We start from the raw sequence: 116582 nt of genomic DNA, 5'->3' as shown, positions 1-116582 counted from the left end.
GGTGGCCACGTTTTCAAGCAATTATCCTCCAGGAGCTGGAGGTTTGGGTGGGGAACAGCAGCAAAAGACAGCATTTGAGGCTGCTTGGAAAGCAGCTTCAGTTCATACCAATTCCTTGACGTGGTCCTTCCTTTCCCAAAAATAAACAGGAACTGTCTGGAAAGCCCTTGCGCGGGGGTAACAGAATTGTGTTGCTGTGCCCAGAATAAATAAATATGCAGAGGGCACCCGTGCCGAGCTCACCCAGCCCGATCTCCCCCTCCGAAGGTGGCAAGGGGTGAGGATGGAGCTCAGAAAGCCTCACGGGGAGGCTCCCACCAGGAGGTGAGAGGGCATAGGATTGTTTCTCCAATTAGCACAGTTCTGGGGGAAAGCACAGAAATGGCCTCCACAAGTCAGGGCCACCTCGTGCCTCCTGTGCGCAGCTTTCTGGTCCCCCCCAAAATACCCCCACAGGATGAGCCTTTCAACCAATTTTAGTTAAACTGGATGATTGAGGCGGGGTGGAAAGCAAGTATCTTGCATTTATTTACGCCAAAACTCTAGGAAGCTTCACGCTTCTACTTTTTGGTTTTTTTTTTTAGAGCTCCAGCTGCTTTTGCCACAGCTTTCCCCTTTGTCGGACTCGAAGCCTGGCAAGCACAGTTTGCCCCAGCGCTTTGCCAATCAGCCCCCTGCTCTCAGACAAGCGTGGGGAATAAAGGCACAGCAGGCAGGGAGCTGAGGCGAGCTGTGAGGCTAACTTCATGTTCACAAATGTTATTAAGATGATGAATTAAATATGAATTTTGTTTCAGGTGTAACTTCAAACTCTCCAAGAGACTTGATGTGCTTGTGTTGCATAACTGCTTGGCGTGTTCCTTAACATGATAGCTTGAATACTTTCGACATCATCCTCAGTATAAAAAGGGATCAAGCATTTACAAAACTCAAAAAGTCAAAGCGTAGAGCCCCCTCTCTCCTTTCTTGGGTGTAGCGGCACTTTCTGCAGGTGCAGTGTTGTCCCTGAGCTTGTTAGCCTCAGCTAATTAATCTTTCATGTCCATGTAGCACTTTTTGACAGCAGGCAGGAGACGGCTGCAATGCGGTCAGTTCTTTTATTGTTGTTGACCACCTTGAGTTCAAAACATAAAAAGGCAAAAAAAAATCAAAATGGAAAAAAAAAAAAAAAACCCACAAATGGATAGGGAGCTACGTGTTTCTCACCTTCTGCCCATGTCAGCCCCGAACATAGCATGGGGCTGTGTTTTGTGGCTTCAGCCCTGGGCTGGGAAACGGGAGCACTGAAGGCTCCTCGGCACTGCTGCTGGACACAAAAAGTGGTTCCCTCCCTCCCGTCAGCTACCAGCTTCAGCTGCAAAACATGAGTGGGGTTTTTATGTTGCGGGATAGCAGAAGCTGGGAGCCTCCGGTTCCCAACGCAGGATGACAGCCAGGGCCTGGCAAAGATGCTATTATCAGCACGGGCCCCAAAAAACAACAGGGGTTCTGGTGGACTGTCAGGATTGCTGAGCATGGGCAGGCGAGACCTGGCTTTCCTCTGCATCCTTGTGCAATTTCAATTTGCCCCATTTGGCATTATTTTGCAGGTTGTTCCCGCCCTGTTCCAAAGCCTCGGGTTTTTGGTCAACCAGCAAAACCTTAGCTTGAATTTCACTCGACAGCTGTCATCCCCTTGCACCTGCCATTTCAGAGAGCAGGGATTACTCCCCTGTTTCAACTCCCTGGCCAAATGAAGCCAGATCGTTTGGCTCCTTCCTCGGGAAGCTGGAATGACGCAGGAATGGTGCCGACTGCAGGGACAGCAGAGGAGTACCCAGCCAAAGGGACCATCCCGAAAGATCCACAACCACACACGGACAAGCTAAGCTTCCCCAAAACCTCGGGAAAGGGCACTCGTTGGAGACACTGACACCAAAAGGCTGTGAAACATGACATTCCTGTGAAATAAATAAAAACTGAGCCAGGGGTTCTTCAGAAAGTTTTATTAGTCTTAACATTAAAAAAGAACAGTAACAAAACAACTTGGGATATTGACTCACTAACTCCCCACCAGTCTCCTATTTTATTGCCATGAAAATTGGATTTCCTCTTCCATGCTACCAAAATAAAACAAAGCAAAGAACCCCAAATCCTAAGTTCTCTTGAAAAGTATTGAAAAGCCAACAAGGAGTTAAAAAATATTGACCGAAACCACCCCAGGCCTCACAAATCCATTGTTCAGGCAGAAACTGGCTGGATCTGAGTTCAGTTCTCTTTACCTTCCGCGTTTCCCGGTTTAGGCTGAAAGCAGAGGGAAATTGAGAAGACCGCTCAGTGCTGCGTCCCGCAGCTGGCTGCCACCCGGACCTGCTGCTGTCCTACCCTGAAAAGGTTTCTCACACCATTTCTGCTCTCCAGTGCCGGGGCTTATCTGCCACCACCTGACGCGGCATCTGCGCTGGTGGCCTCACCTCCAGCTGCTGCGCAGCGGCTTGGCGTACACCGGCTCTGCGAGGTGGTGAAGCAGCAGAAAGAACAGGCACCCGAGGAAGACCAGGGCCATCACAGCCAGGAGGATGAGGCGGCCGATGAAGAAGGTGTCCACGATCTGCGGGGAGCGGAAAAGCCACACGTTATGGTCCCGGTCCACCCGTGGGCCTGTGCAGTGGCCTGGGAAAAGAGGTTTGCAGCAGAAGGCTGGCAACCCAGCCCCACACGGAGCTCTCCTTCTGAAAACGGGGAGGAAAAAAAGAGGTTAAGAAAGGAAGGTGCGAGGCAGGGTGAGACGTAAGGAGAAGGCTGGTCACGACATCGGCAAACCAGCTCCTCAGGGTGCCCCCGTGCTTTGCGTCGCCCCCACGGCCCCGTTTTACACGGCCTGGCCTGGAGCTGCTGCGGGAAGCCTCCTGCAGCCGACACAGTGTTTTCCTGCAGCACGTTTCACTCTTTAATTAGCCAACTAGCAGGGTTTCAGTGCAGAGAGCCCAGCTGGTGTATTATCGGTGGTCAGGACGCATCCCGAAGACCCCAAAAACGCCTTTCCATCCTCGCCAGCCAGGCGGGCGGGCACGGCCGCGCCTTCCCTGTCGCAGCCCGTCCGCGCGCTGGTCCTGCGCGCGGCAGAGGGAAAACCACGAGGATTCGTGGCACGGATTGACAGATCGCTGCCTAAGCAGTAATTAATCCGCATTAATAACGGCACAGAGGAAATTCTGCCGAAACTGTCACGGAACCGCGCGCGGCCCAGGCCCTCGGTCAGCAGGGCCGGAGCCTCGCAGGGGGCCGCGTGTCGGGCGAGGCATTAGGTTGGATGTCAGGAAGTACTTCTTTACCGAAAGGGTTATTAGGCATTGGAAGGGGCTGCCCAGGGAGGTGGTGGAGTCACCATCCCTGGAGGTCTTTAAAAGACGTTTAGATGTAGAGCTTAGCGATATGGTTTAGTGGAGTACTTAGTGTTAGGTCGGAGGTTGGACTCGATGATCTTGAGGTCTCTTCCAACCTAGAAATCTGTGATACTGTTATACTGTTATAACCGTGAAACTCGCCCTTTTTGCCCCAAACCAGCCTCCGCACGGGCTCTGGGCGCCTCCCACGAGAACCGGCAGCGCCCGCAGGCCCGGCGGGGACGGCTCTCCGGGGCCGCTGCTGCCGGAAACCGGCAAAAAGGGGGAAAGGGGCGAAAAGGGAGGGGGGAAGACAGGGGAAAGGGGGAAAAAGAGGGGGGAAGGGGGGCGAGGAGCGGCCGCCGCTCTCCGGGGCAGCGCTGGGGCGGGTCCCGCGGCCCGACTCCGCCTCACCTCGGTGCCGGGGGGCGGCCCCGCGCCTTCCTCCTCCTCCTCCTCCTCCCGCGGGTACAGCAGCAGCGCGGCGCTGAGCAGCGCGGCGACCACCGGCACCGGCAGCGCGGCCAGCCTGCGGGGAGAGACGGCGACGGGCCTCAGCGGGGGCTCCGCTGCGGGCCTCCTCGCCCACCCCGGCTCCCCCGGCTCCCCCCTCCTCCGCCCCTCCTCACCTGGCGGCACCGGGCGCGCGGGCGAGCGCCAAGCAGAGCAGCAGCGCCAGCGCCCAGAGCGCCGCCAGCAGCAGCGCGCCGGGCCCCGCGCCCAGCACCGGCCCCGCCATGCTGCCCCGCCGCCACTTCTGCCTAGCAACCGCCCGCCGCTCGGCCAATCGGCACCGCCCGCCGCTCTGCCGACGCTTGCCATTGGCTGCGCGGCGGGGCGCGGCCGGGGTTTTCCCGCGCGGCCGGGGCCGGGCTGCAGCCGGGTGCCGGTGGCCGAGCCCCGGCGGCCGCCGGGGGGCTCCGGGCCCAGCCGGCCTCGCTCGGGGGGCCGCTCGCTGGGCTGAGCGCAGGGCTCGGGTTTACAGCCCCAGGAGGACTCGCTGCTGCCCTGCAATGAGATTTTTTTTCCCCGGGTTTTACCCGCCGGGGCTTAGCCTCGCTGCCTGCTCGCGTCAGGGTCGGGCTGCCCTGAAAAACTGAACAGGGAAAGGGGGAAAAGCGGTGCTGAGTGTGAATCTGGGTTAAAAAAGACGCAGAAGTAGCAGAAATCGAGGAGTTCCCTGGGTGACACGTGATACGTGTGGCTGTTTTTGCGTGGGGACGGGTTTTGGCTTTGCATCCAAACCCTTGCACCAGGCAGGACACGCCAACCCGGGGAAATCCTGGCACGCCAGGCACTGCTGACGTACAGGACTGATGGATTCCTGGCCCAGCGTATTTCTTACCAGTAATCAAAGTAACACGAAGCATTTACTCATTAGGCTCTCCAGCGATGCAGCACTTGATGCAGTAAATAAAGAAGGTCTGCTGGAGTCCGACGCAGGATGCTTACAGTCCAGCAAAGCCTGGTGGCGAGGGGAACAAAATAATTCTCCATTACGGTTGCTATTGTGTAAATAGTATATTATTGAATAATTATATAAATATAATTATTATGAATTTGGAAACAGGCAATAGTTCATTCACAGACTGGGGAAGGCGGTTTCATCGCCACAGGTGGATTTTCTTGAAGGAAATGTGGGGTCGTGGCGCTTCAGCAAAGGCATGAAGCGGTCCTGTGAGCAGCTGCTTGGTTGGGTCAAATGGAGCTTTGCAGAGAAATGCAATTTTCCAGCACTCAGGCTAATTAAACACCAGTCCGGGAGGGTGCAGAGGTCACCTTCCTTCAGAGACTACAAGGCAGGATCAGCTGGATCAAAGCTCATTTGGAAAACACACAAAAATTATTTGCTGGGATATAGGGCAGGTTTGAATCAAGTGGGTCTCTTTTGGGGGTGATAACTGCAAATCCGTGATACTGATCGGCTGCAGAGTGAGCAGCATCCTGCTGCATCCTACATAGCACTCGGGGATGCCTGCCAAAGGTTTTTCACCCCCAAAACTTCGTCCAAGTGAGTGTGAAATACGAAATACATGAAAACCTCTTCCCATGTGGGCCAGCGTGGTTCTACACTGCTTTTTGCCCCAGAACATGAATTTTTTGGTGGGAATATCCCACCCCACTTCATCCCTGGCATGACGGGGCCTCCATCTCCAGAGGAGCAAAATGCCGTCATCCAACCCAAATTACCTGTACCTGGGTGAGACTTAACAGCCTGTGAAATACAAGAGGTCGGACAAGGCGATTGAATGGTTTCCTCTAGCCTCAATGCCGTGGAGCGAGCAGAGCTGAAGGAATTGATTTAAAACTCCTTGCACTGTCATAAAACTTGCAGTTTTACAGCTCCAGCCCCACAATTTGGGCTGGGTTATCAAATATTAGAGTTGTGAGAAACAAGCATTGATGCAAGTAAGAAAATATCCTGCTCCTGATTTAAAGACTGGTGAATTGCTAAATATTTTTATTAGCAGCAAATTTGCGGCTTGCTGGAACTAATTTCACGCCCGGTAGATATGGAGCTTAAGCTGGGGATGGCGTTAAATTACTCTCTGGTGAAGGCGTTTAAGCCCTTGGATGGGGATGCTGCTGGATGGGAGTGGGTGCCAGCGCCCCTTTGGGTGGCTCCGCCGGGGCTGGGGGTGGTGGCCGGGGATCACCGGCGTGATGGGAAGCACGTCAGTGCCGTGAAATGCAAAACCCCATTTGCATGAACCTGGTGGAGGCTGCCCCAAGCCAGGCGTGCCGCAGAGGGAGCGGGGACTGATGCTTCAGGCCGGGACGGTGCTTTATGTATTTTAGGGGTGAGCTTGGCGTATTTAGGAGCTGATGTGTGATGCTGCAAGTGATGGCAGCCTCTGGTTCTGCAACGCCTCTGGAGGCAGAGAGGTCTCTGGTGGTGGAAGGACTGATGGCGAGGATGCTCACCCGTAGGCCAGCTTATCGCAGTGTGAACGGGGAGTCAGACCGGTTTAGGAGATGGACAAAGGGTGTGCTGGAGGGTGTTGGTTGCAGCAGGTGCTGAGCACAATGTGGGACAGGTGCTGGGGAGGTGGGGAGGATGCGGCGGGTGGCCCCGGGGAGCCGGGAGCACCGCGGAGGCGGTGGGGATCTGGTTACGTCTATAAATACCCCGGGGCGGTGAACAAGAGCTATTTAAATCCCTGCCCCATGCTCCCCTCGCGTTTCTCCGACTTTGTGGACAACACGTCTCAACCGAGGGATGAGCTGCCCTTTTCCAAAGAGAATCACTAATGAAAGAAAGTTAAAATAATATAGGAGAGTTCATAATGGCTCCGGTGGGGATACAGCTCTCTCTCGCAGGAACCCGTTTCGTATTATCTTTCTCCTGCTCATGGCGGAAATCAATTTTAATAGCAGTGACAGGAAATGAGGATGTAAGACTTCAAATAGAACAAATCCTGCAATGCTCAGAAATAATAAAATGGGATATGAAGTCACTTTTTAAATAAAAATCTGATCCCATCTAGAGAAAATGTGTCTAAAAGCCCCAAAATGTCCTGGTTTATGGGACAGAAAGTGGTTCCTGCGGTTGGGTTGCATGCGTGCCCAACCTGAACCCAGAAGGTGGATGGAGGAGGACGGGGTGTCCTGTCATCTCTCACGATGGCCTGAAAAGTCCCAGGAGGGAGGAATTTGGCCACCTTGTGCCTTTGTTGACTATTTATACTTGATTCAAACTGAACTCCGTGCAGTCAGTTGCTTTTCAAGCACACATCCATACACAAAAGAGCTTCCTGATACTTTGTGCACTGAAGTTAAAGCAGCTGAAGGATCATTTCCCTAAAAAGCCCTGAGCAAGAAAGTCTCTGGGCACGCTTAGATGTCGTCTCTCCCACCCTGGGTGATAATTTCCCCTGAAATTAACCAAAATCTGAGCTTGGACCCAAACCTCTTTCTGGCGTCCCTTTTTTTCCAGCTAAACCTCAGCCAGGGCACTGTCCAAGGATGAAGGGGGGAGAAGAGAAAGCCTCAGTCAGTCAGCATTCAGACATCAGCATGGGATGAGCTGCCTCGGCAGTGGCCCTGCAAACCTGGGGCTCTTCTCTGGATGCAGAAGCAGGTGTTTTGGGGCTCTACAGTTGCCACTGATTTGTTTATTAATTGTTACTGATTTTTGTTAATTATTGTTGATTTGATAATCAATCTCTGGTATTCTCTTTCTGTAGTACCCCAGTGGTATTCTTTTAATCCAGGGCTATTTTGTTTTTGGAGGTTTTCCTCCACAAGAAAAGAAGAGCTAAAATTCTAGGGAGCCTTACAAACCAGAATGAGCTTCCTCAGACGTGGCATTCCCCACAGCACTGAAGCACATCACCAGATGTTTGCGTTGCTGATTCCCGCCAAGCAGAGAGCAGAAATGTGGTCCCTCCTTCCGTCCTTGCTCCCAGACCCCCTTGCCTTAGCCGGGCTGTTCCCGCAAGCACGAGACGGTGGAACCATCAACACCTGAAACTCCCCACATTTAACTTGAAGTGGCTCATCATCATTAGTTCTTTTAGTATTCCTCATAACAGCATTAATCATGGGCCACTCATTAGACTTTAATGCACCTGTAATATGTTAATCCATAGTAATTCAATCGCAGTTTGGCATTAGGTGACGTCTGCTTGTTGGGGTCCATTTGCAACACCGTGCTTTCCACCTGGTTTGTCAGCCAGCGACCAGGCACTTTGGCTGTACCTTCTATCTCCCAAAATTAAATCCTGGCTTTTCACAACCCTCGGGTTCAAAGCAGTGACACGGTGCTTGGCCAGCTCATAGCCGTGTCCCACCACGCATGGGCTACCCAAGGATGGAGGTCACCCACTTCTTGGGGACAGCAGGCATTTCTCCTCCCCTCCTACCTGCGATTGTATTGCTGATGGATGGCAAAACAACCATCAAGAAAAAGTAAATAAATCGTTTTTGCCACACTGTGACTCCTTCCAAAAACACACACTGGCTTCCCCATGTTCTCCAAGCACATCATTTTGTTTCAGCCCGGGGGTTTCGCACTTGGACCCAGAGGAAACACGTGGTGCTTTGGTTTTCTCAGATCCATCTGTGAGTCTCTGGGATAACTCCAGCAGCCAAGGTATGCAGCATTTAGGTGGTATTTAGCATACTTTTGCGTAACCTGTGCAAAAAATTAGAAGGTGGCTCATCAAGTGGCCACTCATTATTCCGGTGCGAAGGTGCATGGTCACAGGGGGCTGGGGGGGGCTGTAAAAAAGCAGATTCCAATCCCTGCAAACTTTTGTGGATATAATTTCAGGAGAGATCAAAAATGATACTAACCTAAGGATGTAAAGCTACTCAAAATTCAAAGTTTATAGTCCATCTGTCTCTTTGCTTCAGGGAGCCTGTATTAAATTTATTGCTAAATAAAACAAATAAGCCTAGCAAAAGTCAGCACTGAAATCTGCATACTCAGTTGAGAATTAACAGAAGTCTCTTGCTATGATGGCTGCTTCTCAATTTGCATCTTTAAGGAGTTGTGACCAGTGCATCTCTCGCGCCGCACCGCATCGCTGCCCCGGTGCAGAGGGACGCGGGTGGCGGTGAGCTCCCGCCACGGGCCAAACCCAGCCGAGGCGGGGAGGGACCCTGAAACACAGCCAAAAAAACCCTCAGGCTGAGCTAAAATCTGCCAGGCTGCGGCAATGCAAAGCTGGCTGTGGCGTTGCGTGGAGGGGAACCGCGGCCAGGCAGCCAGGAGACCCCGAAGGAGCAGCGAGACTTTATTACGGCTTGAAATTAAACATTAAAAAGGAGCAAGTTGGCAGTGGGGATTTTCTAATAAAAATGATCTCGCCTGCCATTTATCCAGCACTTTCATCCGGAAGGACCCCAAAGTGCTTTCCCAGCTTGACGAGACATCATTAACCCCCGGCCGGCTGGTGCAGGAGCAGGCACGGCGGCCGTTTGAAGCCATTCCTCTTCCTTGTGCCTAGGGGTTATTGATAAAGCTCTTCCTTCTATCCCCCGTGCACTTATCTATTAGTAGCTGTCAGGTTGGAGCAGCCGTATGTTCCGTTAGGAGGCTATTTAAAATGCACCGCGGCTTCTCGTGGTTTGTTTTTCTGCAGCAAACAATGCTGCTGCGTTGGTGCTGTAAATCTTTTTGGTTTACTCTCCCCATATTCCCAGGAAAATCATGAACGGAGATAAAGATAACGTAGTTAAGATGAGTGCTTATTCAGCGGGGAGCTTAAGTATCGCAAACGGAGGGAGATCAGTCTTAACAAAAATCCTCCATGAGCTGAGGTCTGAAAACAGGTGAAAGTTGGGGAATCCCTTCATTTCAACTTGGATAGCGCTGTACAAGAATCGGTTCTGTCCGTGTTCCTGGCAGCACGTTGGTTTTAAGGCTGCACCAGACAGCGATGATTTTTTTCCCCCTTTTCGTGAAACACATAACTGGAGAGAGTTTGGAGAGATGTGGGAAAGTGTGTGTGTCCTGAACGCCTGCATCTCAGAAACCCAGCACAAACCCGGGGAGCTGGGAGGCGGGCAGCACACGGGCAGGGAGCTGGGAGCAGCACCTGCTGTGCAGTGGGGGCTGCGCTCTCCGTCGGGCTCCCTTCAGAGCATCCTTTTACTTATGAATGGGTTTTTGAGCATCCTTTATCTCGCAAGCAGCTTGGCTTGCCCCTGTGCTCAGGAAGCAAGCTTGCAATTTGGGGATGCTCTCGTGTCTCCTTACCCCCCTGCCACACATTACCGGGCTCATCATCAAAACTCGTGTTGTTTTTAACATCTATTGTTTAATAATTTACCCTGCTTTTCTCTTATATATATTTCAGAAGGTTTCAGCAGAGAGCCGTACGCATTCATTTCCCATAGCATCCTGTCACAGTTTTCTTTGAGAAATTCAACACCAGCCCTAATGTAATCTTGGAGAGAGAATTGAATTATTTATGGCGGAGTAGTCAAATGACTGAGAGTAAAATGCTATACTTGGTGTAATTTGTTTTCTCCTGAAGCCAGTTATGTAAAAATGTAAATATTACAAGTTATCTATGTCACTGCTCTTGCCAAATGTTTAATATTTTAGTAAACTTGCTCCAAGTACTCTTGCCACTTTGCAGAAGGAACTTGGTGTGCTCGAATAAGTGCTGATTAGTTTGCTCTAATTGCATATTTACAGCTTCAAGTGCACAAAACACAGCCTCAGTGCGGGTACATGGCACAACCTCCCCACTTAGGGTGTCAAAAGAGGGTTTAATTTCAGGGAGGTTTCCACCCCCTGGTGTGGGATGGGGATGGGGAATAAGGCATTTGATCAAGGGTTTTGTGTTTCAGGGGGTTTGGGCTCCTTTTCCAGTAGCAGCAGCATCAGCCTGTGGCGGGGAAGGTGCCTCTGGGTGTATTTGATAAAAAGCTGATGGAAATTTGGGTGGAGGAGAAAAGATCTGGGCTGAGAGCTGGAGAGATGCTGGAGCAGCAGGGAGAAGCGGGGTGCTACCCAGCTTGACATCCCGGCAGGGATGCTGCTGCATATCCCTGTTCTCACCAGGCAAATCTGTGGGTCCCACTGACAACAAGATCAGGGGTGACCTGGTACAGCAGAGAGGCGCTTTCTTAGGGAAAAAAATTAAAAGTTTGAGCACAGGCGCCATTTGATTTACGGGCAAAAAACACGGCAAGACCCAGTGGCTGGAGGTTGAAGCTAAGCCAATTCAAATGGGAAATCAGGCGGGGTTTTTAGCAGGGATGATAATTAACCTCCGGCAAAACTCTCCGGGGAAGATGTGGCTTTTGCATTTGCAGAGGAGAAATCTAGGCCTGGCCACGTTCCTGGAGGTTGCTGTAGCTCAGCAAAATAAAACCAAACCCTCTGCACCCCCGTGGGATGCTCGTGGTGAGTTGCTGATGGCATCAGAAGAAACGTGTCAGGAGCAGCAAATAACCCTGAAATATTGGGCAGTCGGTGAAGGGGCTTAAGAGATGCACAGAGGGGAGCTGCTGGGGAGGAGGGGGGGTCTGGAGGACCACAGGGGTGGGAGGACAGGCATGATGCCGAAAATGCGGGATGGCTTTAATTGCCTTTGCTACGCATCCATTTTGTGCCTGCTTTTCATCTCTGTCTGGCAAAATAAGACACGAGCGTGGTGATCCTGCAGCCCTCTGATACCTAACGAGTGCTTTATGTCCTCCCCTGCGCATCTATCCCGCTCAAATCAGGGTCTCCAAAGACCGAAATATTTTTCGCCTGGCCCTGAATCTGGCTGAAACAAGGGAGGACTGAAGACAGCTTTATGGCTCCTCGTCGTGGATGGCTCTCGCGGAATAGCAATGAGGGCGGGAAGAGCATCCAGCTCTGATTTACGCAGCGCGCGGAGGTCTCCGTTGTATTCCGGGCCCAGAACAGCACGAACTGGTTATAAATCACGGCCCCAGCGCCCGCACGGCCGTACCCACGGTGAGCGGGGCGAGGGGGATGCGCGCTGGGGTGGCAGCCGTCGCAGCGGCACGCGGCGCTTCGGGAAGAGCTCGTGACGGCTGATGTCCCGTGGGTGTCGCGCGGGGCGCAGGGTGCGCAGCCGGCCCCTCGCTGACCCCTGCGCTCCGCTAGCTTTGGGTTCCCCGCAGCTGGCCCCACAGCTGGCGCCCCCAGACTGTGCCGGGCGCTCCCCGGGGAGGCTGCGGCCGGCGGGGCCTGGCTCCTGCCTCCTGCGGGCCTTCGGGGCCCCGCGGCGCCCCGGTGCCGTCTTCGGGGTAATGTGGGGCCGTGCCGGGCCGTTGCGACGAGCCTAGAGCCAAATAGCCAGGCTATTGCTTGCTTTGGGGCAAAACCCACCGGTTTTGGTTCAGGGCTGGGCGCGGGGGCTGCGGGGCCTCGCGTGAGGAACCCGGGGCCAACGCACGGGCAGGGACGGGAACTCCCGTGAGGGGGGACCGCGGGGGGGGGGGCGGGGCTGCGGGGGGGGGGGGGGGGGGGCGCGTGGCGAGGAGAGGGGGCGTGGCTTCGGGGGGCGTGGCCTAGCGAGGGGCGTGGCCTAGCGAGAGGGGCGTGGCCTGCCGGGGGCGGGGCGGGGGCGGGGCTCGGCGCGGCGGGGGGCGGGGCGCGGCGGGGCGGGGCGGCGGGGCGGGGGCGGCGCGGCGCGGCGGCGGGGCCGGGCCGGCGGCGAGCGGCGGCCGCGCTGTCAGGCCGGTGTCAGTGTGATGAAGATTGGCGGGCAGGTAGGCTGTCATTCACCGGCGGGCCGCCGCGCGGGGGCGGGCGGAGCCGAGCCGAGCGGCGCGGACAAAGCGGCCCCGGGCGCCGGGGCACGTGCGGCGGCGGCGGGCATCTCCTCCGCTCCCCCCCCCCCCCCACCTCCCTCCGGTGCGGGAAGTAACTTGCCGTTCCGCAGCGGTGCCTCGCGCCGCCCCCCCCGCCCCTAGCCCCCCCCCCCGCCCCCGTTCCCCTCCTCCCCTCCCGGTGCACGGCTCGCAGCGGCGGTGCGTGGCCGCCGTGCAACGCCGCGGAGCGCCGCGGGGGCCGCGAGCAGCGGGGGCACCGGCACGCCTCGCACCCGGTCGCCGTCACCCCCCCGTGCTCTCCCCCCCCGCCCCCCCATCCCCGGTCGGCCGCCGCCGTGCCTCCGGGAGGCTGCGCTTCGCCCCGGCCCTTGCGATGCTCTGCAGCCCTCCGGCCGGCCGCGGTGCTCCCGGTTCCCCCGGGGGGTTGCGGTGTCCTTGGGCGGGGGGGGGGGGTCCGGTGTCCTCCCCCCCCGCACTCCGGCGGCTGCGCTTCCCCCGGCCGGTTGCGGTGCCCGGGGGGGTCGCGGTGCCCCCCCGGCCCGTGGCAGTTCCTGCCGGGGGTTGCGATCCGCCCCCCGTCGCGGCCCCCCCGCCCCCGCGGTCCGGTTGCGGTGTGAAGCTGCCCCCGCAGGCAGGGCACCCCGGCGGCCGGAGCCCCCTCGCCCGGAGGCGCCCCCTCACCTCGGGGAGCCCCCGCGGAGCCCCCGGGGCCGGGGGGGGCCGTGCCACCCTGCGGGGCCGAGCCCCCGCAGCATCGCGCCGCCGGCGTCAAACCCGCCTGGCGCGAGCGGACCCCACGAGCCCGCAGGCCCTGGGTCGAAGGGCAAAAGCGGCGTTTTTGCAGCTTTTTGCCTTTTTTTTTTTATTATTATTTTTTACCCCCCCCGCCCCCACCCCCCGCGCACGCACGCTCGCGTCCCCAGGGGGCCCCAGAAGTTTGGGGCACCCCCGCCAGCTCCGCTCTTTGTTCGGGCTCCGGCCGCGGCCCTCCGGCCTCCCTCCGCACCTCGCCGCCGGCCTCGCGGCAAACGCCTCCCTCCCGCGGGGAGCCCTCGGCCCGGCGGGGTGTTTGCGAGCCCAAGGTGGGGAGGTGAGGTTAGGGCCCTCGCCACCGGCGGTTGTTTTTGGCCGGGGTGCGGGGGCAGCTGGCTGGGAACGGCTCCTCTCCGGCTTTTTAATGGGTTTCCCTCCCCGGGGAAAGCTCTCGCACGACCCGACGCCAGCTTCGGCGAAACTTTCCCTGCTCCGTGCTCCTAAGCGTGCCTTCACACGTCTCGGGTCTCGTTTCTCGTCCCTTTCAAACCAAACAGAAAAAAGCCCTGCCCGGGACCCCCCGGCCGCTCCGGGGCTGTTTGCGGCTCCCGGGCTCAGCCGCGGTGGTTTGGGCAAGGAGCGAAACAGCGCCCGGGGCAGGGGCGCGTGGCAGCCCTGCGGAGCAGATGGGCGAGAACGTCGGCATTCCCCCTTATTTTCCTCCCCCCCCCTCCCCCCCCATTTGTTTAAGTCCTCCTGCTGAGATTCCTTTATTATTTAGGGGCAAAAGTTAATTGATCAAACCTAATTACGGGTGAGATTAATCCGGGAGCTGGTGCCCACAAGCATCAGCATCGGTTGCGGAAGGAGCCACCGTCGACTAGCCAGATTCTGTCCAATTTTGCACCTGAAACAGCCTTCCTCCAGCTTTGCCGTCCCCTGGAGCCCCCACTCCCTTTACCATCAGCCCCCACCAGCACACAGTGTCTTTTGGCCGGGAGTGGGTGGGAATGCCCCAAACACTCAGGAAAATTAGGAGGAAGCTGGGAACCGCGTGCCCGAAGCCGCTCGCGTGTTTCCTTTGAGCTCCCTCCTTCCCTGCGCGTTTGGGGGAGCAGCACCATGGGCACGCGTCCCCTGCGTTTATGGTCACAGCAATGCTGGGGACCGATGGCGAGTGTGGCCAGGTTGCAACTGGGAGGATGCTCGACATCCCCACTGGGCTTGCAATAAACTTTTTAGCTGCTTAAATGCAGCTCCCTACTTCATTTTTATTTTTTTTATTTTTTTTATTTTTCCCCCAGGAAGGGAGATAAAGGAAAATCCCCACTTTTTTTTAAGGAAATGCAGAAAAGTCGACGCGGGTAGGACCTGCATTCTGGGTGATGCCCATCGATGCCCACTGCTCCGCTTCACCTCAGGAAAATGCATCTATTTTAACATTACCAAGTTTGGAACCGCTAACGCTAACAGGACCTCCTGGTGTAGCTTTTCTTTTTTTTTTTTTTTGCCTTTCCAGGGAACTTTCTAATGGCTAAATGGTTTCTTCGGGTTGATCGACCACCAGAAAGCTGCTGCTTGCCTTCACCTCCCATTCCTGCTCCGGGAAGCCTCCAGGACGGGTCCGTAAGTCCCCGAGCGATGGCTGATACTCCAGCGTAGGTGAGCAGCGGCGCGGTAGGCTGCACGTGGGGACGTATCGCAGTGTGCTGGGCTGTGCTCCCCAGCTATTCTCCTCCCTGCCCTACAACACCCTGGTGGCTGCACTGGCTAAAAATAGTTTTTAAAAGACAGGATCGTACATCTGGGTGCTGGCGGGCAGGTTGGAAGAGTTGCACAACGGCAGGCAGAGAGCCTGGGGTAAAAATAGGAGGAGCTCAAACTTGTGCTGGAAGGGGAGACACTCATTTAAAATATCAAATTTGAGTTTCTTGAGGCTGAGCATTCTTTCCCCTTTCTCCTGGCTCTGGATGAGACGCATCTTCCACGAGGTCTTTCTTTTTTTTCCCCTTGCAGAAATACCAAACATGAACAACGAAATGCATTTTCCTAAAGTTTCCCGAAGTCTGGCATGGCAAAAAGCAAAATATTGTTGGGTTTTGGGGGGAGAACCAGCTTGGCATCACAGGCGTTGTCTGAATGGTGGCTGGGGACCACGCGGAGGTGAAGGCACCGCTCCCTGCCATCCACTCGCCCTCTCTCGGTCTAATTCCTGCTCTTTCGGTGGTGATGGGATAAGGCGCTGGATCCAGGCGTGCTGCCTGCAGAGCTGAGCGCTGGCGTGGTGTGGTATTAATGATATCTCAGCTGCGAGGGGCTTCTTCCAGACAGCCACTGCTAACTCCTGGCAGCTTAACCCAAGCAGAAACCGTGTGTGTTTTTAATGGTTTGGGGTTAAACTCTCGGGGTTGGAGTTAATTTCATGCGTGCTGTTGAGTGACTCCATTCCGGAGCAGTTTTGCAAACAGCCTTCACCGAGCTGCTGGTCGTAACGATCGCTAGGCTGACCGCGGGAAGCTTTTACGGAGAGGACTAAATACGGAGCAGCTTTACCCCTAATGAGAATTGGAATTGGAATCCTGTTAGGAACAAATGCCCGTTAATTAGAAAAAAAAAAAATTAACGGCGTCATCAGACCAGCCAGTGAAAGATTCCTCCTCAAAATAAGAGCACGGAGGGAAATGATTCTGGTCCTCGCGAGTGACTGGAGCAGGGATGCAGCGCTGGCCGTGGAGGTGATGCTCCAGGTGATGCACGGCACAAAACCCCTCGGGAGAGGCAGGCGGCAGGGACCTGGGGTCGCCTCCGCGCAGCTGGAAACCTGGCGCGAGCTCGGCCAAGCAGGGATTTGCAGCTGTGTCAATAAGATGAGAATTTGGCCTTGGCTCTGCTGGGCTGATCGCGTCTTTTTTTGTGTTCCCTCTTCACCGCCTCTGCCAAGAGCGCGGCGGTGGCGGGTGAAAATAACCTCTTGTTAGTCTCGAACGTTTGCTGATAAACTTAAATTAGCATTTGTTAAATATTTGCAAGCGTAGCGAGATGGAGAGCTGTGTCTGGCATATTAGAGTGATTTTTTTTTTTTTTTAAAGCCAAATAGTGCCTTTTTGGTCAGCATTGCTGGAGCGTGATGCTCTTTGCAGCTAACGAGATGCAGATGCTTGCATCCAGCTCCAAGGGGCCAATGCCTGCGACCCTTCCTCGACTGTGCCTTGAGCAGAGGAGCAAAACCAGGAGCAAAAGTAGGCTGAACGGACTCAAATGTTCGCCTTGAACTGGAAATGCTTTCTGTGCCCAGCTGGAGTGTTTTTCCCCTGGTGCTTCCATGCCTTTTAGCATCTCGCAGTGCAGATAGGCGGCACATAAAATCAGAGCGCAAGGGGGTGGAAATGCAGGGGAAGGGGTGCTTTGCAGGGACACACGGCTCCCTGAAAGACAAAGCGCTGCGTCCTGCCAGCACACTGCAAGCCCAATCCCACCGAGCCCCCAAAAACGGGGGAGCAGCGAGGAAATGCCCGGCCGCCCCGTCAGTTGCAATGAAATACGACTTCAGCGCATTAGGAAAGTGCCACCAGTCATGTTATATGTGTAGCTTTCAACTTTAATAAGGTGTTGCAAAAACTATGAAAATAGTTATAACCAAAACCACATTTTTCGGCGAGCACCAGCTCTGTTCTCCCATTCCCCGGTCACAATGTCTGGCTTTGTACCCTCAATAAAGCTGTTAAAGCCAATTGAAAAATGGCAGCAGGGCAAGCGACGGATTTGGGGTTAATCTACACGATGTGGATATCCGAAAATCGCAGCCTTATTTTGAACCATTTTAGACGACTCATATTTTATTTTGTGTCCCTGCTACGCGTTTAAAGAATGCACATCAGAAACAGGATTCGGAGCATTAAAATCGCATCGCCCCGTGTTGGGAAGCTGACCTGTAATTCCAGAAAAATAGAATGTTTCGGTGTCTGCAGGAAGCTTGTGCCGTGCGATCAGCTCTGTGTTATTCCTCATTTTTTTGGGAGGCAGGACCGGTCTTTTTAGATGCATCACTTCTAGGTTTGTTGGAAGGCGCTTTATAGCTTTATAAAGCCCTTAAAATGTTTTTTAAACACTGCTTCCAGCTTATAAGGCTAGTTTTAGAATAGCAATTACAAGCTCCCTTATCCCCAAGCAAATTCCCACTGTGATGGTGTATGTAAACCGGTTTAGACATTTTTAATGCTCGTGAGCAATAAATTTGAACGAGGAAGCAAGCACCTCAGCCCGCGCAGCTGAAAGACGTGCTGTCCTAATTTATGTGTCATATAAAACTCCGCCAAGTTGCCGAGCGGTGGGGGGAGTTCATATTTTTACAGTTTTAAGCTCTTAATTTTTCCGTGCCTGTCCCACAGCGAGACTTGTTGGTGTGCTTTGTGCTTTTCTTTTTCACTCCCCCCCCCCCAGCATCTTCTTGCTGCCTCTTAGTGGCGGTGAGCGAGGCTGTAGCACCCTGATCAGCCCCGGGTCGCTCCCAATGAACTGTCCGCCCTCGTCTTCCTCAGTGGAGCAGCCCCTGGCCTCCTCCTCCTCAGTCACCCATTTCACACCCCCACCCCCCCAAAAAAACCAAACAAACAAACCAGAAACTGGATCCCGAGTGCATTAATAAAACAACAGAAAATATATCTCAATCCCAAGGAGATCACGTTTGCACAAAGTGTCCGGAACAGCCTTTAATGCATTTGTGCAGAAATTGCTTTCCTTATATCCTAGTGACAGAGCCGATGTATCTAACTATGGCAATTAATTCGGCGGCATAAAAACCAAAGTGGGGCGTTCTGTCCACCGAATGTGTCCGTGCCCATGCCAAGGCCCTCCCTTTGCTTCGGAGGGCATTTGCGCCTTTAAAAATAGCATTTAAAATGCATTTTGAAGTTGTCCGTTAGATGGAAATGGCACTTTTGGCAAATATTTAGCAGAGCATGTGAATGCAGAAGCTGTTTGGCTCTAAGCAAACGCTCTATAAATTGGAGCACTTTGTCAGCCTGACAGCAAAGAACAAACTTAATAAACGGGATCGGAGGGTTGTTTTCCTGCACGGATCCGAGCTGTCAGCGCGTAATGGGATGGGTAACACAACTGGGATCAGGAGGCAGATTTCCGTGTGTGGCCTTGATTGAATTAATCTGGTGCAAATTTACCCTGTGAGCCTTGCCTGTGTTTCCCTCGGAGCTGGACACAAATGGTGCGGGTGGCTCTCAGCGCCCCGACGTCGGCAGAGCAAGGTGAATCTGATAACTGCGATTCTCCTAATGAGCCAATAATTAAAACTCCTATCAGCACTGCAAGCTTGCCCCACTGTGTCTCCACCTCACTCCAGGGATGCCGGAGTGATTTTAGTGATGCTGCTCCAGGGATGCTGGCATGATTTTAGCGATGCTCCTCTGGCTTTCGGGGGTGACTCTGGCCAAAACTGGTCCCCGTCACAGGCGCGTTCCCCGTTCCCCATTTTTCCTTGGTGCAGACGTCAGCACCCAAATCCCACCGGAGGGGCTGTCGCTTTGTACTGCCCGTGTTGGCTTTTTGAGTATTGCAGCCTCATCCACGCATCCCGGCGTTGGGCAACCTTCCCTGACATCTGACCTTACCTTTTCCATTTGTATGGGCTTCTTCCCTCCTCACCCTGCTGGTCTCCCTAGGCAGGATGCCTTCAAGGCATGAGGTCTGTTTTTTTTTTTTTTTTTTCCTCCTTATTCCTCCACTTTTAAACATCCCAAACTGTTTGGCTGGAGGGTACATGTGCTGAAAGCAGCAAATCCTGCTGTTTCTCCGAGGGGGAGCAAAGTGAGCGGGCTGCTTCAGTGGCACGGCTGGCAGAGCACCTGGGAAGTGGCCAAGGTTATCTGAAGGTGGGCATCGCCTTGCTCCCCGGCAGCCTTCACGGTGGGATTTCCTTCGGAGGGGATAGAAATGTTCCTGGGGAGAAGGGCTGTTATCGCCACGTGAATCGGAGCAGCGTTTTCGCTCTGTATTCGTTGTACCCTCGGAGGGCCCCGGGGCATCGTTCTGGTCCTGCTGTCTCGCAGGGCACATGTGTGATGAGCTGGGGAGGGCTCAGCATGCCCGGGCGAGAGCAGTGCAAGAGGGCACGCAGGGTGGGGATGCACCGAGGGGCTCCGTGACTGGAGGGGGAGAAAGCTCGTTTTGGGCAGCAATGGGCAAATTGTGTTAGCGCTTTCTGTCCCCAGGTCACACGTTGAATTTTACTGCAAAAAGGGAGCATTTGCAAAAGAAAGTGGTGGTGCCTCAACACTGCACCAAAGCTCTCCTGCAACTTTTTAACCAGCAATGCACCAAACTGTTCCTTCAATAAAAATTGCAAGCATCTTTTTTTTTTGTTTGTTTTCCTTTTTTTCTTCTTTAACTGCTAGTCTTTTTTTCAAAGGAGGCTGCTCCCATTGGAGCCAAATTTAAGACCCAGTCTTCATCCTTCTCGCGGGAAACTTGCACAAATGCTGCGCTCCTGGCCAGAAGAAGAGAGATTTTCAGAAGCAAGAAAGGGATTTGGGAGGAGATTTGGTATCTCCCTGTGGGACGCGTGGGAGAAACTGGTCCTCTAAGGAGCTGTGAAACCTGCGGCCGGTCCAGCTGTTTGGCCATGCAGCGATGGAGGCCTGCACCAAAAGCAGCTGAAATGCACCCAAATTGGCACCTTGGCCTTTCCTTCATGACCACTGAGCAGGGAGCAGCGGGGGTGGGAAAGCTGCCAGGTGAGGTTTGCAAAGCCCTCTTTGCATAGCCCCCCCTGCGACGCACCCTTTTCAGAGCCCACCCTTTTGCAATGCCCCTTTTGCAAACTCCTTTCACAACACCACCTTTGCAAAGCTCCCGTTGCAAAGCCCCCAGTGCAAACACCCCCTTTGCAAAGCCCAGCGTTTTACCCTAGGGGATTTTACCACCACCCCCAGGCTGGTGCAAGCCGGGGGCGGGGGGCAGCTTTGGCCCCACTCCAGCGCCCAGCCAGGACACACAGCACCCTTCATGAAACCAGACAGAATTAAACCCTTTGTTTCCTGTTTGCCGGCCGCTTTAGCCGAGGCCAGGAGCGCTCAACAAACCCGCCTTTGTGCTAATTTAATTAATCGGGGCGGCGAGGATGAGAGCGCAGGCTATAAATACCTGCTTCTTCCCGGGGGCGAGGGGACCAGTGGCCCCACAGCCAGCCCCCGCCGCGACGTTTCGCGTGGCGGGGCTGCATGGTGGTGGCACTTGGCACTTTGCTGATGCCACCGCTGGCTTGTGAAACCTTGGTTTGGTGGGAAAAGCATGTTTTTTGGGAAAAGTGCCAATGTGCCGCTATGAAGCTGTACATGCTCCGGGGATGCTGGCGGCTGTCACAACCCCACTCCCTCCCTTTCTCTTCCCCTCTCTTACCAATGCAACCCCCCGAAGGGAGGAAAATCAGAGGAATGCAGCAGCACAGCAGCTTTTCTGCTTCCCCCTGTTCCCAGTGCTGGCTCGAGCCTTCCAGCAACGTCCTGTTTTGTGCTGGAAAAAAACACCACCACGATGCATGGGTGCATGCTTCTGCCCTGCTTTTGCAGCGTTGCTGGTGCATGTGCTCTCAAAAAGCGAATGTTTAGCCTGAGTATTCAAATATTTGCAGACAGCAAATTTGGAATTGTGCACAACTGAGCAAGGCACGCTGTGTGCGGGGCCGCTGCTTCTGTTCAGGGGCTTGGGGAGTGCTGGACCCAGCAGCCTGCGGCTGCTCTCAGCGTTTTCCCGATGAGATGTTTGCCTTGCGCTGCTGGTCTTTACTTGCAATATGAGTTTCAGACTGCCCAGGCCCTTTGCAAATGAGGAAACTAAATCATGCAAAATGGGACGAGTTCCCCAAGCTGCAGAAATAAAGGACAAAATAGCTTCAAGACTTGTTGCTGAGCAAGTTTTGGCTGCACAGGGTGACCTGAGTCTGCTACAAATGGTTTCTTAAGATTATGAAGAACAGTTTTAAATCAAGAAATCCAAATGGGGCTGTTTTAGCGCGACACTTTTGATGCATAGTAACCTAATAAGCATTGATACAGCTTTTGGAGTGCCGGGGTAAGTCCCAAGCTAAAGAGTTTGGGCTCCAAACAGCAAAATTCCCCACTGGATTGCAGCAGATGGCAAATAACAGCAAATCAGAGAACAGATAAAACTATTCCCAACAACTTTGCAATAGCAAAGAGCCATGCGGCAGCTGGACATCACATCCTCACTGTTTTGGGTAGGAAAACCCCAAGCGTACATGGTGAGGGACTAATCCTGCCTGAAAAGCAGCGCAGGAGGGAAGGAGAAGGCACCTTGGGGCTGAGATCACAGCGAGGGATGCTCCTGAGGTGTCCAGAGTCAGTGTGTGATTAGACAGATACCTGTTCAAATGTTTCTTTTTCAGTTTTTTAAAGATAAAAGGGGCCTTCCGCAGCATGCAGGCTGAAAAATTTATGAGCGTTTCATGGCTTGAATAATTCCACCTGTGGGATCCCTTCTGCAATGCTGCCTTTTCATCTTGCAGAGGGCATTGGAAGCCTGTGAGGGCTGTCGAGAGAAGAGCCCCAAGTGATGCTCCAAGCCCCGTGGGGACCAAGCTGCTGCACGATGGGTTGGGAAATCCGCCTCCAAGCCTCTTTTCTAGACTCTTATTTTTGGGCACCTTCTCAGCTTCTGTTAGTTATGCTCCAACCCCCAGCTGGCTCCCATGGCACCAAAGAACGCCACCAAATGCCCCTAAAAAAACAAAAAACAAAAAAACAACAAACAACATGAAGCTAATTCAGGTGCTGGAGCAAAGTCATCTTTTGGGGGCTAAGGGGTTAAATCGCACAGTTTGGGGAGGAATCAGATGTCCTCCCAAGCTGAGATTCACCACTCCCAGCTTCACAGTTCCAGGGAACAACCTGCCCCTGCCCCATCCCCCTCAGCCTTTTAATTAGCTGAATTTCAGCGTTTGACCAAACCTAAAGCACTGCACAAGTTTGGAGCTCTTTTATCATTGCTCCGATGAATAAGACGCAGTAAGAAAAATTGGTCATAGAAACTCTTCGGGCATCTGGGTTGTTATATTTAACGCTCGTGCTATTTCTACAGTGTTTAAAACGGGAGAGAGTTTGCCCATTTATTTTAGGGTTGCATTCAACTGCTGGGTGATGTCACATGAAACCCACAGAAATTGTCGGTGAAACAATATCTCGGTTGAGCCTCGACGGCTGGCTTAAAATAGCCGCTTCATGGCATGGCTGCGCAAGGGTGAGCAGAGTGGTGGTGGCGGCAGCGTGGCTGCTTCCTCCTTTGGGCATCGCCTCCGTTTGTTGCCTGGGATGAGTTGCCCAGCTTGGGCCCCGACCCGAATTTAAGGGAGATGACAATAATTCGGTCCTCAAAAGGTGAAATGTAAGAGGAAGGTGGTTTTCCAACCCGGAGCCTTTACTCCTGGCTTGATTTGGGGGAAATCACAGCAGCAGGGTGCTCGGACCGATGCAGTGGGAATAAGTTGGTGGTGCAGGGGGGGGTGCTGCACCCATTTCCATTTGGAGAGCCCAAATCTGGCAGGCTTTCCTTGCAGGAAAACTCTGCATCTCCCAGCTCGGCGCCTTCTCCCCACTGTGCACAGGGAGCTGGAGCATCCCCGGTCAGCCCCATGCCCCGCTGGCTCCTCGACCACAGAAGGCTGCAATTTGAGCAACCTTCCGTTGCTCCCTTGGCATTTTGGGGGAAGAAACGGCATTTTTCCCACAGGAAAAAGTAGCATTGGGCTTGTGAGTTGCTAACGTAGGGAGATACTCCTGCTTCTGCTGTCTTGGAAAAGAGTTTTTTTTAAACCCGTAGCAGAAGGAGTTAGGGATTGCAGCCTGGCTTGGTTGCTGTCAGAGGGGAGACCCTTGCAAAAGCCACGGTATTGCCAGCATGCTTTGGGTTATTAATAAAAGTTCTGTTTTTCCCAGTGTTTTGGCTTTGGGGTAGTGAAAAACACTAATTTTTCACATCACATCTCATACTTGAGATGTTTAAAAGCACTCGTGACGTCCCCGGCCTTGTCGCGTCTCTATTTACACAACCTCGTATAAATATTCCACATCCGCTTTTAATCCTGGTTTTCCTGGAATTTAAGGGCTTTGGTCACGCTGAAAGTTTCTGTGCAAAACTTCTTTGTGCCAGGCTTTTTCTCCACAAGGAAAGCAGTCTGTCGAGATGTGCATCTTCCCCATCCCTTCCCACAGGGAATATTCACACACTCATATTTTGTTCCAGAATGAGCCAAAGCCCACCAAAATGATTAAACCTTTACTGGGATGAAGCAGACCAGGACTCTCAGCCTGAAAAAAGGGTTGAACAGGAGCATGCTATAAAACTACAAATAGCCTAGAGAAATATCCAGGGGATTTGTATGCACCTTCTTAGGGAGAAAAAGAGCTAAGGGATCCTGATGAAAATTATGGGCTGACATGCTTAAAAAGAACAAAAAGAGGTATTTTTTCAGTTGTTTTGGGATCTCATTGAGCAAAAGGTTGGCTGGGTTAAAAACAACAATAAAAAGGGATTGGACGAAGAAATGCCAGGGAGTTGTTAACTGCTGGGGTATCACATTTGATATCAGACATCCTTCCAGGTAACATTTTCCTGCAACAAAATAGCATTTTCCTGGATTTTCTGGTGGCTGCAGTGTCTGTCCAATTTATTATTGTATTTAGGGTAGCATAAGAGGAGATTTTTTTTTTTGTTCTTATCAATATGCTGGGGGAATCTTTCAGTTTTTCTGGTTTGGCATGATAATCTTGCAAAGCCTCACATTTCCTCCTGGCATCCAGAGTGGCTGCAGCATCCTTGGGGGGAAAAAACAAAAGAAAACAAAGCGCAGCCTTGGGTACAGCCTCAGCAAGGCGTTTTGCTGTGACACCAGGCACCTTGAAGCTGCAATTGTAGCAGAAAGGCCCCTAAAAAAAAGACCAAACAAGCCCACCCACTCGTAGTTGTTTCTCCTAAAGGGCGAAGGATGCTCTTGTGATCTCCTCCCAAAATAATCATGGCTGGGTGAGCTCGGGCAGAGCGTGGCTGGGTTTGCACATGATTAACAGCAGCGTAAGCAATCTGCATACATAGCGAAGCCCCGTTGGTATTACATTATTCTATTAGAGTTTCAAAGCTGGTCTTAAGTGGACATGATTTCTTCCCATGGACCATTAATTTTGTTTTATTGCTGGTCTGATGGCCATTACCCTTTTTTGCCGGTGCATTCCCCCATTAGGTTTGTACAATTAGCAAAACACGCCAGGAAGGGTGTTGCACCACGCTCAGCATTGCAGCATGCTCCTTGCACCCTCCGGGCTGCAAAGCTGCTCTGAACCTTAAAATGCACATGGGAGAGGAGTGGATGCGGCCACTGTGCATCTGCTCGTGTCCCGCAGCCCAGATACCTAAATTAGCAGAGACCCTAATGTGGCACTTTAATTATCAAAGCAATAGGATGGTAACCAAATCAGGAACGACCAATACCAGCTGCTCAAATCAGCAAAGAATCTTGAAGTTTAACCAAATTAGCAAAAATTCTTTCCAGGCACCAAATTAGCAAAGCCCCTAGCATGGCACCTGAATGAGCGACGATGCTGGAGTGGTGCCCAGATCAGCGAAGATCCTTGCAGGACACCTGAATCAATAAGCATCCTGTCTGGGTACCCCAGTCAGCAAAGATCATCGCCAGGCACCCAAACTGGAGATTCCAGCAGGACACCCAAATTAGCTCAGGTCCTCTCAGGGCGCCCGGGTACATCTGGGAAGCCACAGAAGAGAGGTGCTTGCTATCCTCCCTGACGGGGCCATCTCCCACTTTGGCTGCTTTATTATTTTGCAGTTTTTTCTCCCTTAGTGCGGCCGGTGCCCATGCTCTCCTCTCCCTCTGGCTTTGGCTTTTTCTGATCCATCAGCATCAGGGTTTTTGCTCATGAAATACTTCCTGGCAGAAACCCAGCGGCGGGATGCTGAGGTCCTGGGACCCTTCTCCAAACTTGGGCTTTTTCTGCACCTGCTTTTATGTATGGCTACAAGTGTAACCTCATTTCTACAGTTAAAAATCAGTAAAAACTAGCAGAAAGACTTCTCTCTGCCAAGCTGGTTGCTCCTGCCTCGTTAGAATAAAAACTAATTTCTCAGCATCTTTGGTGTCTGAGGCTCATAAGTGCTGTCTGTGTCTGGTGCCCATTGGTGGTTGTCCTTGCAAACAGAGTGCATGTACGAAATCTGATTTTCTTACAAAACCAAGTTTCAAAGGAAAAACTAGGAAAACTTCATACGGTTCCTGGTTTCAAAGTGCAATACCGCCCTTTAGGCAGCACTGAAAAAAACCCTTTTGCATGCAAGGAGAGTGCAAAATAGTTAAGTGGGTTTTGCTCCAAACTTGTAGCAAACTCAGATTGAAATCGGATGGTGGTGAGCAGAGCCCGAGAGGTGGAACCGTGATGAACTTGGTGAAGGATTCGAAGTCATCGCAGCCCAGCACTGCATCACCTCATCCCTTCTGGCTTTGGGGAGGTTTTTGGTGGCACCTGCTTGTCGCTAAAATAATCATTTCTGATGAACACAGCAGAGCAAGTTCAGCTTTGTAATCAATGAATATAAATAACCTCTTCTTTGAGTTGAATCTCTCTTCCTCGTTAGCCCTAATTAGAGCTGCTGGTTTTGCTCCTCATCAGTTAAGGGCAATGTAAACCAGGACATTTCCGTGCACACCGTTGGTGCTGCGGGCATTTACCAGCTGGGGCAGCTGGCCATGGGTATGCTTAGGGGCAGGGGGGCAGAACTACTGAATTCCTCTGCTTTTTGTTGTTGTTTTTTATCAAAAGGGTAAAGTTGGGTCTGCGGCTGCAGTGCAGCAAGGGTGGTATTTAAAACTTAATTAATCCCCCACCCCCCCAGTTAAATCAAACTAAGAAACACATTGCAGCTGTGCAGAGGCAGGGAAAAGAGGCTTCGCCAGCAGTGTGGGGTGCTCTTTTAGCCCAGAAAGGGGACAAAAAGCATCTATGACTGGTGCTGGCCTCCATCCTTCTGCACAGGGCTGGTCCTGCTGCATCTTTGTGGTGAGATGATGCTGGTATTTTCTCTTTGATACTGCTATTTTCTCTTCTCTTTCCTGGGTGCCGTGTGGGGTCACCTGGCAGGGCCAGTATGCAAAGGGGGTTGAAAAAGCCTGATCTGCCTGGGCTTGAGAAAGCAACCCACTAACGAACGAAGTGTTCATTTTAATTAGTCCTTATTGATTGTGCACTAAGGTAGACCTCAGAAGTTACCGGGTAACGAGCTCGGTGCGGGGCTGCAGGCCTGCAGCAGGCACTGTGTCCTGTTTGCTCGCCCGTGGCCGCATCCCGACTTGCGGCCTTCCCTCCCTGTAGCGCGCTGGCTTGGCCTGGCACTGGAAATGTTAAACCCTCCCCGGGCATGGCTGGACCTCGGAGTAAAAATAGATGGCTGGAATGAGGAGCTGAACAGCTCACGGGACGGCCGAGCTGGTGTCGCCTGACACCACGCAAGCAGCCGGGCACGCAGGGCGTTTTTGGCGCGTTTCTTACGAAATCCACTCAGGCCTGGCGGGACGGAGAGGATGGGGTTCCCCACGGGGATGAAACCCTCCTCTGTCACAAAATGCCGGCATGTTGCCCAAGGTTTGTGCTCTCCGGGTATGATTTATTGCTGGGCAGTGACCTCTGTGCTCAGAAATACCTGGGAGTGAACCGCTCAGCGTTGCTTGCACTGTGGCTCCGCGTGTCCTTCTCTGCTGCGGGTCTGCCTCCTCTCACAGGGAAGGGGGGGTGCTTTTGCCCAAGATCTGTAACAGGGAATTTGGCTTCATGGTAATTTCTCCATTCTGCAATGCCCTGGCAGTTTTATTCCGACCCTGGGAGCAAAGAAGGATCCTGCTCCATGCCCTGTGGTTTTTGGGGAAGCTGTAGTCATTTGGGGACCGGCTGCCAGCTGGGCATCCCAAGAGGGTCAAATCCTGCACTTGCTGCCAGGTTATTGAATTGCATGGTTTTCCCCCACCCAAAACCGCTCTGTTCCTGCACGGGGGTGGCCATGAGCCCTCCCACTTTTGGGACCTGGCTCTCCCCCCCTCCGCTGTGTGTTGGATCAGATGTCACAGCTTTCCCCTCTCCTCTGATAAACATCTCCCCACGCAGTGTGGTTTTTGCTTTGCCCCTTGGGTTGGTGGCTGCTGAAACCTGAACTCGTATTTATTTATGTTCTTGCATGTTGTTTTCAGTTGGCTCCTTGCAAGCTGTGCCCGGCCCCTCCTGCAAGAGCTTGTGCTGCCCTGGTTGCCTCGGCTTTGCCGTCAGACTCAGAGCCACAACTCCTGCCTATTTTGCTGCCAGCACCTTAAAGCAGCCAGGATTTAGTCCCGAGCAGAAGCATCCGTGCATCACATGTGTCTTTTTTGCCTAAGCACGCAGGAGTGGGCTGCTCTGGCACTTTCTGCCCCTATTGTCCAGGGAAAACCCGGACCTGCTACCCTTCTCGCCCTGCGTGGTGAAGGAGGATTTCAGTTGTTAAAGTTAGGGGATGCTGTTGGCGAGCGGCGAACACACTGTTTGTAACACCTGCAAGCCTGTCAGCCATCTTCGGCTCCTGGGCTCCTGGTTGAATTTTAGCATCCTCCAAAACCCCAAAATCTCCCTTTCAGCCCTGCCACTGCAGAGCCCCTGGCTGCATCCTGAGCCTTGGTCCCTCCATGCCACGGTCACATGCCGTGCTCCAGCCGCAGGGGTTTCACTGAGACTTAAATGGGATTGCTTCATTACCCACTGCTGCTGTAGCTCGCCCCTCGCTGGCATCGGGTGGGTTGTTCCTTGAATCTAAACTCCCTTCCAGGAGCAAAAATGGCAGCAAAACCCTTGTTGTATGGCAAACCTTCAGCTTTGGCAATGACTGCCACCAAAAATACATTGTTATTATGTAGGAGCTGGGGTGCTTATTTACTCATCTTTGCACCAGGAGAGGCAAATATCCCCAAAGATACTTCTTGGAAATGATGAATGAGGATGCACATCCTGAGGGGACGATTTGATGTTTCAGTGATGGATACAAAAGCATGAAAACTCCCAAATTTCGGGGTTTTCCCCCCATTGGCGGGGCTGCAGCTGTGATGTTTCAGCTCTCCTCCAAGCATTGCTTGGGAATTTGTTGTGGGCGGGCAGGGGGGGGTGGCATTGTTACAGTAATGCTAAAACCTGGAGACAGAGAAGTCAAGAAGTTCCAAAGACAGGAGGTTGCTGGGGCACATTGGCTTGGCCACAAATTACCCTTCTGCTACCAGTCTTGGAAGAAGTAGCTTTTTTCCCCACTGCCTATTGACGCTGCTGGGAGATGTTTTGCTTTGAGGAATTTCTCCTTTTCCCCTGCCTGCATTCGGATATATTGTTGGGGGCAAGCAGCCTGCTGCCGCCACGGGTGTGAGGGCTCTGGCAATTACCGTTGAACAAGAGTCATAAAATGAAAAGAAACGCCTGGCTATATATAAACCCGGAGTGTTCACAGGGTACCTATTTTTATGAGTTTTTTTTTTTTTTTAAAAACGATCCTGGAGTACTTCCTGGAAAACGGAGGCATGAATTGATGCTTTTTATAGGTCACTCCATAAGACACTAATAAAGCGAAAGGTTAAGAGAACGGCCACGTTTCTCGTCTCTCCTCCTGCCGGTTGTTAGAACATCAGATTTTAAATCATGGGGAATTATGAAGTGCGGCAGATTGTGCCAGCGGCTCTTTGAGCTTTCCCCACAGTGCCACGCGTCTCTGGGCCGTGGGGCGGCTCAGCACCGTCCTGCTCGCAGGTGGCCCTGGGGACAGGAGCAGAGCAACCCCATTTGGCAAAACGCCAGCAAGCAGAAATATTTTCTAAATCTCTTTAAAATAGTGGGAATGAGGCATTGCCGTATGCAGGGCTCCTAAATATGTATTGTTTTGTGGTTTTTTTTTTTTCCTTTTTTGTTGTAGTGGTGGAAAAAAGCTACATAAAATAGCATTGGGTTTGTGTGTGCCACCCTGGGTGGTGGGAGATTGCCAAGGCGCCTGAGGCACTGAAACCAGGCTGGGATGTGAAAGGTCCCCGTCCCCTGCTGTGCCCCAGAGGGGCCCTGCCATTAACCCCCCCAAACCCATCCTCGTCTCAGCCCCAAAGAGGTGAAATGGAGCCGGCAGGAAGATGAATGAAGCCAGTGAGCTGTTGGAGCTACTTTCTCAATTAATGGCTTTGTTTAATCATACCCCCTGTCCAGAGGAGTATTGTCTTACGGATAATTTCGTTTGCCTAACGAGATTTTGCTAATTAAATCTCCTTTCGGTCGGTGTGGCTCTCCCTGCAGGATAGGGGAATGTTTGTGAATCCTTCTCTGCTGCTGGCTAAATAAACCTTTCCACTCCGCTACCAAAGAAAACACGGGAATCGCAGTATCCAAACACTGGCTTGCAAATTAATTAGCTTTTGCAACCCTGAGAAGGTGCTTTGTTGCATGCACATCCCCAACTGCAGGGCAGGAAAAGGCAGGGATGCTTGGCCTTGCCTCAGGTTGCTCGTGCATCTGAGCTGGATGCCTTTGCTGTTGCAAACTGTGCATCGGAGGCTTATCCAGGGCTGACAGACTGTGAAAACCCACTGTGGGGTTTTGAGCCCCCAAAACAGTCAACCAGCTCCAAAATTTTGCGTGGGTATTGGAGCAAAAGATGGGTGTATTTCATCTGCTGCGTCTCGGCGGTGATTGCTCCAACACTCCCAGCTTGCTCCCTGACACCTGGGAGAAATCTCAGCCCTGTCACAAAGTGGATCTAAAAAATATAAGTTTGGAGAAGGAGAGAGGTGTGTCGCCTGTCCTGCCCTGGATGGCAAGAGATCCTAAAACAGGATCTTCTGCAGCGTTTTTGAGGTGTTTTAGGGCTGACGTGGAATCAGGTCCCATTGCAATGCAAGTTTTGGGACAACTTGCATGAAAAACCTCCCAGCTTTGAATCTGGCACCTGTTTAGCACCTGGTTAATCACCATTAAACTACTTGGCACTTGCTGCATTTATGCTAATAGTGACCCAATTAAGCAATAGTCATTACCTTGCACTGTCACTCAGCTAAATCATTTTCCAGAGAGACAGCCCAAGAAAATCACTGTCCCTTTAGCTGGAGCTCCAATGAAGAAGAATAAACTATATTAACTCAATATATTTATTGCACAGCCTCCTTCACATTATAGCACTTCTGACTTGGAGCTGATCACACCGATGGCAGCTGAGCTGCACCAAGCCCAAATTACACCCAAATTATTAAATATATTATCTCCAAACTAATCATTCAATTAAAAATCCCCCTGGCATCACCATCCAGTTGGCAAGTGCAGGGGTGCACCTGGACCAGCCCTGATGGAAGTTTGTTCACAAACTTTCCTGATCCCAGCAAATCCAAAGGGATTTTGCCCGGTTGCCTCCTGGGGCATGACCTCTGGAAGGGGCATTCGTCAGTGAAATTTCATCTGTCAGCACCAAAAGCTGGGGCTGTGTGAACGTTCGGTGCCCTCTTGGATGTGCTGTTAAATAAGAAGAAAGAACAGACTTTTTTTTACTCTTCTGCATTAAAGGGCCAATGCTGCTTTTACTGTTTTTTTTTTTGGGGGGAATTTTCCTGTAAAACAACTTTCTGTGCATTTTCCACAAGTTTTACATGATTCTTCTTCAGTTTGTGGCTTTTCTGGCTGCTTGGCGTGTTTCCTGTGCACGCTCCCCACACACTGCCAGGCTCACGTGCTGCTGTGCACACGTGCTCTGGTGCGTGCTCCCCCGCACACTCCCATCGCCATGCTCTCTCTGTGTTTGCTTCTTGTATGCTCCCATGCACGCTCCCTTGCATACTCCCAGCTTCTGTGTATGCTTCTTTGCATACTTCAAGCTCCCAGGTACGCTCCCATGCATGATCCATGCACATTTAGGTGCACATTTAGGTGCATGCTTCCATGCATGCTTCCAGCTCCTGTGCACACTCTGTGCACGCTCTGTGCACCCTCCATGCACACTCCTGTGCACGATCCAATGCACACTCCCTACATGCACCACATCAGGCTGGCCCTTCCCTTCTTCACCGTCAGTGAAATAAAAAGCTCCAAAATAACCCCCTTTCCTCCCAGTTTGCAAGAGCTTTGTCTGAGGTGTTGCTGACTGTACCAATTTTCGTGAAATTTGTGGGGAATTTGTTACTGTGGGGCCACATCACCCAGCATGGGCAGTAATTGCACAGGCAGAAATCCCCGCTCACCCTCATCAGCAGTCTTTGCCATGGAGGCATTCTGCAGCCCCCAAATAGTTCTGCGTGCAGCCCTGCGGGATATTTAATAATATTTAATAACGTGGCATTGTGGCGTAAACATTGCCTGTGGCTTGTCAAAGGCAGTAAACCTAAAAAAGTTACAGGGAGCACAGGGAGAATGGTGATAACCCCTTTGAGAGGCAAATAATTGGCGACCGAGGAGAAATATGGAAAATGAAAAGAAAAAAAAAACATTTATGTATATGTATATATATTAACGAAACATTAACTCTCAACACGACTTCCATGGGAGCCAGGGGTAGGATGGGGGGGACGCGTGGCTGAAAATCCCACCATAAGTAAAAAGAAAAGAAAATAAAAATGTTTTATCTCTGATCTCTTTCTGTGATAATGATCTTAACTGATTTCCGAGATGGCAGTATAGCGGAAGAAAAAACGTGCATGGTTTTTAAATGAAAGTTGCCTCGGTTGGCAACCAGAAGAGGAAAGGTCTGTGTAAATACCGCCTGCCCTCTGCAAAGGCGTCAAGGTGTTGGGTTGGGAGCGCTGGGTTTATGCACCAAAAATACCTTGAGAAGGTGAAAAAGGTGAAACGGTCCCAGAGGGCTGGAGCGGGGACTTGGGGGATTTGATTCCAAGGGCTTAGATGCTCCCAGCACGGACCTGGGACCCAGGCTTTGGTTGGCTGAAAGAGACAAAACCTGAAATTCCCTACCAGTATTTCACCCGTATTTGGTAAAACGTTGCAATAATAAAGTGGCATCCTGCTTTGCCAACTGAAAATAGGGAGGAAGGGGGAAAATTCGCCTGCTTTCTCTGGGAGTGCATCCACACGCGTGCCAGAGCTTCACCTGCCCAGCGCCCTGCGTCCTATGGTGCCAGGCCCAAAATCACAGCTGGGTTTCACTGTTCGATTCCAAACTGTGTAAATATATATTTATATTATTTTAATAGATGTATTTTTTTCCAAGAAGGTTTTCAGGGCAGCTTTTCAAGTTGTACAGCGTTTCCGATATTTATTTATTTATTCATTTATTTGTTTATTTTGCCATAAGTAAATGGCTTGCATAAGATGGCTTGCATAAGAAGCAGCGTGGCCAGCAGGCCTAGGGAGGTGATTGTGCCCCTGTACTCGGCTCTGGTGAGGCCGCACCTCGAGCGCTGTGTTCAGCTTTGGGCCCCTCGCTACAAGAAGGACATCGAGGTGCTCGAGCGAGTCCAGAGCAGGGCGACGAGGCCGGTGAGGGGTCTGGAGAACAAGGCTTACGGGGGGCGGCTGGGGGAGCTGGGGGTGTTCAGCCTGGAGAAGAGGAGGCTCAGGGGCGACCTCATCGCTCTCCACAGGTACCTTAAAGGAGGCTGCAGCGAGGTGGGGGCCGGTCTGTTCTCCCACGTGCCCGGTGACAGGACGAGGGGGAACGGGCTCAAGTTGCGCCAGGGGAGGTTTGGGTTGGGTATCGGGAAGAACTTCTTTACCGGAAGGGCTGTGAGGCGTTGGGACGGGCTGCCCGGGGAGGCGGCTCGGGCACCCTCCCTGGAGGCCTTTAAAAGACGTTTAGATGTAGAGCTCAGTGATATGGTTTAGTGGGGGACTTGTTAGTGTTAGGTCAGAGGTTGGACGAGGTGATCTTGGAGGTCTCTTCCAACCTAGATGATTCTGTGATTCTGTGATTCTGTGATTGTGTATGGTGCCTTTGGGGCTGAGCAGCAGCTGTAATGCTTGGGAAGGGAGGGGAAGGTAAATCCCGTGTCAGGTACTCAGCAGCTTCTTCCTTCTTGCAATAAGCATTGCCGAGAGTGACTTTTAGGGGACAAGCCCTGCGCTCAGGGGGAAGGGAGTGGGGAGGAGCACCAAACCCCTTCAGAGGGGTCAGGGTCCCCAGACGCCTTTGAGACCAGTGCAGCTGCAACATGCACATGAGCCCCGATAATGCTTTGAGGTTTAACCCGCGTTTGTGCCTTTTGCACCATTTTCCTGCCTTGATGAAGCGAGTTGCACGTTGTTCCTGCTGGCCAGGGTCATTAGTCCAAATCCTGAGGAAATCCCTGGCTGTAATCTGCAAATAAGAAGCTGGCAAGTTTTGTTGTGCATCGGGAGCCTTTCTGAGAAATGCTTTCCTTGGCCAGGGGCCAGGCTGGAGCCGGGACCGCCGTGATTTCAACTGCTATTTCCATGCGCTTTTCTTCCGAGGACAATTAAAGGAATACGTGAGCGCTGCCTCTGCACCGGGCTTCAGTGAGAATAATTGCATTTTGTTTGTAAAGAGGAAAAACTCCACGTTATTTGATGGCATAGCACATCACGTCACCCCATGTCACTGCATCCTGCATCTCCCTGTCAGCAAAACTGCTTTTTAGGTGTCTTTTCTCCAATTTAAGCACCGAGCGCATGCTTGAGGATTCTCCCACCCTGGTGTGGCAACAGGTTCTTGCTCGTTGCAGCTCCTGAGCATCCTCCACCGGCTTCGGACAGCTGGCAAAAACACTTCCCAGTGGCTCAGCCCCACATTTTGGGGCAAAACATGAAGTTTCCCTCACTTTCCCCTCTTCCTCTCCGTGCTGAGCGCTTGCCACCCCGCTGTCTGTTTTTCCTCGCTGAGGTTCAGTTCTAATTATGTTGATTTTCTCCAGCCCACCCCCTCCTGGAAAGCTTATTAGGGTGAATATTTTTATTTATTATCATTTCGCCCAACTCCTGCCAGCATTTCCAATTACTCTCGCCGCTTCCTTGTAATTGTCTTTCTGTAATGGCTCCGAAACAATTGCGCTAAATGAGGTGTCTCCGGCAAGATGAGGGTTTCACTTCATTAAAGGCTAATGTATTCTCAGCTCCAGCTCTGTGGGGCTGGCATGGAAGGAAAAAGGAAAAAAAAAAAAGAAACAAAAAAGAGATTTAAACAGCTTCTTTTATATTATTGGGAACAACTTTCCCTCCAGGAGAGGCTTTTCGGCTTTTTTTGTGGGATGCTGGAATGGTTGAAGGGAAGCCTGTGGAACAAGCAAAGCATCTTACTGGGGAAATGCCGACTACGGGGAGAAAACGGGGAGTTTTGGGTTGTGGAAGTGCTAGATTTTATTCCCAGCGACCACTGCACCAAAAAACCCTGCTTGCAAAGAGGGGCTGAGTAAATCCAGGAGGTTTGGTGCTTTTTCTCCCTTTCTGTGTGATGAACATTGTATTTTCACCTGCATTGAGGCGTGTGGGTTTTCCCTTTCTCTGGGCTTACACATTCTATTTTTATTTTATTTTATTTTATTTTATTTTATTTTATTTTATTTTATTTTATTTTATTTTATTTTATTTTATTTTATTTTATTTTATTTTATTTTGACTAATTTTCCTCTAAGCTCCTGCTGGCTTGAAAAATCTGGCTTTTCCCCCTTTTTTTCCCCTCTCCCTCCTGATGGGAGATGCACAGATCAGCCTCGGCCTCACAAAGCAGCACAAGAGGATTTCCTTGTGCAGTGGCCAAGCCCCGCGCTGCGAGCCCTCCTTGCACGAAATAATAATAATTATTGCTGCAAAATATCCTTTTCTCTTAAGAAGTGTCATATTTGCCCAGCAGCCAAGGATAGACACAAAGCTTTTTGTTTCTTCAGCGAAATTTCAAGGCTCTCTGGGTATTAGTATTGAACCGGAATCAGATATTGTTATTCTTATTTATAAAAGCTTATTTTTAAAAACTTTTCTCTCATTCCCCCACTGTTTTTCCGTGTTTTCTTGTTGGTCCAATCTTGCAGTGAAGAACTCAGCATTTACTCTTTTGGAAAGTGAAGATGCTGGGCTTATGGTTTGGGGATTTTCTCTCAATTTGTAAGGGTCTTTCACATTATTTATTTGGGCCCTGATTCAGCAAATGGCTGAAGTCCTGCTCAGGCCTGAAGCACTCCAACCTGAGCATCGTTAACTCAGAAATGGGGCTTCAAAGCTAAAACTGAGCTAGAAACTCATGGGAAAAGCTTCCCAGTTAGGTAAAACACAGTCAAATCAACTGTGTGTGTGGGGGTGTTGCTGTCTAAACATGGGTAAAACTCAGTTTGGAGTCACACTTCGGCTTTAATGATCATCATGCCTGCAAAAAGCTGCAAAAATGGCTATTTTTGGAAGTAAGCTGCAAGGGGATTCCCCAAATTGGGGAGAAAATGCTTTAATCTGGGAATGATGGGGATTGTTGAGGGCATAGCAATCAGAGAAAAACTGGAATTATTGCTATCGTGATTGAGTAGAAAAAGCCAAAAACTCCACCAAAATGCAGTGCCCAGGGAGGAATTAGAGAAAAAACACAAATGTTTGATAAAGAAGACAAAAACCAGCATTGAGACAACTTTTTTTTGCCATGTGAACAAGGATTTCTTGTTGCATGAATATGCTTTATCTTTCTGTGTAATAATGGAACTCGTGAGAAGTCTGTATCCTTCAGGTTTTCAGTGCTGCACCAGATCCCCTGCGTGCTATTCCCATTCCCAGCCCGGGACTACTTGCCCTTGCTCCTTCTAAGAGATGAAACGAGAGAAAGTGCATTTAAAAACACATATAAGTTTATAAACTGCATTTAACAACACATGCAAGTTTTTCTTTTAAAAATAATCCTGAGTGACCTTCAAGCCTTAAATTTCATCGTCTTCCAGTGAAGTGCACACCGTGGGATTTTTTCCTAAAACAAAAAGTCATTTTTAGGGGTGCAGCCTTTGGAAAACTCTGCCAGCCTGTCAGCATCCCTAAATGGCTGAAGAGCATTGAAAACTTGGCAGAAAGTGCAAAACTGGGGTTTGCTGGGGTTGGCTGCCAGAGGAGCACCCAGGAGGCACCCAGGCTTGCAAAAGTCCAGGCTGGCGTTGCTGTCCTGCACGTGCAGAAATAAAGCCGTGTCCGTGGCGGTGCTCGCCGGGGCAAGGAGCACTTTACTGCTGTACCTGCACGGAGCTCCACCGTGTGCACCAAAGCTCCCCCATTTGCCATAAATCTGCAATCCTGGCTTTGGAAAGCATGAAAGATGTTGATGGCAAAAAAATTGTGGCTGTAGCACTTTGCACCGGACAGAGCTGATGCAGCCAAGATGCTGCAAAGTTACCCCCTGCTGCCCAAAGCCCCTGCAATAAATAACCCCTTTGTGCACCCAGAAGGGGAAAGCACAACATCGACCAAGTGGGACCTCCGCTCGGTCGAGATTTTTGCTGTGTCCTTTCAGGGCTCCTTGCCGTCCAGCGACCGCCTGGGCAGCAGAGCTGTGCCCCGCGACGGATTCATCCTCCTCCTCCTTTTGCAAACATCCTCACCCCTCTGGCACCCCTCCAACTTGCAGCTTTCATCCCCCCTTATTTCTGATGAGGTTACCGGTGCCTGCACTTTTCCACCTCCATGGAAGTGCCCAGAAAACAAACAACCTCTTTTTGCATGTGCACCGCTTTGCTTCACCGGCAGAGCATGCAGAGGGAAAACAGTTGGGATGGTTTTTTGCAGGACAGCTCTGGTAGCACCTTTTTATGGCTTTTTCTTTCCTGGAAACACGAGTATCAGCTCAATCAGAAGCATAATTTGGATTTTATTTTGGGTGGGCTGCCGGGAGCAGTTGCAAGAATACTTCAGCGCAGAGCAAAGGCAAACCTGATAGTGCAGGGACTGACCAGCTGGAAGAGCAGAAATCCCCAATTGCTGAAAATCCTGAGGTGACACAGTGTGACTGAAGAGCTGAAATCCCTAATTATGGAAAATTGGGAAGTGAAATGGCGTGACCTTGCTTGCGCACTGGTGCGGTTCACCGGGATGAGTGAGCAGACGGCCAGGGATGCTCAGTAACTTGGCTGCACCAAAAGCAGGACAGACCTGGTGGCCATCAATCCCCAACTTTTGTTAGGCATCCCTCATTAAGCACAGAGCTTGTGCAGCCGCACGTTCACACCTCCTCAGCCCAAATCATGTCAGTTTTGCACTCACCTGCACAAAAAAGAAGCTTGGTGGGGTTGCAGAGCATCCAGCTCAGGTGCGCCAAGGGAGTGATGAGAAATGAGACCTTGCTGATATTTCTGTCAAACATCACTTTTTTTTAAAGTGCAGAAAATACAGAATTAAAGAGCAGATGATGGAATTTCATAATATGAGGTTTGGTTTCCTTTTTTTTTTTTTTTCCTGGGTGTGTTTGTGGGGGGGTAAAGGGGTAAAGAATGTGTGTGTGTTAAGAAATAACTGGGCTCAATGAACGTGCCCTGGAGTGTCTGCCGTCACTGCCACAGTTTGGTGCTTACAGGTGTAAAAAACACTAGAAACACAAACCTTGGGGTTTTATTATGAGTTTGGAAACTCAGAATACTTTGTTGTTGTTGTTATTGTTGTTGTTTTTAAGTGCCACTGAGGACAGCTATCTGTTGGGAGAAATTCCTAAGGATTTGGTTGATTTTGGATTGGCTAGAAGCCTTTGAACAAGACTGAATATACCTCAAAAAGAAAAAAAAAAAAAGAGTATTTAACAGCCAAGCCATGCATTTGGTCCAGAAATTATGAGCAGATCCCCTTGGTTTGTGTTTTGCAAGAAATCTGGGGAAGACAGCCAAATTTGTATTGCTGAACTTGTGCACCAAGTCTGTGTGCTGAGTTAAAGCATGGCAGCGAACGCATTTAGGGAAAAAAAGCAGGAACAGGGCTCGGGGTCTGGGGGAGGCAAAGTGACTGAAAGGCATGTCTGGAGCACGCAGGCAGCATGATGCAGACACACTGGGGCTGCCCTGAGCTCCAGAGCCAGGAGCGGGTCGGATGTTTTGGGATCTGAGATGTGCCAAAAAGCATCTCTGCTTTTTTCAGCTATTTCAGTCAAGCTGAGAAAAAATACTGCTGCCTCGAGAAGTGGCACTGTGACACCCTGTGGACTCATCCCCAAGCAGCTGGCAGTCTCGGGAGACATACAGATTTACATTTTTTTAATGGTTGTATGAAAATGGCGTCACAGCTTTGCTTCTATCCAGAGTCCTTGCGTCAGTCCCAGCTATTTTTGGTGTCCTCCTTGGTCCAATCCTAGCCAGCATCCCTGGTTTGATTTCACTGGGGTCCTTGGTTCAGTGCCAGCCAGATCCATCCTTGCTTTGATCCTAGCCAGATCTTTGGATTGATTTTAACCAGCAACTTTGGTTCAGTCCTGGACAGTATCTTTGGATCAATCCCAGCTGGGGTCTCCTGTTTTAGCTAACTTAGCCATCATTTTCTGTTTGCTTTTAGTTTGGTCAGTTTGGTCCTAGCCAGCTTCCTTGCTTTGACCCTAGTGAGCATCTTTGGTTCGAATGCAGCTAGTAGCATCCTCGGTTTGAAAATAGCCAGCACCCAGGGCTTGATGCTCACATCCTCGACTTAATCGTGCCCAGTGTCCTCGCTTTGGTCCTGCCCAGCATCCCCAGCTTGGTATCAGCCAGCATCCCCATATGATCCTTGCCAGAATCCTTCGTTTAAATTTAACACAATTTCAAGCTTAGCACTAAAGCTATGTTTCTGCCTGCCACGTCAGGGGCATGCAGCCGACGCACCCAGCTCCTCCAAGCCCTCTCGGTTGTGCTGCTTCCCTCATTAGCCTGCTTTTGCTGCAGCGGGATTTGGGTTTGGCTGGGTCATTCAGCTTCGAAGGGACATGAGCCTGTTGTGAAAAAAGCAAGGGGAAAAAAGGGGGATAAGAGACTCAATCCATTCCTAAAGCATCAGCAAGAGAGCTGAATTGGGGCATTTCCCCTGCCCATTCCCATTTTTCCAATGTTTTTTCACAGCTGTCCTTGTCCTGACAGACCTGAGTCCAGCTGCCTGGGCTGGGTGAGCAGAAATGCAGGTGTGTGCTTGCTCACTCCATGCTCGCTTCTCATCCTAACCCTTGCCCGGCATTAATGCGCAGGGGATCATAGTGACGGCTGCCACTGGTCTTGCCCATTTGTTTTTCCTGCCTCGAAGAGCTCAAAATACAAAGAAAAAAGGCTGAGCAAAGAAAAAAAAAACACACCTCATTTTGCATCAGCGAGTGAGAAATTGGGATGAGAAGGCCCAGCTCCTCAACAGAGCTGCAGCATTTGCAACAACTCCGAGACAGCTTGGGCCAAGCACATGTAATCGTGGATTTGCAGTGCGTGCTAAGCGATGCAAAAGCCATTCTGCTCACTCCATCTGGGGCATGCAGCCCTCTCCTCCCTGCTGCCTTTGGAGGTGGCTGCAAACTGTCTGCATGTTCTGCATGCACAGATAATTAAGTTGCATTTCTGCACATTGCTTACTGTTCCCCTGAACCAGCAGCCCTTCCCTGGGGAGTAATCTTGGGGTTTTGCAAGCCTCCTCACAGCACTTTCTTCATTATGCTTGGGTAACAATTTTAATTTTGCTATTATTAAACCTTCCCAGACGCTGCCTTATTATGTGCCTTTGAGCTGAAATTCCTGGATTGGGGACTCACATCTGGGCTTGTTCTGCAGATGCTTGTTCTCCTGTACAAAGGAGCAGACATTAAAGCCCGACATTGACGCGATTTTCCCCAGCTCCCCGGGATGTGCCTGCACAGGCCGGTGCGGGCACACCATCCCTTGGGAAAAGGGGCTTGGCACAAAGAGGAACCCAAAAACTTAATTTCATCCGAGGCAGGAACCGAGATGAGGTTTGGCTTTTCAGGTTGTACCCTGAACAAAAAAATAAAATAAAACCATCAGGGGGTTTTGCAGCAAAGCTGGGGATGCTGTGGCCACTCGCTGGGTGCACGTCTGCTCTTTCTCCCTGAGCTCATTTTGCCCTGGGGGGGTCCCAGTCCCCCTCACTGAGCTGCCAGGTGGGGAGAGGTGGATTTTGCAGCTTTTGCATATTTTTGCAATGAGATGCAAAACAAACAAACAAACAAAAAAAACAAACCAAACCCCAGCTCCTCTGGCAAGCTGCAGGGCGGGAGCTCTGCTTTCTGGGTTTTCCACCCCAGACCTCCAGGAGCATCACTTGTGCGTCTGGGAGCATGGGTGCAAACACTTGTGCATGCACAGGAGGACTTGGAGCAAAATATATATGGTTTTGTGTGCTAAGACACATGCATGATCTCGGCAAGGCAGGGAGGTGCACTCCTAGAGAGAGACACGTGCAGCTGTAGCCCCCCATATGCAGATCTCCTGATTTACACACAAACACACTCAATAACTTTCTTTTCTTCCCATTATCTCTAACCCATATACTCCAGGAAGTTTAATTTGTTCTCGCTAGTAATCACCATTAAATAGAAATTGTCTTTTTCTGTGTAAACACGTCATTAGTGAAGCTGGTTTCTGCAGGGTCCAGATTCCATTTTTATTAAAATGAAACACTTTTCGGCTCCTTACTGTGTCCGGAGATGAACAGTATAATTTTAACCCGTTGGGTTGGCCACAGATAATTGCGCCGGCATTTGATTGGGGCGATTAGGGAAATATCCTCTTTTCATGCAGAAGAATTTGCATTTTTCCCCTACTTCTCTAAAGCTAAGTCATGCTTTCGTACACAGCCAGTTTTAATGAGCATTATAAATCCTAATGAATATATTTTCATGTTCATTTTATTGGCTTGTTTTTATTACTGAAGGTCTGAAAAACAGGTCCGGTTAAAAACTGATGAAATGACTGCGCAGCTTGGGTTGCTAAAAGGCACCATATTTCTGCTCCTTTTCCTTCCTTTTAATGGGGATAGCGGTGAATAAGGGAAACCTCTTTTTGCAACCAGAAATATCCATTACAAGACTGGATTATTTTGGAGCACCAAAAGCTTTTGCCTTCTCGATGCAGTATCTCCCTGGAACAAAGTGTGTGCGGGGGAGTGGGAAGAGTTGGGGAAAAAAAGTGTGATTTTGGGCCCAGGGTGAGGGCTTCGAAGGACTCTCAGGGTTGCAATCTGGCATCATCCTTTTTGAACGAGGGCAAATAAATCAGAGAGGCCAACATATTTTGCCTTATGGTCCTATCCCCTTTAATCCCTCCATGTGCCTTTTTTGTGTCAGATTTGCCCCAAATCTGCTTTCTGCAGCCCTTCCCCTGTGCCAGAGTGACCTCTCGGCTCTTGTCGCGCTGCCTCTGTCTCTCATCAGGTACCTCTTTGAAAAGACGCTTTTTCCCCAAAATACCCCATAAAAAGAATGAAGCTCATGTGTTCATAAATCCATGTATAATATACATATAGGCAGTAATAATACACATATATGAATACATATAGAATACATATTATTATACATTATAATAAATACTGCAAAGAATGAAGGTCACATACATAAATGCATATATATAATACGCATATGTATGTACAAATAAATGCATATATACAAATGTATATTCTTATTACTTTACTTTATAATATGTGTAAAAATATTTCCCTTGTGTATATATATAATGTGTATAGATATACATTTACATATTTATGGGAATAAGGTGACCTTGTGGCCTCTCCCTTCCCGTCCTATCTGCAACAACCAGACCTTGATTTTTTTGGCTGTGGCACTAAAAACAATGCAAATCCATTACCAAGATGCTCCAGACAGGATACAGACCATTTGCAGTGCTTAGTTGGGCTCTGAATATGGCGTTTCCCGTTCCCATGCTACCCAGAAAATAGCATTTTCGGCTGGGGGGCACAAATCTCCCCAAAGCCAGCTCTCGACATCTTCTAGATGCAGAATCACCGGTGTTTTCTCGCTGCTGCACTGGGCAGCCATGGCTCGGTGACGCCGGTGCTGGGAGCCCATGTGAGCACGGCTTCACTTCCCCTTGCAGGCAGTGATTTTGGGTTATTTATTTAAAATCCCAGCCCCAAGGAGCATGGCCGGAGCCGAGGCTGAGCCACCTCACACTGTTTGCACAAGACCACTGGGGAACAGCGAGGGATTATGGGGAAGCGTCTCAGCGAAGCTGATTTCAAGCTTTTTTTCACCAAACTGCTCCAACAAGCCTGCTTTATAAAGATTTTTTTTTTCATGCGGACAGACCTCCTCTCCCTGCTGGGAATTTTTTGGGAAAAAACCTTTCTTTTTGTGCATCGAGGCGCTGCTGCCCTTAAACTGCTCTTGCCTGCCTGGTTCCCGCTGTGGCCAGAACCTCGTTTCTGCTCCAAACTGGGGGCTTTGGGGGATTTTGCTGCACAAGGAAGGTGTCACCTGGGTAAGTAAATTCCTGCGGTTGCTTCTGAGCCCAGCAGAGCATCCCACTAACAGCTACAAATCATCAAACTGCCCCCAAACAGAGCTTTTCCTCCTCAAATTGCAACAAGACTGTGACCTTTTTTCTCTAGACAAATTAAATGATGAAAAAAAAAAAGCCAACACTTTTTTTTAAAACAAACAAACAAACAAACAAACCACAAAACAATTGTAAATAGTCATTTGTGGAAACAGCAGGGTGCTCTCACCTGGAGTTTTGTAACCATGACTGGGGGCATTTAAAAAACATCATTTCAGCTCAGCCCGAATTTTGCAGAAATCTTAACCTGCTTTATGGATGGTGAAACCAATTCAACACTTCCAGCACAAATGCCTGCATGGATGAGCCCGTGGCCCTTCTGTTCAATGGTGCAAAGGTCCAGGCAAAATTACAAATAAAAAAATGCAAACAGACATTGCACTGCAAAGTCAAAAACACACACTTCCCACACACAGTACAGTATATTGCATTGGAAATTTGCAAAAATGCAAGCAAGTCCTGCTTTGCAGTTTCAAAGTCCTGCAAAGAAGCACATTGCATTGCACTGCAAAAAGAGCAAGCAAAAAATACAAGCGCATTGCATTGCATTGCAAAAAGGAGTATGTGCAGTGCATTTCATTGAAAAAGCCTGCAAACCCATTGCAAAAATGTGTTGCAAAATCTGCAAATTTTCATCTTCTTGCAAGTGCCAGAATAGAGCCGATTTATTGCAGTCAACAACAAATTAGTTCCGGTAAGTCTGTGTTTTTCTGAAGAGAGGAGAGAATTCCCTCTTCTGTTTCACCTTTGGAAACTCAAGTTTAATGATGGGAATCTTTCTTTGCACAGAGGATTAACCATGCCCCCTTTTAATTCATAATCCTTTTATTACTGTTTAGCTTTTGTTATGCGACCTGCTGCCTATCCTTTGGCTTGTGATCCAAATTTGTCACCTTATTATGAAGCCAAAAATGGTTTGTTTTCCTTTGAGCATGGTGTTTCTCCAGCTGGGGCTGAGCAGCTTTGCTGAAACCACCCCAAAGTTGTTTCTGTGTTTTAATAAAGCTGGCGGCTGAAAATGCTCAAAGCCATTGATGTTGCAGGTGCCGCTGGAAAAGTGGCTGCACTTGCTGAGCATCAGTGGTGCTGAAGCCTCATTGTCATAATTTAACAATTGTTAAGTGCTTGTGGTGTATTTTGAGCAAAGAACACCAAGTGTTATGAGTGGGTTTCCGGTTGAGAGGAAAGCGATGAATGAAAAACCCTCACATTGCATCTCTCGGGATGGCACCCACAATCCGGGGATTTTTTTTTATTTTTATTTTTATTTTTAATTGTCTATGAAACTCTAAATGGTTTTGGGAAACATCCAGCAGTAGGAAAATATCTGTAAGGCAAAAAGGGATGTTGAATCCTGCTGGATGGGTTGCGCAAAGCTCAGGTTCCTGCTCCAAAAACCCCCAAATGCCGATGCAAGACTGCGTTTTAAGGACCGAAATTAGTGCAAGGTTAATTCTGATATTTTCAAACTCTGGAGTTTATGTTCCCATGGCAACCAGTATTTTTATCCTCTTCGTTCTGCGCCCTTGTGCGATTGAGCCGTCGGGGAATATCTTGCCTCCCGAGACCCATGAAGGTGTTGGGGTCGAGTCAGAAAAAATAAATACATCCCTGCCTGCCAAAAAGGGCAGGAATTTCCAACACATCCCCTTTGCAGACAGCAGGAAATCATCACTATCGAGCTGCTTTTACCCTGCAAAGTCTTGTTGCTACTTGTATCTACTCACCAATGCTGGAGTGGTGCAAAAAGATTGGTTTTTACCCATTTCTCCTAATCTTTCAAAGCTCACCTCTGCAGCTTGTTGCGTTTTTTCCTGCGGAGACAAGTGGATGTCTCTTTGCTTACAGCTGCTGGTGAACACAAAAGTTAAAGTGGTGTTGGGTAAAAAAGTGGCCAAGTAACCAAAACTGAGGGGTTTCATTCTTTTGCTTTTTTTTTTTTTTTTGATGAAAAGATGTGCTGTAGTTAGGGTCACCTAGTTGAGTTGTCTGTGTTGCAAAAGCAACAGGAGTTAGAGATTCCCGAAAAATCCCTACGGGCAGTGAAAATGGAAAAGAGGGATTTTCAGAATTTTGCATATTTGGAGTTTTGCGTGGCCGTTTCCATAGGAACAAAGGTCCGCAGGTGGGGGGAGATGGAAAAGGAGACAGAAAAGAAGTTTTTAAGCTGAGAAGAAGCTTAAAACCACAAGATTTGGCTCAAAACCAAACCAAAACAAAACAAAAAAACAGCGATGGGAATTTCACCCAAAAGCAATGCCAGGAATTTGAGCAAAATTCTGCAGCCAGACCTTGTGGTCTGTGGCTGAGTATTCCATGTTCTTCTGCTAATTTTTGAACCCTATCCATATTAATTAATTTTTAATATTAACATTCTTTTTCCTGAGATGGGAGGTTTCTATCATGCAATCCACGACGCTGAATTAAGTAAATTAAAGGCAGTTTCATGCTGTATTTTTCTCTCAACTGAATCAAACAATGCTGTTGGCATAGAAACAGCCTTTTGTGAAAAGGTCACCTGCAAGGAGGGTGTTTTAGGTGTAATTCAAGGAGATTAGAGGGGATTAGGGTATGCTCATATATATATTTTTATAGAGAGAGAGAGCATATGTATCATAGCATGCATATATATGTATGCATTTGTCCTCATGTGTGCATGCATTTCCCTATATATATATATATGTGCATTTCTTTAAGGAAATATGATAAAGGAGCAATATCCAACTGAGCTGGAAGGTTTGGTAAATTAAAAAGTCTGTGATAAAGGTTTTATTTCCCCTTTTCTTTTCTTTTCTTTTTTTTTTTTTCCCCTCACATGTGGCAGGGCGATATCTACTCGAAGCGCTTCTCCTCTGTGTTTTTGCGCTTGGCTTTAATTAAACCTCAGGCAGGGCTGGAAAAATGTGGCGAGACGAGATAATTGCGCTATTCCCCGCGCGGGGCTTGGTGCCATGGAGGGAAAAAGCAAGGAGGAGAAATTTGGGGACAATGCTGTCAAGCCAGGGAGGTGATCGAGGATAGCAGAGCTGTGAGCTTTGGGCCAAACAACTTGCTTGATAGCCCAAAAACTCTAAAACTGCCAGCTTTCGTCCCATTTTGCAATGCTGCATTTTTCCAGTGAATGGGAAAAATCAGTAAAATTGATTTAATTAATTTATTTATTTATTGAGACGACCAGCCTGGATTGCTTTTCTTTGCTGTTTTTTTTTTTTGTTTTTGGCAAGGAATTTTAAAGGTGAGATCACTGGAAAATGGCTTTTATATAGGATAGCCCCCATGTGTGTGTCCCCTGCAGCTCCTGCTGCTGTCTTCCCCCCATATCCCCTAAACTGGTGCCAATGGGAGGGCGGTCCAGTGTTGCAAAATGAAGCATAAATCTTACAAAAAGAAAATGCAAAGGCGAAGTAATATTATTTTTCCAGGGTTTTCTCCAGTATTAAGTCCCTTTAACAAAATGCAGTGCGTTGAAAATAGCCGTGCCTGGTGGCTTCCTGCACCCACCTTCTGCTGGGTCCCTGTTGGGTTGTAATAGGAGAGAGAGGCACTGGAAATGTGGAAATAGCTGGGAAAAAAAAGGGTTCAGAAAGACTATAATAACAAAACCTCCATTTCTCATCTCTTCCTGCATATCTGTAACAGACCATGGTAGCAAACATTTGGTTCAGATTAGTTTTTGGTGATTACAGCTTGTCAGAAAATATTGTTTGCATCCTGCAGGAAATATTATGTTTTAACTTTGTTTTCATTCCAAGAAGTCAAAATATTGATTTTTCATTTTTTCAGGGTAAAATTCCAAAAGCGATTTCTGTTTGGACACATGGAAGCAAAAACTATCAGATCTGTCTGCAGACATGAAATGTTTTGACATTTTAAAATGTTAGTTTCAAATTGACATTTCAACTTAAAATAGCATTAAAATGGCATGGAGTGAAGCTGTTGATTCAAACAAAAATTAAATTTCATCGAGGCATTTTAGAACTTAACATTTTTCTCCATTCTGAACTCATGCTTTGGAGAAAGGAACATTTATTGCTGTTGATGCTCTTTCTGCCTTCAGAGGATGCCAGATGGGGAAAAATACAATGTTTCACCCTAGTTTTGCTTTCAAATAATCCCAGCCCCACTATTTGCCATTTTGGACCAAAAAAAAAAAAAAAGAGCTTTCCCCATGCTAAGCTAGCGAGACATTGGAATGAATCAAATGGCATCATAGGGATTTATTCATTGAAATTTTGCCTTTGGGGTTTGCAATCTTGCCTCAAGATTTTGCCTTTTTCCCCCTGGAGGAACTTGCTCTGCAGATGGATGGGGACAGCTTTTGATTTCCTGGGGTGGCAGTGGGGGCTCTTCCATTGGACATCTTTCGACTTGCCCCCTTTGGCAGGGAAAAAAAAGCAAGGAGTTTTTTTTTCTACCTACGTGCAATATTGGATACATCACCGCATATTCCTCTGAGTGAAAAAAATATGCCGAAATAAGTCAACTGAAAAAAAACCAAACATGAAATAACACTTGTATTTATTCCCATGTTGGTTGGTGGCCAAATACCATCGCCCGCCGGCTTTGGAGGTGGGCTGCATCTATTCAGCTGGGAGCAGCTGTGTAGGAGATTAGCCAATAATATCTCAACAGAGAGTAGAAAAGCTACAGTGAACCTCAAATCGCTTTTGCTCTTATTTATCCAAGTGCCTGCAGTTCCCATTTCAAGGTAAATAAAACGGGGACAAACACCAGAGTCGAAAAACAAGCTGTGTCCAGCGCAGGTGGCCATACGGAAAGTGCATCAGGCAGCGGGTTGGCTTCCATGGGTATGCAATTAATTAGTTGGCTGCATTTCCAATTCAGTTGTGGTTGTCATTTTGTTTTGTTTTTTTTTTTAGGTCCTATTTTGGGGCAGGTGCATCTGGAGGTTGGAGGGAAAGCAGACATCAGAAGTCCTGCATGTATGGGAGGGATTTGTAGATCATAGAATCACAGAATCTTGGAATATCCCGAGTCAGAGGGGACCCACAAGGGTCTTCAAGTCCATCTCCTGGCTCCATATAGGACCACCCAAAACAAACAGACCCTATGTCTTAAAGCGTTGTCCAAATGCCTCTTGAACTCTGACAGGCTCGATTCTGTGACCCTGGGGAGCCTGTCCCAGTGCCCGACCACCTCTGGGTGCAGAACCTTTCCCTAACCCCCAGCCTGACCCTCCCCTGTCCCAGCTCCATGCCGTTCCCTCGGGTCCTGTCGCTGTCCCCAGAGAGCAGAGCTCAGCGCCTGCCCCTCCGCTCCCCTCGTGAGGGAGCTGCAGGCCGCCATGAGGCCTCCCCTCGGCCTGCTCTGCTCGGGGCTGAACAAACCCAGGGACCTCAGCCGCTCCTCACACGTCTTCCCCTCCAGACCCTTCACTATCTTTTTAGCCCTCCTTTGGGCACTCTCTAGTAGTTTTATGTCCTTTTCATACTGTGGTGCCCAAACCTGCACACAGTGCCTGAGGTGAGGCCTCACCAGGCAGAGCACAGCCGGACAGTCCCTTCCCTTGGCGCCAGCTAGCAGCGCCGTGCCTGAGGCACCCCAGGGTGCGGTTGGCCCTTTTGGCTGCCAGATCATGGTGATTTGGGTGTTTTCCCTGGCGCCAATGGAGGGGTTGGGGCAGAGTGCTCTCTTCAGTGTGGCAGTGACAAGGAGGAGTCATGTTGTGGGTTGATGTGGTGTTGGTTAGAGAAAGGGCATTTCTGAATGCGAAAAAGTGATGAGCACCATGTGTCTGCAGCCAGAGATGTTGTAAGAAGGTTTTGCTTCTTCTCATGGTTCTTCCATCACCCCAACAAAGAAATGCAGAAAAATGCTTTGGGGGCACTGTTTTTGGAATTTCTAGTGGTGCCGCTTGGTATCTCTTAAGTGAAGGGAAATCCATGCTTTTCCCTGAAAGTCTCATTTTTGCCCACCAACTCCTTCTCCTAGACAACTCCTCTTCCAATAGAACAAAAACAACAACAACAACAAAACTTTGGAAACAGACAGCTCCTCTTCTTTCCACAAGTTAGGACAAGGAAATATTGAACAGAGAGGAGATTTCAGCTTTGGGAAAATTTCCATCTCCACCGGGTCCCTCAGTGGCTTTTTTGAAAAGATCCTCTCAAGTTTGACCAGAATTGATGGCCAAGGCTACAACCGCAGAGTGCTGTTTCCAGCCTAAATTGCCAAACGAGGTGATAAATAGTCTCTTTGGGGGGATTTCTTTTAATATCTGAAGTCACTTTATAGCAGTATTTGATTTTTATGGCAGTCTTTGGGCAGTTGGTTTGAGTCACGCTTCTGTGTAGCATAGCCACTGACACAGGATCAGCTCTTCTCAGAAGGGTCAGTGCGTTACTAATTGCTGCTGTTTAATAAATGCACAAAGAAATCTACATCCAGAAGTTGCTCACAACCATGCTTTGTTACTCTAGGCATGTGGGAAGCAGATAATCAATTTTCAAGAACTTTCAAGAATTTGCCTTTTTTCTTGTTTGGAATTTGACTAAAAATAGAGCAATTCTCAACTTCTATGGAAATAAAAGTACAGAATGATGATGATCTGGGAACATCCTAACATGAAGTTTCTGGAGTGTTACACTGCTAAATGTGAACTTTATAGCTTCCACTCATTTTCTTTGAATACTAATAACTAACAAACGCGGATCAACACCGATTAACGGGTCAACAGTGTGGGTTAACACCACACCAAACACTCTGCAGGGTAAACGCCTCATCAGCACTTATGCTCAAATTGCCAGATTTCTTTCTGATGGAAAAAATCCTGAAAATATACATTTTACCATGAGAAATGCCAGATTTCCTGGAACTGGATTTTTATTGAAAGATTTCTGTGGGTTTTTTTTTGGTGTGCACTGACTGCAGACATCAGTAATAACACCTTGCACTGAGGCGCACATAGCACATGCAGCTCAAATCTATCACAGGCTTACTGCAGGCTATTAATAGTTTATTAACTCTGTTTAAACTCTGCCTGAATGTTACTGGTGTGCCAAGTGTCTCTGCATAGAAATTATGAAGAAAAGAGCTTTTTTATAGAATTACAGAATGTGTCAGGGCATGTTTGCAACTGTGCCGTGCCCTGCATAGCCACATTTCTGAAAATAATGGTGTGCATATAGTATTTGTGAAGAACTGGGGATGTTGTCCTTCTTTTTGTAAGAACTGAAGTGTCACCAAAAAGAAATGCTTCCTGAAAGCTCATTTCAAGAGTTGTTTCTTGCTGAGCCAACCCAAAACCTGGGGTTTTGCATGTGCAACAAAAAGCAGGCTGAGGTTTGCATTTGCTGCTGCTTATATTGGAGTGACTCAGGTAACAGGAGATTGATCAGCCCCAAACTTCACAAATTCATTCCCATAAGAAGGAAAGAGAAGTTTTTCCAGCCCACTCCTGCCTATGGGGAAATAAAAGTTTGGGGAAGGGATTACAGATGACAAAAAAATTCTGCCACTGGAAGAGTGGTGGGAACCTATAGTTTATATTTGCTGTCGTTGCTAATCCTCACCCATGGGGATCCCATCATTTGATCTCAAGCACTCCCTTCCTGCCAAACATGGAAAAAATACATTCTTTTTTCATCTCCCCACTTCACTTTGCTGTGATGTTTCTTTGTCTTCTGCCAGTCCCCGGGTATTGAGAGTCAAGCCAGGACATTAATATTGATGCAGACCTCAGTTATTAGGAGCCGCATTTCTGAGTGTGCCAGCAGCATATAAATACTATTACTGGGTAATTAGTGAGCATCAAGCTGAGTTTGGATCTAGCAGGGCTTAGTGTCCTACTTTTGTGGGGTTTTTCTGCATGGAGTTGTTGGGGTTTTGCCCCCAGTAGGAGCTGAAGGCTGGGTGGAAATCCCAGCTTGGGAGCACCTGGTTGTTCAGTGAAATGGGAAGAAGCAAAACAGAGGTAAACATGGAAGGAAAAAACCTTCCAGGGTTTTTCATTTTTGAAAACCTTGTGTATTTGAAGTGCAAAGTCATTTCCGAGTTTCTTATTCAAATTTTCCCATTTTTTTGTTTGCTTCTATCCCTTCTTCCCGGAATGGGGTTTCTTGGTTTGTATTTTCTCCTCCTGTGCCATGTTTTAATTTTGCTCCTGCAGTCTTGTAAAGTTTGAGAAGGCTTCAGCATCGCCAAAGGGCAAATGCAGCACTGCTGCTCAGCAGCTTGCTGAGGGCCAGAAATGTTGCAGATCTCCCAGCCTCCCAGAACAGCAACCATCTCATGCTTAAAAAAAAAAATGCAATGGGGAAAAATAACAATTAATTCTTGGGGGGGGGGGGGGGGGAGGAGTAACATCCAAAACATCTGGGTTATGTTGGATCTGAAAAATAGGTGCTCCTTGCGTTTCCTCGCTCTCCAGCCTTTTCTAGACTGGGGACACCCTTTTATTTTACCCTCTCCTCCACTTCCTTCCGCCCAGCATATTCAGGAAGGGTTTTTCCACCCAAATGGAGACAAGGAGGCAACACAGGTCCATGTCTCCGTCCCCAGATCCTTCGCTTTATCCCACACTGGTGCTGTTACCAGCTTCTACTGAAACACTGTGTGAATAATTCAGGGGCATTTTACATCTTTTATAGCTCTGAACTTCGACTAAAAGGAGTTTCGAGATGGTGCTGCCTGTGCAATAAAGTATGAATGTGGCTGAAGGCGAAAAACCTCAATCTTGCATGAGTGAAAAGGGACATGGATGGGGGGGGTGACAGCAGCGGGTGCTGGGGAAGCCTCTGAATGCTGAGAGCTCTTAGAAGTGGTTTAACACATTATTTTCATGTGTTGACATGGGTGAAAGGGCATTCGCTTGCAGGCTGGAAAGCACAGCTTGGCCCCAGTGTTTCCCTGACTGGGACTGTCAAGGGAAGTGGGGAGGTTTGGGCTTTGTCATTCCCGTGGGGAGCCAGCGGGGAAGTCAGGGCGGTGCGCTGCGTGGGGTGAATCGCTGCGGCTCAAAGCTCCAGGGGACAAAGCCACCTTCCTGCTCTGCTCCGGGCCACCCCATGTTACCACCCCCCTGGTTTTTGCAGCTCAGTCGCTGCTGTTCTCTAGTGTTGGGTTTCCTTCTCCATGGGGTGTTTGAGCCAAATCTTACTGTTTTAAGGACTCTTCATTGTTTGAGGCTTTTAATACAGTTGCTGGGGGCGAACAGGAGAGGTGCAGCCTCATTAGCAGCGTGCTAATGGGTGCACACGTCCATGTCCCCTGCTTTGGGATGCTAGCACAGGACTTTTCCTTCAGGGGCTGGCTGCAGCCCTGGGGCCATGTAAGCACCAACATGTGGCCTTTGGCAGGCATCTGCATCAAGAAGCTGGAAGGATTTAAAATTCCTAACTAATTTCTTTTCCATAAAACAAATGAATCTTCAGAAGGGCCTTTTGTCGCAGCTGCTAAGCCATTAAATTTATCTGAGTCGTTTACAATTTGTGATGGGACTGTTAATGGCCTGATATGGGGATCAACATCACTTAAAGACATGGAAGTTGGTTTCTTCATTCCCCCTCCCCCCCCCTTTTTTTTTGTTGTTGTTGTTTTCTCTTTTTTCCTTTTGGTTTTTAAGTTGCTTCTGGATTTGCCCCAGAGACACAAAGCTGTGTTTGGAAAACGTCAGCTCTGTGTCCACAGCCCCTTTGTCACGCCAGGGCTGCTCGGGCTGAAAGCACAAACCACAGCCCACCCAGGGGGATGTGCCGCCCTGCTACTACTTACTGCTTCAAAGTACCTGTCCGTGATATGAAACATGCCATAAAATGAATATATTCCAGATGTCCCTACAAACTCCCATCGGCTTCGCCATCCACCTGAAGGCGGCTGATGTGGTGAGGCTTCTCAGCATCCGTCGCCTTGTTTGCATGGGGCTTCACTGCCCAAATGCATGGGCTGGTGGCTTGTTCGGCATCCCTGTGGCTAGCAGGGCAGTGGAGGGGGCTAGCTGGCCTGCAAGGTGATGGAGTGATCTCCCTTCTTTGGATCAGGGAAAGGGGTCTCCATCCTTAGGTTTCGGTGAGATCTTCATCCTCGTGGACACAGGGAACCTCTCCTTGGAAGGTCTGCATTCACACTTTAGGGAGGGTCTCCATCTTTGGAGTTTGGGGAGTCTCCGTCCTCAGGGCTGGGAGGGCCCACATCCTGGGTTTTGAGGATCTCCACTTTTGTAGTTGGGGGGAGTTGCCATCCTGGGAGCCAGGTGTACTTCTGTCCTTGGGGTGAGGAGGATCTTTATCCTTGGTTTTTGTGGTGCTCCATCCTTGGAGCTGAGGGATCTTTACCTTCAGAGTTGGGGGACCTTTTTCTTTGGGTTACAGGGATCTTCTTCCCTGAGGTTGCTAGAGTTGCTTTGTCCTTGGAGTTATCAGATCTCCATCCTCAGAGACAGATGTCCATCCTTGGATCCATCCTTGGACGATCTCCATACATGGGGATGGTGGCAGTGGTGGGATCTCCATCGCTGAAGGTTCTCCCTGCTCAGGGTTGGGGGATCTCCAGCCATGGAGGCATCTCCATGCTCAGAGGACCTCCGTCCTAGATCCTGGACAAAACCAGGACCCATTGCTTCCTCCATACAACACCCACCTTGCATGAGAGCCATGGGTGCCTGGCCAGGCTCCTGCCCTTGGGCAGCTGCAGTTTTGGTATGCCGTGAACCTGTATCTGTGCGCGGTGCCTACTTTGCAGCCAGCTTAGCAACCACAACCTTTGTTTAAAAGCAACACAGAAAACACACAGGGCAAATGTTTGGTGTTGGATGGGGGTATTTTCAGAAGACAGGACAACAATTTCCTTGGTACCCTCAGTATTAGGGCCCAGTTGGCTGGAAGGACCGTTTAAAAGCTGGAATACTGGTGGTGTGGAAGGCAGTGAAATAGGTACAAAGCTAGAATTATTATTCATAGCTAATACATTGCATGGCACTAATTAATTTTTAAAGAGACTCACTGGGGACCTCATTGCTAAAACATGATGTTTTCTCCTCCGGCACCATAACTGTTAACTCAAAACAAAGCAGAAGAAAGGAAGATGAACCTCAGCGCCCACGATACAGCATCGGAGCCGCCCACTTGTGAAGGGGATTTCTCCAATGGCCAAATCCTGCCACCGGGGTTGGGCCAAGGTCGACCAGCTACACCCCTCCAAGGGGATTTTTTTGGGGGCTGAGTCAAATCCAGCTTCCCTGAAGTGCAGAAATGTCACCTTAGCTGAGAGCATGCTCGAGCAAAGGGAAGAGCTATTTTTGGCTCTGCTCTCACCTGTCTCGCTTTAACCGAGCATGGCTTTCCTGAATATTTTTAGCCGTGTTTTATTACCAGTCTTGCAAGCCCCAAACCAGGGGATCATAGCATTGCACAGTTACTTGCCCATAGACAAGTTATTTTATTCAAATACTCTTTGGGAGTGCTAAGAACAGACTTCCCTGAACATACTTGTCACTGGCATCTAGCAGAAATCAACATCCAAATATATTTATCTGACATTTCCCATCAGGTGATGTGTGGAGTATTGCTCCTAACACAGCCAAAGTTGTAAATGCTTTATCTTTGTGTTTAACTATTCTTTTTATCAGGCTGGACACTTTTCTCACCATCCCCTTGAGTCTACCTATTAATTCCAGCACTTCCACTTTTCATCAGGGTGCATTCCTCCAAAAGAATGAGAATTTATCAAGCTTCTGCAAAACTGTTTAAAAAAACCATCAAATTTGATGGTTCTATTTCCACCCCCATGTTTATCTTTTCATTTAAAAATTAGGAAATTTGGTGGCTTAGGCCAAATCTTCCCTGCTAATGTCCAGAGCAGGTGATACCAGGGTCTGGTCTGAACTGGACTGGGGGCAAGGAATTATAACTGCAACATTGCAATATTATTATTTTTTGTTGTCGAGGGGAGGCTTTGTTGGATGCTGGTAGCAGCCCCAGGGTCATAGAGTGCTGCAATCACAAACACCCCCAGACGGGGTGATTTCTGTTTCCATATGGAAAAGGGATGTGGCATCTGGTTTCACTCCCAGCAGCTGGCAGCTTGAAGCCTGTGTTTTGCGTGGTGTGGAGTAAAGAGAAAATAAAGTGTCGAATTGTTTGGCATTATCAAGGATTTCTGCTCCCCAGGACTCCTGCATAAAGAGATGGAAATTTTAGCTGCTGGAGCCAAGAAACACACAGAAGTATATGAATTTATTACATTTTATCTCATTCCCCTGCAAACAGCGCTGGAAATGTCAAAAGATCATCTATTGTTTCATCATTTATAAAGAATTTTTGTTTTCTAGTTGTAATTTCTTTGATGCATGGCTGAGGGGAAAGGAAAGAAATTGGAGCAGGAGACGGCAGGTTGAATGTGCAGTTTGTCTGGCCGCAAAGCTACATGCATTTAAATTTCTCACATCCCAGTTTTTAATTTAACAAATGTAATTAAGGATGGGGTAGGTACTCGGATTATTCATTTACTCCAGATGGAAAAATTAAATTGAATGCAAATTCTGTAATCAGACATGAAGTTGAGAATGTCGGACGTGATGGGGAAGCGTCAGCACATTAATCGGACCACTTTCCCTAAACAGCCCCCAAATCTAGAGCCAGGGATTATTTGAATAATTGAGCTGGCATTTGATAAGATATCTGATTGCTGATATCTCCTTAAGATGGAGCCCTAATTGTAATTCTCCATCAAGAAGGATTAATCTGCGTAACAGAGTGCGCTGGGAATAGTGCAGTGTCAGGCTGCCTCACTTGAGTTTTGGTCTTTTATCGAGGGCTGCCATTCCCAGTAAGTGTGCCAAAATGATTTATCACTTCTCCTGGTACACTATACGTGAGATGGGAGGCCAACAGATATCATGGCTTGGCCGTGGGATTTCAAGGCTGCCTGAGTCCCAGTAGTGTTGCTCATAGCCTTGGGTGTTGGGGCTGCATTTTGGAGGTGCCTCCCATCCTTGCAGAGGGATTTCCTCAAGAGTTGCACCAATGTTTTAATGTCCATACTGAAGACTGCCTTCGCTTCCCTCTTCGTGGTGCAATTAAACCCTTAGTTACCTGCGAAACAGAGAAACAAGGAGAATTGCCCCCATCTTCAGAAGACCATGGACTTTGGATGTCCAAAAATCAAGACGTTGGACCATGACTCTGGCCACTATGCTGGTCATCTGATGGGTCACAGCCATCGGAAAGCTGTTGGGAGTGGATGGACATTGACTCCCAACTCAGCCTTGGCTGGGGTAGCAAGAGGAGTTTCTCCTCAGTCTGGTGGCAGACACCCAGTCACAATCATGGATTTCTTTTCTTGCATTTCCTCAGCAATTATGTATTCACTTCAGAGAAATAGCATTTCTGTAGTCTTCTTCACGACTTGCAGCGTTTGTTCCTCTTGAAACAAGACATGGCAGGACAGGGAGGTTGGGGCAGAATTTGCTTCTTAAATCCCACACCATGGCAGATACTAGAAATAATTTTAAATGGTCATTGTTTTTCCTGAAAAAGATTATTTAAATTAAAAACAAAACAAAACAAAAAAACCCACTTCCTTCAATGTTGAATATCTGAAGTTTTAAACAAATAATGATTGCAGTCTTTCTCTCTCACCTCCTGTATCTAGCAGTAAATGAAAAAAAAAATGGCAAAGAGATAAAGCTTCAAAGATATCTTGTTTTGAGAGCATGCATATTGTGGAACAAAATGTAAATGAAATTAAAAAAAAAAATGGGGAGAAAACACTCATGAGCCCTACCTGTAGTTGCTAGAATTGCCCAGCAGTGAAAAGGGCAGCTTATATCTGTTTTCACTAAAGTAAAGCCAAATGCAGTGATTTCTTCCTTTTCTTGCCATCCCACCTCCTCCTGTGGCTGGGTGCTAATATCCACTTCTGTTAAATGGGTGCATTAATTATGTCAGCAATGTAATTTTAGCCCAAGTGCATGTGTTCAGACAGTTTCTTTGGTCAGCATTCACGCTCCACAACCAGAAGGGCGTGATTTCCCCCCAAAACTTAAATCACTTGAGATGAGTTGGGTGTTATCTTCAAGGTTGCAAATTGCTTGTTTGCTCCTCCAGCTGGAGCTCTTAATTCAGAACAATTAGCATGCCATTTAAAACAGAAACAAAGCATATGGAGGTAATCCCAGGGAAAAGAGCCTGTTTGGTTTGGGGAGCCCCAGCACATTGCCTGGCATTTGCAGAACCGACTGCTTGGCTCCAGTTTGTCTTTCTTTTGACATCCCAGCTGAACTGGTGGGCATCATGGGGAGTGATATGGATACCTAGAAGCTTCCCCCCAAAAAAACATTGAGCACTAAGTTGAGTGATGCTTTCTATCAAAGCAAGAACCAACTTGGTCTCTCCACTGGACTAGAAATAAAGTGTTCATTGTTGGGACAAATTCACCATTGAGACAGTATTGTCACCACTGTGTCTAGCCCTAAAATATTGCATATTGACCACACCTGTGAATACTAGAATAGTGCCCAGCTTGCTTGACTAAACCCCTTTGCAGTGCTACAAAATGCCACTCCAGCTCCCTCCTTCAAACCTTTTTGCAGCATCTTTACAGGTACCTGCTATCTACTTGCTCAGGTTCCTTTTTTTGATGCAGGTGAATGACAAAAGTGTAAATCTGGAAATAAACCCCCCAAACTCTTCAGTGGCGAGTGAGCTCAACCCGTTTAATGAATTTCTGTGCCAAGAAACGAAGAGGTGAGCTACTTGCTTTTGTGCAAGGACATAAAGCACTTTGTTAACACTTTATTACATGAGACTGTGTAAAATATTGCTACACTGGAAGATGCTGCATTTTTGCAGTCTGGTGGCAGCTCTTGGGACAGTGCCTGCCTGCTTGCCTTCCTTCCTTCCTTCTTTCCATGCCTCCATCTTTTTTGTTCATATGGCTCACACTATAATTGTACAAAATTTGATTAAAAGCACTCAATAATTTGTTTTTCATGTGAAAAAGAAAAAAAAATCCAAATATTTTCCCTCAAGTCTTTGAAGGAATCAGCATTGCCCAACATGTATTGTATCACAGGAGTTTTTCTGATTCCCCCACAAATGATCCGTACATCTTCCCAATGTGCTTTTCTGCCCTAAAGCTGGCACTAGGGTTTTCGAGAAGTCCTGCAGCCTGAATTCCGCCAGACCTGTAGACAGTCAGGCTGTGAAAGCCACGCAGGTTGTCTTTAAGAGCTTTTCTGCAAACCCTTTCCTGCTATTCCCTGTCTGAGGATGGATGGAGGCAACATCGGCAAATCTGAATAACTAATCAGAGTCCTCATTAACCCCCCGCAGAGATGCTCAAACATTCACTTTGCTGTTTGTGAAGCAGAAAAAAAAGGGGGGGGGGGGCAGAGGGGAGAACAAAAAACAAAACAAAAAAAAACCACCCTGCATTAAAATTGATGTGTTATTAATCCCACTGTTCCAGACCTCATGGGCACCGAATTTTCCTCCATCTCGCCTGAGGCTGAACAGTATGGTGCCACTTCTGCAGGGCACTTTGACTTTCCATTATTTATCGGTGTGATGCTTTTGTTCCCCATGCCCAGATGTGCACACGTGCACAGGGGGTGGTTTCCAGTACTTCCATACGTGCCCCCCCCAGGATAATGCAAATCGCCTATAGAGGGGCTGGGCTCTGCTGGTAGACTCAACTGGCTCATATCCTGGACTGCGTCTCACCATGGTGCTGGGTGCCATGGCTTCACTGTTGTGCAAGTGCAGAAATATTGCATGCATCTTAGCATGTTTTAAATCTTTTTGCTCTCTTTACCATCTGAGCAATGAAACAGGTTAGGCCTCATCAGGTTTAGCCTGTGGATGTGGGGAGGTGGAAGGATGAAAATGCCATATTGCTCTTTGCGCCTTCAAGCATCCCCACCTTGCAGCTCTGAACCATGTTCGGAGGCTGCTGAAGTTAGAATAGAAATTGCACAGCTGGGAAAAAAACACACAAATCAAAGGTTTTTTTGCAATGCTCCTCATTCCAGATTGCACTGGCTGTTGGAGCTGCATGACTGTGCTTGGGGAGCCATGATCACCCCTTGGGTAAGGCTGGAGCTCCTAAAAGAGTAAACCTGAAATTTGAGCTTTTATACTGTTTTGCACGTATACAGGGTTTCTCTGGTTTTCACCACGGATGTAGAGTTTGGGGCCGGCACAGCTTGCAACAGACTCCTAAGTGTAGAGTGGATAATAAAAATAATTCAGCAAAGCATTATTAGGGGGACTTCACCGTTTGTTATTTTCACTCAGGTCAAAGGAGCTGGTATTAAATTTGTTAAAAACCAATAGCTGCAATTAAACAGCACCGACCTGCTGACATTGGAAGCATTGTGATCTGCTCACCCTGGAAGCAAGGCAACTTGCCAGAAAACATCTTCAGTCAGAGCTTAAAAACCCTAGATTTTTTGCAAAAATCCTGGAATATTTTTTTTCTAACTAAATATCATCTTAATTAGCATTTCCTTACCCTTATTTAGATGTTTATTAACAGAGATGCTCTAGCGGACCATTTGTTTGCAGCCTGGGTACAGGCTGAGGTCCTGGGATGCTGATACCTGACCTGGGATCCCATCTCCGCTGTTGTATGTCATTCAGGTTGGGAAGATGGGGATTTAGGGTGTTTGGGGGATTGCCATTGATGCAATCCATGCAATGACATGATGCAGTCATATTATTGCCATTGACAGATGTCTCATTTGTAACCCTCCTGCGGATGCTCCGTGTGACAGTGGGTACCCACGACACCGTGTGTCTCAGCAGCTTGTGTTGCCTGCAGTGAAACATCTTGGAGAGGCATCCCCTCCATTCCTCCTGCATCAGGAGGACTTCAAAGGCCTCTGCTAAACTTCAAAGGATGCGTTTTGAAGTTGCTGAAAGTGTGTGCTGGCTGAAAAAGACTTATCTCCCTTTGCAAGGGTGTTTGGAGAAATGTTGCTGGTGGGGTTGGCTATTTGCGCTCTTTGTGACAGGGACAAAAATTGCATCTTTTGTGCAGAAACTACACAAACACCGTGTTTATGTCCTGTCAGTGCAGGTACATGCAGCATCCGAGATCTCAGCCCTGATCACCTCCAAAGAAGAAAATCTGCATCGCTCGGGACTGCAGAGTCTGCCATAGCTATTTTAGCACTAGCAAAGCCCTATTTATCTGCTCCTTTTCTTCCAGTTCTCATGTTTTGTTCCTGCAGCAAGCCCAGATGACAAAAGTCTCTCCCATGGGAGGAAAAAAGACTCTACAGGGATGACAGATTGCTGCAAAATACAAAGTTTTTGTAACATTGTCAGGACAAATCCAAAGCAGGTCAAGTCCTGGGTCCTTGACAGGTATTTGGCGTCAGCCCTTGCACGCTCTTCCAAGGCACGAGCCCATTGGTTTTTTATTTCTGATCGTAAATATCCTTAATGGTATTTAAGCTGCTGTTGCAGTTGGAGAGTTTGGGAACTCAAGACCCATCTGAGTGTTTAGCATAGCCCAGATTAAGTCTCTAAACCTTTTGGCAGGACTTACACGTGCCTGAGGAGTCAAGAGGCTTCTTGCCCTTTCTGCTCCTTCACCAAGGTTTCCATGTTTGGAGGTTTTGGGTCCAATTTCTGGATGGAAGAAGAAGGTTTTGCAGCAAGAGCAGACTCAGAACTGTGTGCTCAAACAATAGTGTTGGGAAGTCAGATGGTGTTTTGGGAGGTTGGGTGGAGAAATCACATGCGTGATACTGAAACACTCTGTACAAACAGCTATTTTGCATTATCACTGTTGGGCTGTTTCTGCCTGGTTTTGCCTTGAAATCACCCACTTGCTTCCAACATCTGGAGGCCTCAATGTCGCCGAGTTTTCTGGGAATGGCACTTTCTGTGAGACCTTCCCCATGGCCCCTCCTCTTCTGTACCCTTGGCTGCAATCGTGGATACAGTGTGTGAAGGCATGAAAGAGTGAGTGCTGTTATTACAGGGGACTTGGGGTAGAATTACAACCAGAGGGAATGGCTGTCGTGATTCTCCCACCAGGCGAGGTGCGGCTTTCTGCCGGTGACGTGTTGAAGATGCGTACCGCAGGCATGTGGTGCAGACTGGAGGAGCTCCCCAGTGGTGGTGTGTGGCACGGTAGATGTACTGGGTGGATCCTGAGGATCTGAGGAGTGCTCCACCAGGTGATACACACCCAGTGCATATATCAGATGTATACTGGAGGTCTGAGGAGTTCTCTAGAGGTGATGTGTATTGAGGCACATATATCAGATGTACATTCAAGATCCGAGCACTGGTAGATCAAGGGATGCTAGACATATGTTGGTGATCTGAGGAGCTCTGTACCAGGTAACATATATCGAGGCAGACAGACGTATTGAAGATCTGAGGAGCTTTCCAGAGGTGGTGTGTATCAAGGGATGCAGATGTTTAATGGAGATTTGAGGAGCTTTGTAGAGGTGTTATATATAGCATGGTAGATGTATTTGACATACATTGGAGATTTGAGGAGCTCTCTAGTGGTGATGGATATGGTACATACTGGGACATGTATCAGATATATATTGGACATTTTAGGAGCTCCAGACCTGTGGCATGTATCATAGATGTATATATCAGACATATATTGGACATCTGAGGAGCTCTCTAGAGGTGATTTATATCAAGGTAGATATATCAGACATATATTGGAGATCTTAGGTGATATTTATCACCTAAGACAGAGGTAATATCTAGAGGTGATGTATATCTGTGTATATATCTCAGAGATCTGAGGAGTTTTGTCTCCTACTGCCTGGTTTTGCCTTGAAATAACCCACTTGCTTCCAGTATCTGTTGGAGGCCTCGATGTTGTCCAGGTTTCCAGGAATGGCACTTTGCTCACTTTTTTTTTTTCAGAAAACACGCAAAAGGCATTCATGGCCATGCCAGTCATTACTCAGTCCAACTTTTTGTCTGACGTGAAGGTTTTAGGCAACACATATCTTTTTCTTGATTTTGGTGGGTCTCTGGTTACTGTCTTGCCAAGGACTAGCACCAATTTGCCAAATTTTAAGTTGCCCTTACAGACCTTGTCCTGTGTTGTTGTTTTTCCCTTTCCCTTTCCCTTTCCCTTTCCCTTTCCCTTTCCCTTTCCCTTTCCCTTTCCCTTTCCCTTTCCCTTTCCCTTTCCCTTTCCCTTTCCCTTTCCCTTTCCCTTTCCCTTTCCCTTTCCCTTTCCCTTTCCCTTTCCCTTTCCCTTTCCCTTTCCCTTTCCCTTTCCCTTTCCCTTTCCCTTTCCCTTTCCTTTTTTCTTTTTTCTTTTTTCTTTTTTCTTTTTTCTTTTTTCTTTTTTCTTTTTTCTTTTTTCTTTTTTCTTTTCCTTTTTTAATTTTTTTTTCCTTTTTCTTTTCTTTTTTTTTTTTTTGACATGGGAAGCACTGCAGAGAGGGAGATCTGTGAAGGCATTTAGTGAGATAATTAAAGCTGAACTGAGAAATACAGTAATTTGCAGACATGCTTAAGTGGGTTAGGCAGCTAAATCCCATTTAGGCACGGAAATTTTGCCACTTGATCTGGTTGGATGGACCTAGAAATCCCAATCTCAGCCTCCTTAAAGACCAGATCCTTGGGAGATGCAGCATCATCTCTAACATTTGTATGGACTTTTGCTTATTAAATAACCTCTTGATCCAGCTCTCCTTGTTTTTGAATTAATGTTTTTTTCCTAATTCACGCTGTCTGAGCTGGAGTGTAAAAGGCATATTTACACTCAAGCAGTGATTATAATTAACCCCAGGGATGGTGACAGCCAGTGCAAAACAGGGGCATGGCCAACAGCAGCAGCAGCTTCACAGCTTTTCCCCTATTTTCTCCATTTCAGACCCAGATCGTACTGCTAATCCACTGTGAGATCCCGTGCCGGGGGTTTGCCACCAGTGAGGAGCAGCAAGGGACAGGACAGGACATACTGGCAGATATTCCTTTGTGGATATACTGGCAACAAGCACGTCTTCATTTTCCAGACACATCTTGGTTCGCCCCCTAAAACTCTGATTTATTTTTGCCCTTCCTTGGAGATGTCCAGAGCTGCCTGGGCATGTCCCTGGGGTCTGATCTAGCTCAGCCACTGGCCCAGCTTTCCCAGGGGGGAAAGCTTTTCCAAGGGGCTATTCCCACCTGTATTTTCCTTGGTTCTGCTTTCTGCCCCGTCCTGCAAAAAACATGCTATAAGAGCAGACTTGCCTATCGACGATGGCCACAGTGGCTTCACTGATGATGCCAAAGGACCTAGCACAGAAAGCTTCATCCTCTGCTTAATGTTTAATCTTTTCATTTCATTGTTTTCTTTCAGTATTCAATATTTCACTGTTTACTTTCGCAGGTCGTGACCCATACCCAGAAGTCTTGCTTTTGGGGCTGGGGGAGAACACCTGAAGGACAGCAGCTCCCTGAGCACCCCCCAAACGGTAAAGTGGCTTCATTTTATATTAATTGGGCAATGATATGTATTAATTGACTGGGACTTGGTGAGTTGTGACCTCAGTGGGGCTTTATTTGGGGGATTTCTGCTCTTTTCTGGTACCCCTGTAATTATGTTGCCTCTTCCCTTCTTCCATGAGCATTTAGAGGGGGATTATATATTTTTGCTGAGTTTTCTGTTATTTATTTTAGAAATCAGGCAGTGCAGGGAATCTTGCTTTAAAGCTCAAGTATTGAGAACACGTTGTTAAAAGCCATAAAGCCATGGCTAGCCTAGAGTAAAACACAGATTTCTATGTAAAAATACCCAAAATATGGGTGTTATCACTGCAAAATATTGGCAGATCAGTAGGATATGGAGAAATGGTCACCAGTTAAAAATAACTTAAACACAGAGCTTAAAATAAGATGTACATGAAACCAAGGGTCTCACAGTTCTTTAGTCAGCCCCAATCACTAAAATTAGGGCTTGACGGAGTGACAAATGTGTTTGCTCTGTGCCAAAACTGTAAGCACCCGGAGGGTGACAAAGAAAATAAATCTTGGTTGGCTGCAACTTTCCTCCTAACGGAGCAAAGAGAAATCTTTGGTCGTTAACAAAATAGACTGAAAACGGAGGTGCTCCTTTTGAGTTGTGTAAATGTCCTGGAAAGGTGCTTTATCTCTTCCTAAATCAGTGAAGATTAGAGTGGGAGCATCTCAGGGGAAAACCCCAAAGCTATTTCTGTTCTTCCAGCTCAAAGTGAAGCTTTACTTGGTTTGCTGCATGGCAGAGCACAGTGCAAGACCTTTGGCTTCTTTTCTTTGAGTTTTGCCTACTCTGACAGCACTTTTAATAAATGGCAGCCAATAATGGCAGGACTATTTTCCCTGGACTGCCCTTTTACCCCCAGTTTTCACCAGTGACCTTCCCTCGGCCAAAAAAATGGCATTAAGTGTGTGATGAAGTGGCTGAATTTCTCATAATTCCAGATCAGATGTGGGTTTGCCCCATTTCTATTAAAGGTGCAGGTTGGGTTGACCTTGAAAACGCTTCTCTGGTTAATAATGAGGGCTTGGGGTCACCACATGGACTTCTTTTGGGGGCGATCCTCCATGCCTTGATGCTGTTTTTGCAATGAGCATTTTGATGTGAGCTGCCTGGTGCTTATAGGGCTCAGTGCCCTACAGTGTGCTTTGGGGACGTTGGGTTGCTCCTCTGGAGGAAGCCAAGGCTATGGAAAACATGAGCACATGCCCATGGAGGACACAGCCTGGCCTCCAGCAAGGAGGCCAGACCCAATATATGCAGCAGACTGTGGCGAGGGCATGCAGACATATCCCACTGAAGGTACGGAAAGACATGATGCTGAGCGCATGCTTCGATACCTTCTGGAGCAGAAGGCTGATGTTGCTCTCGGCAGTTAATGATAGAAATTATCTACTCCAAAACCACCTTCTGAGACGGTGTTTCCCCTTGGCCCCCATGCTTTCCAGGCACAACCCCTTTTCCACTTTCCTCCTGAAGCCTGCACAACTGTAGAGATGCAGCTCTGAGGCCAGGTTGTGCCTTTTTTCACTGTACAAAAAAAAAATGGCACATTTCACACCCTAAACACTTCGCAGTCTTGTTTTGTACACATTTCATTTATTGGGCTGAGTTCAAACCAGGCTTTTTTCATATGCTATCTCACATATTTTGGGGTCTACCATTTAGAGTAAATGGAGAAGAGACTGTATTAAATATCAAACACGCTTAAAGGAGCTCAAAACTATTTGTAACTCCCTAGTTAGCTGGAGACTGTATAAATCACCATGTCATGTCTCAAACTGCTCTTATGTCATGAAGGCTGGAAATATGGGGAAAGAAAAGCTTTCAAATGGGCAAATGAAAGATATTTAAATTGGGGCAATTAATCTAGTGGCTCACATCACAATCATTGATGTCTGGGTTGAGTTTCAGTAGCAGAAGCTGCAATGTGTTGGCTCTGGGACATGGACAGCACTCTGCTGATGCCAGAAAGCCTGGAATTTCTTTTTGTCAAGGAAAACCTCACTGTGTCTTGTGGTCTGGAGAGCCATTTCTCATCAGGAATTATACAGTTACCAAAAAAAAAAAAAAGTAAAAATCCACACCCATTTCCATGGGGGAGCCAAGACAGGGAGAAGACGGAGAGCTGCAGGAGAGGGATGTGAAGCAGAAACTCAGCGAGTTGGGAGCTCTGATTTATCTGCCATATGGGAAAGAAGAAAACAGCCGGCTCCAAAGGGATTTCTTTCCCTCTCCCAAAGGGAAAATTCACAAGCGTGTTAGCAGAATTTAGTAAGAAACAAGGCAGCTTTGAGTGAGGAAAGGGTTTTATAGGTGTGCCATAGCATTACGCTGCTTTTGGTGCTTTCCACAACCAGGGAAATCTCTGCTTTGGTTCCTGTGCATGTCTCGCCGCCCGCATTTCTGAAGTCAGGGTAGGTGGGCTGTTTTAATCCAATTCCTGCAATCTGACCAAAAAGTGGGTTTCCACTGGCATTTACTCATTGTAATCATTCACAGAGGTGTTGTGAGATTTGTGTGAAAACTGCAAGCATGGACACCCCAAAAAGGTGTTACTACAAACTGCACTGTCACTCACAGGATGTTTATGGGCTGCAGCAATGGTTGCAAAAAGCCATTGCCTGTTATCTGCTCCTGACTGCGTAGTTTGTGGTCAGATCTTTGCCAGGACCTTTGGAGCATCAGGGTTGGCTTTTGCACCAGTGCTGGTATGATCCATGCTTTGCAATGTTTGCGCCGGCTGAGAAATTGGTGATGGACTGCAGGATGGAAAAATGTAGCTGACAGTTAAACTTCTGCTGAACAGGATTAACTTTGACCTCCAAAAAGCTTTGTGACAAGGTCTGAACCTGGCTGGGACTTTGGGGTGAAACCTTCCCATTTTGGGACTGGTGTGGGATCAAAATTTGGTGTTTGGGTGCTGGAAATGTGGCTGCGCAGCAGTTCCTCCGTCATGGGATTAGCAGGTTGCAGTCAAAAGTGAAGTGTGCAAGGCAAGTTTTGAAAGCATCGGGCAAGATTTTGATCATAAATTATTCACAGTTAATTGCTTGCAGCGAAGAACTGTTAGAAAATTAATTCGCTCCCTATTTTTGTTAATACTCTCCAAGTAATCAGAACCTTTTACCGGACAATTCATGTCCGGCAAGAAGAAGTGTGCGCATTTTTGGGATCATCAGCTACGTTTCACTTCAAAGGCTTTCAATTTGCCCTCCGAAAAAAAACTCTCAATCTGCTCTTTTGGGAACTTTTGCTGGGCTAGGGGCTGTATTGCCCAAAATTCAAGTATTTTCATGTTACTTTGAAGAAGCCTCTTTGATGTTTCCCTGTGCCAGCTTTTTTTGGAAGGTGCTTTAATGGTCTCCCTCTATAAAAGTAACACTTTAAAATGTGTGTAGGTATCTCAGCTCTCCACTTGAAAAAAGAACAAAGTTGTTTAATGCTGCCGTTCAAGGTACATTAACCTTGTCTACTAAAGCTCTGACTGGCTCTTGCAGGTTTTATTCTTGTGTTTATGTTGCAGAGATATCCCTGGAGCATTTTAGTCGGCAGCGGGGATGGGTATCTTCGGAGAGAAGAGAAATATTTAGCAGTAATTGTTGTTCTCATCAGAAATGCACCACAGCAGCTCCCCCCTCCCACACCTACTCCTTTCCATGCAGCTGGAGCTGGGGGCGATTTGCAAATGCAAAACGTTCTTTTCCCCGCCAGGGGAGAGATTTCCCATCCTGTGGGGAAGTCAGTTGGTTTTCGGCAAGTGTTTTTTGGCATCCCCAGCAGTGCAGCGTGTCCCTCTCCCTTTTACTGGTGCTTACGTATCAGTCAATAACTTTTCTAAGAGAAGAAAAGGAGTTTATCATGAAGAAATACCAAATCCCAACCTTCTTTAGACCATGGCAACAGCGGAAGCCTAGGCTTGGTTTGTCATTTTTTTTTGCATTGGGAAATAACTCAATAATGGGATGTCAGGAATATTTCAAAGGTCAGCATTTAAAATATATTTTATATATATATATATATGTATTTGCTGGCCTAGTGCTATTTCTGGCACATATCTGTAATGAGGCATCATGCAAGCCCACTTGGTACAGAGGAATCATGAGAATCAACTAAGAATGGGTAATATCTTGAAAAATGTGTTTGTTCCCCATTTTTGACCATTTAATACCATCAGGTGTGTTTTTAGTGAGCTCAGGGTGGCAGTAGGGGGTTACTTTAACAGCTTGTGAAAAGATGGTGTTCATCTGCAGCTGGAAACTTTTGCTTTCAGGGAGATAGGTGAATTTTGACAATGAAGGTTGGCGGCAGGGGGAGGTTCAGACAGCAGATAGAAATTCAGTGTTCGGGGGTGGAGAGTCGCTCCCGATTCACTTTACAGGCAAGCAGAGGGATGCTGTCACCCGCAGAGGGTGAACCTGTCCTCGCTCGTGCTTCAGAGCAAGATGTATAGTTCTCTGGAGGTTCCTCTCCCTTCCTGTCAGCCGTATTTCTTCATTTTAACTTTTATATACACATATAATGAATGCATATATCATAAACATCAGCATGCGTAACCCCTCTGTGAAGACAGTGGCATAAAAAACTTGTAGCCCCTTGCGGAGCATGACTAACACACCATCGTTGCGAACCTCCAGTTTAAACACCTTTTAGAAAGGTAATCTTCCACTAATACACTGAAATACCTTCCTGTGGCTGGAAAAACACAGTCAAGTGCCTTGAATAATTTTGCAACTTTGGGAAGAGAAAGGGAAATGCATGAAAACCTGGCTTTATGGTTTTCCACTTTGAATCCTCACTTATGAATCACATGCTGCAGGGGAGAAGCTGTTGAATTAGCTGGAAAAAATGATCCCTACTTTCCATTGGTTTGGAAACAACAGTTGTATCTTGCAAAGCTAATATTAATGTTATCCACAGAAAATGGTAATGTGGAATCCAACATGTTTTTTTTCACATTCGGTGCTATTTCTAATACAGTTTTATAGCAATTCTGCTAATCGCGCAGGTCAGGGATTATTTCCTCTTCACCTCCAGGATGGCAGACGACTGTTGGCGATACTCGGATTTTTTTAAACATTTTGAAGCATCAGCGGCCACTGTGAAAAGATGACTTCTCAACTCATTGTAATTATTTTAATTTGAAAGAAGAGATAATATATGGCTGGCAAAAAGCAGCCTATAAATCTTTCTGAGCTGCGACTCTTTTAGGTAGACACAAGCTCTTCGGGAAATACATTTCCAATTCAATGGCAATGTTTCAGTGGTAGCTGAAATATTTTTTATTTCATAAGGAAATTTAGGATACTTTGATCTCAGGTTGCTGCCAAAACCTAAAGTACTGCCCCTTCTGGAAATGAAAAGAGCATTTATTGACTTTATTGCTCAAAAATTCTCTGCTCCACATGATGCCCTGTGAGGGGGCTGCAATTACTCCTGCCCTCGTCGGCTCCCTGAAAATTCACTGATCGCCCAAGATGTGACCATTTGCTTGAGCTGGTCTGCAAGGTGTTGGTAGGGTTGGGTGTTGCTCTGTGCATCCTCCCGTTTCTCTTTTCGTCATCTGGATGACTATAGCAAAGAGCTCACTCACTTAAAATCATTTGCGGGGGTGGAAGATGTTAAAAAAATAAGGATTAATGCATAGTATAGCAGCTTTTGAACCGTCCCTGTGCTTAGAAGAAGCGCCTCGCTGCCAGTAAATCTTTGGGGCTGCAGGAAAGTGCTGACAGCTTTGCACCGTTATCCCAAGATTCATGGCTGGGGGCTCCCACACAAGGCACCCGTCCGGCACTTCCCGTGGGCGCCAGCCACTTCCCCGGATATTTACGGCGCCCAAGTGCATTTGTTTCCCTGAGATAAATATACCGCTATCAGCAACAGCTGTCTCTCATTTTTATCCCCTTTTATATTTGGCTATAAGTCCTATTCTCCAAACAAATCAACGCCCTTAAAGCCTCAAAGAACGGCTTGATTTAGTGAGCAGGTTAGATGATATTCAGCAATTAAATTGGGCTCCGGACTGCCACCTTCTGGGAATATATTCAGCCAAAAAGCCCGCACCCTGTAATAAATTGCGGCCTGCTAAAGGTAGGCTTGCTCCAAGCATGAACAATAGATGCTAAGCAGGGTTTTTCCCCCAAAATATCCGTCTCTGGGTGTGTGTTCTATTTTTTTAGCCTCCCACCAAGATGTCTGGACTGGCAGAATGCTGAGCTCTTTGCTTTTCTCCCGGCTGCAGCTATGTCTGGTGAGGCCATTTCCCCCAGGGGCTTTTGCACTGCCTCTTGAGGATGGGGATGCTTGAGCCGCAAACCGAATTTTAACATCTGACCCCACAGATTCTAAGCTGCAAGGAGCCGATAATTTTGCTAGAGGAAAAAAAGATAAAAAGCATCATTTCAGGACTTAGACTCAATGATCCTCATGTGTCCTCTCCAACTCAGGAGATTCTATGATTCTAGGGTTTTAATCCCATAAATACAATAGCCGCCTTCAAGATGTTTGTGTCATGCAAGGACCCCACTCTGCCTTCCCAATGCACAGCATTTTGGGTGTGCTCTCCTAATAAGCTATTCGTGGGGCACCATACTAGTGCAAAGTGTGTGATAAGTAATTACACATTGCTTTTTTTTTTTTTTAATTATTCATTCAAAACAATAAGGGTGGTTGACACTTGTGCCATGTAGACAGCACTCAGCTTTCCACATTGGCATGGCCACCTGTGCTCTTGGTGCCCTGTGGTTCCCATAAAGCCCAAAGCCTCATGAAGAAGACTAGAATATTGCAGATCTACCGCTGAATGACTGTGGGGACTGATCTGAAGACTCCAAACCCACCTCTGCTCTTGTGCCCTGGGTGAGAACATTTCTTCCCGCAGGTCAGCGTTACACTGGAGAAGCAGCTCTATCGCTACTTACTGGTAGATCCGTTGGCAATATCAGAGGACTTTGCATGGGGCTCCTCTCCAGATGAGAAGCCAGCACAGCTCAATGACAGGCAGAGCGACCAGGCGAAGCCTTTGAGAGATATCATCTCTGACAAAAATGAGCTGTGCCTTGTTTTGCAGGGAGAAATGCACCTTTGGAAGCTCTGGGGAGATTTCGCCAGGTGGCTTTGTGAATTTGCTCAATACAGAGCTCAGAGCCTCAGAGAGGACCCAGGATGGTGGTGGGTTGCTTTTTTTTTTTTTTTTTAGGTTGGTTGGCTTGTTGTTTGCTTGCTTGTTTATTTATTTATTTATTTTAGCAAGTTTATTGGCTTGATTTTTGAAGCCACCCTCCATCTGCAACCAAATCATAAGAAAAGAGGCATTTCTGAGCAAAGACCTGCTTCTTTGGTTGCTCTTGGCCATCAGGTCTACCTTGGAGATAGTGTCCAGCCAAAAGCTCCTCTGCATATTTGTCCCGTCCCAGTGTCTCTCTTCTTTGCCCGTTGCCATGGGGCCTGAAGATATCTCCAAAAAAACTCTGTTCCATCCTCTCCCCCCGCCCCCCCCTGCCAAATAGGTATGCATTTGCAGAAAGAATGGCAACTTCAGGAGAGGTTGAGGGGAGAGCATATCTCAGCCTGCCCCTGGCTTCAGGAATGTCCATTTGGGGTGTGCAACCCTGTGCAATCAGGATTCTCTCCCTAGCTCAAATCAAGCAAGGATTTGAATCTACTTTCCTCATTTCTGTGTGTTCAATTGCCATGGGGTCAGTCAACTCAACATAAGAGGCAACTGGGTTGGTCAACCCAACATCGGATACTCAACATAAGTTGAGTGTGCAATGGGTTGAGCATACAGCATTACTCCATGGCGGCAAAAGGCGAAGAGACATCATTTTTTAGGTTGTTCTTTTTTTTGGTATGTAGTTTCAGGAAAGAGAAGACTTTGCATTTTTGACTTCCCTTCCCGCTTCCCAAAAGGAGGAATAACTGGAAAAGGGAATGGAAATCTCCATATAGGCACATAGCTATAGGAGTAAGGGGTGGAAAGCAAAGCCCTGGATGCACCGGGGTTCACATGGGGGAAATCATAATGAGCTCCACCAATTGCAGCCATCATTTCCAAGAGCTCTGCTCTCACCTGGCCACTCCCCAGGGAAGGTCACCTCACCAATAGCCCTCTTCACTTTGCCCTGGAGGCATTTCTCATCCAAAATCGCAGATCTCAATGAATCATCAAGTTAAGGGTCATCAAGTCATCTTGTGTTTGTTCCAGGGACTAGCTGGGGGAGCACTGTGTGCTCATGTGAGGGATGTTACCTGTCCTTTCTGTCTTTTTTTTTTTGACTTTTGGGAGGGTTTGGGGAACAGTTTTCCCCTTAATCCAGCAGCATTTCTCTTGCCCTCAGGTTCTCGATGTGACTCCCACCCAGGATGCACCATGTCTCCCCGGCACCGGCTCTGACGATGATGGCCACCCAGACGGTGCCCCCTCCTCCCTACCAAGACACCCCACAGGTGAGTGTCCCCCAGCACCTGTGCCCCCCCAAAAAACTCTCTGTAACCCCCAGCCCAGCTCATCTTCCCATGCATTATTTACCCTGCCTTGCTAAATATGATCAGTATAAAATATTTCATCCCAAACTCTTCATTTTGGAGACTGGCAAAAATGAAACCCCTCTCACTGCATCCCAGGTTGCAGTATTAAAGGATCTGGGGAAAACCCCCTTGTGTTTTTGTTGTTGTTGTTTCTTCCCCCATTTTTTGCCTCATTTTGGGGTTGCAGGGTTTTCTTGGTGGCATTCTTGGGGTGTGCGTCTTGCCTCTGTTGATGCAATGAGTGCCCCCGTCCAGTCCAGTCTCCCAGTGCAGTGTCGATATTTTGCAGTAAAGTGTCTTTTGAGGCAATTTGAATGGCATTTTGATTGATTTTACGGCACTTTTGGCAATCCGTCTCAGGGAAAAAAAGACTTCATCTACAATGTTGCTCCAAGGGGTCAAATAACCTCCTTTCCAAGCGTCATTACAGAGTTAGCTATTATAAGAACAGGAATTTGTTCCAAGAGAAACTCAGACGGAGCACCCCAATGTGCTGGATGTGGGGATTTGGGCTTTACTGAGGTCAGATTTTGGGGACGGTCCCACTCCTCACAGCCTACTGCAAACTTTTTGGGGGTAAATCCATATTTCTGATTTGGGGTGCAGTGACCATCTGCAGAGACTGAACGTGAATGATCTGGATGAAGCACTGAACTGGCACCATGTTTAAGGCAGTTTTTTAGGGCTTTTATGGGAAATCATTATTTTTTCCCCATTTTGAAAGGGGCATTTGCTGCAAAGCTTGACCCTGCTGCGTTTCTCCACCATTTGTATCCCGGTGTTGCTGCAAAAACAGAAAATCCCCCCCAGGAAAAAAAATAGAGACCGTTCTCTGCAAGTAAAATAAATAAATTGCTGCCTTGCCGTGAGTTTTACGCTCCCCCGAAGCCACCCGGGCCTCCTTTCTGCTTGTCTCCTTCGGTGGGAAAAGGTCACTTTTGCAAATGACGCCTCGGTGGGGCTTTTATGGCTCCTCCAACTTCTGTGTCATCATTTGCTCGCTCCACTGCTCCGCTCGGAGCTTCTTTTTTTTTTCTTTCCCACTTTCTCCTATTTTTTTAGTGCCTCTCTGTCGAAACGCAGTGCCTTTCTCGCTTACGCAGCAGGGAGCAGGGACACCGATTTAGTCCTAATGGGCAATTTAAGGGACTTTTAAAATAGCCGAGCTTTTCCATGGCATCCTACAGAGACATCCCCTATACCTTTCCCTGTCCCTTCTGCGCCCCCGTTTTCTTTTAAAATGTTGCATATGGGGGCCCTTGGGACCGTTGCCATCCAAACACCTTCTTTTTTATCCTATTGAGGGGGTTGCTCAAGCATTTTTTCTTCGTTTTAGGGAATTTAGAGGAAATGCTGCTGTGAAGAGCACTTTGTGTTGTTTTTTTGTTTGTTTGTTTTGCTTTGTTTTGTTTTTCCTGTATGCTGTGGCTGCTGTGATCTCTTCACCTGAAAATGGAAGGATTTGGTATTTCTTGGTTTTGGAAAAGCAAATTGCATGTTTATTCCTCTTCCCAAAGATGGGGCAGAGATGGGGAGGTCAGTGGTAAATAAGAAAACAAGTTGAACCATCAATTACAAGAGCTACAACCAACATTGCAAAGCTCCCCTCACCAAGGGGACCATCCTGGGGAGAAAAATACTAAAAAATGGGTTTGGGGGAGCTTTGCATTAATATTGTTACTGCAGAGGCCGTGCAAGCAATCAACCTCACTGTCGGAAACGTGCAAAAATGAAGAAGTGATGGAAAAAGCTGCCTTTCAGAGGAAAAATATGCTGTAATAATCACCTGGTTCTGCTACCAGCATATAACACAGAGCGTAATTTATACCGTGATCACGCTCGCCAAGTGACTCTACCTGTTGGAAATAAGGAGTCTGCATAAAAATCCGTGTGTTTTCCATAATAAATTAAAAAGAAAAAACAACAGAAAGTCATCAGCCATTTCATTGTCAAAACTGGACAAATATAGCTAGCAAAAAGAGGTTGTTTTAAAAATACATTCTCATTTTCATCACAGAAAATGATGAAAGAAGGCTTGCCCTGAAAAAGTGTTTTGTGGATGGTGTCTGATATATCACAGACAAAAACAGAAGCTCTACTGTTGTTGCAGCTTAAAAATTGGGTGGAGATGTCAATTTTTCACTAGGATCAGTAACACACACACACGTTGGGTGGAGATGTCGATTTTCCCTAGGATCAGCCTGACACACACACACACGCCGGTGTCCTTGGCACATTTTGGGCTCGGAACCAGCATTAATGGCATCTGGATTTCACGCAATTACACTGAGAAATTTCACTGTGAAATGCTGATGAATAAGGTAAATAATGCTAATTTAGCAGGTTGCCTTGACCTGAAGACTTTCACCGTGGTTGCTTTCAGGACTTGACATACTATAGGACTACTTTGACCGTAGTTTTCAAAACTGTGAAGCAAAAGGGATTGCTGCAGTTACCTGTGAGACACCCTGGATCACCGACAGGGAGCCAGGCGAGCAGCCACTGGTTCTGGCAAAGCTTTTTCTTCCTAAAGAACCAAAAAAAGAGGAATATAATATAAATACAAATATAACTGGGAGGTGATGCAGCAAGTCATGCTGCAGAAATCCTTGATGCTCCCTCAGCTCAGAATTCACCCCTGGCTTTAACCAGGAGTCTTACGAAAGCACAGGGATATTTTACATTTTTTTTCTTGTGCATATTTTCGGCTGTTTTCTGGAAGGAAAAAAAAAATTGCACTGATGCAGCTTGTGTGGGAAACTTGAGCATTTACTGGGCAGGACATCTCAGAGGCGAGAATGCAGGCATGACATCCCTATCTGCATTTTTTCTGTTTCCTGCACTTCTACCTAAATCCAGACCCTTTTTCCCAGGTTTTCCTGCATTTTCTCCCCATTTTCCCACCATGGAGACGCTCATGCTCCTGGGACGGAAACCGGCTGCATTTTTCTTCCCTTCTTATCCCTGTAAAGCCCCTTTCAGCCGTATTTTTGGCTTCCTCCCTGCCCGGCACCCCCATCCGTCTGCAAACACTTGCATTGGAGCAACCTCTCCTATTTTTTTCCGCCAACTTGGCACGGCCGGGCTGTTCATCAGAGGTTGCATTAGGCGCGGGGATTATTTTCTTTAGTCCAAGGTGAGGTAATGGCTTCGAAACAGCCGCAGAGGAGGCTTTTTTGTGAGTAATAGCCCAATTAGTTGCAGACTCAGCTGCAAACAGCCAACTTGGCAGGATTTTGGGGCTCCGACTGCCGGTGAGGACACGAAATGGGCTTCTACGTCCCAGTAAATGAATGTTAAAGTAAAAAAGGGGAAAAGGAAAAAAAAAAAGCCATTTCCCCCCCAAAAATGTAAAGTAATTCTCAGTGGAGCTAGCAGGGAGGAAAAAAGGGAAAAATGAGAAAAGAGGAAGGGGAGGTATTTCATGGCACAGCCAGAGTGCCGTGCAAATGCAATACTTGCATTTTGGTTTTAGTTAGAAATTGGGAAAAAAAGAAGACAGAAACCCAAACTGATAGGGTGAACCCCACTTTTTTACCCAAAACCATGCATTCTCCCAGGGGAGAGAAGACGGAGGGAAATCAAGGCAGACCAGCAGCTTACTTCTGTGTTGGGAACATTCGAAATTAAATGGTGCTAGGCGACTTTACAGGAGCCAAACTTTGGAGTTATGAACAATAACAGTGATTAACAAGAGCCGTAGCAGCAGTGAAAGGTCAGGCAGGAGATATTAAAGTCAAACATTTTAGAACCAATGGGTGCCGCAGGTTGGGCCCAACGTGGGTTTACGCAGCTTTTAATCGAGGTGAGAAATCTGCTTTTCCATGCCAAGACCCTGACTATAAGGGTGAGTTTCGCTGGAGACAACTGTGGGCATCTGCACATATACACACAAGTCTTTATATACATATATAAAATATTTAGCAAGACACAGAGGTTTCTTTTTGCTACCCAGCTTGGTGGAGGATAGAAGATTTATGGAGGAAAACGGGCAAATGCTAATTTTTAGAATTTCAGCATGAGAGCAGGTAAAGCATCCACTTTGTGCATTAATTTTACACTGGGATTTTGAGTTGAGAACTGGACAAGTTTGGAGAGCTGGGGGTGCTGATGCATTTGAACCCAAAGAGATTGAACTTCTCCCCCAGTTTTTTTTTTTTTGTTTTTTTTAAACTGAATCTTGTAAAGCAACATGTTGCATGGTGTATGTCAGACCCATCTGCAGTCTGGCAGGAACCAATGCAGATTTCTCTAATGCAATGTTAAGCTTAAATGGAAATTACCCTTAAATGTGTGCACAAGCATGTGCAAATAAGGAAACACATCCTGTGCACATGGGCATGGATGTTTTGGGAGTGCTTTGGGGATGATGCTGGGAGGATGTGAAGTGATTTGCATGTGTGCTGGTGCAGACTCGTCTCACATATTAAACTCACATTTATTTAACTAAAATAATTGCGCACTTTTTAAAAGCAAGTCATTAGTTAGCAGAGCCATTTATTACATAGCAGACATAATTTTAATGGTAGATTTTCAACCCTGGTGCATTGTGCGTCCCGTCCCAGCAGCCTTCTGGGGCTGCATCGGCAATAAAGGCAGGTGATTTGAACCAAAAAAAAGTTGCTTTTCTGTCTGGCTGCTTGCTTTGCTAAAATGACTCATCCCTGGGCTCAGCACACCAGAGAGTTGGAAGAGGCTCCCATAATTTTTGAAGAAAGCAGACTGCCTGTGCGTCTAGAGACTCACACCTTCTTGCTTTGAGCAGCCTCTGTTCAGTCACGAGACAAATGTTGCAGCTGATTTAATCAGGGACTTCTGAGTGCTTCTGCGGAGAGGAGGTCAGAGCACCTGCATTTCCCCCTAACAAATTACCCCCGTGTCTGCTGTGCTCATGGTGCACTGAGGAAGACATCAAGCTTTCTCTCTTGCAGGTCTGACTGTATCTCCCCCATGAAGTGGAATAAGTGCTAATCCTGCTGCCAAACTCAGCGATGCTCAAGCTGGGCGACGTGAGCAGGAGAAGTGCAATAAACCCCATTTTTGTGTTTCTTTCCTTCTTCCTTTCCTTCCCCCTTCCTTCCTTCCTTCCTTCCTTCCTTCCTTCCTTCCTTCCTTCCTTCCTTCCTTCCTTCCTTCCTTCCTTCCTTCCTTCCTTCCTTCCTTCCTTTCTTCCTTCCTTTCCTTCCTTCCCAGATGACGGCCACAGCCCAGCAGCCCACCAAGGCACAGCCTGTGCACCTCACCACCACGCCAGCGGCCGCCACCGCACCCGTGCCCACTGCAGCTGGTGACCCCCAGGCGCAGCTGGAGGCCGACAAGCGAGCCGTCTACAGGTGATGCAAGCCAACATCAGTGTGCATTAATTAATTAGTGCATCACTGAATGCATGATTTCATTAATGCATTCCTTAGTCTCGTGAATGCCTTGAGTCAGTAATGCATTGATTTAACGCATTGGGTAATGCAGCAACTCACTGATGCATTAATTATTATAATGCATTACTAACCTGCTAATATTCAAACACATTAATTAATGCACAGGAATGTGTTCATTAGCAATTAGCTCCTTTTTAGCAATAATAGCTATCAATAATATTGCATAGTGGTGGAGCTTCTTTGTGGAACTAGTTTTGCAGCACCATGGGATCCCCTGTGTTCAGCAGCACCTGTCCCCCCTGAGAAATATTCACCTCCAGAATACCCAAATCGGATGTTTTTTTTTCAAAACTCTGCGATTTGAGGCAGAAAAAGCACTCAGGAGGAGCAAAGACAGACATTAACCTGAAACATGCAGTTTGTGCATCCATACAGTGCTTGGGCGACTATGCCTTGGCCCCTCCAGTCTGCTTTTTTGTCACTGTGGGTATAATAATATATCATACTATAATGTATACAGCAATGTAGGATAATTGTACTAAGTAATATAATTATGCAAATAATATAATAAGTAATGTAATTATATATGATATGTAATTAATTACAATATTGTAATGTATACAGTACTTATATAACAGTAATGTATAATCTTATAATATAATAAGGCTTATATAAGGCTTAAGGTTAAGAGTAACCCCCAGTTAACCGCCAGGGCTATGGTTCATGGATGCGTGGAGCCACATGGGCCCTGTGGGGGGTTCTGGGGGCTCCTGAGCCAAAACCTGCAGATTGGAAGTTAAGAAATTAAAATATTTCACCTCCAAATATTCACATATAGTGAGTCCAAACGGCCCTGAAAGGGAAAGGGATCAGTGAAGAAAAAAACACCTTTTTTCTTTTGCAGCTCTGCAATGACTTTCTGCTGGGTTAAAGGAAGGATTTCCACGGCATTCATGGGTGTGGTTTTATTGCAAAACTGAAAAATATTTTGGAGGTTTAACAGCCTTAATTTGATGGGTCAAAAATGCCATACATGCCATTTTGGGTGTATTTCCTACATGGGAAAGTGGTGACAAAATTGCAGGCGGCATCTTGGCTGGTCCTATGTGTAGACTCAGCCATCCAAACCCAGGTGCTCATTTTTTGGTACCAGCCACAATTAGCCCCAGAAGTATGTTTTTTTGTATAAAAGAACACTGAATGAACCGGTTTTGCTGCATACATGGCCTGTGGGGTTTCAGCCCTGTGCAAAATCTGAATATTAACCTATACAGTTTTCATGTAGAGTATGTATATGTAATTAGATATCAAATAGGTGTTTTAGCAGCTGGCTACATGCCACGTTCCCAGTACTGCATCCTCTACTGTAAGCAATGGATTTTTGTTAATTTTCAGTAATTACACAAAGGCAGAAGGCAACGGCTGTACACATTGGTCAATCAACTTGGAGGGAAATCGCCAGGAAAATGCAACGGGAAATATAAAAGGCGATGGATGAGTGGCTGCTAAGTCACCACCAGGTTTTATGCTCTAGCAGGAGTCTTATCACCCATTAAAAAAAAAAAAAAAAAGGAAAAAGGAAAACTAATCCACTAATCCACTGCTTTGTGTGGTGACAGCCAAGCGTCTTTGTGGGGACTGGTCCCCAGCAGCATCACTTCAGGTTTTGGACAAACAAAAGATGATGTCCCAAAGAAACGGGCACTGAAAACTGCCCTCGTGAGCTCTGTGTGCTGGATTTCCAAGCAGGACAAGTCCATGCTTCTTTGCAGCCTGTTTCTTTTTTTTTGGAGAAAAAGAAAATGAATTTTGGCGCTGGGGGAAAGAATACGAGTGCATGTTGTGCTGTGCTGCCCTCCCTGTGCCTGCGTTGCAGCCCCGCTGCCAGCTCGCAGGCAGCACCCTGCTGAATGTGCGAAATTAGGCCATTAGAGGAATTCATTTCTCTTTATTAGCCCGTGTCAAATCCTTTTTATTAGTGGCTGCGAACGACCTCTCTCCTGCAGGAAAATGTCAGGCCAGTTCAGCCCTTTTATTTGCTCGATGCCACTGCAGAACAAGCTCTTCTACTTTTATTCCCTCTTGGCTTGGGGTGGGCACAAATGGGGTGGGAAGGCAGGCAGCTGAGCTGAGTACAGACCTCATTTGGGGCCAGATCCGGAGGATTGCCCCTCAAAAAAACGGATTTTTGCAAAAGCAGATTCTGCCAAAGCAGGTGTTTCTACCCCCAAACTCTTCCCAGTTCCACAGGGCTGAATCTCTGCCTCCATAACATCTGTGGTGTGGAGAATACCCCTGTTTCCCCATACATCCTGGATATCCATCCCATATTTCACAGTGAGGGTGGGATCCAGATGTAAAATGCCAAAGCCTCACGGTGCCCATACCATTCCCCTACATTTGGCAGCCACAGGAAGGCTAGAAATGCAGAAAACTGCATTTTTTTCATGCAAAAGGAAAAAGAATTTGCAACAATTTAGCACCCAGCTCATGGCAGAAATCCAAATTTCACTGCTCCTCAACACTGTTCAAAAAGGGGCCTTCATGCTCTCCCTTAACCTGCCCCTGGGGGGTTTGCAATTCCACCTTTGTTTTATTTTATTTTATTTTATTTTGTTTTGTTTTGTTTTTTATTTTATTTTATTTTATTTTATTTTATTTTATTTTATTTTATTTTATTTTATTTTATTTTATTTTATTTTATTTTATTTTATTTTATTTTATTTTATTTTATTTTATTTTTTATTATTTTATTTTGTATTTATTTATTTATTTTATTTTCCAGATAAAAATCAAACCATCATACCCTCAGCCACATTGCCTCCCCATCTTGCCAGCACTGCAAGAAATTTGTGAAGGTCAATCATTAATACAGAAGAGTACAGGGATGCTGGTGATGGCTTTAATCCCTCTTGGTACCTGCAGATCCTCAAAGCAAAGGGGCTACAAAATGCAACTCCCCCACCAAAAAAAAAAAAAAAACACAATAATTTCACTCACTAGCGCAGGGTGGGTTCATGCCTTTGCTTCCTCATTGGTTTTTGAAATGGCATCTGCTGCGAGCCATGGGTTCATAAGGCCAATAATTCATACCACGGCTTGGAATTTGCTGTTCATATCCCTCAGCTAAGCCCCAGCGGGGTGGCTGAAATTATGGAATTATTCCCCCCCCAGACCCTCCCCATCCTCTCCAGCCTTGGCAAATCTTGCATTAAACCGGGATCAGGCCAGATTAGACCATAATATGCTGCAGTATTAGCAGTTGCAAATGAAGACTTAGCCGAGGGGTTTAACCCCTTCGCCTGACTCTGGTTTGGAAGAGACCTGCAGGAAGCCTGGAATTGAGCGGTAATCATCTCTCCTTTGGGCCAAAATTGCTTTTTTCCCCAGCACTTTGTAGAGCTGTATGTATTAGAGGCACCCCCAGAGTACTTTTCTGTAGGAGGTGAGACCAGGAGGCAAACCCTGCTGCACTGGGATAACTGGCGTGCCCTTGCTGCGCACAGGAGGAACAATCCCTGCAGCAGCCTTTTGCCTTCCTCTCCTGAAAGTTGCCTCCAATACTTCCATATTTTTAAAATTGCACCACTGGAGGGGCTCCCTGAGAGCGGCACTAACTCCTGGTCTTCATCACCTGCTTTGCCACGTGTTTTGGTGCAGCACGTATATTTGCATTTTATATTGCGTCGATTTAGTGTCACTGTTAGAGCTAATTGTGGATTCACAAACAGGAAGGCAAGCCTGTTTTTGAAGGGGGTCTTGTGTTGAGAAAGAAGAGGGACTTGGCCCAACTCCTCCTTTGTGTGCGGACACGAATGTGCTCGAAGAAGGAGAAAAGAGCCCTCTCAATGGGGTAGCAACCCATGCAGCAGAAGCGAGTGGTATCTGTGGCATAAACAGACGTCATGGGTGTGTAGAAATGCCAGCCCTTCCCTGCCCATCATCTCCAAATGACCCATATTTTTGGGTGCCTTTTGGCCTGGATCCCAGTGCAGATGTCAATTCCTGAAGCACGAAGACATCGGGATGGCAGCCAGTGCCAAGGCAACTGCCCCAAAGCCAAAGCTTTTTGCCCATTGCAAAACAATTCTGAAACAGACGACTCTGGTGCAATGCTGTGAAGCACCAAGATGTCAGGAGAAGCCATGCCTAGAGGAGAAGATGGTGCATTTCGCAATTTTTAATTTATTTTTTTATTTTTATTTTTGTAAAAGGTCTAGAGGGACCACAGTCAGTGTTGGCTTGGGAGTGAGGTTTGCAGTACCAGGCTCTTACAGGCTGGGAGGGAACAGATAGGTGGTGTGGGGTAAAAGCAGATGGGGGATCTAAAAGAAGTTGACATTATGGGGGGATCTTCTCTGTCCTTCACAGGCACCCGTTGTTCCCGCTGCTAACGCTGCTCTTTGAGAAGTGTGAGCAGGCGACACAGGGCTCTGAGTGCATCACCTCGGCCAGCTTTGACGTTGACATCGAGAACTTTGTCCACCAGCAGGAGCAGGAGCACAAGCCCTTCTTCAGTGATGACCCCGAGCTGGACAACTTGGTAGAGGGGGCTGAGGCTTGGTGTATGGCCTGGGGGGCTGAGGAGGGGGTAGGGGTGAGGAACGTGTCACTGGGGCCTAACAACTTGGGGATCCGATTGTAGCAGTGGCCACCTTGGCAATGTTCTCCATAGGCCCTGAGAGATTTTTCTCCAAGACCTTCTCTGAGACTTTTTCTATAAAATCCTCTGCAAGAACAAACTCCAGCCCAATTTTTGACTAGTTTTCTTGCACAGATACCACAGAATCAACGCATCTGGAAACAGCCAAGCTTAATGGCTGGTTTGTGCCCCTAAACCAGCAGTCTTTGCAGGAATCGCTCTTTTTGGTGTAGCGTGTGATACCATCTACCTTCTTGTCTGTCACCACCTCAGCTCACTCATGAGCAGCTCTTGTTCAACAAGCAGGGCAAAGTAAGAGTTTTTTTCCAGAAAAGGAGATGCATATCAAAGGTTTGGGCCACTTTGGGCTGTTTTTGGTACTTTCCCCACAGTAGCAATCTACATTTCCTACCAGAAACATTTCCTGAGAAGACTGTGCTTGGAATGGAGCTTTTCTCTTGCAGGGACTTAGGGTACATCCCCAAATCCTATTACTTTCTACGGGAAGCCTCCATACGTGGTCTCCATGGCAGGTGTGTGGGTTGGCATGACCACAGCACTGTCCTATCACTCTCACCCAGTGCTCCGCAAACAGGTTTTATGGTCAAAAAGAAATTTCACCCGCCTGAGATGATGCAAAGAGCAAAACTCCTTCTCTGGGGGATGGCATGGCCCCTGGGACCCATTGCAGAGGGATTTCCACCAGAAAAGAAGCAAAATCATGCAATTCACAAGCAGTTTGTCTGATGACCTGGCACAACGGAAAGAAGAACAAGCAATGCACATCCAAAACAAGTGCTTTCCTAAAATAAAGTATTTTCAAAATGGATTAAAATACTGCATCTTTTGGGCCAAATTTCAGCTCATGGAGGAGAGCTTTGTGAGATCCCTAACTCCAGACTGGCTTAGCCCCTCCAAAAATTATGGGCTGTGCAAAGTTCTGTTTGCAGATTACTGAGCTCATTTTGTCATGTCTTACAGACAAGAAAAGAAACTGCTCTGGGACAAGTGACAAAAAAAGCAACATTTTGGATTGTTCCGATGTAGATCCTTCTTTTAATGTAGATGGCTTCTTTTAATAAAAAAAAAACAACACACAAGTGATGGGTTTGGGGTCATAAATGTTTCATTTGGGAGCAGCTCTTGCTGCTGTGGTGCAATTTGCCTGTGGCAATTTTGCACCAATCCCATGTATGTCTTGCAGCACTAGATATGTCTATATTCATGTGCACATATATGTGCATATATGTACATGTGCATATATGTACATTTGCCTTGTTTCTAGGACATGTATATAAATTATATATATATTCTGACCCAGTCCCCCAAACTTCTCCAAAGCCATCCAAATCCCTAAGTGCACATGGCCTCCAGCAAGGCAGAGATGGATGGGGATGCTGAGGAAGGACCACTTCTGTTGGTGGGAAGCACCGATTGGAGGGGATTTCAGATGAAAACGTCTTGCAGTGCTCAAAACTCAACATTTCCACCTGTTCCTGAGGCAACACTCTTGCCGGGCTTTTTCCCATCCAAAATCTGTTTGCATTGTCTTTTTTTTTTTTTGTATTTTTTTAACGCCACTGATTCCCTGGAAATCAGTGGTGGCAAAGTGGGGATGAAAAGGCCAGCGGCATTAGCTATCGTTAGAATAAGAGTCATGTATTCCTCGCTGCCGAGATGCACATAATTAGAAATTAGAAAAAGGTCAGATCTCACCATTATCAACTCAATCAGCTGCCGAGTGCCACACAGTCAATTAATTCAGCATCTGTATTTTTTACAACCCCGCGCACGTACGCCGTCGGACTGTAACTCTTTATCCGGACAGATATACGGCGCAGCGGAGCAGGGACATAAAATGAGACCCTAAGCAAATGAGCTGAGATAATTGAGAGATTTATTTTTTATACATATATGTGTCAGGTCTTCTTGCCTGTGCCCTTGAATATTGACTTTCATGGCCATGAGCCCCGGGAGGATGCGGAGAGCTGGGGCGCGACGCCTCCACCTTGCACTTAACCTGTGCCAAGTACAGAGGAGGGCAAAAACACAGAAAAAGCATAAAAAAGGGAAAATTTCTGGCCACACCAGAAATTTGTTTGCAAACCAAAAATTGGCTTTCTCCATCATGGAGCTGCTACCTGAGTTTGGCCCTGGATTTTTCGGGATGTTTCCCAACCTCGGCGACTCACAGTTTGTAAAGATGACCACTAAAATTTGCAAGTTAAAAACACCCTTTGAAATGCAAAGACTCTTTGTTACATAAAACTGGATTTATTGCCCCGGAGTGAATAGCTGAAATTTTATATATTATGCAAGATTTCAAACAGCGGCTGTAAAACTTAAGGTTTCAGCTTGGCAAGAGGAATGTTTCATGTGTAAATTTTTTAACGTTTATGGGGTACGTTTTAATGAGGCCCAGGCTTTGCACCAGCAACAGCTTACGGCAGTGCTGCAGCCCCATAATCTTGTTAGAAAAAGTGGCCTCTGGAGAATAACCAAACATGTTCCTACATCCAGGGCTTTGCATCAGACTTTTTTTGGGCATCGGGAGAAATTCTCTTGAAGGCAATGGTAATTTTTGTGAATTTTCACCTCTTGGGATTGCAGAGATAGCAGGGGTGTGGAGGGAAAAGAAATGCAGCAGTGAAGAGGGATGGGCTCTGGGATGGACTTCGGGTGAGAATATTGATCTTTTTGGCTTTTTTTGGTTTGTTGAGAAAGGAGATGCTTTAAACTCTGCCATTGTGCCCGTGCGCAGATGGTGAAGGCAATCCAGGTGCTGCGCATCCACCTCCTGGAGCTGGAGAAGGTCAACGAGTTGTGCAAGGACTTTTGCAACCGCTACATCACCTGCCTCAAAACCAAGATGCACAGTGACAACCTACTCAGGAACGACCTGGGGGGGCCCTACTCCCCCAACCCCTCCTCCATCAGCCTCCACCCTCAGGTAACACCTTAAAATCGCCTGCAATTGCCATCGTTGCACGTTGGCCAACATGCGAGTCACATGAGGTTTGGGGATTGCTCTGCAGCTCCCGTGGGCTCCAGGAAGTTTGTTAAAATCCATCCCAACCTGAGGAAAATCATTTTTAAAAAAGGTATCTTGCTCATATCATGCAAAAATTGTGACGATTTTTTTTTACTTTTTTTTTATTATATAGTTTTGTGGTGGATTTTTCTCATGGCCTTTTTGTGTGCATGTATGTGTGTGTGTGTTTGGATTTGGCTGCAGCCCCAATGCTTGCAGCTCCTGTTGCAATGCGAGGACTTCTGCTTAAACTCCTATTGCCGCAGCAACAACATGCACAGGGAGGGAAATGCAGAAGCCGTGCAAACGCATGGGCAAATGGACAAGAAATTTGCATTTGTGCTTTGCAAGTGTTTCATGAAAAATACAATTGTTGGTGGGAGGGACAGAAACACCTCAGTTTTCTCTGCCACTTCCTCACTCCGCATCGTCATCTTCATTTCAAGGTAGCTCAGCAGATTTTGGGTCTCAAGTGACCCTTTTTTGCTTTGCTGCTCCAGCACTCCCTGCAGTCCATGCTCAGCATGATCAAGGTCCATACCTTGGTATTTTTTTGTATAATCTGAGTTTTAGCCTGGAGGAGAAAACAGCTGGTGCCTCAAGCACAGTGGGAAAGTACAAGGAGATGCACAAGAACTGCAGAAATATCAACTGAAATAACCAAACTGAAAAAAGCCACCACCTTGGTGGCTTTAGGGACAACACAGGGGATTTTACCTTAATATTTGGAAGAAAAATTGGGCATTGCTTGGGTATTATCTCTTTCCGATACTGATTTTTTTTTGTGGGAAAATGACACTTGGGGTTGCACAATCCCCCCAGAAATAACGGTAGCCAACTCAAAATTAGCCAGAAGGTTGCCAGGCACCTCTTGGCACTATTCCCCCAAGGGAGGCAGATGCCAGGGGCTTTTTATGGATTTTCAAGGCACTTTGAAGGTGGTGGAAAGGAAAAAAAAAATAGTCATTTTTAGCTGCTTAGCTCCAAGTACTGCACAGATCAAAACTCCTGGTGTGACACTCGGGGCCACTTTGTTTCCCCAGCACAGGGAAGGAAAACATGGAAAAGTTTTATTTCTTATTTGGGTTTCCTGAGAGCACCAAACCACTTAATCATTGATCTAAAAAACCAGCTTCTCTCTATTTTCTAATAATCTCTAGAAATGGACTTATTATCCCTTCACTGCTTTATGGTAGCATTCCTTATGATCAAAATTAGCAAGACACTTGCATAAAAGAGAACAATAATTGCTCAACGAGCATCTCGTTTGTAATTTATTAGTTTCTATTATTGTGCATTGCCATGGCAACAGCTCGCATCCCGGGTGATGAGAGAGATGTTAGATATGAGCCGACGAAGCTCCCGGTCCCAGCAAATGGAGATGCACGTTTTTTATCAGTAATTTTCATGAAAATAATAAGTGAAGGAGTTAATGAGATGGAAAGCCGTCCTGTGGCTATTGTGAATTTTTTTTCCTCTCTTCCTTTTTTTTTTTTTAAGTGTTGATCTAATTAGAATGCATCGGTCAGGAAAAGTAATGAGGATTTAGTGCCTCACAAAGAGGTGGGGATCATATCAGAAAATTAGCACAAGTCTTTGGAAAATAATCAGGCCCATGTAGAGGTGCTGCGCACCTCGGATTTCTGCAGTGCTGGAGCTGCCCCCATTTCCCTTCCAGGCAGGACAGGAAAGTTGAGAAACTCAAGTGAGGCTTTGGAGGCAGTTGCTAAATAAATGGGAACGCACCCAGGAAAAAAAACAATTGGAGGGAAAACGCTACAGGATTGTCACACTGGCTCAAGGACAAAAGGATTTTCAGTGGGCAACAGCAGCTGACATATCCATGGTGACAGCCCAGAAGGAGCCACCATCTCATCTGGTCACTGAATGAGGATGACATTCCAGTGTCGACATAAAGACAATTTTTTTCCAATTACCCAACTCAGCAACGTCAAGTGCCTGAGTGCTTCAGCTCATTGAGTGTACTTGAATTGAGCATGGATAAAGCTTAGAAAAACAGCAGTGGACACACTTTGACTTGTTAGTATTAGGCCAGAGGTTGGACTAGGTGATCTTGGAGATCTCTTCCAACCTGGATGATTCTGTGATTCTGTGACTTTTTGTCCATCAGCTAGGTCTTAAGAGCTGGGGATGCTCCTGAGAACTGAAGAACTGTGGGATCTGTTTAAAAGATGGCAAGTGGGATAATTTTGCTAATTATTGTTCTATTAATCTCACACCAAAGGTAGGTAAAACACCTAAGCAGCTACTAATTTAGGATTTTTTTTTAATCCAAATAATGGAAATTTGATTAATTGATGAGGTTTCTCAGGAAATAGGTTTTCTCAGAGCATGGGAGGGACATCAGTCATTTTGTGAGGAGATACACCAGGTGAGTTGTGAAAGCTTGTGCAAAGTTTTTGACCACATGACAGGCTGCTTAAAAAATGATGCATATGCCATAACAAGGATGTCAACTGAAACTGAGAAAACAGCAGACGGAACCGCCAAAATGCCACTGTGGAAAACTCGCCGTTGGATTTTCCTGTTGTCTCTGAAAAAGAGAGCTCATGGCTTGGCTTTATGTGGGCTTTCTAATATGAAAAATTCAAGAATTGCTGGAAATGCAAAAATGCCAGAAGATGATGAGAAGATGAGAGAGAACCTGGACAGGTGTGTGATTTGTAAATTGTGCAAACAGAGGTGTTTCCTCTGTTGCTGAAATCTTCTCATGTCACTAAGTTTGTAGGTGACTCCTGGCATTGACCAACTTCAGGTGAAAAGTTTTTTCCTGTGCAGTGAGCCTTCCCCAAACCTTTGGTAACTTAATGATATGTTTTACCCCATTTACTCCATTGCTTTCTCATTTGCTTGCAAGAAAAAATACACTGCAAAACCAATCACATTGGGAACCAAAGCACCACCAAGGAGGTTTAATTTCGATTACATCTTCTGGTTTTCAGTCCCTGTTTTAAGTGAGAATTGCAGCAGATTAGCAGCATTTGTATGGGCATTGCCAGGGTGGCATTTCTTCTTGTCTTCCTCCTCAACTTTGCTGATGATTGGAGACTGGTGGTTGGATTGCCCTGACTCAGTGAAGTTTTTTCTGTATAGTCCTTATTTTATCCAAGTTTTGCTAGGTGGACATGCCTTGATTTCACAGTTATTTAAAACCAACATATTTTTATCCCCATCCATCCACCCATTCATCCTTGATAAAGCCCTACATTTCCTGTGTTTGAGTTTGGCCAACTCTCCCTTGGCAGACTCTTAGTTGTCTTTTTTCTCCAACTAATCCAGATTTTCCCCAGTTCAACTCAAGAACAAATAAATTTCACAAATTTAGGAGGGGAAAAAAACTTTTATGCATGTGTGCCACCCAAAAATAAATTGCCATATCATGAAGCACAAGCAGTAGGACAGCTTTGCAAGTGCACTTACTCTTGGGCACTTGGCCTTTGACACTTGCCTTGTTGTGAGAAAGAGTTTTTTTTTGTTGTTCAATGCAATATGTACCAGGTCTGTTTCCTCATTAAAGTACTTTTAATTTGGAGAAGGCATGTTTTGCTGTAGAGTTATAGAAGGTTGGTGCCAAGATGTATCTGCAGAGACACCTAGTGATGCATTTTTTTACACTCAAGTGTGAAAATTGCCAGAAACATTCCAACTTCTCTAAGTCCTGAAATATAAAACATTTTCCAGTACAACAAAGTAATGAGCATAATGTAATTTGGCTGAACAATTGCAATCCAATGCAATTAGTGTGTGAAATAGATATTTAAAATTTTCTTGGAGATATCTATATTTATTTTAAGGCAGAGCCTCCACTTCCATTGGGTACTCTTGGTTTTACAGTGCTGATGTAGAAACACCATGAAATTCTCTCATTCTTTTTCTAATAATTCCTAGTATTCATTTCTGGACACAACTGAGCTAGTATTTTGGGACAACTCTCCTTTACACCACCAAAATATCTTTCCAGGGAGGGAAAAATGCAATTTTTGTCATCATAAAATGCTGCTGAAAATGGCTATGAGCATTATGTCTGGAGTTGGTAGTTTCTCGTTCCCACTTTCAGCTATCCTGAATTATTTCTTCCCAATGCAATTCCAGGAGAGGAGCTCTGGATGTCCCCAGGCTGATCCAAGTCTCCAGTCACCCCTTGCTGTATCTGACTGCTTCTCAAGGCGCTCCAAGGAGCCCATTTTGTTTTATATGACTACTTCTATCATGTTCGTTAGGTGGCCACTTACCAAAAACCTCATCACAGTGCATCAAAACTGACTGGTTTTCGCTTTCTGTATGTTAGGCAGCCCTTCTTTTTCCAAATTCCTCTGGAACTGGGGAAAGGATATAAAAAAATCACAAGTATTTTATGGTCCTATTTGCAGTCTTTTTATTAGTTTAACTACTAGTTACAAGGAATGTCTGGGATTCAAAGCAAAAATTCATTGTCCCGCAGCTGTTGCAGCACAGTTTCCAGGTAAATAATGTTCAAATTGTCAATGCAGAGGATAAAAACAACAAACTATGGAGACAGTGGTTATATTGTTTTGGGCTTGCAGAGGACAGTAAGTTTGATGGCAAAATTGGAGGGAAAAGTGGAGCAGGGGATTTTAACAGCAAAAGTATGCAGGAGAATCAGAGCTTATTCAGAAAATTTTCATGGGGAAAAAAAAGCAAAACAAGATGAAATGTGCCCCGTGCTGATGAAAAGCACTATCTCTGTACTGGCAGAGAGGGTGACTTTGTGGGATTATTCAGCATAAATAAATATTTAAGCAGGGAAAGCCTTTTTAATTGCATGATGACCTGTCATGCCAAAAAGTGGTCTCCTTTGCAACAATTATTTTGGGGCACTGCAGTAGCATGATAGCTGAAACAGGAAAAGAAGGAAGAAAAACACCGTGTTGGTGATGTCATCATGATGTCATCAGTGATAACTTGGGGAAAAAGTGAAAAAGGACCATGCAAAAAAATTAATTGATCTGTGTGTTCAAATTATCTCCATCATTTTATTGCTAGAAAGAGAGGATCTGTGGCTTTTTCTGATCCAACCATGTTTGCGTTGCCAGTGTTCTTGCACATCAATAGTCCGGAGAAATCCTCTTTTCTTAGACCAAGAAATAGGTTTCTTGAAGAAAAGCATCAAAATGAGGGGAAGTTTAAATAAGAAGATAGAAAATCCCTTCCGTTGGTATTTTGTTCAACAGTTGAGAAACAGTAGGACAACAGAGAAGTGAGACAGAATGGGAAAATGGGTCAAAAAGGGGGAGAAAAGATCCTACTTTTCTGAAAAAAAAAATGAATGCAGTTTTATCTCAACTACAGCTGGGCAAATTATAGATATATAGCTGTCTCAGGCTTATTTTGAAAGGATGATTTTATCAATATTAATGGCATAACAAACGAAAATCTTGCACTTCCAGGAGGCTGTGGTACTTCGCCTTGTATTCCCTCATATCCTCCCATTGTGGCACCCTTTCCTCCCCAAAGTGTTTCATTAAATACTCAAATAACCAATTTGTGCTTATTCCAATTGCAGCTCACAGGTGAAAGCCATGCTGGAGCTGGGGTTCATACTGACATTACAGTACCAGGGGAAGAAATGCCCATTTTTGCAGAAAGTTAGCTTAAGGCTACAAAGAATTACGTCAAATGAGTCATATTATTATTATTTTCACTTTATTATTATTATTCTGGCAAGGGGAAACTGCTGATTGTTATTTTCTGGTGCTCTTATTGGAGACCTATGCTGTTTACATGCTTTTTTTGAAAGTTTAACTTCTTTTCTGAGCTCTCTGTGGTGCTTGCCCTGGCATTTAGGAAAAGCTGCTTCATCCAGTTCCAGCCAAAGGACAAAAAAATAAAGACATTTGTAAAAAGATGACGACAGTGGGAGAAATTGCTTCTCATCGTCTAGTGTGTACTGCTTTTCTTACTGGAAATAGTGGCTGCACAAAGAGGGTGGGGCTGGTTAGACATGAAGCAAGAGTTTTGCAAAGTGCCATTCCTTATTTTTCTGTCTTTTTTTTCTTTCCAGCTGCGACAAAAGGAAAGCCCCCTTCCTTCTGCACTTTTGCCTGTAAAAAAGTCAGGGAGGAAAAACCAAAACCCTTACTGCATGCACAACTTATGTCTTCCCTCTTTTCGCAGGAGATGCTGCAGAGCTCGCCCGCGGCACTGCCGGCCGCGTCCAACCCCCCGCCAGGCATTGTGGTGCCCGCAGCCGCACTGCCCCCAGGCAACCTGGCCATGGGCGCAGGGAGCGGGTCGCCCGCCGTGCCAGGTAGGGCCAGCGGGGAGCACAGCAGGGGCCGGCTGGGGGGGTTGCGGCACCCCCACGAGCCCTCTCTTCCACAGGTGGAGCCCTGTACCAGCCCGTGACGATGGTGACGTCGCAGGGCCAGGTCCTCACCCAAGCCATCGCCCCCGGAGCCCTGCAGATCCCCAATGCCCAGGTACGGCCACCCCCATGCCAGTTCCATTGATTTACCCATTTTCCACGGCGATTTGCACTGCTGAGACTTGGCGGGGGAAAGGAATAAAATCTCCCCAAATTCCAAAGGGTTCAACCCTTGGAGTATCCCAAACAAATCATGAGCAAGGAAGGGTGATCCAGTCCTTCTGCTGCATGCATCAAGCTTTTTTGTGGGTTCTCTGCTTATATTTCCATCCCTGTACAAGCCCTTTCTTAACCCCAGTTGAGGAGAATTGCAGTGATTTCTCATAGGGGATTTTTGTGTAGTGTAAAAGATCTGCACCAAAATGATCCACCAAAATGTAGCAATGATCTTGGCAGATCACCTGCATCATCTGTCCCATACAGCAATGGAAAGGCTCCTTTTTTCCCTTTCTTATCATCACTTAATGGATTTAGGGTATTTTTTAGGCATTTGCTCTATTATTACTCCTTGTCTGATTAGCCATGCAGGGGTTCCCTGCTGTCTCTCAATAAGGCAATGATCTGGGGTAGAAGGACAACTTGCTGTCTGCACCACAAAGACTGCATCATCTACAATCTCTTAAAAACCCCTGTAATTTCTCAGGAATTTAGGCAAAAATACATCAGTCTCTGCCACACTGTTCCCTGGGGGAAGATTGGCAAAGATCCCCCCGTGTACATTTTTCCTGCAACGTAATTGTAGGAGCCCGCTAATGCTATTAGAAATAAATGAATGTGGAAAAAAAAAAAAAAAGAAATCCACTCCCCAGTAGGTTTTAATGCCTGCAAGGCCTTTTTTCCTGTTTCTTTCTTTAATATTTCACTGTCACTGGTTTGGATCTCGCAGAGAAGTCCTCTGAGGTATGAAAAACACACGCGCAGGGAATATTGGGGCAGGGAGAGAGGCCCGGACAAGCACCTCCGGATGCTCTTCCTGCGCCGCTGGCGTGATTTATTCATCTGGAGCCCAGGGGAATCACAGGGACCTGCCTGTCTGATGTTTAATTCATCCAGGAGAAGTGTTTTGATTAAGAGCTGAGAAAAAAAAAAAAAAACTTTTTATCTTAGCACTGTGATTTCAGTTCTTTCCCCATGACCTCATTAAAACTTTTCTTGCAGCTTCCCAATGTATTTATTTTTATTTTTACTTTTAAAAATAACACATTTTCATGCAATGAGCATGTTTGTCCTCATAATGGGAATAAGAGGCATGATGATCAAGGGGTTAATGTATCACAGGGTTTTTATCTCGTACTGCAAAAAACAGTTTAGAAAGTTGTCTCCTTTTTTATTCTTTTGTTTTGTTTGTTTGAAGTGTCCTCCTTCTTAATTGCACATTGCAGGTGGTTGTGGCGTTGCCCCATGGTCCCTAGCTGGTGCCGCATTGTTGGGAAAAGGCCAATGCCCGTTGCAAAACATTGGCAAATGGCACTGGGTGAAAAAGTAAATGGAGATGTTAAATGGGCAAATAGAGATCCTGGTGGAAAATGGAATTTAATGGAAATTTTGAGTAACAGATAAGTTTGGGGAGTTTCTCACCACGATTTGTTTTTTTGTACTCACCACACTCCCATTTTGGGCTGGTTGTGCTCACTGTTAGGGTTCTTGATCACCATTTTCATCTGTATTTCTCCCTGTTCCTCTCCATGGCAGGTGAACCTGGATCTCACCTCGCTCCTTGATGGCGAGGACAAGAAGTCCAAGAACAAGCGGGGCGTCTTGCCCAAACACGCCACCAACATCATGCGCTCCTGGCTCTTCCAGCACCTCATGGTGAGCACTGCAGCCACTGGAATGCCCTGTAGGGCATACCAGGGTGACTGCATGAGGTGGGGAAAGGCTGCTTTGCAAGCTGGAAAGAAAAGAAAAGCAAACAAACAAACAAAATGAACAAATTGTGGTGGTGATTTGTCTCAACTTACGGTATTTGGAGGCACAAAGTGGCTTTGCTTATATTTGGGGAGTATTTGGGGCATGAGTGTTTTCACCACAGGAGCAAAAATATGCTTTTTATGCCTTAACGCTTTGCATGGAAAAGGAAACAAAACCAAAGGGGGAAAAAGCCCAAATACATGATTTTCACCCATTTTTGCAGATGGGTGAATGAACATTTTGTACAATTAACAGTTCCAAAATACACTTTTCTAGCAAGCCAAAGGGGGCTGGCTGCAACAGCTGCCCTTGCAGATATCATTGTGGCACCGTGGCGACTGACCAAAATGCAAAATTAGAAAATCGACCCACTTTGGGGGTTGTCAGTGGGTGGACATGGACCTACATGGAGGGATCTCAGAGGATGCAACCAGGATATTTTCATGCAAGGAGACTGCTTGCCCACCCATGGGCTGGAAAAGGGGCAAAAAGCTAAAAATAAATCTTTTTTTTTCCTGCGTAATTGGGCCAAGAAATTATTTGGATGTCAATTGCAAAGAGTTACAAGATGGTGTCCAGGTTGGTGGGTGAGTCCCCCCAGGAAATGGCAAGATGGAAGATAGCCCCAAGGAGCACCTTGGGGAAAAACCTGTCTTGAAGGTGACTCATGACATGGAGCAGCATGGAAACTTCCCAGCCTTTTTTTATGGGAAATTTTGGATTTATTGCTTTGAGGACAAGGGCATTGCTGTGTTCGGCTGCATCTCCTGTGCTTCGGAGGGCTGAACTGCAGATTTGCAAGCATAAAAAAGACTTAGAAGACCAGAAGCTGAAGAGCAATTTAATTTTAAGAGACATGCCCGTGGATGGACATTTCAAAAGTTGGATCAAAAAGTTAAAAGAAATTCTTCTGCTACTGGGACAGTAACTGGCCAGAAGATGCTTCAGCTTCCTGATGGGATTACTCCATCCTAAATTCCTTCATGATCACTCATTTCTCAAAGCCCTTTCCTGAAGTTCCCTGGTGCAGAAGGACTAAAAGCCGTTTTGCAAATTTTTGCACAAGCCATTTTGCCAGGCAATTTTTGACCACTTGGGATGATGAGGATAGTTGGCACAAGGCGCTGCATCTTTCTGTATATCCCATCTTCTTACCCCAAGGGCACCAGCATCATAAATGATGTGGTTTGTAACCTGTTAGCAAGATACTCATCATTCTGCTGGGTTTGGGAATTTTGTAGAACCAGCAGGAGGAAGAAATGCTGGAAATAATATGCTGAAAATGCTGGAATGGATAACAACACCACAGGAAATGGCACCAGGAACGGTGAAACACCCCTGGGAAATCCCAAACGCAACCAGCTCTGGGAGCACTTGGCTGAGTTGGTACTTTTTAGGGATGCTTTTGCAAATAAAGAGCTATTTCTTTTTTTTCATTTTGGCATCCGTTATGCCTGGTGAGATGGCAGTCTCCTACATAACTTAGGGTGTCTTTCTGAAGGAAATCACACCATTTTGGGGGCAAACAGATGGAAAAGTCATGTGAATCAATGTTGGGAAATATCCCTCCTTACAATGCTGGCTTGGGTCTCCAAAAAAATGTCATGTGGGGCTGGCTTGATTAATTTTAGGGTTTGGAAAGGAGGATTTTAGCACAGCTGGGAAATGGGGGAGGATGTTGAAATTCTGAATGCTAGTAGCATCCCAGTGCAGACATTTCAGGGTGGTTTTCAGCACAGCACTTGCACCAGACATGGAGCGCTGTCAGTAACCACAGGTTTTAAAGCCCAAATCTCAAACTTACCAACAACTGTAATTAGAAGACAGTGGTGAAATCACTAAAACTAGCAAAAGTACTCCTTTTCCTTCAAGGAAAAGTCTTGGAAAAGAGCCTTAAGGATACTGGGGAAACAGTGGTGCCTTCAATCTTGCAAGTTCAAGAAGCCACCAAACTTGGGGGGGGAGGAATAAGTGCCTTTTTTTTTTTTTTTAATCCCCTACTTGGGGCTGCCACTTTGCACACAAGGATGCCATTTTGCTGCCCATCTTTTTTTTCCAGCACCCCTACCCCACAGAAGACGAGAAGAGGCAAATTGCCGCCCAAACCAACCTGACCCTCTTGCAAGTCAACAACTGGTGAGCACGGTGGTGGCCTGCACTGTTGTCCCACTGGTTTTGGAGATTTCAAGCTATTTTGTCTCTTCTTAATGTATTTGTGGGGGTAACATGGTTGGTTAAGGCTGACTTTTGGGCAGCACCACGGCTATGGGCTGCAATACTCATCTGCAATATCTCAGTGCCCTCTCCTGGCAAGCACAATATACAGCAGCCGGTATTTTCCCTCCTACAATTAATAGCTGGAAAAATTAGGACAGTGGCCTAACATGCCACAGACAAATGAAATGGGGTGGATGGCTTGGGAAAAAACAGCTTTCTGGACCAAGCAGCCAATTATGAAATGGTTTTATAGTGCAATTCATTGTTGTTATAGTTTCTACTCAAAATTGTTATAACAACTGTTATTTACTTTAATGGCCACTGTCTTCCTGGGAAAGGTTCATCAACGCCAGGCGGCGCATCCTACAACCCATGCTCGATGCCAGCAACCCGGACCCAGCCCCCAAAGCCAAGAAAATCAAATCTCAGCACCGGCCCACCCAGCGGTTCTGGCCCAACTCCATCGCTGCTGGAGTCCTGCAGCAGCAGGGTGGCAATTCGGGGACAAATCCTGACGGTAAGGACAAATCCTAATGGCCCCTGTTCCTCCTGGATGGGGTGGCTGCATGTTAAATTAGGGCCTGATGTTGGTAATTAAAGATTAAAGGAAAAAACATGGTGAAGGTATGGCCCATGCAAGAAAGTCCTTGCAGCTGGCCGTCACAGGTGCACTGACAATGGTGCCACTGCTACAGCAGTGTCATGGTCCCCATGTGCCAGGCACTGCCATCACCTGGGCATGGGAACGGCCCTCAGGGGTGACCTGCTATAGGGACATCAGCTGGGGTATTCCTGAGGTGCACAGAGAGGAGACGAGATGAGACGAGACGAGACGAGATAAAATGAAGAAAAGAGAAGATGAAGGAAAGGAGAAATGAGTAGAGAAGATGAAAAGAAAGAGAGCAGAGATGAGACCAGAGAAGATGAGAAAAGAGAAGATAAGGAAAGGTGGAAATGAAGAGACAATGAAGTGAGAAGAAGAGATGAGAAGATGAAATTCTTCACTGAGAGGGTGGTGATGCACTGTCACGGGTTTCCCAGAGTAGCTGGGGATGCCCCATCCCTGGAAGTGTTCAAGGCCAGGCTGGATGGGGCTTTGGGCAACCTGGTCTGGTGGGAGGTGTCCCTGCTCATGGCAGGGGAGTTGCAACTGGACGGTCTTTGAGGTCTCTTCCAACCCAACCCATTCCATGATTCTATGATGCCATGAGCCAAAGAAAAAAGACGATGACAGAAGATGAAAAGAAAGAATCATAGAATCATTATGGTTGGAAAAGACCTCCAAGATCATCTGGTCCAACTATCACCCTACTACCAATATTGCCCTCTAAACCATGTCCCTAAGCACCAGGTCCAACCTTTCGTTAAACATCCCCGGGGACGGTGACTCCATCACCTCCCTGGGCAACCCATCCCAATGCCTGACTACTCTTTCTAAGAAATGTCTCCTAATTTCCAACCTAAACCTCCCCTGGCGCAACTTGAGGCCATTCTCTCTAGTCCTATCACTAGTTACCTGTGAAAAGAGGCCGACCCCCAGCTCCCCACACCTTCCTTTCAGGTAGTTGTAGAGAGCGATACGGTCTCCCCTGAGCCTCCTCTTTTCCAGACTAAACAACCCCAGCTCCCTCAGTTGCTCCTCACAGGACTTGTGTTCCAGGCCCTTCACCAGCTTCGTAGCCCTGCTCTGGACGTGCTCCAGGCCCTCGATGTCCTTCTTGTAGTGAGGAGCCCAAAGCCGAACACAGCACTTGAGGTGCGGCCTCACCAGAGCAGAGTACAGGGGGACGATCACCTCCCCGATCCTGCCGGCTGCACTGTTCCTGACACAAGCCAGGAGGCTGTTGGCCTTCTTGGCCACCTGGGCACACTGCTGGCTCATGTTCAGTTGAGCATTGACCAACATCCCCAGATCCTTTTCCTCTGCACAGCTTTTGAGTTACTCTGCCCCCAGCCTGTAGCGCTGCATGGGGTTGCTGTGGCCAAAGTGCAGGACCCGGCACTTGGCCATGTCGAACCTCATCCCGTGGCCTCTGCCCGTCAAAGGTGGAGAAGACAAAAACGAGAACAGAAGATTAGAAGATGAGGAAGTGGTAAAGAAAGATGAAGAGAAGATCTTCCCAACCACTTTGGACATCCTCTTGCTGAAAAAAATGAGTGTTTCCTGTTATTCAGCAAAGATGCATGAGCTAAAATGTTAAGGTTTGGACTTTGGGGGATGGCCGGATCAGGTGGGACACCCTACAGAGTATTCTGCATAGATACAGCTTTCCACTTGTGTTATTCTAGGTTGATGCACTTTTTTTGTCCTTTTGATGTTGGCTGGGGAGTCCTTACATATATATTTTAAATTTCAGGCCCACTTGGCATGGACAACCTGCAGCCCCTGTCATCAGCCACAGCCACCATGGCCATGCAGCAAGCCATGCTGGCGGCCCATGATGACTCCCTAGACGGTACCGAGGAGGAGGAGGAAGATGAGGAGGAGGATGAGGACGAGATGGAAGAGGAGGAAGAGGAGGAGGAAGAGCTGGAGGAAGAGCCTGGTGGCCTCCCAGCTGCACCCGGCACTGACCTCGGCTTGGACCACAGTGACTCGCTGGAGTAGCTCCCCCTGCACCCTCCTCAAATCATTGATGGCACCAGAAACACCCCCCCTCTCAAATGGCAAAAAATGGCAAGAACAGCAACAAATTGGTGAGAAAAGAGCAAATTGGAGGCACTGACAGGTGCCCTATCTGCCTGTGGGAGCACGGGGGCCACCACACCAGCGCGTGGAAGTGAAGGACATGCGTTTACAAGGCACATATTGTGGCCGGACTTTTTGTTTTGTTTTGTTTTTTTGTTTTTTTTTTCCAAGTTTTATCCTTGTTTTCACCCTTTGCCCTTCGTTTTTGGTGAGGAAAGCATTTTTAGTGGAAGATGTTATGCCCGCAATGCTTGGATGCCATGGGGTAACACGTTTTTTTCACTGTGGGCTGCTGCATCCTCTTGGATTTCTTGGTGCAAAAAAAAAAAAAAAAAAAAAAAAACCAGGACTGATTTTTTTTGGGAAGGCTTCCCCAGAAAAGATCACTCACAGGCATAAATATCAGCAGGTGGGAAAAAATTGCTGAGTGCAAATTCTGCTTCAGATCAGATTTGAGGAAAGTGTCACACTCTTGACCCACTGGATTGCCCAAACCTCCAATGTCGTGGCCATTTGGTGACTCCATACGTGACTTTCTGGAAAAGGGAGAAAGCTCCCCTGAACTCTTTAATTTATGTGCTAAACACCCATCAAATCTGGAAAAAAAAAAAAAAAACACCCTTTTCCTTAAGGGCTGAGACTAGATGCAAAGTTGGGCAAAACCTGCCAGGAGAGAGACCTTCCCAGGGTGCTTTGGTACCAAAAAGGAAAAAATGGTTTAAAAAAAAAAAATCCACATACTTTCACCCAAAGTTGAACAGTGAACCCCAGGCTTTGCCCGGGAGGAAGGAAATTCAGTATGGTCGCTGAAAAGATGATTTCTCCCAGTATCATCCACCTGCACAGGAAAACATTGGGTTTCTCACCCCCAAGTGCCCTGAATGAGGTGTCAGGGAGGGCAGCTCTACAAAAGCAATTCATTTGGAGACTTTTGAATGGTAGTAAAAGGGCAAATTTTGCCTTAAAATGTGAGACAAAAGCAGCCCAGGTGACACAGGGGCTCTTCTTTGTACCATGGGGGGGAAACAAAAGTTTTTTTCTGCAGGTTCTTCTCCATAACTGCGGGGTTTGTCCTTCTGTAGTAAGGAAGGATTTGGGCGGCTGCAACAATTGCCATTTTTGTCCTTCTTTTGGCTCTTGAGGAGTTGAGAAGAAACAGCAGCCACAGAAAAACAGCTGCAGCAACAAAGCGATGCAATGGGCAGAAAAGCCTATTTTTCGATACTGATCTGGCGTGAATGTAATCCATAATTTCATAAAGGATTCATTGTAATTTAGTATTAATTCATGTCCATTTATTATAAAGTACTAAGAGATGAGGTTTTGCAGCTGTATTTTATTGTCAGCTTCTTCTGGGGGGGGGGCTGTAGAGGAACCCCAAAATGGGTGAGTAACCCCCCCCCAAAACAGGCAATTCACTCAAATCCCAAATAGGTGAATCTCCCCCAAAATGGGTAACTCGCCCTAAGCCCACAAATGAGTGATGCAGCCCAAAAAGGATTCCTACTTGCACAACAGTGATGCACCCCCCCTTTAGGGAAGTGAGGCTTCCCTAAAGAGCTCCAAAATGGAGTGGTTTGCCCTCAATGTGAACAATGCACCCCCCAGATGGGTGACTTTCCCCCAAAATGCATTATACTCCTCCAAATATGCAATATGCCCCCAGATGGATGTCCCAGCCCAAAATGGAAGATGTTTCCATGAAATGTGTTATGCTTCCTCAAAATAAGCAATGTGCACCAAAATGACTGAATGATGTTCCCCAAAAAGGAGGGATGTTCCCCAAATTAGTGATTTTCCCCAAAGTGTTTTTCTCAAAAAATGAGTTACTCCCCCCCAAAAGAGTGATGTTCCCCAAAATGTGTGACTCTCAAAAGCAAGTGATGCTCCCATAAATGAGTGAAACTCCCCATAGTGCCTTCCCCCCTGAATAAGACAAGTTGACTCAAAATGATGGCTGCACCCCCAAAATAGAACATGTTCTCCAAAAAAGAAAGTACCCCCAAACTAGTGACTCTCACCCTAAATGAGCAACACTCCCCAAATCTGATTGGTTCTCCGCAAAATGGAAGCTCCCACCTTCTTCCATGTCCTAACGAGCACCCAGCAGCTCACTAGCCAAAATGTGCATATTTTGCAAAATGCTGAATATTCATGAGCTTCACAGCAGTTTCCTCCTTGGCATTTTCTACAAAAAGCATGTTTTTCTATCTAAAAGCTGCAAAACACGGTGAGCGTTGTAGGCAGGGAAAGAAGATACTGGAGGACAGTTGCTTAATTAATGAAACAAATTATTTATTTCCCAGCTGTGCAAAGGCGGGGGGGGGGGGAGCGTGGGGCAGGGGGGCCGCAGGCGACCTGTTTTCCTTGTGTTTGGCCCCCATTTTGGGGGGGCGCCGGGGTGGGGGGAGCTCAAGGGCAGCGCCACATCAGGTTGGGCAGAGCACTGCAAAGAGAGAGGCCGTGGGCGTTTGCCAGTGCACGGGTGTGCACAAGGCTGCACTGGGCTGCATGATGATGCACAAGCAGACAGGGGTGCACAACGATGGACAGGCTTGCACCAGGAGGCACAAGAGTGCACTAGCATGCAGAGATGCACAAGGGTTTGTAAAGGTGTACAGTGATGCATGAGCGTGCACCAGGTTGCATAAGGACACATAAGTATGCGCAAGTGCATGGGGGTGCACAGGGGAGCCCAAGCATACTTAGGGGCTCACATGCACAAGTATGCACGAGAGTGCATGAGTGTGCACCAAGGATGCATGAGCACGGGTGCACTAGGATGCACAAGGGTACACAAGCATGCATGAGTGCTGCATGAGGTTGCACAGCGGCTGCAAATGGGATGCACAGGGGATGTGGGAGGAACATGAAAGGGATGCAGGAGGAACGCACAAGGCATGCACAAGAGGTGCATGAGGGGACACAGGGGATGTGCAAGGGGCAGATGATGGTGCAAAGGGTACACGGGATGTACAACAGATGCCTAGCAGATGGGATGAATGGGGATGCACAAGGGATAAAAAGGAGGGAGGCACAGGAGATGTTCATGAAGGTGCATGAAAGATGCAGAAGGACAACGTAAGGGTGCAAGGGGGATGAAGGAGAATGGACAACGAGGGTGCATGAGGATGCATAAGGCCTGCAGGCCCTAAGCATGCACACAGGATGCACAGGAGACGAGTAAGGGATGCATGGGGATACATGAGGGATGCGCAGGGCATGCAAAAAGGATGCACAAGAGATGCAGAAGGGAAGTGTGGTGGATGCACAGTGGCACAAGCATGCACAAAGGATACCTGGGAAATGCATGAGGGGTGCATAGGGGATGTGCGGGATACGCATGAGGGATGCTCAAGGGATGCACAAGGATAAACAGGGAATGTGCGGGGGCTGTACGGAGGATGCACAGGGGATGTGCAGGGTCAGCAGGTACCTTTGAGGATGTAATCCGTCAGCAGTGTGGGCACCTTCTCGTTCCCCTCCTTCATAGCAAACAGGACTGCGAGGGGGAATAGTGCCATGAGCCCAGCCCCTGTGCCCCTACATGCCCCTCCAAAATTCCCCCTCTCTGTCCCAAAAGTCACCAGAGACACGGACAGAGTCTCCCACAAAGCACCAAGCATGGCAGTATCCAAAATGAGCATTTTTCACCCCCAATCAGCCAGTCTGGGGTGATGCAGAATGGGTGTTTCACACCCAAATTCGCACTTTTGTAGGGTGTAAAAATGGGGGCTTGCTGCAGATCAGCTGTGCTGCAGTGATGCAAAATGGGTGATTGTACCCCAAATACGCCAGGGCACAACAATGCAAAATGGGCGATTTTACCCCAAATAGGCCATGTTGGGGGTTGCAAAGTGGGTCTGCCACTGTGGCTGGACCACAGTGATGCAAAAAACAGCTGTGCTCCAAATCAGCCATGCTGGCACAAAGCAAAAGAGGTATTTTCACCCCAGATTGGTTTTGTGGATTGCATCCACAATGCTGCACATCAGACAACTGTGCCCCAAAATTGTCAATGCTGCATTGATGTAAAATGGTGATTGTGCCCCAAAGCAGCTGTACTGCCGTGATGCAAATGGGTGTTTTCCCCTCAAATCAGCTGTGTTGCAATGGTGTTACATGGCTGATTGAACCTCAAACCGCCTGCACTACAACGATGCAACCAAAACTGGCTGTGTTACAACAATGCAAAAATCACAGGTGCTGCAGCAATGTATATTTGTGCCCCAAATCGGCCGTCTTGCAGCAATACAAAATGGCTGATTCTGATGCAAAATGACTGCCCAAGCGAGGACTCACTGTTGGTGAGCATCTGCAGGTCTTCAACGGAGGGGGGCGATCCCTTCTTCTCATAAGGAATCACTGTGTTCAGGTACTGCAAAACAGAAAAAATGACCACAGAAACATCTTCATGCCACAAAACTATAAATTTTTGTTCATCTCGATGATGCAAATTGCACCAAATTGGCATGAAAGCACAAATGCAAAGTATGTCTGCAACTTTCCTGCAATCACATTTAATTTGCAGACATTTGGGGGCTATTGAATTATTTGGATGCCGCAAAAACTGCCCAAACATAAAGGGAGGATTTTGTGGATGAAAAAAGATGATTTTGCAAGGTGGATTTGCAAAGCAGGGAGAAGTGTGTTGCAAAGCTGTAAGATTAAAGAATATTTTAAAAGGGGAAAATGGGGTTTGGGGGATGCAGGGAAATAGGGTGTGCAAGAGGGCAGGTGAAAGGGGACAGATCTGGGCGATGTGGCGGGAAAAAGGCAGCACCTGCTTCTCGTTGGTGGCAGGGCCGAAGGTCTGGCGCAGGCCGGAGTGCAGGATGCTGGAGATGCCCTCCATGCTGAAGCGCTGGGGACGCGTCACCCCGTCACCTCCCGGGCACCTGCACGCCTCCCTCGGCACCAATGTCCCCGTCTCCCTGACCCACATCCCTGTCCCCACCATGGCCTTGTCCCATGCCCTGCTGTCCCCCCTCCCCTCTATGCCCGTGGCCCCCCGTCCCCACAACCACCTGCCCCCACATCCCATTTCCATGTGTCCTCTCCATGTCCCATGTCCCCCCATCCCAGCATTCCCATCCCACCCCTTCATGTTCCCTGTCCCATACGCATTGTCCACGTCTCCTGTCCCTCATCCCATCTGCCCAACCTCATGTCCCCCCATGCCGTCCCTAAGTTCCTACCTCCCCAATCCCATGTGCCCCCATTCCTTCCCACGTGCCCCCATTCCATGTCCCACCATCACATTCCCACGTCTCCTGGATTGTGTCCAACCATCCCACCCCATGTTCCCCTGTCCCCACCTCCCCAGTCCCCATATCCCCACATCCCATCCCCACATGCCCCTGACCCATGTCCCCCATCCTGTCCCATGTCATCCCCATTCCATGTGCCCTCATCCCAAGTCCCCCCATTCCACATCCCTGTCCCATTTTATATCTACATCCCATCCCATTCCTCATCCACCTACCCCCATGTCCCCACCTCCCCCTCTCCTATATCACCTTGTTCCATACCATGTCCCCATGTTCCCACCTTCCCCTGTATTCCTCTTATTCCAAGTATTTTATGTCCCCCATCCCATCCCATCCCATCCCATCCCATCCCATCCCATCCCATCCCATCCCATCCCATCCCATCCCATCCCATCCCATCTCCCTTTGTCTCTACCTGCCCCTGTCCCCATGTCCCCAAATCCCCTATCCCCACATCCCTGGGAGCCCATGTCCCCCTGATCCTACCTCCCCCTGTCCCATCATCCCATCCCCACATCTCCTGGAACCTGTGGTCCCCCATCCCATCCCATGTCCCCCTGTCCCCAGCTCCTTGTCCCCGTATCCCCACAACCTATCTTCAGATCCACAGGATTCTACATCCCCCTCATCCTATCCCACCCTATCCCATGTCCCCACAGTCCCCTGTGGCCATGTCCCCCCATCCCACCTCCTCGTCCCCACTTCCCCACATCCCATTCCAACATCTTCCAGATCCCACATCCTCCCATGTCCCCCTGTCCCTATATCTCACCCCTACTTTCCCTGAATCCCGTCCCCTTTTCCCCCATGCTCACCACCCTCTGTCCCTGTATCCCCACATCCCCAAGATCCTACATCCCCCCATCCCATCCCATCCCCCCATCCTCACCGCACCCTGTCCCATGTCCCCACATCCCGTCCCATGTCCCCATGTTTCCCTGTCCCAACGTCCCCATATCCCATTCCGACATCCCCAGGATCCCATGGACCCCCTTCCCATCCCATGCCCTCCCGTTCCCACATTCCCCCGTCCCCCTGCGTCTCCCTCCCACGGCCGCCGCATCTCCCACCTTCCTGGGCATGTGTCCCCCGCGTTCGGGGCGCCCCCCCTGCAGGCTCAGCCCCCGGTCGCGGCGGCGACGCCGAGCAGCCTCCCGCTGCTCCCGCTGCTCCCCCTGCACCGCCAGCAGCGCCCCGATGAACGCCGTCTTCACCTCCTTCTCGAAGGCCAGCTCGTCCCGCCGCGCCAGCTGTGCCACCAGCTCCGCCGACAGCGCCCGGCTCGCCGCCTCCGCCCGCCCTGCCGCCGCCACCAGCTCCCCGGCTGAGAGCTGCTCCAGCCCTGCTGCCGGCGGGGCGGTTAGAGACGGGACACGCATTGCACGATTGCAAAATGCACTGCACCATTAGTGACATGCACTCTGCAATTACTGGGCCGCCCAGTGCAAATGGTAAGATGTCCAGCGCAATTAGTGCAATGCACTAAGCGATACAGCAATGACCAGCGCAATTAGTGCAATGCCCAGTGCAATTCGGCAATGCCAGTGCAGTTAGTGCAATGCATGGTGCGATACAGCAATGTCCAGTGCAATTAGTGCAATGCATGGTGCGATTTGGCAATGCCCAGTGCAGTTAAGTGCAATGCATGGTGCAATACAGCGATGTCTAGTGCAATTAGTGCAATGCACGGTGCGATACAGCAATGTCTAGTGCAACTAGTGCAATGCACGGTGCAATTCGGCAATGCCCCGTGCAGTTGTTGGTATGCTTGTTGCAATTAGTGCAATGCACAGAGTCAGTGATATCCCTGGTGCAATCAGTGAAAGGCATAGTGCATTAGTGAAACACATGGTGCAATTAGTGACAAGCATTATTTGAACATACATGACATTTAGTAAAATTCCACAGAGGCAATTAATGAAATGCACAGTGCAATTAGTGAAATGCACATTGAAACTTTTTTAATGTGTTGTGATTATGAAGATGCACAGTGCATTTATTGGAACACCCAACACTGTCATAGTACAATTATTGAAATGCCCAGTGTCATAAATTAAATGCCCAGAGCAATTACAGAGTTGCTTGGTGCAATTACTGACATGCATGGTGCAATAAATGAAATGTACTATGTGCAATTAGGGGAGTACACAGTGCAATTAGCAAAATGCCCGATGAGATTAATGAAACTCTCCATGCAGTTAGTGAAATGCATGCATGGTGCTTTAAGGGGGAAAAAACCTAGTGCAATTACTGAAAAGCACCAAAAAGTTTTCCACACATTATGGATGGTGCACAGTGCATTTAGTGGCACGGTGCATTCAGGGAGGTGCACAAAACATTCAGTAAAATGCACAGTGAAATCAGGAAAATGCACCATCCACGGATCAGAGAAGAGTCTGCTGCATGCAGTCACATGCATTGTGTCATGAGGAAAGTGCAGTTACTGAAATGCAGGATGCAAGAGCGCAGGACACATAAGACATTTTTGCAAAATACACAGGTTATTTAATGAACTGCATGGTATGTTTAGCAAAATGCTTGGTATACATGGAGAAAAGATGGTGATAACAGTGCAAGGTATAGCACATTTAATGAATGGCACAGTGTTTTGCAAAATGTTTTAGAGAAATGCACTACATGCATTTAGCAAAAGGCATTTAGTACAATGCACAATGCAGGAGATACTCTGCAAAATGTGTGGTGTGCTTGGTGACACACAGGGTGCACTTAATGCAACACTAAAAGCAAGATCTCCGTGGGCTTATTTTTTTATAAGAGCCCCCTCCTGACCAAACAGTGCTTAAACACTGGGTCCAGCCAGCCCTGAAACCTGGAGAGATTTGTTTGCCCAATTTGGTGGGAATTTCCCCCAAAAAGGGACTGGCCTGGGTCTTGCTGGCCGTACCTTCATGCGAGCAGTTGTTGTTGAAGGTGGGGGAGAAAGTGTGCAGCTCACGCAGGAGGATGGGCTCCATGCCCCCACCACCACTATCACCCTCTGCATCAGCCTCAGCTTCCTCCTCCTCCTCCTCTTCCTCCTCCTCCTCATCTTCATCACCGTCAGGGTCAGCCTCAGGGTCAGGCGAACTCTGCATCAGCTCCTCCAGCTCCTCGATGACCTGTGGGGCATTGTGCCCTCCAGTTGCACTTTGCACCCCACCTCATCCCATACCTGCACCCTGCACTTGTCCTGCACCTGCACCCTGCTGCCTGCGCCCTCCACCTGCACCGCACCATGCTGCGCCATCTCACGTCTGCACCACGAATCCTGCAGCTGCATCCCTTACCTACACCTGCATCCCGCTCCCTACACCCTACGTTGCATCCTCCATCCTGCACCCCGTACTTGTCCCCACACCCTCCACCTGCCCCCCAGTCCAAACCTGCACCTTGCGCACTACATGGGTATCCTGCACCTGCACTGTGCTGCCCATTCACATCTTGTATGTGCACCCTACATCCCCATCTGCGCCCAAACCCCACACCCCACTTCAGCACCCCCATTTCCAGCTCTGCATCCCACACATCCCATCTGTACGTCTGCATATGGCTTCCCCCTTGCAACCCACGTCTGTGTCCTGCACCCCTGCCCACAGAGAGGGGACAGCATTCCAAAATGATGGGATTTGGCCTTTTTTGCACTTTGAGCATACAGCCATGGGGCTGGGGTGGGCTGAGGCTGTCCTGGGGGATGCGAGCCCAGTGTTATGGGCACACTTGGATGTTTGGGTACCCACAGGGGCTGAGGGTACCTGCTCAGCCGTCAGCAGTGGCTCCTCATTGATGCCTGAGTCATGCTCGCTCCTCTCAGCAAGCTCCTCCTCCTCTTCCTTCTCACAAAGCTGCAGGAGACACAAGCTGGGTGGCCCCGGTGGCACCACGGACACCGCCTGGTGCAGGCACAGACACAGACATGGCCCCCACAGCTCATGGGCAGAGCTGCCAGGGAGCCACAGCTCTGGGGACGCGCTACCTGCAGGGTCTGCATTGGGGAGATATTGGATGGAGACAACGGATGGGGAGATGCTGGATGGGGAGGTAGGACAGGGAGACATTGGATGGGAGACACTGGATCAGGGTGTTGGATGGAGACGTTGCCTTAGGAGATGTTAGATGGAAACCTCGTTTGAGAATACTGGATGGGGACACCAGACAGCCGTGTGTTGGATGGAAATGTTGGACAGAAATGCTGGGTGGGGATGTTGGACAGGGAGATGATGTTGGACAGGGACTTCATATGGTGATGCTGGGTGAAAATGGTGGATGGGGACAAGTTTGACGAAGATACAGCACGTAGAGATGTTGCATGGAGACATTGGATGGGGAGATGATAGGGAGACATTGGAGGGGAATGGACGAAGCCAATGGATGTGGACAATGGATGGGGAGACATTGGATGGAGACATTGGACTGAGAGAAGCAGAGGGATGTCGGAAAAAGACGTTGGATGGAGAGATAACGAACACATCGGAAGGGGAGATGTTGGACGTGGGATGGAAACGTTAAATGGGGAGAGGCTGGATGGAGATGTTGGATGGGGACATTAGGCAGGGAGATGTCGGAGAGGGATGCTGGATAGGGGGGTGAACAACGAAGATGTTGGATGGGGAGACATCTTTTTTACTATCTTTCAAAGGTTATTTTGCTATTTTTTTAGCAGAAAATAAACCAAGAAATGGACTTTCTCCCACCTTCTCTAGTGACAGGTTGTGTGACATCCAAATGGGCTTAATTCAGTGGGTTTGGGGACATTTTTACTGCCCTCCCACAATCCCAAACACAGCTACTCACAGCACAAACTCACTACAAAGAAGTAAATGCTATTTTCTCCCTCCAAAATACACCACCTTACCCCCAGCTTAGGGACAGATTGGCAGGGACCAGATTGCCAAACCAAGCACTTAATCTTGACCGTTTTAGTGCAATTGTCATTGGTACTGCATGAAAGAACAGCCCCCCCAGATACACCATTTCTGGGTGGTCTGAAGCACCCTGTCTCAGCTCCTTCCCTGATGGTTGCTAAGCCTTGGGGCTGATTGACAACTGTCAATCATCACTGGGGCTCACGTGGGAACAGGAGGGTTTTAGGGTGTTAAGAGTGCCACAGCCATACCTGGGGGTCGGTGCCATCGGGGGCCTCAGCTTCAGGGTGCAGCCAGGGTCGGGGGGAGTCCCGGGGGGCGAAGCCATCAGTGAGGGCGTCCCAGACCCTGCAGGGAGGTGGGTGGTGAGCGGCAATTGCCAAAATGGCCCAAAATGCCCCAAAGAAGCACTGCGTCCCAGACAGCCATCCTGAAATGCCATGACGAAATGCCTCAAATGCAGCCCCAGAACACCCAGAAATGCCCCAAAATGATGCCTGGAAACAACCTGAAACGTCACTCAGATGCACAAAACATCCCAAAGCACCCAAAATGCTGCCTCAGAACACCCTAAAACATCCCAAAATATCATTCTGGAATACTGCCCTGAAATATCCCAAAGTACCCCAACACTTGTGATGCCCCCAAGACACTATTTTGTAACTTCACCCCCAAAAGGCCACAGCAATGCTCCGAATGACCCTAAACGCCCCAAAACGCCATCCTAAATCACTCCTAAATATCCCCAAATACCACCCCAAAACATTGCCCTGATGCCCTGAAATGTCCCCCAAAAAAATTGGAAGTCCCTAAAGCCCCAGAAATGCTCCAAAATGCTGCACTAGAACACTGCCTCAAAGCCCTGAGATGTCCCAAGACACTCTGAAAAGCCCCAAAGGATCTCAAAATGCTGCTCTGGAACACCCCAAAATGCTCCACAGAGACACTGCCCAAAATGCTCCAAAATACCATGAAATGCCTCAAAATGCATCAATCCAACCCCACCCAAATGCACTGAAATGTCCCAAAATGTCATTCTGAAACATTACGCCCAAATGCCCCCAAAAGCAAGATACTCCAAAACGGCCCAAAGTGCCACCCTGCAATGCTCCCAAACACCACCCCGAAACAACCATAAATATTCTCAAATGCCCCAAAATGTTCCAATACACAACCTTTGAACACCCAGAAATTTCACAAAATGCTGTTCCGAAACACTGCCCTGAAACGCTCCAAAATGCCCCAAAACGCTGCAGCAGAACATCTTTGTATATCTTAAAATTCTATCTCTTAACAGCATCCCAAAGCACTCTCAAGTGCCCCAGCATACTGCCCTGACACCCCAAAACACCCCAAAATGCCACTCTTAGAAGAATAAAAAAATGATGTCCCGAAATGTTGCCCTAAAACTAAGATGATTTCTAGAATGCCTCAGAAATCTGTTCTGGAAGCACCAAAACACTGTTCTGAAACAACCCAAAATGCCACTGCACTGCTCCAGAACATCTCCAACTGCCCCAAAAGACAACGATAGAAACGCAACACCCCGAAAAGCTTCTGCAATGTCCAAAATGCTTCAAAACTCCCCCAAAATGCTGTCCTGCATCATGCTGAAATGCCTCAAAATGCAGCCACAACACCCCATAGTGCCCCAAAATGCCCTTTTGAAGCACCCCAAACTGTCACCCTGAAAAAAAAACTAAATCACCTCCAAAACTGCCCTGAAATTCCCCCAAAATTGGACCTGGAACACCCAAAGACACTGCTCTGAAATAACCCAAAACTGCACCAAGTGACAGCAAAACTGTCCAGATTCACTGCCCTGATGCCCTGAAACCCTCCAAAACTGCCCTGGAACACCCCAAAACACAGCTGTGATACCCTGAAAACAAACAAACAAACAAAAAAACCTCAAAGCCTCCCAAAATACACTGATTTGCTGCCCCAGAACACAGCAGTGAAATGCCTGGAGCCACCCCGCAAAACAGCCCTGGAATGGAACACCCCAAAATTCATCTAACACTCCAAAATGAATTGAAACAGACAAAAAAAAATCTAGAAAAAAATATACGAAACATGGCCCTGAACATACCGCAAGTCACTCCACAAAACTGCCCTAAACACCCCAAACCACGGCCTTTATGCAGCAGCTGCCCGGAGCCCCCGGCCACCTCTTCTGCACCACTAACGTGTGCGCCCCACATTCCCCCGCAGGGCTGGACCGATTTGGCCCCATTTCACCAAAACAAAAGGTGCACGGGGAAAAGGAGAGGGAAGGTAGAGGGGAGAAAAAGGGAAAACGAAGAAAAGAGAAAAAAAAGATATATGAGGTAAAAAGGAGGAAAAGGCAGAAAAATGGAAAGGACAATGGGAATAAAAGACGGGAAATGGAAAGAAATGAGAAAAGAGGCAAAAAAGGGGAAAATGGCAAAGTAGAGAAAAGTGGGAAGAAAGGAAAATTGGGAAAATGGAGAATGAGGTTAGACAGTGGAAGGAGGAAAATGGGAAAAAGAAGGAGAAAAGGGATAAAAGGGAAAAATGGGGGGAAGGGAATTGAGGAAAATGAAAATGTAAGAAAAAAAGTGAGTACGTGGAAAAGGGCAAATGGATAAAAAGGCATAAAATGGGGATTAAGTGAAAAAAAATAGGGAAAACTGGATATGGGAGAAGAGGGGAAAAAGAGCTGAAAAGTGGCAACACGGGGAAAAAGGTAAAAAATGGGGAAAAAGGCAAGGTTAGAACACCAACCCCCATGCATTTTCCCAGGTCTTGACACCTCCCCCCCTAAATTTAGGCAAAACCAGCCATTTTCCCACCACGACAAACTGCAGTTTTAGTCCATTCCATCCAACACAGTGCCACATCCACACACATCCCAATTCCCCCTAAACCATCCCAAAACAGCTCGCCCCTCCCCAAATGCCCCCAGCCCCCAACCAACGACAAAAACATCCATCTTGGGAACTCATCTCATCCCCCTCCTTGCCTGACCTTAATTTCCCCCTTATTCATATATTTCACAAATCAATACACAAAAATGCACATTAAAAAAATATATATTCCCAGTTTTAGCAAAAATGCAACAAATAAGGAAAAAGCAAGTGATTATTCCCCAAATCTGCTTTTTTTTTCTGCTTTTAAAGGGACAGCACCTTGCAGAACCAGGCAAGCAATGGAAGGAGATTTCTGGGTTAATTATGGCAATAATTGGTTAATAATTAGTGGAAAATGGTGCCTTTAAGGCCATAGCCCATCCCCCACCCACGCACACAGGGCTCATTCAAGAGTGGGGAAAAAAAAGCCTGTTTTGCCCAAACTGACCCAAAACGACACAATAAGCAGCACAAAGCAGCACCGTGGGCCGGCTGCCGGCGACAGCGCGGCGCTCCCGGCACCAGGCCAAAACGCATTTTTTCTCTGAAAAACTACTGATTTTTCTCTGAAAAAAAAAAAAAAAGAAAAGAAAAGAAAAGAAAGAGATTTGGGAGCTTTGGGGTTGAAAACAACCACTTCGCTTGCTGAAAAATCAGCATTAGGAACTGCAGCCTGGGGAATAATCCCAATTAAACACACACAAAAAATCCACTAGAAAGGCGTTTATAGACAAACACCACTAAAAAAAAAAAAGGCAAATTCTGCCCCCAAACGGCATTTTTGCAACAACAAAAAAAGGTTTTTAAGGAAAATTAAGATTTCAGTGCAAATGCCACCGTTTTTGGCCAAATAGGCAAGGCTGGGCAGATTTTGCCCCAGATTCCCAGACTGGCTGCCCCGCCTTGGTGCACTGCTTGCATGTTGAAAGGAGGAGGCTGAGCCCTACTCACACCTTACTCTAAGTTTACACTTACCCACCCCCTGCTGCACTCACAAAGCCTGGGCCTGCTGTGGCCCATTGCAATGCCATATGGGGCACCCTGCTGTATGTACTCATAGGATACTACACAGCTACTCCAAGGTGTTGCATGATCATGCTGCAATGCAGTGGTGTGACTTGCATGCAGAGGGCATCTTGTGAGCATGCAAGGAGTGCATAGGCCCCAGTGGTGCCTTACTCATAGGATACAATGTTGTTACTCTGATGTACTGCATTAACCATGCTGCAGTGGTGGAGGCTGGTTTGTGTGCTGGGGCAGCATGTGTGCATCTCATAACGTTGCAAGGAGGCATGCAGGCCCAACAGTGCCCTACTCATAGGATACTACACAGCTACTCCACGCTACTGCACAGCTTTGCCATGATGTGAGGGGTTGGGCTGCATGTGGAGGAAGCCTCTCAAGGGTTCAAGAAGGCACACAGGCCCCAAGGGGGCTTATTCACAGGTTACTACACCATTACTTCGGCACACTGCATGACCATGCTGCAATGCAGGGAGCCAGACTCCACAGGGGTGCGGAGGCAGGCATCCCCGGGAGGAAGGGGCCTTACTCACTCCTCGTCCTGGAGGCGTTCCTCCTCCTCCTGTGCCTGCAGGCGGCCCCGCACAGGGGCCAGGGCCTCGGTGGCGGCGTCGTAGTTGCGGAAGCAGACAGTGAGCTTCTCATCGAACTCCTGCACCAGGTCCTCCATCGACTTGAAGCTCATCATCTCAGCTGAGAAGCTCTCCAGCTCAGCCAGCGCTGGGTCCGCAGTGCGCCGGGGGGTTCCCCCATCGTCCCCAGGCCCCTCCTCGAACTCCTCCTCCAGGCTTACCAGGGGTGCCTCCATCCTCCTTGCCCCCGCCTTAGCTGTGGGGAGAGGGCACCTGTGAGGCTCCTGCTGCTCAGGGTCACGCCAGCTGGGCTCCCAATTCCCTTTGCTTGCACTTTGCTGGCTGTAATCCCAGTACAGGGCTAGTAGTGTCCCAGGGGTAACAGCAGCATCCCTACAGCATCTTACTACTGTCTTCATAGCATCTTAGTAGTGCTATAGTAATATGCTGATTGTCTCTAAGTACTATCCCAACATAATTAGTAGCAAAGTATTTTAAAAGCCCCCAGAGTATCTTACTGCTACCCTGACAGTAAGTCAACAGTATCACATCACCAGCTTTATTACTGAACTTTTAGTATCTCAGTAGTATCCTCCTACTATATCACTAGTACCTTAGTAGTGGCATCAAAGTATCATACTAGTATCAGCAATGTTCTGACAGTATCCTAAGCTCGTGCTGCCCCGATAGTATGCCAGAAGCACCTTACCACTACTTTTTCTCATTCCCTAGTAGTATCTCAGAAGTATCCCCCCTAGTAGCATCCTGACAGCATCCTAGTAAAAACTGAGTTCTGTACTGAAAGCACCTTATCAGTGTTGTGACAGTATCATAGCAGTACCCTGATTCTATGTCAGGAGCATCCTGATAGCATCCTGGTCATATCTTAATAGTGTCCTGAAAGTATCACAGTAGTACCTGATAGGATCCTAACAGTATATGGCTGGTATGTTAGCAGTATCCTGATAGTATCTCAGTAGTGCAATGTAAAATCCAGATATCTATTATTTTAGTGCTTTCTTGTGAATATTCTACTGATATCTCAGTAGTACCTTCATAGTGTCTTATCAACGTGCTGAAAGCATTTTTGTAGAGTTCCAATAATATCCTAGTAATATCTTAGTAGTGCCCTGACAGAATCTCAGTAGTATCCTGATAGGATTCTAGCAATAAATTACTAGTAGAGTCCTGAAAGTATCGTGGTGGTACTTTATAAGGTCCTGATAATCTTACTAGTGTGTCCACTGTATCTCAGTAAGATCCTGGTAGTATCCTGAGAATGTCCTAGTCCTGCCATATTATTACACCAAAAGCATCTTAACGCTATCATTTGTAGTATCTTGAGAGTACCCTGAAGGTATGTTAGCACTACCCCAGTGGCACCTTCCTAATGCCCCAATAGTATTGCACTATCATCCCAGGAAAGATCCTGGTAATAATTCAGCAGTGTTCTGACAGCATCCTGGTTGTGCCCTGCTCCATACAGCACCTCACTGGTGCTCTCACAGTACCTAGATAGCCTCCACATAGTATCCTGCCAGTACCTTAGTGCCATCCAGGAAGTACCCTAACGCTATCTTCACTGTATCCTAATGGCATTTTAGTAAACCCCGACAGCATCTTAGTAGCATCCCATAAGTATCCTATAGGCACACACCCCTGTGCATGCGCGCACCCCCACGTCCGGAGGGGGGCACACCTGCACAGGGGCATATGCACATGAGGGTGCACCTGTGCACTGTGCATACATGTGCTGCATGCATTTTGGGGGGTGCATGAGTGTCAGGGTGCACATGTGCAAGGGGTACATGCACACACAGATGTAAGTGAGCCCTGTGCACATATGCACACACCTCCACGCACACGTGTCCCCATGCATGCACACACACACACCGCTGCATGCATTCACCAGGGACATGCACACCCCATGGGTGATGTTGTGCCTCAGACGTGTGCACTGAGCAGGTACCTCCTGTGCCTGCCTGCAGCTCTGCACACATGCAGCCCCGAGCATGCAGGCACAGTGCGCACATACAGGCATGGGGCGCACCCTTACGGGTGTGTGTGCGTGAAGGTGCATGCGTGCACAGTGCACATGCTGCATGCATGCTCGGGGGTACGTGCAAAGCGTGTTTGCACGCACAGGGGTGTGAGCACACACTGCACACACACGCGCCTTCCTGTGTGTGCACCACTGTACATGGATGCACTGCTGTACATGCAAGCGCTGCTGTACATGCATGCAGCCCCATCCCACGCACTGTACGTGTGCCCCGTGCACCCTTCACATCCACCCCCTTGTCTGCCCCCACCCCGAGCTCCCCGTTGCATGCACACGCCTGCACTCGTGCAGTGCGCATGCACGCCCCCTGCCAGCAACCCCCCCCATACGTGCAGCTCTGTGCATGCGCCCCCTGCACCCACCACCCCCGATGCACCCCAAAACGCCTCCACAGCCCCAAATCACCTCCCCCTGCTTCGTGCCCCCCCTCCCCGCGCAGCGCGTGCGCAGCGCCCGGTGCACCACCCCTGCACGGATGCTGATGCGCACCGGGCACCCCCGGGGCACGCAGCGCCCTGGTGCCCCCCACCCCCGCGAAGAAGCCCCCCCTCCCACAACGCACCACGGCCCGACGCCCCCCCGGGCTGCACCCCCCACACACCTCGTGCACGGCCCCGCAACGCCCAACGCACCCCCCAGCCCCGGGGGTGGGGGCGTAGGAAAGGGGGCACCCCCCCACGCACCGCTGCGGTGCGAGCAGCCCCCCCCCCCCCCCCGCGAGCTCGCCCCTCGATTCTCCCCCCCAACCCCTCCCCGCAGCGTTGCACCCCGCAACGCACGCCTGCCCCCAGGGTGGGGTGGGGGGCGCAAAGCACCGAGCCGCACCCCAAAAGCAACCCCTCCCCCCCTCCCCGCGCTTCCACGCAATGTCAACGCCCCGTGCGCCCCCCCACCGCGGTCACCCCTCCCCCGGCCGCACCCCAAATCCCCCCCCCGGCCCGTGCGGCCCCATGAAGCCCGCACTGCCCGCAGCGCACCCCGGGGGGGGGTGCTCTGTGCCCCCCGTCCCCGCACCCACCTGCGGCCCCGCATCCTCCGCGCGCCGGGGGGGGTCTGGGGGGGGCGGGGGACGAGCTGCGCACGCGCCGATCGGGGAGGGGGGGTGGGGGTGACGTCATCAGCAGCGTAGCCGCCCGCCCGCCCCCCGGGGAAGGGCAAGGGGAGGGGGAGCGGGGCCAGCAGAGCCCCGGCTGCATCCCCCCCCCCCGTCTTCCTCCCCCTCATCCTCACCTTCATCCTCACCCCCACCCGGCTTCATCTTCTTCCTCCTCCCCCTCCTCGCAGCCGCAGCAGAGGTCCCCAGCCTTTTGGGGGGTGGTGCACCCCCACCAACACGCGATTTTCGCCCCCCCCCCCATATATACATTTATTTATTCATGCTCTTGCCCAAGCGTATGCATACATTGCAGCCATTATGAAAGCAGACCCAAAAAAAAAAAAAGGTATAAAAACCGACGAGACAAAGAGGAAATAACGTCTTAAAAAATTCTCAGTGGTACAACCCGCCCCTTTGTCCTCAAAAATATCCCCCGAAAATATCCGGTTCTGCAAAGCGGCCGCATCCTCATCCTTTACAACCTTGGCTCAGCGGGTGGTGGTGCAGCAATTCCCGCACCCGCTCCGAGGTCCGATGCTGGCCGCAATGGCTGGCGGCAGCAAAGGTGGGTCCCGAGGGGGGCCGCGCGCCGTCGCTGTGCTTGCTGCATCCCGATACTCGTTTTCCAATCCCCTCCAGCAATTTTGCGGTGGTTTTTGTCAGAATTCAGCTGGAAATTTCCATCCTCCCTGCTGTC

The 116582-nt window shown here is 48.0% G+C and overlaps 3 protein-coding genes and 1 long non-coding RNA gene across 16 annotated transcripts; 1 reads left to right on the top strand and 3 right to left on the bottom strand.

The window, feature by feature from the left end:
• Positions 1-1970: 1970 nt before the first annotated feature.
• Positions 1971-4150, bottom strand: TMEM218 (transmembrane protein 218). The gene is made up of 4 exons (XM_083808241.1): positions 3995-4150; positions 3780-3894; positions 2454-2590; positions 1971-2365 (listed from the first exon to the last, which is right to left on the bottom strand). Exons 1-4 carry the CDS (start codon positions 4102-4104, stop codon positions 2314-2316), a joined length of 414 nt encoding a protein of 137 aa, XP_083664367.1. The 5' UTR covers positions 4105-4150; the 3' UTR covers positions 1971-2313.
• Positions 4151-11303: 7153 nt separating this feature from the next.
• Positions 11304-99443, top strand: PKNOX2 (PBX/knotted 1 homeobox 2). Of its 10 annotated transcripts, none has more exons than XM_083808229.1 (15): positions 12453-12551; positions 14887-15029; positions 62701-62823; positions 63202-63286; positions 70397-70497; positions 71667-71775; positions 77050-77189; positions 81603-81774; positions 84635-84823; positions 91061-91193; positions 91268-91365; positions 93003-93122; positions 95281-95357; positions 95777-95955; positions 97796-99443. In XM_083808229.1, exons 6-15 carry the CDS (start codon positions 71692-71694, stop codon positions 98044-98046), a joined length of 1443 nt encoding a protein of 480 aa, XP_083664355.1. In that variant the 5' UTR covers positions 12453-12551; positions 14887-15029; positions 62701-62823; positions 63202-63286; positions 70397-70497; positions 71667-71691; the 3' UTR covers positions 98047-99443. The 10 variants fall into 10 exon arrangements, with proteins under 10 accessions (XP_083664349.1, XP_083664350.1, XP_083664348.1 ...); XM_083808228.1 differs by having other exon boundaries at positions 62701-62852; XM_083808230.1 differs by lacking the exon at positions 70397-70497 and having other exon boundaries at positions 14887-14989; positions 62701-62852.
• LOC310885206 lies at positions 19067-57569 on the bottom strand. The gene is made up of 2 exons (XR_014574598.1): positions 56614-57569; positions 19067-56325 (listed from the first exon to the last, which is right to left on the bottom strand). It is a non-coding gene; the product is annotated as an uncharacterized lncRNA (long non-coding RNA).
• Positions 99444-100401: 958 nt separating the features above from the next.
• On the bottom strand, positions 100402-115933 carry FEZ1 (fasciculation and elongation protein zeta 1). 4 transcript variants are annotated; one of them, XM_083808233.1, is made up of 10 exons: positions 115808-115933; positions 112689-112983; positions 108511-108607; positions 107150-107287; positions 106303-106516; positions 104468-104742; positions 102911-102991; positions 102430-102505; positions 101564-101629; positions 100402-100573 (listed from the first exon to the last, which is right to left on the bottom strand). In XM_083808233.1, exons 1-10 carry the CDS (start codon positions 115905-115907, stop codon positions 100557-100559), a joined length of 1359 nt encoding a protein of 452 aa, XP_083664359.1. In that variant the 5' UTR covers positions 115908-115933; the 3' UTR covers positions 100402-100556. The 4 variants fall into 4 exon arrangements, with proteins under 4 accessions (XP_083664359.1, XP_083664360.1, XP_083664361.1 ...); XM_083808234.1 differs by having other exon boundaries at positions 104468-104739; XM_083808235.1 differs by having other exon boundaries at positions 107150-107239; positions 115808-115932.
• Between the last annotated feature and the right edge of the window lie 649 nt (positions 115934-116582).

This window comes from Anser anser, assembly GCF_964211835.1.
Source record: "Anser anser genome assembly, chromosome: 22".
NCBI classification, from domain to species: domain Eukaryota; kingdom Metazoa; phylum Chordata; class Aves; order Anseriformes; family Anatidae; genus Anser; species Anser anser.
This window is presented reverse-complemented; position numbering and strand designations above follow the sequence as displayed.

Coding starts and splice junctions, on each gene's coding strand:
- TMEM218 (XM_083808241.1), bottom strand. CDS start 4,104: ATGGCGGGGCCGGTGCTGGGCGCGGGGCCCGGCGCGCTGCTGCTGGCG. Junction 2,591..3,779: donor GGCCGCCCCCCGGCACCGAG/GTGAGGCGGAGT, acceptor CGCTCCCCGCAG/ATCGTGGACACCTTCTTCAT. Junction 2,366..2,453: donor CCGCTGCGCAGCAGCTGGAG/GTGAGGCCACCA, acceptor AAACCTTTTCAG/GGTAGGACAGCAGCAGGTCC.
- PKNOX2 (XM_083808223.1), top strand. CDS start 71,692: ATGCACCATGTCTCCCCGGCACCGGCTCTGACGATGATGGCCACCCAG. Junction 91,194..91,267: donor CGGGTCGCCCGCCGTGCCAG/GTAGGGCCAGCG, acceptor TCTCTTCCACAG/GTGGAGCCCTGTACCAGCCC. Junction 91,366..93,002: donor TGCAGATCCCCAATGCCCAG/GTACGGCCACCC, acceptor TCTCCATGGCAG/GTGAACCTGGATCTCACCTC.
- FEZ1 (XM_083808233.1), bottom strand. CDS start 115,907: ATGACGTCACCCCCACCCCCCCTCCCCGATCGGCGCGTGCGCAGCTCG. Junction 104,743..106,302: donor CAACAACTGCTCGCATGAAG/GTACGGCCAGCA, acceptor CCCCGCCGGCAG/CAGGGCTGGAGCAGCTCTCA. Junction 102,992..104,467: donor GGGGACACATGCCCAGGAAG/GTGGGAGATGCG, acceptor ACGCGTCCCCAG/CGCTTCAGCATGGAGGGCAT.